General features: G+C 32.1%; 3 protein-coding genes and 1 long non-coding RNA gene across 4 annotated transcripts; 1 reads left to right on the top strand and 3 right to left on the bottom strand.

Moving 5' to 3' along the window:
* Positions 1-10,241: 10,241 nt before the first annotated feature.
* LOC132721750 (uncharacterized) lies at positions 10,242-23,477 on the bottom strand. The gene is made up of 3 exons (XR_009624509.1): positions 23,366-23,477; positions 14,481-14,582; positions 10,242-10,881 (listed from the first exon to the last, which is right to left on the bottom strand). It is a non-coding gene; the product is annotated as an uncharacterized LOC132721750 (long non-coding RNA).
* Positions 23,478-23,517: 40 nt separating this feature from the next.
* LOC132721749 (RIIa domain-containing protein 1-like) lies at positions 23,518-29,196 on the top strand. Its single transcript, XM_060706116.1, has 3 exons — positions 23,518-23,701; positions 26,429-26,505; positions 28,991-29,196. The coding sequence occupies exons 1-3, from the start codon at positions 23,573-23,575 to the stop codon at positions 29,133-29,135; spliced, it is 351 nt and encodes a 116-aa protein (XP_060562099.1). The 5' UTR covers positions 23,518-23,572; the 3' UTR covers positions 29,136-29,196.
* Positions 29,197-34,298: 5,102 nt separating this feature from the next.
* LOC132721747 (uncharacterized) lies at positions 34,299-36,732 on the bottom strand. Its single transcript, XM_060706114.1, has 4 exons — positions 36,702-36,732; positions 35,845-35,924; positions 34,691-35,509; positions 34,299-34,471 (listed from the first exon to the last, which is right to left on the bottom strand). The coding sequence occupies exons 2-3, from the start codon at positions 35,918-35,920 to the stop codon at positions 34,707-34,709; spliced, it is 879 nt and encodes a 292-aa protein (XP_060562097.1). The 5' UTR covers positions 35,921-35,924; positions 36,702-36,732; the 3' UTR covers positions 34,299-34,471; positions 34,691-34,706.
* A 10,118-nt stretch (positions 36,733-46,850) lies between these two features.
* Positions 46,851-64,301, bottom strand: LOC132721748 (glutaredoxin-3-like). Its single transcript, XM_060706115.1, has 10 exons — positions 64,222-64,301; positions 60,220-60,334; positions 59,280-59,354; positions 58,617-58,736; positions 57,427-57,511; positions 56,097-56,186; positions 53,774-53,918; positions 52,554-52,664; positions 51,967-52,099; positions 46,851-47,104 (listed from the first exon to the last, which is right to left on the bottom strand). The coding sequence occupies exons 1-10, from the start codon at positions 64,284-64,286 to the stop codon at positions 47,057-47,059; spliced, it is 987 nt and encodes a 328-aa protein (XP_060562098.1). The 5' UTR covers positions 64,287-64,301; the 3' UTR covers positions 46,851-47,056.
* Between the last annotated feature and the right edge of the window lie 64,788 nt (positions 64,302-129,089).

The following is a 129,089-nucleotide window of genomic DNA, read 5'->3' as shown; positions in this document are numbered from 1 at the left end:
ATTAAATATTTTATTCCATCGGGGTCGAATGCCGGATGTTCCCGGATCATTTCCAGGACGTTGCCGGCAGAGTTACGGATGTACCCCGGTTGTTCCCAGTCATACCCCGGTCATTCCCGGATCACCCCGGACGTCTCCAGGCCTCTGCCGCGGGATGTAAGTGAGACTGTAGCTTAAGAGTTAAAAAATTTAAATTTAGTTGCCAAAAGTATTAAATGGCCCCATGGGAAGAACCTATTGCTGGCTCTGGCTCAAATAATATTATTTTCATCATCTCGTTCAACAAATTTAGTATTAAACTTACATGAATTTATTTAATTTAATATTCTTTTTGTCACATACCAAAAATAAAGCCCATTTGATGTGAAAAAATAACTTTTTTATTGATGCGCCTATAGTGCAACGCTAGCGTTTAGCGTGTCTTAACGCTATGTTTATATATTAATTAAATGACATCAAGTCAAAATATAGGCAAGGCCGTGTAACACCACATTTTTATGTAGTTGTTAAAGCGGCATGGGTTATGTGACAAAATAGCACATGTAGTTAAAAATATAGAGAATGATGTCTTAAGTTTGTAGCCAAAAAAAACTTTTGACTGATAAAGTATTGACTAGAAGGGCTTCAAAAGATTACAAAAATCTTGCCTGTTTTTATATGTCTGAACAAAGCAGACAATCATATCCTCCAACTTACTGAAAACATGAAAGAAACCCTTCTAAATAGCAATTGTTGTCAACTGAAAAGACCTCAAGTTGTGATTGCAGGACATAGAGTAACACTTGTAATATTTATGGGCAATCAGCTGGTCATATTTCAATAAAACTGTAGGCACGACATCCCACTTCAGAGACTTTCTTTTTTTCCATTTTTTGATGAAAAATATCCCAAATATCCGAACTTTTAAACATATGTTATATTTCAATTGAAAAAAATCAAGATGAAAATTAAATATGACTATTAATATTATTATATATACCTTTATAATGCATAAGGATCATTCCGGTTTTTGTTCATTTTCCTTTTCTATATATTAAAACAGTTTTTCAGAAGAAAACTTACTGTGCTGTGATTTCATTGTATTATATGCATTGTTTTAAAAAAAAAATGTTATCAGTCGATTTAATGCGATATTGTAATCTTGTTATAAATTCACTGCTTTAATATTTCATATCTTAAAATATTGTTTAAATGTATCATAAATATTTTCAACTGAATCTCTGACATAGTTGATAATGTCCGAAATTTTGATTATTCGGAAATAGGTGCATTTGCAAAATATTCATTGGAAATTTCTTTTATCCAGGGTGATAAGAAAATTATGCATAATATACCTTTTAAAACAATATATTATTAATTTTCAAGATTTTTTTTTTTTTGCTACTGGAGGTTGAAAAAAAAATGATAACAATTGTTCTGATAAAGTTTAGGTGTGAAACACTCACTCACTCACTCACTCACTCAGCACTCCTCCATATTCTTCTATTTTTTATGAAAATTTTGAAAATGTATTTAAAAGTAAAATATTGTGAAGTTACTAAAAGGAAGCAATTTACACATTACAAATAGCGCTCACAACACAATTAAAAAAAAACACGAACTGTCACGCGGGTGACAAATGCCCTCATGTGAGTGACTAATGCCCTCCAAAAAGTTTCTTAAGCATGCAGGTATTGTGAAAAGAAAAGAGAGTGAAAGTTACTAATTACTTAATATTGTTCTTGTGAAATGAACTGTTATTTATAGCAAACTTAACACCTTGGGACAAGGGTCTTGAATGCAACACATCATCTTGATGTGGTAGACATTAATGCCAAATTATTTTAAAATCCTTCAATTCATGACAATGCTACAGTTTGAAAACTAATGTGTACCTTCAAACTCTTCTTATAAGCATAAGTACCTTCAAACTATTAGAGTGACCTTGACCTTGGAGGTAGAAACATGGGTCTAACACACAACATGTCATCTTGATGTGGTAGACATTTGTCCCAAGTTATTTTAAAACTCTTCAATGCATGACAAAGTTATAGTCTGAACACGAAATAGTGTACCTACATGTATAATCTCTAATTGTGAAAGCGTGAACATTCAAAATATAAGTGAGACCTTGACCTTTGAAGATGGGATCTGATTCTTGGGAGTGACACAATGTGGTCATGTGATAGACATTTGTGCCAAGTTATTTCAAAATCCCTCAATGAATGACAAAGTTAAAGTCTGCACATGATTGTTGTGTAAGTGAGGATGCACGGACAGACGCACGGACATGTGCCTTAGCTGGACACATTGTCTTGATGTGGTAGACATTGTGCCAAGTTATTTCAAAATCCTTTCATGCATGACAAAGTTACAGTCTGGACATAAATGCGTATCTTCAAACTCTTCTCGAGAGAATAAGTACCTTCAAACTATAAATGTGACCTCGACCTTGAAGGTAGGGACATGGGTCTTGAAAGCGACACATCGTCTTTAATATGTTGTAGACATTTATGCCTAGTTATTTTAAAATCCTTCCATGCATGACAAAGTTACAGGGCCAGACATGAATGTGTGTACCTTAAACTCTTAATGTGATAAAGTGAACTTCAAAATGGTAGTGTGACCTTGACCTTTGAGGTAGGGACGTGATTCTTGAACGTGACACATTGCCTTGATGTGGTTAACATGTATCATGCCATGTCATTCTAAAACCCTTCCATGCATGACAAAGTTACAGCCTGGTTTCGATTGTGTGTACCCATTAACTCTACTTGTGATAATGTGAAACTTCAAAATGGTAGTGTGACCTTGACCTTTGAGGTAGGGACGTGATTTTTAAACACAACACATTGCCTTGATGCGGTAAACATGTATGCCATGTTATTCTAAAACCCTTCAATGCATGGCAAAGTTACAGCCTGGATACAATTGTGTGAACCCATTAAACCTATGGTAGTGTGACCTTAACCTTTGAGGTAGGGACGTGATTTTTGAACGTGACACATCATCTTGATGTGGTAGACATTTATGCCTAGTTATTTTAAAATCCTTTGGTGCACGAAAAAGTTACAGTCCTGACACAAATGTGTGTACCTATTAAAAATAATTATGATAATGTGAAACTTCAAAATGTTAGTGTGACCTCATCAAATTCAAACTGTTATAGCAAAAAATCTAAACGCAGTCGCCTGCAAGATGAACTATAGTATATCAAAATAAACTTATACATGAAAATACATACAAATACTGTATGATTTAGATTGCAAAGATCAGAAAATACAACAGAGCTTGCAGCCTTTTGATTTTTTACTGGTGTCTTGCTTAACTAAGTTCTTCTAAATTCAGCCTATACACAAAATTTAAGAGGAAGTTTTTTAAATTGTAATGTCAAAAAGATAACAAGATGGTCATGATGGCACTAATATCGCTCACCTGACTATGCAGGCTCAATCCCATTTTATTTGGGCTGTGTGACCTAGTTTTTAAACTGATATGACCCATATTCCAACCAGACCTAAAAATCATCAAAACAACCTTCCTGACCAATTAACAGGATATTCGGATTGAAAAAGTAGCCCCTAAAGATTTAACAAGCTTTTTCCTTATTTGGTCTGTGTGACCTTGGTTTTTGACCCAAGATAACCCATAATTGAACTTGACCTAAAAATCATCAAAACAATCTTCCTGACCAATTTCCAGAATATTTGGACCAAAACTGCAGGCTCCACTAGAGTGTTAAATTTACAAGATTTTTCTAATTTTAGCTCTTGTGACCTAGTTTTTGACCTGAGATGACCCATATTCCAACCTGACCTAGAAATCATCAAAACAACCTTACTGACCAATTTCCTGGATATTTGGACTAAAAAAGTAGCCCCTTTCTTTATTTGGAATGTGTGACCTAGTTTTTGAACCGAGATAACCCATATTCAGATTTCACCTAGAAATCATCAAAATAACTTTCCTGACCAATTTCAAGGATATTGGGATCAAAACTGCAGCCACTAGAGTGTTAACAATATTTTTCTATTTTTAGCTCCTGTGACCTTGTCTTTTTACCCGAAATGACCCATATTCAAACTTGACCTGTATTTCGTTGATAACGCACAACACACACTGCACGATGACCGATGCCGGACATAGCCCCATCACTATACCTCACCTTTACCACTTCGTGGTCAGGTGTCTGAGCTAAAAATGTATATAACAATCCGAAAATTAAAGTTCTTTCTATATTTACATGATTTACAAGATTTATTTTGGTATACATTGCTTGCAATGTATACAGAGTTATAAGCTATATCTCCACATTTGTTACAGATTAAGTCTTTACCGAACAACATCCACTTCCGGATAAAAACCGCTATAGAAACTAGTTCTTCATTCTGCACTATTGTTACATTCCGACTACACATCATTAAAATATTGTTTGCAAAAATGTTTTAAATCTTTGAAAATTCCAAATCATTCATTTTCATGAAATAATAGACTCTACATCTCTTTAAAGAAAACAAAAGATAACAGTTCATTGATAAACTCGTAGTATATACCTACGCGTTAAACTTCGCATATACGCATGCGCTTGCCTAAGCATGAATGAATACATCGTAAATATAGTAAAGTAGACAGAATTATATAAATGGGACAAAACATCTAAGATAGATATTTAATCAAATAAAATTCCTGATTTACATTTATGCAATAAAATTGTCCTAAAATGTTTTACAAACTGAGTATGGAGCTCGGTAACAAAATTTACCTGCGTATACCGAAAAAATTTTTTTTTAAAATAAAGATTCGGCCACTCGACCATTCGACCCATAACAATTCGTCGAACTTGGAATATTGACGATTAAGCCAGAGCATGAAGCTAAATATAAGCATCGGTGGCCAGAGGCAATGATAATAAATAATCATTTGAAACTAATTGTAAATCAGTGTAAGCATTAAGAAATAAATACATTAAATTAATATGTTCAGAAAATAGGAATTATTTTAATGGGTGCTTGGAGTTGCCGAAAAACACAGAAAAACACTTAAAATACAAAGAAATATTAAGGCTGTGATTAAATTCAGCAATATAAACAATTTTTGATGGTTATTTGATGAAGCCTGCGTCGCATATAGAAAAGCCGAAAAACACATGCCACAGGCAATAAAAAATATTTTTTCCCATTTTAATCACTAGAGTAATTGTTTTTCACACTTCTGATCAATAAATTTATCAATTGTCAGCATTATGTCGAAAAGAACGCACTATAAAAGTGTTTTTGGAAACTCACAGGTAAGCTAAAAAAATGGATAGGCCTAAAAACACTTTTTACGGGCGATACAATTGGTATAATCACGGGCGATACAATTGGTATAATTCCAACAAAATTAGTTTTATCTACTTTTTTCTATCCTTTAAATGATTAAAATTTACTTTCTTTTTGCAACCAGTGTAAATTAGGGAATGATTCTATTCTGTATTTAATGCGATATGAAAGTGTTTTTCGGCACAGTAACAGTCTAGCGTCAAAACATGGAAAAGCCCCAAAAACACATTTTACTGGCGATGAAATAGACACTTTTTAAAAAAGTGCTGCTAAATACATTTTCAACCGTTTAAATGAATAACTATTACATAAATCTTATTACCTTTGTAAAATGTCAGTTATATTTTGTAAAAAATGCAGTATGAAAAACTTGTTTTTTCGGCTATGTAACAGCTAGTCAGCGTTAAAAACATGTAAAAGCCGAAAACCACATTGAACGCGTGATAAGAAAGGTATATGAATAAAAATACCCATAAAATTAGACTTTTCAATCGTTTAAATAATTAACTTTTACTTTTTATTTGTTTATAGTAAAAAAATAATCTAGCAGTCGTTTTTATAATATTTATGCTATATGAACCTACTTAGTTTCAATAGAGTAAAGAACATATATAGAAAAGCAATTTATTGCTGATATATAATGGCTACACATCATCTAAATCATTACGCAGTATTTATTTTTATTATCTTTTCATTTATTTCAGTGGTGAAACTTATAGGTTGGCTCAGGGTGAGCTTTAAGAATTGTTGAATGTCGGTCATCCATCTTATGTCAACTGTGGTCTGTCCACATTTAGTATCGTCGGATACCCACGGCTGAACCATTTACATTTATCAGTTATATCATGTTAAATGTTAATCAACCATGTGTTTCCGACGATGACATTTAGTTGTTAACACTCTACTGGTCTTTTAGTTTGTTAACACTCTAGTGGTCACACTTTTGCCCCAATTGTCTCAAAACTTGGTATTAGAATGTGTGTGACAGGTTTTGATTTAGACATGGATGATCACCTTGGTTGAAAATCAGAAGTAGGTCACAGTAGCCAAAAATAGAAAACTGTTTTTAGCTCAATATTGTTAGGTGAATGGTAACACAGCCTGATTATGGAAAAAAACTTTTTAACTTGCTGTCCAATATAAATGAATTTCTTGGAAAGGTTTTATATGAAGACTATATGTATAACAATTATTGAATAATGAAAATATTACAGTACATTTGAATTGATATGATTATAGATTTCATTTTTATTAATAAACGAAAAAGTATTTCATTTGAAAATTAATGTGTAGATATGAATACAACACACCAGAATATATATATTAATGCATCAAAGTACAGTACATAGATCTGTAACATGGAAAGCTATACAAAAGGATGTACTATAATTTGGTAATTAAGTCTTGTAGGATGATTCAATTAATTCACTTTGTATAGAGTTCAAGCCAGGTCACAACTTTTTTTATTAGATAGCATCACTGAAGACTCAATATTACTGTTTCAATATTCTATACTGAAGTCCATTTAACGGGTGTTTCAAAAAATGATTATTTTGATTGCTCATCTATCGGCTTGCCTAGCAATACACAGATGGAACATCACATCTTCCTTGTCTCATTCATAACTTTGGAAGAAAAAAGGATTGGTGTGAGTCACTTATTAGGGACATTGATCTTGGTAAGAAGATGACCCCTATTGTTTTCGAGGTCAGTAGGTTAAAATCAACATGGCCTTGATGACAAAAATGGATTATATTATCAAGCAATGTATACTTCAGTGCTTTTCAGTGCTTTATCGTGTGGTATGAAAAATATCATATATTTATTTTCATTCTACTCGATGAAAATAAAATCTTATACTTATGGAAGACAACTCGAATATCCTCTATTTATATGAGTGGAAACTAAAGAGTTTTTCATTAACTTGATCTGAGCATACTTTGTATAACAAGAGATCATATCTAATGTGAAGCCAAAACATTTTTGAAGCTATCTGTTTATCATACCTCTTGAAAACTCAGTTGTGTTTTTAATCAATAGATAGGATTTATGGAAACCCTTAAAAATACCCAGAGCACCAAGCTTGGTGTTTTAATTAAGATTTAAGAAACATCCACAGATGTGCTCAGATGAATTGTAATGATCATGAGGCCTCCAGTATGACACTAAATTCTAGCCATTTCATTAAAAAGCTGCTAGAATTGGCCCTTGTTGGGACTTCACCAAAGTTTGTTTTTTTTACATGATGGTGGGAATGGAAAATATTGTTTTCTAAATATGTGCACCATCTGAGAATGGTCTGGACTAATAAGGTGTGTGTAAAAATTTCATATAATTCCCTCAATCCATTTTTTTTCTTCAGAATATATTAATCATTTAAATCCAGAAGAATTACCCAAAAATGAAAAGCTTTTAAAAGCTTTTAACTCAGATGAGGTTAAGAATATTGCAAAAGAAAAAAAATACGATTTTGTCAACTCCATTTTGGGTATTTTCTGATAATTATCTTTTGCAAAGTGATTTTTCCATTTTAAATACCAAAGTTAATATAAGTAATAAGTGCAAATTTAATGTCTTAAGGCTTTCAGACCTACATCGTAAGTGGACCTCTTTTAATGCGGAAAAAATGGGCAAAACTAAATAAAATGAAATTTGAGATGGCACCACATTATGTCTCAGAATTCCATAATTCTTTAGAAATGTCAAACATGTGTGTTTCATAACTTTTTAATAATGGATATAGAGCATATTAGATGTTAAACAACAGAAGAAAGTTGTGCTGAATGTGCAGTAATATGTCATTAGCTAGCAAAATGTAAACAAAGTTGTAGAGCTGTCATTGATTCAGTGCAAAGCATAGCAATGATATATCGATATCGGATGAAAAATATTAACGATACACCGATATATCGATTATTTCCTAAAATTACTTGTCTGTCATTCACTTTCATATCTGTTTAAATGATTTCTGAGTTAAAAGCATGTTCTTTTTAGTGTCTTGTTTATAAAAGCCCATTGCATAACTTTTTTCCAGACCATAAGCACATTCTATTTATGTCATGATTGCTGTGTAATAACAGCATAATGTTAGATATGGACACCTGCTTCTGTTTTCATGTATGTTTCGGGTGAAATTTTCATAATTTCTAGACATTTAATTCATTAGTCAAAATTACTGATTTTTTTTTTTAATGTGTATCCATTATTGATTCTTATTATTATTGATTATTATATTTTCACATGTGGTGTCTTCATTCTGAAATATATTTCGATCTTTTATGCAAAACAAAAGAAATATCCCCTATTTTATGTCAATTTTACAAGAAAAGTAAAGTTTTGTTGATGTACTATAATGCGAACATGTCACAATAAATGTACATTAAGCTTTTTCCTGGAAACATACAACAGCGTTGTTGTTTCTTTGGTTTATAGACATTAAGCAATGGTCAATTTATCATTTTTGATAAATCTCCATTGACAATGCGACTACTGGGATTTCCTTACTTATAATAAAAATAGTTCATATACACAAATTAATAACTTTTGTCAAGTTTCCAGGGACATTGGGCCTGGTAGCTGTTAGGCAATCAAATTCTTTCCCTATATTAAGCAGGATTTTTTATTGTTTGGCAAAACCAGATATAATGTTCTACCACAAAATGATTTACAATCAAGAGTATATGGATTCTGTTTTCCCACTAAAATGTAAATACATTGTTATTATTATATCTTTCTAATAAATGCTTCCTATTACAATCAGATCAGGCCTACAAATGGCCTTAATAAAAAAAGTAGGACAAAAGTTGGAAAGTTAAACCAGGCAAAAATTTGGGGGGAAAAGGAAAATTTTCAGTAAAAAAGAAGAGTGGTAGGAACTTTTTTATATGAAATGTTACAACTTTTCTTTTTCAAAATGATTTAAGTATGTACATTGTAATTAAGTAAACTTTAACCATTTTTCTTGTCTATTTTTATTTTTCTCAACAAATATACTGGAAATATCAAATAAATCTATTTAAAATTCTCTTTCTTGACATAAATTACTATTTAACTTAATCTTTATCATCTATGAAAAATACCCATTAAATTAAAACGCATACAAAGAGAAAATACACTGTTAGCATAATTATGCTTTCAGATAGAAATAAGTGAAATGGCAACAATTTTCTCACATATAACAAACCACTTGCCCTTCACAGCTGTGGGTTCGAATCCTAACAGGGAGTTCGGATTCTTGTGAGAAAGCTATTCATCTAGCTTGATGAATGTTGATGGTTCTACTCAAGTGCCTGTTCGTGCCTGAAAAAATGCACCTTAGGTCTTCCTCCACCAGTTAAGCTGGAAGAGCGCCATATGACCTATACAGCTATACTGTGTCAGTGTGACATAAACCTCCCTTTCAAAAAAAAAATAATATTGTGCCAAAAAATTAAGACCAGAGAGAGGGGAAGGAAAAGATTATTGATCTGAGAGGGAAAAGAAAACACGAATGGTCCCAAAATCTATCGCACTGGCAACATTTCAATATTAGAGATGTCCTTAAATCAGTCCAAAGCATATCAATGGTACAACAATATTGGACAACTGATATTATGCGAGCCTCTGGTGAGCATAATATTATTTCATTCAACATGTTCAATAAATTCAGTAATGAACTTACACAAATTTAATATTTTATTTATCACATACCCAAAAAAATAAAGACCGTTTAAAATGAAAAAAAAAGTTATTTTACATAATGCGTAATATAGTATAATGCTAGCATTTAGCGTGTCCTACAGTATGTTTGTATAACGCTAATGATGTCACGTCAAAATATATGCACAGCCGTGCAATACCATTTTTATGGAGTCGCAAAATCGGCAATGGTCTGTGATCAATATCTATATTTCACTTTCATACCAGTCCTGTTTTCATGATTTCAGTAAAATAATAATGTACTGCGCCTTAATGATTATGACGTGCATTGTTTATAAATGCTCTCTACATATCTTTTTTCCTGACCATCTTTTGTAATCACTGCTATGAAAGATTATTTTCTCTTATGTAATAACAGCATAGTTATAGACATGTCCTTTTAATACAACACTTGTTACTGTTTATCTTTCGGGTGAAATTTTTGTCATTTCTTGACATTTTATCAATAAGTAAAACATATTAAGTCTCTTTTCTGACAATTTTTTGTCACCAATGCTATGAAATATTAAGACAGCATAGTTTTAGCCTTGATCTTGTAACACAGAACTTGCTACCATTTTATCTTTCAGATGTATTTTTTGTCATTTTCTAAGAAACTTCATCAATTAGTCAAAAAAATTATTTTTTTCTACCCTGTATCAACAACTGATGAACAGAATATATCAATAATACTCTGAATTGTTTCTATAGAAATGAAAGCTCTGATTGTCATTTTGTAGCATTCACCCACTTTAATCAATTCCGGCAGTTGTTAAATTTATACCAGTACCTTAATATCTTGGTGACTAGAATTCTTGTCTTGGTTATCATCACTTGATTCAGCAGAATCCAAGACACGCAACCTTTCCTCATCTCCGTCAAAAATAGATTGTAATACTGCTATCTGAAACAAAGATTATAAAATTGAAATTACAAATAAATAGAAAATTTTATATTGTTTCTTGAAATAAAATTCAAATACATGTACCTATTTTTCCATGAAAACTGCACACACACTGGTATACATTAACAGAGAAGAAAACATGCTTTTACAAATAAACTCACGCAAGCATGCTTAATATATACATAGAATCTGATGGTTTAACATCTCGTGTTGTTTGTCCTTTAAATGGCACATTTTTTAATGCCTCTGAAAGGAATAATTGTTTGTTCTTCTTTAGAAAGGCCAAACATGAATGTATTAACCTTTATAATAATAGTTTAAGAGCATGATATCATAAACACAGTTACAGATTTTTAACAGTTGTAACACTGTGAATATAAACATACAGAATGTTTTTTTTTTTTTTTTTTGGGGGGGGGGGGGGTTTACATTCTACCAACACAGTAGAGGTCATTATGGCAACTTGGGAAAAAAATCTCAGGTGTCCTGCCATGCATTATTTCAGGTGCCCCGGTGCCATGCATTATTTCAGGTGCCCCGGTGCCATGCATTATTTCAGGCACCCTGCCATGCATTATTTCTGGTGCCCTGACATGCATTATTTCAGGCGCTCTGCCATGCATTATTTCAGGTGCCCCGGTGCCATGCATTATTTCAGGTGCCCCGGTGCCATGCATTATTTCAGGCACCCTGCCATGCATTATTTCTGGTGCCCTGACATGCATTATTTCTGGTACCCTGACATGCATTATTTCAGGCGCTCTGCCATGCATGATTTCAAGCACAAACAGTCTAGTAGAACCATTTACAATCTAATGTCCCTACATAGACAGTAACATTGTTACCCTTAATATAAGCATAAACTGTAACAGTGTCATTGTAATTATCATTAATAGAGAGATAATGTAACATTGTTATGATAAATATACTGACTTTAACATTGTTATAAACAGGATTGTCAAAAGTTACATAGACTATAAGCATAGCTATAAAATATAAATTATATCAATAGTTTGAACCTTGTTATCATGAACATAGATTATAACATGAATGATATCATAAACATACATTGTTACTAACAATTTGTTATCATGAAAATCAACAATAACAATTTTATCATTAACATAGAATGTATCATTGTTATCATGAACATAGACTGTAACATTGTTATCATTAACATACAATTTACATGACCTTAGACTGTAACATTGTTATCATGATCATAGACTGTAACATTGTTATCATTAAAATAGACTACAACATTGTTATCATGACCATAGACTGTAACATTGTTATCATTAAAATAGAATGTAACATTGTTATCATGACCTTAGACTGTAACATTGTTATCAAGATCATAGACTGTAACATTGTTATCATTAAAATAGACTGCAATATTGTCATGATGACCAAAGACTGTAACATTGTTATCATTAAAATAGAATGTAACATTGTTATCATGACCATAGACCATGTAGACTGTAACATTGTTATCAAGATCATAGACTGTAACATTGTTTTAATAAACATAGAATGTAACATTGTTATTATGACCATAGACTGTAACATTGTTATCATGACCAAAGACTGTAACATTGTTATCATGAACACAGAATGTAACATTATTATAATGACCATAGACTGTAACATTGATATCATTAATATATACTGTAACATTGTTATCATGACCATAGACTGTAACATTGTTATCATAAACATAGACTGTAACATTGTTATCATGACCATAATGTTTTATCATGACCAAATGTTTTATCTATGAAAACAAAACATTGATAATAATTTTACAGTGTAAGTTTTTGATTGTAAGTTAATGTAACATTGTTATCATGACCACAGACTGTAACATCGTTATCATGAACATAGAATGTAACATTGTTATCATTAACATAGAACATAACATTGTTATCATGACCATAGACTGTACAATGTTATCATGACCATAGACTGTAACATTGTTATCATGACCATAGACTGTAACATTGTTATCATGACCATAATGTTTTATCATGACCAAATGTTTTATCTATGAAAACAAAACATTGATAATAATTTTACAGTGTAAGTTTTTGATTGTAAGTTAATGTAACATTGTTATCATGACCACAGACTGTAACATCGTTATCATGAACATAGAATGTAACATTGTTATCATTAACATAGAACATAACATTGTTATCATGACCATATACTGTAACATTGTTATCATTAACAGTGATTAACATAGAACATAACATTGTTATCATGACCATAGACTGTACATTGTTATCATGACCATAGAATTTAACATTGTTATCATGACCATATACTGTAACATCATTATCATTATCATAGAACATAACATTGTTATCATTAACATAGAACATAACATTGTTATCATGACCATAGACTGTACATTGTTATCATGACCATAGACTGTAACATTGTTATCATGGCCATATACTGTAACATTGTTATCATTATCATAGAACATAACATTGTTATCATTATCATAGAACATAACATTGTTATCATGACCATAGACTGTACATTGTTATCATGACCACAGACTGTAACATTGTTATAATTAACATAGAATGTAACATTGTTATTTTGACCATAGACTGTAACATCATTATCATTATCATAGAACATAACATTGTTATCATGACCATAGACTGTAACATTGTTATCATTAACATAGAATGTATCATAAATTGTAACATTGTTATCATGACCATAGACTGTCTCATTGTTATCATTAACATAGAGAGTAACATTGTTATCATGAACATATAATGTTACATTGTTATCATGACCATAGTATGTAACATTTTTATCATGAACATAGAATGTAACATTGTTATCATGAACATAGACTGTAACATTGTTATCATGAACCTAAACTGTTACTTTGTTATCATGAACATAAACTGTAACTTTGTTATCATAAACATATTTCATTGTTATCAGAAACTTTAACATTGTTATCATGAACATAGATTGTTACATTGTTATCATGTACATAAACTGTAACTTTGTTATCATAAACATATCTCATTGTTATCAGAAACTTTAACATTGTTATCATGAACATAGATTGTTACACTGTTATCATGAACATATTGCATGTTTTGTTATCATTAACTTACAATCATAAACTTACACTGTAAAATTGCTATCAATGTTTTGTTTTCACTATAGTCCTTCTTTATAATGGAGGTATACTGATATATGCATAGATAAAACATTTGCTACATTCTGTTACAGCAGTATCCCAAAGCCTTTAGAAAGAAAAATATTAAAAACTTTTACATCAGCAAAATTATTTCTCAGAATATTTCATTTGTCAACAACACTCTTTTCAAGAGATATTGATAAGGATAATCTAGAATTCTGTAAATGCAGGTTTTTTTAAACACCTTATCCCGGGTACAAATAAACTTTTACAATAACAGTAACAAGTTGGTAAATATATCAATAATATTAAGTTTAACACATCAATCATTTTATTGAGAATGGTAAAGCAGGGTAATGCACCATGTAGCTATAATGGTAAAAAAACCCAAATTTATTTTTTAGTTCCATATTTTATCTATTACCTCTTCATATTGGGCTTGAATATTTTCCTGGAACTCTGTAAGGTTATGTATATCAGGAATGCCTCCTACGGCCATTGTTGTTCTAACAGCTATTTCTCTGACCTAATATGTACAAAAGAAACAAAATATGAGCCGCGTCATAACAAAACCAACATAGTGTGTTTGCGACCAGCATGGATCCAGACCAGGCTGGGCATCTGCACAGTCTGTTCAGGATCAATGCTGTTCACTTACAAACCCTATAACAAATGCTGTTCACTTACAAACCCTATAACAAATAGAGAAACTAATAGCGAACAGCATGGATCCTGATCAGACTGCGGATGCGCAGGCTAGTCTGGATCAATGCTGGTCGCAAATGCACTATGTTGGTTTTTTCGTGACGCGGCTCAAATATTATCATATTACAATTTAATATGCAATAGTTGTGTCATTGATTAATATTCTTAAAAATTTCAAAATAATTTGTACATACTGTACATATAATGGTCATAAAATTGATGGCTCTAAAAAGCGCCATGTCAATAGAAATTTCAATAAATGAATAGCCCTTTAAATTACCGCTTAGTGATAATATACATTTGACATGCATATGACCATGCATTATGGACAAGGGTATTTAAATTCAACAATCTCATTTTAATAATTCCAAAGTTTATAATTATCTTTCTTTTTTCGATTGCTGAAATAAACGGTAAAGATAGTTTAGAAACTTTTGGAAATGAAGACGAGTCTCAATTACATCTTACAACACTTTGGACTTTAATTTTACACGGCTGTAGATGTAACAGTTTATTAACTTGTAAGCCTGTCTTATTAAAACAGAACCTGATGAAGGGTAAATAATACCCGAAACCGGTAATTTAAATAAATACAGAAACCGACCTGGTGTCTTGAAGTGTAACATTCTCCCCTCCCCATCTTTTAATTTATTGTTTAAAACAGAAAATATTAAATTTCATTGTGTCTGTCAAAACATTGTACCAACTTGCGAAACATTAATCTTGTTTCCACTAAAGCAACAATATTTTCTTAAGTAAAGCAACAAATGCGTGACAATGAATAGATTCTTCTACTTTATTTGAAGATTGATTCACATATAGATTCAATACAGTGTAAAACATAGCCAGTTTAAAACAGATTTTACTAAAACCCTTAAAATTCTCAATTTCTGTAATGGATATTCTCTGTTTTGAATATTGAACAGTTCATTCAATGGGATTTTGATTTCAAAATACAAAAACTGAGCTACCCAACTGTATCGACTAGTCTGGTCAGGTGAAACGGATTTTCAGGATGTCCCTTTGTTCTCTACTGGTGGCAAAGGCTACTCTCTTTTGGCTCTAGTATCTTAAACCCATGGACTGCTGATGATAACTGATTCGTAACCCATACAACCTCAGTGCAGACCAAGTTCTGTCTGTATAGTCTGATCTTGGCCTGCACTGTTTGCTATTCAGTCAGTACATATTTTGAAAATATGTTTTGTCCAGATTAAAAGATGAACAAGTCCATTTAAAGGGACTCCACTGAGGTATTTCTGACAGGACTTGAAATAATTTTTCTGGATTAATGTTCCATTGCTTGTAGGTCTAGACCATTAATTTTGTGTGCAAATTTTAATTTAATTTGGCCACATTGTTTTTTCCAGAATGATCATTCTTAATGTCAAAAATGATCCAAAATTGAACACTTTTGACTCATATTGAGCTTAAATAACACGCAAATAAGTACTCAGATTTCAATTTCTTCAGAGTATATTTTTGCATAATCTCTCTGATTTTGAAGTACCCTGGTTGATTTACATTGTATGTAAAAAATTCAAATTTTATGTTTTTAGGCTTTTGGACATCAGGGGAGTTCCTTTAAGATATTTAACAGACAGAAAACTATGAGAAGAATATTCAATCAAAGTATTAAGTTTATTGTTCCATGGTGAACCAGAATTAAATATGTAAATTACAATAGTTGTCAGGATGAACGTCCTGCAATGTTGTTATATTTAATAGTATACTTTTATTGTCCGAACTAATTTTTCATAAGCACTTCATATTAGCTTTATGTGTAAATAACTCATGGTGAAGATACAGTATTTGCCATAAAAACAAAACAAAGAATATTTAACAGTTGGAATCTATTATTTCATCGCTGTTTTATTAATGTTATATGAACTCTTTAACTGGCACATTATTTTGCGATCACATTAAAGTTTGTTAGCTGACAAGAAAAAGCAATTTATTGAGTGTCTTAAATTACAAGTTACAGAAAAAATCAATATATTGTTCTTAAAGCATTATGAAAACAATTGATTAATACTTGTGAGACAATATTATCAAGATGATTCTCATGATGTTAACACTAAACAAGAGGTCCACAATGGTCCCAGATTGCTCACCTGAGATTTTCTCTTTATAGAGATCCATTGCTAAACATGAACATGTCCTTAAAGCTGTCAAAAGATTTTGCACAAATGTGACTTTGACCCTTGACTCAATGACCTCATACTCTATATTGGGGTTATCAACTTGCCATGGTCAATGTCCTATTACCAAGTTTCAAAAACCTACACTTATTCCTTCTCATGCAGGGCTCTTGTTAGCATTTTGAGACTGGGGCCAGGGTCTGTCCAGGGGGGAATTTGCATGATTTTCAAAAGAATTTCATTCAAGGGGATCTTTCAACAGTAGAAAATTAATCAATTAAAAACAAGCGAAAACAAGATTCAGTTAACAAATTTATCAACAATAAGCTGCTGTCATGAATTAAATGTAGTTTGGTTATTTCTAAAGAAATTAAATACATCTTTTACACTTTGTGAATTTTTTTTGGTTTTAGGGGGGAAAAACACACTATTTTAATGGGGGTATTGGGACCATATTTGGCCCGAAATTTTACCAAACGAGAGCCCTGTCATGCTGCTGACCCAACATGGATTCTTTCATTAAGTGTTACTGTGTTCTTGACCTTCCACCTTATGACCTCATAATATACAGTATTCATCTACTGGCAATGTATCTACAAAGTTTCATAACCTACATGTAGGTTAATCTCTTTCAAGAAATTGAGCAGACATCGATTTCATAATTATTGTCAATGTAACCTTGACCCTTAGCCTCATGACCTCACAATCAATAGAGGTCATGTTTTGTCCATTGGCAAATGATGAATGGCCTTCAAAATTTCACAGACCTAGGCTTGGTCCTTTTGAAACTATTGAGCTGACATGGATTTTTTGCAAGTGCCAATGTGACCTTGAACTTTGACCTTTCATCTACTGACTATGTCCTTACTTAGTTTCACTTGCCTAGGCTTATTCCTTTTCAAGTTACTGAGAGAACAAGAAGCTTCCACTATATTTCACTGATGCCTTGACCTGAAGACCTAAAAATTCATAATGATCATATACAAACCAAGGACAATTGTCCCAACAAGTTTAACGGGCCAAAGCTTATTCCTTTTCAAGTTGTAGAGCAGACAAGAATTTCACACTTACTGTCACTGTGACCTTGTCCTTAAATTAAATGACCTTAAAGCTGTATTTCTCCAGATGAGCCAAAATATTTCAAGAAAATCAAATTTGAAAATAGTGTACTAACATTTGAAGAAAAGTAAAATGATTCAAGACTCAAGTCATAAGTTACATGTTATGTAAGATTAATGTCTGATTTTGCAGTATTTATCACTATATTTCTACTGCATGAATAATGCAGTATGGGCTTCTTTTATTTGCATATTTTGCCCTTCTTTTGGTAATTAGCTTAGCTTGTAAGTGCTGATTGCAATGTGTCAATTATTTTCTCTGTTCACTTTACAATATTTTACTTTTAAATACATTTTCAGAATTTTCATGAAAATTAGCATGAATCTGGAGACATGCTGCTTTAATATTCAATAATGATCATCCACTTGCCATGACCATCCTCCTTAGTAACTAAGTCAACAGCCCATCAGTAATAGTTCTCAAAGTTACTGAGTAGACATCAATGTGGGTAACAGACAGACAGACAGACAAGCGTTATACCATAATACAACTTATTAGTTACATGATTGAGTAGGAAAAGGTCATTATAACAGTTACATGTATCAATGCAGAAGTGGCAGATTTGGTCATTTAAAGTCACCCAAAGTCAAACTTTCATATCACACCCTACTAAGTGTAATATACTGACTACACAAGAATCAAATTTAAAGACAGAAGCTGACAGTCACTATGTCAGAATCAAATGTAAAAGTTCAACAAGAGCCACTTCTAAAGTCAAACACGAAAGACGAATATTGTTGTAAAGAATATTCTTGGAAAACATAATTTTCTTGAAATATAATTCAAATTTCATATAATTTGACCTCGATGGTCAAGGTCATTAAAAGGTCAACATCACATTTGAATTAAGTCTCATGTCAATTTTGTTATAAAATGTTCTTTTTTCCAAGAATTAATAAAATCCATGTGTATAATTATACACCTGGAAATAAGTTCAGCACACACCGGAAATTTAAAATTGGTTGTGATTGAAAGCACTGTCAGAAGATGACAACTTTTTTTTTTTTTTTTTTTTAAATTTTTTATTCATTATAGCTTTATACCTTTAAAAAAAAGTTCGATTTTCTCGTATATGTTAACACAATATTAATTATGAGTCAGAAACTTTATATTAGACTTACTTAAAGATTTTTAAGAGTTTAATTTTTTAAGCATCCAATCGAAATTATTCTTAATAATGACTGGAAAAAATAATGTGTTTTAATCTAATAGCCTTGTAGCACAAAACAAAAATGCTCCGAATTTGTACTGCTAAAATTTGTTGATGTAAAGGAGTCTTACACTTGATAAATTATTGAAACGAAAATCTGAAAATACATGACATTAGGCAGCATGCAATAAATTCTATTTAACACTGACATTAATATTTAATGCACCTAGATGAGATTTATAAACAATATTCCACCAAGATGACAACTTAATTGAGCTGAGAAATAGCAATATGATAAGAAGCGATACCAATTTAGTAATCATAAACCAGTCAATCTATGAGTTAAGATTATTCTTTACCAGATTATTGAAGTATAAGTAACTGTGTTGTTCTTTACCAAAAATGTGTGTTTACAAAACATTTACTGGTGGATATTTTTGGTAAATGTTGACTATTACGTAACCTAAAATGACATTTTGTGGCCAAATTTTTAATAACGTGTGTAACCGCCACATGCCCAGATGATAGCCTCAACCCTTCTCCTTATACTACAAAAAAAAAAATGTACCAGTAAAGCTTCTAATGTGATTTTGAGGTAAATTTTGCCATTCTTGGTGTAGAGCTTGTTCCAGTTGTTGCAGGTTGACTTCAGGTGGTTAAAACCATTTCCCAAATAAAATTTCAAATTTCAGTAATGTTGTGATCATGTCAAAATTGAGGTAAAAACCTGGGTTTGAGGAGAAGGGTTGAGACTTTCATCCGGGCATGTTTTTTTAATATAAAAAACTTTACATGGACTTAAAATGGGCAAATTTCAAGTTCTCATTGATGTATTCTGTTAACTCTGATTACATTCTATTCCTTTGAGATTTTACTTTGATTTACTCACATTTTTGTCGATCTAACCAATAGAAAGAATTTATACACTGCGACTGACAAATTCTGACCCAGGGATCCAAATTAAAAATCCAGGAATGAAAGGCGATAGTAAACAAGACTTTTGAGATTCTGAATTTTTTAATTAAAACCAATACTGTTTATCAGAACAACTCAGTAACGTGTGTGGCCCATGGAACTGGCATCACACGCTCAAATTCTCCTCCTCATGGAGTGAACGTAACCCCTGATTAAGACTTTAGGCAGGGTCCGCCATTCCACCTGCAGTGCATGTGGAAGGTTTTTCACGTTGACTATCTGGTATTTTGTCCTCCCTCTTTGCCCAGGTTCATCCCAGATATGTTCAATGGGATTCATATACTGGGAGACAGCGGGACAGGGCAAGACCTTCACGTGGTTGCTGGCTAGAAAATTGGCTGTTTAGAAACAGACAGTGTGTGGACCCTTTGCACTGTCTTGCTGGAAAGTTAACCCAGTGCCATGAGCGTGCATGAATGGTAAAAAGGGTTTTTTCCAGAATATACACATAACCCTGTGCTGTAAGGTTGCTGTGCATAACCACAAGCTAGATGTCTTCTGGTTCCCCATAATCCCTCCCCATACCATGGCACTTCCCCCACCAAACCTATCCCTTTCCCAGATGCAACATTGTGCAAAACGTTCATTTCTGCAACAAGAGATTCGCACCCGGCCGTCAGCATGACTTACTCTAAAGAGAGATTTATCCCTGAAAATAACCCAGCCCCACTGGTTTGGTGTCCAGCTTAAGTGACGCTGTGCAATGGCTAACCTGGAGACCCTATGGCAGGGTCTCAGTATGTAACCAGTATATTGTCTGCATGGCACAAATTGGAATGTGGGATTGCATATTATTAGGCCATTTCAGATATTTCAGAGTAATAAGACACTGACAGGTAGCTGCTGAGCAGTAGCCATAGCAGGCAAACAACCAGTTGCAAAGGTGATTCAGCCTAATGACCTGGTCGCACCTTAGTGATGTCACACAAGGTGCACCAGATCTCAGACAAACATGAACGGATCCAGTATTACTGAACTGTTTAATAAGATTATGAATTGTTTGCCTAGACCAGCCAAAATGCTGTGCAACCTCCATAATCGTAGTACCCGCTTGCAGCATCCCAATAACCCGATTACATTGATTTTCAGAGAGCCCTGGCATGGCTACTGAAAGTCTTAAAATTTAGCAATATTTTTTTTGGAAGTTGGGACTAAGTGCAAAAGTTTCTGTGTAAGAAAGAGGTTTTACTCAATATGACATGAGATGATTTGAGGCATGTGCTGTGTAAACAAGAATTTGTAACAGAGTTAACAACGTCCCCCGCCTCGGGAAGTTTTATTTGAAGCATAAAATTGTGCTATTTCAAAAGATTGAAGTATATGATCAATGCTAGATCTGCAAATGCAACAATAAATTTGTTAAAAAAATAAAACGAAACACAGAAATTAAAAATCTATCATGTTAAGCTTTGACCTCTAAGTGTGAACTTGACCTTGGAGGTAGGGGAGCAGGTGTTGTGCATGACATAACGTCTTATAATTGAGACTATTTGTGCCAAGTATTTTCAAAATCCCTTGAACTATGAAGAAGTTATAGATTGGACACAAAATATACCCTATAACAGACTATGTAAATCTTTGACCTCTAAGTGTGACCTTGACCTTGGAGGTAGGGACACAGATGTTACACGTGACATATCATCTAATCATTGTGACTATTTGTGCCAAGTATTTTCAAAATCCCTTAATCTATGAAGAAGTAATGGACGGGACACAAAATATACCAAATAACAGACTCTGTTAACCTTTGACCTCTAAGTGTGACCTTGACCTTGGAGGCAGGGGTTCAGGTGTTGTACTTGACATATCGTCTTATTATTGTGACTATTTGTGCCAAGTTATTTCAAAATCCCTTGAACTATGAAGAAGTTCTAGATCCGACACAAAATATACCCTATAACAGACTATGTAAATCTTTGACCTCTAAGTGTGACCTTGACCTTGGAGGTAGGGATGCAGGTGTTGCGCATGACACATCCTCTTATTATAGTGACTATTTGTGCCAAGTATTTTCAAAATCCTTTGATCTATGAAAAAGTTATGGACCGGACACAAAATATACCCTGTAACAGACTATGTAAGTATTTGACCTCCAAGTGTGACCTTGACCTTGGAGGTAGGTGACCGGCTTTTGCGAATGACACATCGTCTGATTATTGTGAACAATTATGGCAAGTATTTACAAAATTCCTTCATAGATAAGAAAGTTATGGACCGGACACCACATATACCCTCAAATAGACAATGTTGACCTTGAATGAGCAAGTGCGACCTTGACTCTGGAGGTAGGGGTCTGGTTGTTGCGCATGACACATCGTCTATTTATAACAAACATTTGTGCCAACTTATTTCAAATTCCTTTGATAAATGACAAAGTTATGGACCGGACACGAAATATACCCTGTAACAGACTATGTTAATATTTGACATCCAAGTGTGACCTTGACCTTGAAGGTAGGTGACTGGTTTTTGCGCATGACACATCGTCTGATTATTGTGAACAATTATGGCAAGTATTTACAAAATCCCTTCATAGATAAGAAAGTTATGGACCGGACACGACATATACCCTCAAATAGACAATGTTGACCTTGAATGAGCAAGTGCAACCTTGACGGAGCCTATTTCTATATCCCCCTTTTTTTCTTCGAAAAGGCGGGGCACAAAAAACGGAAAACGCTTGTGTATGATACAAATGCACAAGATTATTGGGTTTGTGTAGTGTACCTAGTCCTATAAATATGACGTCTCTTTGAGATATTTTTGCTTCTGGGCAAAGCAACCGACCGACATAAACTATAACAAGCCTGTAACGTCTAATATATTGGACTAATAGTGTATCCAGGTCAATAAAATGATGTAGACTTGCAATGACGCACAACGACTACCCACTGAAATTCAGGTTTACATAATGTCACGAATTTATGTGGATTTACATAAATCCGTGATAATGTTAAGTTCTTTTTTGCCGAGTGTATTAAAATAATATCAGTTATTATGACAACTAATTTATAATTTTGGGCCAAGTTGACACGTACCGAGTAAGTATAAGGGCGAGATGACTCGGTCCGAATTAGTTTAAGGGCCAAGTTGTCCCGGATTTGATAAACAGCGAATAACTTTAACAGTTTAAGCTGTCTGGGAATATTTCAGCAGTACATTAATGTACAGGTAAATTATGTAGTAATACAAATATGCCTTTATCTAATGTATGCCTACCTCTACTGGCTCTAGTTATTAACTTTTTGACACATTAATCACGTTTGTTTACAAAATAATTCGGAACACTTCGCCGGAGTTTCACGGAAAGAGTCGAGAAGTTGCGATTAGGCGACGTAATAGATGATTAATGGTACTCGCCGAGATGATCCAAATGGTCGCCATGACAATTAGACGCTTGGAAAAAAGATTGCTAGACGCTTGAAAATGGCTGACCCAAAACATCAACAACCACAACAAGATGCTCCTCATGGAATGGAGCCCTATGATGTAGGCGGTGAAGGAAATCTTGGTGCTTTAAGCAAAGATCAACAAGAAAAGCTGAACAAATACAAGGTTATCATTATAGTGAAACATAAATGATGATAAGACTTGACAAGTAAAGTTAAATTGACCTCTTCACTTGAGCCTGTATTTTTATTTATTTACTTATTTAGATTAACAAACAAGTCAAGTTATATTTTTTTTTATTATGTCGGTTATATAACATGTGTTAACACAATCTCTAAAGTTAGGACATTAAAGTAACTTTATGACTGATTACGATTGATGCCATTTTGTACAAAGTTGATGAAATTTATGTCACAGGGTGAGAAAAATGTGCAGCCTGACAGGGAATTGAACCCTGCACCCTTGGAATACCATACCACAACTCTACTGACTGAACTTTCCGGCTGTGTATACATTATTTCCCTTAAATAATGAACGTTACTGAACAGTGTCATACTCCCCTGCTATAATGTTGAAATTTGTCCTCGAATTTTTTATGGGTATAAAGAACAATCAGAAATTGGACTCGGAGATTACAGATAGTGAACAGTTTTGAAGCGTGACAAACTTTAAATAGTGAACAGAACTGTGACATTCGCACCCACTATATTGAAATTTGTCATCGATTTACACAGAGTAATGTAAATTAAATTCAGAGCAATACTCTGAATACCAGGGTGTCTGTTTGACCCTTAAAATGACTCTTTGACCATTTTAATTTCCTAAAGACCAGATTTGACCCTCAAGATTTTAACTGGAGGTACAAATTTTGTTAAAATCATGGGGATTTGGCCTTGTAGTTGGCAAAACTTAGTCACTATTGGTCAAAATGACCCTCAGGATTTCATGGCTAGTGAAAACACTGAATTCAGTACAGGACTCAGGAGCTCGCTCTACCTGAATGAGCTATTGGGCCGCTAAATACACACTATCTCCCCTAAATAGTGAACAGTTCTGAATCATGACATTTAGATTTGCTGTAATAGGTACATGTATAACCAGGTAACTAAAAATCTATTTTAATGTTAATCATATGGTGGTACTCCTAAGCTGTTTATTATTATAATAAATCTACTAAATATTTTGGTGAATTCGTAGTGATGAAAAGGACTTACATCCCATAATTATGTTGTATATCTTTACTTTTAATTACATTATGTCCATAGAAGATTAAATTAGTAATCAAAATCAGCAATTCATAATGTCACAGGGTGAGAGAAATGTGCATCCTGACTGGGACTGGAAATTATGGGACCCTTAGAATACTGTTCTGCAGCTCTACAAACTGAGTTATCAGGCCACTTACACATCCTTTCCCCTAAATAGTGACACTGTTCTTCTTTGTGACATACTCCCTGCTATATTAGGCACACTTGCCCTGTTTTTATCTTTTAAATTATTTATTCTGCTCTTATGACTGTTTTTATCCATCTTACTAGTGACATGAAAGTCTAGGTCCCCAGCTGGGATTTGACTCAATGGAAGATAGATAGATATATTGAAATTTGTCCTTGAATTTCTCAGGGTTACAACTACAATGTGAATAGCTATATAGCACAACTCTTAGCTATATGCAGTCATAATCTCCCATTGGGTGCGATATATGTCACACAAGGTGAGAAGAAATATGCAGCCTCCGGCCTGAGTGGGACTGAAACCCAGGAACCCTGAAAAACGGCTACATGGCTCTACAGAGTCTACTGACTGATCAATCCGGCTGCTTACACATTTTCCCCCAAAATTAGTGACAGTTGAAAATATTAGTGACATTTTAAATATGCATAAATATTTGAATGTATAAAATATGATCTACATGTACGTTTACCTTCCTCATATTGGTCTACTTTATGCATGGGCAATAAAAAACAAATATATGTCAGATTCTAGCTTTGTATGTAGCAATATTTTTGCTTAACCTACATTAGTACAAGAGTATGAACAAAAAATATCCTTTGGCTAAAAAATTATTTCTTATTCTGACCATGATTTTTAGCTAGACTATTCAAGAATAAGGAAAGCTATTGTACTAACTCTGCTGTTGGCCTTGATGTTGACATATAATATTAAGCATTACAATTTGGTTGAGTTTGTTTAAGTTAGTTTAAGTTAAATTATCTGCAAAACTCCACAATGGAATGGGTTGAAACTTCACATATGTATTTGAGAGCATACAGCACTATTAAGGCCAATAACTCTAACATAGATTTTGACAGAATTGTGGCCCTTTATGAACTTGGAAAATTCTATATTGTTGTACTATCAAGCACTGACACTGACACAAATAAGTCTTTTCACTAAGTTAAGTTAAATGAACACTAAAATTAAAGGGACTCCATTGAGGTTTAATTAAAAGCCTAAAAACATAATATTTGAAATTCTTACATAAATGAGGTGAAGCACTTTAAACAGAAATATATGCAAAGATAGTTAAGAAATATACTTTGAAATAAATTGAAAATCATATTTTTATGCTTTTCCTAGCCCAATTCGAGTGAAAAGCGTTTAAACGTTTTTTATTTTGGGTCATTTTTTTACAATTTGAATAATTATTCTGGAAAAACGAAGTGCGCAAATGATCTGAAATTTTGCACAAAGATTAATGGCCTAAACCTACATCAAGTAGTACATTTATCTGGAAAAAATATTTTCAGACCCGTCATGTCAAAAAACTTCAGTGGAATCCCTTTAAGGAAATAATATAATATTCAAAAGGAAATGCTATGAATTACAGGTTTTATGGATCAGTATCATTTAAAGACTTATAATAAAAGTATTTCTGTAAAATATTTTCAGATAAAGACAAGAATAGAGAATGAGAAGTATCTTCGAGAACATCCTGAAGTAGAATGTCTGATCTCTGGTTTCCTACAGTAAGTAAATGACCTTGAGGTTTAAACCTTAACGTTCACCTTATGGCTGAGAGGTTGCCTTTACAGGTTTAGGCATCAGAATTGCAGCCACCATTTAACCCTGGGAGATCTTAAGAGAGGACTAAATGGTTCGAATAATTTGAGTCTATGCATTTCTGGGTTCAGCAGGTGAGGTGGTTTTGACCCCAGGTGTTGCTTTGATGTTTGCAACCCTGAGGTGAGCCAAAATCATCTTTCCTGTTTCTGCGTGATATAACTTAAACTGTGTTAGAGCGCTGTGAAACCAAGCAAAACAAACAATCCTTAACTTTCTGAATTAGTTTAATGGATTTGCCCTGGTTTAAACTTGGAATAGTCCATTTAGAGTTTAAGGGATTTTAATTTAGTATCAAAAGCCTGGTTTTGACGTGCAGTATGATCAGATTTTATTCTTAACTTACTGACTTCAAATTTTCATCTGGATGTCCCCAAAATTGATAATGGACAGTTCCAAAAATGGAAGCTGAATAAGTCCATTAAAAAATCTGTAGGTTAAGGGTTAATTTTAACAGGTGTAAAATATTTTAATGACATTAAGAGATATCATAAGGTTTCAGATGTGTTTGTTTAAACCTATATGCATGTAATTGATGGCATAGTAAATAAATTATGTTATAATAATTAAAGGGTTTAAAGGGACTCCACTGAGGTTTTTTGACATGATGAGACTGAAAATATTTTTCCCAGATAAATGTACCATTTGATGTAGGTTTAGACCACTAATCTTTGTGCAAAATTTCAGATCATTTGCGCACTTCGTTTTTCCAGAATAATTTTTCAAATTGTAATTAATAAATGCCCCAAAATCGGGCTAAGGAAAGCCTAAAAATACGATTTTCAATTTATTTCAAAATATATTTCTTAACTGTCTTTGCATATAATTCTGTTTAAAGTGCCCTAGCTCATTTATGTAAGAAATTCAAATGTTACGTTTTTAGGCTTTTAAACCTCAGTGGAGTCCCTTTAAAGCTCACTGTGTTTGATGAAGTATTGAAGTATACTGTAAAGAAATGTGTTTCTTATGAACATATTCTGGAGAGAGATTTAAAAGGTATTATTGTTTTTTTGGGGGGAAGCTTTTATTTTCTATATCAGAATAATTATTGAAGCTTTTTTAGCTTATTAGCAGTATTGTCAACTACATTAACGAGGTTCATTGTATTTTCTGTAGTCTGACATTTTCTTTGTAATAGATATGTAACACCTAAATTAGATATGATAACAGAATAGACTGTGCCCTAAAAAATAATATTTTCTTGCTATTTTTAGTTGATGAAGTAATCTATTTATATTAAGTGCGTATTTTGATCTACCGGTATATCTAAAATTTATGAACACCAATACAAGACAATTCAGCCTTTAATCTACTACTGTAATATTTGTATGACTTTTATCAAAATATGGACAACGTGTACTTCACCGCTGCTTACTTCATACATATGCCTCTGACTTCTTTTTGGTTCAAATTCCTCAAGGGACTTTGAATTTTCATTCATGGAAAGAAGAGTTTTAGATAGCTTTATTTAAAGCTTTATGCCTGCAAATGAGCTAAAATATTTTGAAAAGATTCAAGTCATAATTTACATGTTATGTGCAATTAATGACTGACTTGGCAGTATTATTCACCATATTTCTACCATGTTACTAACACAGTGAGGGCTATTTTTGCATATTTTGACCTCTTTCTGGTAATTTACTTGGATTTATTAGCGCTGTTTAAGTTGTGTAAATTACTTTCTTTGTTCTTTTCACAAAATTTTATTTGTAAATACATGTTCAAAATTTTCATGAAAATTAGCATAAATCTGAAGTTCTACTTACTAAGGTACCAGTTTGTGCTAAAATTAATGTACAGAAATTCAACAGTTAAAGGCACATTATGCCTCAGAAGCAAATAATTTTTTACTTCTTTAGAAAGGGAAAACATTATTTTTTAAAATGGTTTAAGAGAAATCTTAGATGCTTGTTACCTGAAAAAGTAGCGATAAATGTGAAATTATGTGAAATAATGTGTCATAAAAGTAGCAAAATGTAAACAAAGTAGTATTTTGACTTTCCACACAAAATACTACTTCACTATAATTGTACTTCTTGCCATAAAAGCAACAGATGAAAAAGATGGTTTCAGTAATTGGCCAAAGGGTAACTTTCTAGATACTGTAAAAGTACAACAAAATTAGAAAGAATTTGAGAAAAAGAAATAAAAGTATTTCTGAGAGATAATGGGCCTTAAATAAAAGCTGGAAAGTCAAAATAACTATAATCTTATCAGTGTCAATTTGACTTCAAAGCAGATGAAAAGCTTAAAAGCAAACACAAAATACTCGGCCAATTTCAAGAACGCAATATATACAGCATTATATGCTGTGTTAGAACAAATAATTATGATATCTATGTTAGTATAAATTATTTATTTAACAAAATGTTCTCTTTTTGTTAATTTCAGGGACGTTTTGACAAGAAGACCGGAAAATATTCGTGAATTTGCTGCCGACCATTTTACCGATTCTGATTTGCCTACAAGAATAGAAAGAAAATTAGAAGACCGACAGCAGAGAATCAAACAGAACAAATTCTTACAGAAAGTCTAGCTATAATTATTATATGTGTAAATCATCTTTATCCAAGAAAGCAATAAAAATCGGAACTTGATCTTGATGTATTTGTATTGTGTAAAAGGTTTAGAAATATATTTCGGCTGATGTTAACTGTAAAATTCTTGGAAATGTTTTTTTTTTTTTTTTAAATTGGAGTTTCAAATTGAGAAAATGTGCTCTATATTGTACGAGGGAGATTATAATGAAATAAAACTTTTATTTAGTAATTATTTATGTTAAGAGATATGTAAGAAATAAGGAAGAAAAAGACATGTATTTAAGCCAGTGTTTAATTAATTCAAAGAAACATTTGAAAAATGGCATACCAGTATTTGATTTAAAGATTCTCTTCTGACATTGAAATAATGCAATTTTTTTATATAAGAATGTATGTAAATATATTATTATACATATTCAGGTCAAGTACATGTCACTGCTCTCACTTGAATAAACACATTTTTTATAAAATTGAAATTTTAAAAAATTACAATGTATATCAATAATTTAAGAGCTGTTTATTCATTCTCAATTCCATACATCAGTTAGTGTTTTAAAGTGTATAAAGCTATATATTTATTGCAAAAAATGTATGTGAATTAAATTAAGTAAGAATACTTCTAAAATGCTTGTCTGTAAGAAATATGGTTGTAATTTTAACCTTTAATGTGTCAAATGGGGCATGCACAAATCATTGCTAAAGGGATAAAACCCTTCTTAAATAGCAGAATAATATTTTATTTCGGACCATTTTATTCTGTTTATGTACTGTAGTACAATATTCATGTGTGTTAAATAACAGATACATTCTATGCTACAACTCTTTGAAGAATCAACCATAAGATTTTGGAAACAATATAATTTTACTGATGATTAATTCTATAAAAGTATTTCATAAGATATAAGTTTATAACCTATAAAAATTGACAGAATTTGCTAGGCTATCAAGCACAGTGAATAATTAATGGGGTTATAAGAGTAAAATTAAATTTGACATGTAATATCACATAATTCCTATACAAAGTATGTGTGGGGTCTTTGGTTATTCTTGAAAACTTTTATATTTGAATAATTAACAACATTTTTACCAATAAGAACAATTTTCTATATTATCATGACAGTTAAACAAATTTTGAGCATTCTGCTGGAAAGCTTTTTGGATATAAGTGCAATTGATATATGTTTTAATCTTCTTTGCATAGATTCAGCATGAGTAATTTCTGGTTTATTTCACTGGCATACTTAGGGTAGGGTTCTTCATATATGTACATGCATATAAAGAAAATCAACAATTTACATGGGTATTCATTACATGTTTAGGAAAAAATTTGAAAATTTTTACTTACATTTAATATGTATTGTTTGTTAAAGTTATTTATTTCATAGAATGAAATAAAGTAGTAAAATAGAATTAAAGAATATGTTTTCATATTTTTCATGATGAAACAACTTGCATATTTTAATTAAAGGCACACTGTGCCTCAGAAACATATAAACTTTTACTTCTTTAGAAATGGCAAGCATGAATTTCATAATGTTTAGATAATGGTTTTAGAGAATGTAAGATGCTTGTCCACGATGGTTTCCTATATCACCTATGGATCTCTTCAGCACATATGAAGCTCGACTGGAATTTTGACCAGCAGTTCCTTTATTTTGAGCCCAATCCCAATAAATGTTTCAATAAGGGTTTGTTTAAATGTTAAGCATCGTTTGCTGGTAAGATTTTGTGAAAACTCTGTATTTGGAGTTCGTTTAGCGACATTTTCTTCATACACTTTCTTCATAGGCATTACATATTTTGGGGACACCAGAACCCACGACAAAAAGAATTTCTCAATAAAAGACTATAAAAATCCGAACAAAACTGGGTAAATATAGAGGAAAGCCAGGAGGGTAGAATCACATTCCGATTTTCTTAAAAAATGTTTTGAATTTTATATAAATGTTTAAAATGTTGAACACTTACCATGTGATTGACCTATTTTCTCCTTCACATATCGAGTTATACTGCACATTTTGAGCAGCGGAAATTCACATTTATTTTTTACCGATGCTCAATTTTGAGATTCATATTATTCATCTTAAATATTGTATCATTTATTTTGTTATACTGTACAGTACTTTTGAACGTGTCAATGTGCATGAAAAAAGTGCTTAAGAAGTTTGGTATATAATAATAATAATATGGGGTTCCATCCCCATGTGGACATCTGAAGAAAATAGCGATAAATGTGAAATCATTTGTTATAAAAGTAGCCAGATATAAACAAAGTAGTATTTTGACTTCCATACAAAATCACTACAACTGTACTTAATGCCAAAACAAAAAAGCAACAAATGAAATAGATGGTTCAGGTAATTGGCCTGTGAATAACTTTTTGGATGCTATAAAGTACACCAAAATTAAAAAAAAAACTTTTGAGAAATAAAAATAAAAGCGAGGCACCTTTAAATCGACTTGTTGAACGAACCTTTCATCATCTACCGAGATTTTTTTGTCCAACTCTGAAATGATTGAATAGTACACATTGCAGACCATGGTAAGTCGGCATAATCATAGAAGCTGGTCTGCACTGGTATAACATGTATTATTTCATTTAAGAAATTATCAAGGTAGCTTACGGAACATGTATCGTGCCGGGTATGTACTCTGGGTGCCCCGTTTAAGTCTGAAATGATGCCCCGATGGGGCACATGCGGTCTTCCTCCACCAATTACGCTGGAAAGTCGCATTTTGACCTTTGCAGTAAAACTACATAAAAAAACAACTTTAAGATATTATTCTGGTAATTTTAATGAAGAGATTCTGGTAATTTGAATGAGGTGATTGTTATTAACCTTGACGTACACCATAATTATATGTGATTGAGAAGGAACACTAAGAATTTCAAGTTTGAAGAAATCTCTAAAAACAAGAAGATAGGATGAAAAACTAACAATTTTAGCATTCTATTTGAACGCTCTTGAAACAGACCAGTGTCATCTTTAAATGGTTATAAGGATTTTTCTGTATATATTATTTTTGATTATTTAAATTTCCCTCGGGCGTTTAATGCATCGCCTAAGCGGTGCTCTATTTGTTTTACCTTTATTTCTATCTCGGACTTTAATGGTTAACCAAAGTCCGTGTTTCTGTGCATACCTATGACACTATGTTATGCTAAAAAGTTGAATTCATGAGTTTTTCTTAATACATATGTTATTAAAACTTTATAGTTAGTATTATTCATTTTTTGATTGCCAAGGAGAGCTATTGTACTTATACAGGCATCGACTTCACTGTCACACTTTGGTTTAATCATTGCATATAAGTTGATATCTCCAAAACTATTGAAGGCAATGGATTGAAACTTCACACACTTATTAAGAGCATAATAAAAGGTCACTAGCCAAAGCCCATAACTGTAAAACGAATTTTAATAATTTTGGCTTTTTATTGAACTTATAAAATTAACAGCATCCATACTCAAGCATTGAGAAAAGTCGGGCGCGTTGTCCTACCGATAGCTCTTGTTCTTCTTACTTTTTATTACATCAGTCGAGCATGTTGTCTCCTTTGTCAGGTATTGTTTTTAAACTGGAGCCTGAAACCTGGTTTAATCAAATGAAACCTCCTAGAAGGTGCAAGGCGCCTTTTCATTTAATCTAGCAGAGTTTGATCTATTTTGTTTGATCTTTTTAAATGGCTTCGGCATAAAACCTACAACCGTCTAATTATAGTAAAAACATACAAAGTATTGTAAACACGTTTAAACTTGGAGGAAAAACAGGAAGTGTAAACAAACTCTGCTTAATTTATGCTTAACCTTCTAGCAACGACTTAATCTTCTAAAGCGACTCGTGCTGACTAATATACTAATCCGGGTCTGATCATGGTCTGCACTGTTCTCTATTCAGTTGGTGTAGGTGAACTTATTTGAAAATTTTACCTTAACAAGTCCATTTAAGATATTTAGTGAATCTGTTTAAGATATACGTGTATATACATGTAGCATGGTAAGTGTTAATAATCACAGGCACTTTTTACAAGCCAGTCTTAATAAAAATGGACCAAACCTAATTGAACAAACACTTGACTATTAAAGTTTCCGTCGTACTTATAAATTAAATGTCAATCTTTTATTCCGGACAAAAACATTCATCGGTTTGCCTGAAAATGTCACTATATGTAATAAATGATGAACAGTGCAGATCAAGGTATGATCATACGAGCGCTTGAAGGCTGCGGATATATATACGAGTATAAATACATGTATATATGGGAGTGTTTTAAATGCTTTCGAAGAGTTTTAAATGCTTTCAAAATTTTCAATCAGAACATGTCACATGATGTTTTCAAATGTTGCCGTTTATCTGAAATTAAAACTAGTTTTCAAGTCGAAATTGTTCTTGTTCTGTTTCTTTTTTTTTGTTTCTTTTTTTTTTTTCAAAACGGCGCATGTTAGGTTTTATTGATATATATGATAAGTTTATTGACATCATGTACATTTTATTTGGGTTTGAAGGCGTTTGGAGCTCCACACCTCAAGTGTCTGTGACATTGTACATTCTGTTAAACTTAGATTTGCATAATTATAAACTTCATGTAAAACTGCAACACTAATAACAAATTGTATAAGGAAACATAGTTGGTCAGTGTATATATCTTTCCTTTTTCGACTTAATTACTACATGTACTATATCATATTAATTTTTCAAAGATAAATTCTGCTTCAGCCGGTGCTTGTGGGGTGGTGGCGGTAACTTGCATTACTGGTGTCTATATCGGACCGAGCCTGTAAGCGTGTTTTAGTGTTTCTACATAACTTTATGTGAGGAAACTATCCAGCCCAGGTGGCTGTTCGTATCTGAAATAATGCACGGAAGGGCACCTGAGGTCTTCCTCCACCAGTAAAGCTGGAACGTCGCCATATGACCTATAATGTGTCGTTGTGACGAAAACCCCAATTAAACAAACACACATTACTTTACTTTCTTTAAAAACAATGGATTTCTCCACCTCCACAGAAAGAAGGATGCATGCAGTTGCGTGGAGACAAATTGGAAGGCAAATACAGCTCAAGTTTCTATTTTTTAAAAATATTTAACGTTACGTGAATTGGTAACTTAAAGTGACTCCGACATAGCGGGACTAATGAGAACAAAATTCTGCATTTAATACATTTAATGTACAATAAATTGCATAATTAAAATTCAAATAATTTAAAGTACAGTAAACATTCTACATGAAATCATTGATTGATGCTACACCATTTCCGAGGGCAGTCATAACAATGACGGACGGCCTTCTATCTTCCCGGATCTGCACAAGTCGATTCCTATAAAAACACCTGGAAAAAAAACCAACGAGATATAATGTACGTTACAAACCTCATTAGTATGCTAAGTTTAAAAACTTCTTCGTTGTCAATAAGTTCGCTCTACTTTTCAAGGCATATTTAAGCCAGAACGCAAAATAGAGATACATGTATCATCAATGGAAACAATTCAACATAAATTTATTGTTAATCAAAAAACGGCAAGAAATGGAAACTATGAAAAGACCATACCTAAAATGTTCGTAAATTAATATCGTCCCTTTTTGCTTATAAAGCCTCCTTTGCCAAATCCACCTCCAATGTTACCACCGAATCCGTATCCACCATAACCTCCGCTATAACCGCCATAACCACCTCCAAAACCTCCTTTGCCTTTGCCATAACCACCTCCCATATAACCGCCATAACCACCTCCACCATAACCTCCCTTTCCACTGCCATAACCACCTCCATTGTAGCCGCCATAACCACCTCCAAAACCTCCTTTGCCTTTGCCATAACCACCTCCCATATAACCGCCATAACCGCCTCCACCATAACCGCCCTTTCCACCACCTCCAATGTAACCGCCATAGCCGCCACCACCATAACCCCCCTTACCACCTCCGTAACCGCCATAACCACCTCCAATGTAACCGCCATAGCCGCCACCACCATAACCTCCCTTGCCTCCTCCGTAGCCGCCATAACCACCTCCAATGTAACCGCCATAGCCGCCACCACCATAACCTCCCTTGCCTCCTCCGTAACCGCCATAACCGCCACCACCATAACCTCCCTTGCCTCCTCCGTAACCGCCATAACCACCTCCAATATAGCCACCATAACCACCACTGCCGTATCCTCCTCCGAAACCTCCCTTTCCTCCGCCTATGATGCCACCTTTGCCTCCATAGCCGCCATAGCCTCCGTATCCTCCACCCCATCCACCTTTTCCCGATCCGCCTTTACCATAACCGCTTCCTCCTCCATAACTCATATATCCGCCATATCCGCCTCTTCCTCCGTAACCTCCGTAACCAATGTTACCACCACCCCATCCTCCTTTACCTGTTTCATATTCAAACATCATTATTAAACTTAAGCATGCTCGGTGCAGACCAATATCAACCGGCACATCCGTGCATCATGGTCTACACTGTTCGCTATTCAGTTAGTACAAATTTTGAAAATTCTCTTAAAAACATTAAAATTTAGGTTTTGTCCAGGTTCCAAGGTGGACAAGTCCATTTTCATACATTGTATTGTACTATCATGATATTTATATCTGGGTCGGAAATTTTATTCGAATATTCGGAACACCTTTTTAAACGAATCTGAATAGACCATATTCGAAAAAAAAGAAAAGAAAAGGAAATTAATAAAGATTTAATAATGTTGCTTACCTCCTTTACCGCCCTTCCAATAGCTGGCCTGAGCAAAAACAGAGCTCACTACCACTAAAGCTACTAGTTTTAACATGTTGCTGAAAATAGAGTGAAAGTACATTTTTTTATATGTAATAAATGAAATGTTTCACATACGCACAGTCTTAACTTTATATACTGCAGTAATGTCCTTAACACAGACGCGAGGTTTCATTGCAGTTTACTGTATCAATAAAAGAACCATTACCATCATATAAGGCATATTGCTTATAGTTTCTAAAAACCCATTTCATCAGTTACGCAGCCCGGGCAAAAGTATAGAAATTCAGGATGGCCGCAAATAATTATGGTCGCCAAAATTGTTAAAAGAAAAGTTGCTCGAATAGTTGTCGACTTAGGAAAATTGCATCAAAGGCTAATTAATTAAGTCCCCAAAAATGATTTTTTTTCTGTTTATCAAAACCTACAAAAGCATATTGACCTAAAGAAAGTACAATTGCTATATTTAATAAATGTTTTGCTTTTTTTTAAATCCACGATTCATTTGAAATAAATAAATAAATAAATAAATACAAGAAAGAAAGAGTGAAAAAAATGAAATGTAGATTGACAATAGGATTAAGGTTTTCATGGCATATATCTTTCTTTAATTAACAATTTCAATACAAATAAATAATTTAGAAATGCAGAATTACATTGATTAGCATATTTGAAGTAGATCATGTAACGTGAAATTGATTAAAAAAAACAAATAAAAAAAAACGTTTAAACCTGTTGCTAAGTATACAACAATACAAAAATATCTAATTATTTTAAAAATAAGAGAACATTTTTGTCTAAGATAATGCTTCTTATTGGAAAGAAGATTTACTTACAGTTTTAAGAAGTCCCTGGCAAATGCAATGTCTTGCGCATCAGGGCCCGTTTATAAAGGCAATTATTGTAATAAAATGGGGTCAAGTTCATATGGTCAGTAAAACATAATTAAGAGGCCCTGTGCATGCTAGGAGAAACAATAGAAAAAGAGTATTAATATATAGTATAATGCTTTTGTTTTGTTTCGTTTGGTTTTACGGCGCTCCAACAAAATTTAGGTAATACGGCGAAGAAACAGTAATGATGATTTTGACAAACTTAAAGCAACACTAGGGGACACAACAATCACACCTGTTGGAGCTAAAAGATGAATAGACTCCTGATATTTGAACCCATTTAGTCGTCTCTTGCTTAATTAACAGTAAATGTTAATTTATCAGTATATATAGTTTATTATGATGAATTAAAATTTCCACTATATGTTTGTTTTGAAAATAAATGAATAAATGAATGAATAAATAAATAAATTAATTAATAAAAATAGATAAATAAATACAAATAAAAAAAATAAACAATTAAATGAATATATAAATAAACAAATGAATGAATGATAACTGAAGAAATAAATAAATAAATTATAGATGAATGAATGAATGAATGAATGAATGAATGAATGAATGAATGAATGAATGAATGAACGAACGAACGAACGAATGGGCAAGTTAATGGATGCATATATCTGGTTCTTTTTTTTACATTTATCAAATGACTAAATACACAAAGGGCCTCAATTTTATGACCAACTAATTAAAAATAAGTCCATACCTAATTAAACTAGGCTGTCATATTCCTACATGATTCTCACTAGAGAATGAATAAAAATGACCAAATTGATCATTACTCTTGAATAAATAATGACGCGTATATGAATAAATAGCTTTAATGGACATACTATTGTCATCTTAGCGAATGACCACGTGATTGATTGATGCGAATCTCAGCAAATAAAGTACTTGTAGTTATAGTCGAATTTATATTTTATCATAATTATATGCTATATATTAAGTAAGTACACACCGTACAATCAAATGGGCAGACAGCTGTTCCAGCGTCCACAGCTGTACCAGTATATACATGTCGGTGCGGGGAATACCATTGACGTAAGGTAAGTATTCATCTATTTTTAACATATCCCAACTGTATTCGAGTAAATCAATGTTATGGATTCATAGTCAACATCCAAAGGGGCATGCTAACAAATTTCTGGCCCTGTGCAAGCTTTACTTCACATGAATTTTGACTGAAAATAACCACACTATCCGATGAGATGCGGTATTTTTAGTTTGAAGTCACAAAAACATATATTTTCTCATGATAATTAATCCTTTTTTCATACGATTCGTTAACGTCAACATTTTGTCATTAAACATTCCAAACCGTACCTTCAAAAAAGCTTTTCTGTTAAAGTTATAAGGTATTTAAGTTTGTGTGTCATCAAAATTTTAGTAACGTTATCAGCTGTTCGCCTCTTTTTAATGATAACATCGACAGCAATTTATCGGCAAGAACGAATAACGCTGAAAGCTGTTCAAAGAAACAATTACATGTATTTACAACAGCGCTTTTGTCCTACAGTAACTAGGAAAGAGTAAAACTTTTTTGTAAATTGAGAATATTACTTTATTCATGATACTTTCTAATTACATTATTTTTATTATTACTTTCTATTATTTGTTATATCTCAGGTTAGAGACCTTGATCTCCATTTACCGCACTGTATTTCAATATAAAACGGTAGCAAAACCTATTAAAATGGACTCCACTAAGGTTTTTTGACAAGACGGGACTAGAAATATTTTTTGAGATTATTTCTCCATTTGATGTAGATCTATACTAATAATTTATATGCAAAATTTCCGATCATTAGCTTGCTCCGTTTTTCCAGAATATTATAAAAGTGAAAAAATTACCCAAAATTGAAAAGAGTTTAAACGCTTTTCACTCAAATCGGACTGAGAATAGCACAAACATATGATTTTCAATGTATTTCTCCTATATTTCTTAGTTATATTTTATTAATATTTATGTTTTAGTGCTCATGTTTTTTTATGTGAAAAAATAAAAGTTCATGTTTTTAGGCTTATAAACCTCAGTGGAGTTCCTGTAATAGGTTTATAAAATGTTTAAGTCAAAAGGCAAAGGCAAAGGCAAATTTAACGCTTAATATTCAGTCTTGTAAATGAAGGCATCCATCAAGTGTTATTATAAATAATTCATATAATGGACTAGTCCTATGCAGTGAATGGCTGTGTAACCCGAGATATGAAAGTGCATGGAAAAACATGTTGTTATTTATCCTTGAAATCTGTTTTAATGTATAGTGCAATAGAAATAATAACCATTCTTAAAAATTATACAAATTTTTATTTTTTAAATAAATCATTTTACATGGCAGACATCTCGGGTTACACATCCATTTACTGCATGGGACATGTCTACTATATGCCATTATTTATAATAACACTTGATGGATTTAGTTATAATACAGAGTATTCGTATTAAGCGTTAAATTTGCCTTTACTTTCTTTGAATTTAACATTTCAGAAACATATTAAAAGATCTTGCTACCTTTTTATATAATAATAATAATAATAATAATAATAATAATAAATAATATCTTTATTTAAAGAAGGTTATACATTATTAACTTACAATAACAATCTTATTTCCGATGTGGCCTTCTGAAATAGAAAACAACAACAACAACAGGACATGCATAGGAAGAACAATGAATGTATAATATGTAATTTTTAGAATATTACAACTCATATACTTTCTGCAGACAATTTGTTTTAACATTTACGTATATTGCATCATTCGTTCGTTTGTTCATTCGTTCGTTCATTTATTAATTAATTCATTCATTTATTCATTCACTCACTCATTCATTCATATGAACAATATCAATATTGAAATACAGTGCGGTTAATTGGAGATATAGGCCTCTCAGCTAAGATACAACAAATGATAGAAAGTAATAATAAAAATAATGTAATTAGAAAGTATCATGAATAAAGTAATATTTTAAATAAACAAAAAAATGTTTTACTTTTTCCTAGTGACTGTAGGACAAAAGCTCTGAAAAGTGTTTCTTTGAACAGCTTTCAGCGTTATTTATCTTTGCCGATGAATTGCTGTCGATGTTATCGTTAAAAAGAGGCGAACAGCTGATAACGTTACTAAAATTTTGATGACACACAAACTTAAATACCTTATAACTTTAACAGAAAAGCTTTTTTGAAGGTATGGTTTGGAATATTTAGTGACAAAATGTTGACGTTTACGAATCGTATGAAAAAAGGATTAATTATCATGAGAAAATATAAGTTTTTGTGACTTCAAACTAAAAATACCGCATCTCATCGGATAGTGTGGTTATTTTCAGTCAAAATTCATGTGAAGTAAAGCTTGCACAGGGCCAGAAATTTGTTAGCATGCTTCTCTGGATGTTGACTATGAATCCATAACATTGATTTACTCAACACAGTTGGGATATGTTAAAAATAGATGAATACTTATCGTACGTCAATTATATTCCCCGCGCCGACATGTATATACTGGTACAGCTGTGGACGCTTGGCAGCTGTCTGCCCATTTGATTGTACGGTGTGAAGTAATTCTTTGACACCCGTAATGAATGCCCTTTACATCTTAAGTATTTTGTAGAAAAGTTATATTTTTATTATCTTTTTTAAATGTTCAAAGGAAAATAAATTAGATACTCAAATATAGCAAATTTATCGTTGTACAAAGCAGAAATGGGGAAAATAAAAACAACACACAACACAACAGTCTATTGTTTGAATTCATGCATGGCATATAGAATAGAATAGAAGATAATTGAATTTATATGTTTGAATATGCACACCATAACCCACGTCGGTAAGAATATCTCCACAAAAACTTCATAAAAATCACAAAAATCCGGAATAAAAATGGATAAATGTAGAGGAAAGTCAGGATTGTAAAATCCCATCTTTAAAAAAAAACTTTGAATTTTACATAAATGTTAAAAAACGTTGAAAACTTGCGCGGTGATTGACCTATTTACTGCTTCACATATCTGGATATACCTCACATCTGGATGAGCGGAAATTCACATATGTATTTTACCGATGCTCAATTTTGTGATCCATATGGGGTTCCACCTCACGTGACATGCATGCCAAAATAAAAACTGAATCATTAAAATCCTTCAAAAGTTATCCTACGTAAACTAATAATTTTATGGAACTTTGCTTAAGCAGGGCATAACTCTTTCAATAATATGTTGATTGCAGTTTTGTAATTATACTTACATACTAAATATAAATGCATGTAGAATTATTAAAATCCGACAGAAACTAATAATTTTACAGAAAAAATGCATGCAAAAAGGGACATAATCCAATTAGTAATAAGTTGATTGCTTTTAACATGTGTGTGTGTGTGTTTTATGCCCCCGCCATGTAATGGCCGGGGCATATAGTGTTACCCTGTTCCGTCATTCCGTCCTTCCGTCCTTCCATCCTTCCGTCCTTCCATCCTTCCGTCCTTCCGTCATTCTGTCATTCCGTCATCATCAGTTTCCGTTCATTATCTTAAGAACGGTTGCACACATTCAACTCAAATTTGACATATGGATATGTCATGAGAAAATACAGGTCAAGTTCGAATTTGGTCATGGTTCGATGATTTTTGGCAGAGTTATGCCCCTTTTACTTTGAAAATAATATGAAATTTCAGTTTCCGTTCATTATCTCCCAAATGGTACAACACATTCAACTCAAACTTGACATATGGATATGTCATGAGAAAATACAGGTCAAGTTCGAATTTGGTCATGGTTCGGTGATTTTTGGCAGAGTTATGCCCCCTTTACTTTGAAAATAATATGAAATTTTCAGTTTCCGTTCATTATCTCCCCAACGGTACAACACATTCAACTCAAACTTGACATATGGATATGTCATGAGAAAATACAGGTCAAGTTCGAATTTGGTCTTGGTTCGATGATTTTTGGCAGAGTTATGCCCCTTTTACTTTGAAAATAATATGAAATTTTCAGTTTCCGTTCATTATCTCCCCAAAAGTACAACACATTCAACTCAAATTTGACATATGGATATGTTTTTGGAATGCACATTCAACTCAAACTTGACATACGGATGCGTCGAAGGAATGCGCAGGTCAAGTTCAAATTTGGTCATGGTTCAATGATTTTTGGCAGAGTTATGCCCCTTTCACTTTGAAAGTAATATGAAATTTTCAGTTTCCGTTTATTATCTCCCCAATGGTACAACACATTCAACTCAAATTTGACATATGGATATGTTTTTGGAATGCACAGGCCAAGTTCGAGTTTGGTCATGGTTCAATGATTTTTGGCAGAGTAATGCCCCTTTCACTTTGAAAATAATATGAAATTTACAGTTTCTGTTCATTTTTTATCTACCCAACAGTGTTACATATGCAACTTAAATTTGACATATGGATATGTCAAAGGAATGGGCAGGTCAAGTTGGAATTTGGTCATGGTTTGATGATTTTTTGGCAGAGTTATGTCCCTTTCACTTTGAAAATAATATAGATACATCTTAGGAATAAGCAGTTTAAGTTTGAATTTGGTTGTAGTTCAATGATTTAAGACAAACTTATCTTTCCTGAATGTTGGAAAAATTTTGAACTTTCACTTTCAGCACTCATTATTTTGGCTACAAATATGCAATATGCTATTTTTAAAAGGTTTAGACTGAATAATTTCAGTGCCTTGAACATTGAATGAAAATGGTTTGTGTTAACATTGAAAAGTTTTAAGGGCTTTGAACTTAAAATGAAAAAAATAATTAAAGCACCATCTGAAATTTTGGCTGCATGCGGGGGCATCCGTGGCATGATGACACATTTCTAGTTTATATATATAACATACTAACATGCCAATTAAAACATGTACACTAAAAGCATAATCATTGAAATCCTCCAAAAGTAAACGCGCGGAAACCAGTTCTTTTACAGATTTTTTTTTTGTTAAAAGGAGATTCTTTCAATTATGAGCTGATAACTGTGAAAATCGAACTTGATCTTTGTTTTGATATAACAAACTGAAGTTTTATTGAAATGTCTTCAATACAGTTCAAGTTTTTCTTTGGATTAGCATTATTTAGTATTATAAAGGGAGTTAATTGAAAACCTGAAATATGTCGAGTTACGGGTCTTTACACTGCATTTCCTTTTGCTGGAGGTATCATTTGTGTCTTGGAGTTATACACTGCAGCATTTTGTTTTAAAATTTATGCATCATTAATAATAAACACAATAAGCAATATAGCATGAAGGTTCCATGGACGTGGCACTTCACATTCACAGAATGAAACCAAGTAATATAGAGACGCCGTACTTAATTCTTAGTGGCCTCTATCAGTTTGTGGAATTGAAATGAATTTCTTAAATACTTGTCAAGTTATTCTCCGAAAAAGAATGTGACAGAAGGACTGACAACATGACGGCTATATGCTCCGCCCTCCGGTGAGCATAAAAAATCTACCGTCAAGCAATTTTCTTGCGTTTAAAAACCTTTTTAATGTTCTCTAATTACTGAAAATCATTTGTCGGGGTCACTTTTTCTTCTAAACCAAGAGTATGAATGAATGTATGTAATACATACACGATTTACAAATATATGTATGCAAACCAGCAATTTGTCCATGGACCAAGAAAGTAAAATTTTGAATACCTTTGTTGAGTTTGAATTCATTTTATCAATGGATTTTAGAAATGAAGTACATGCTGCATTTCAGCTATTTAATTGCTGCTTTAATATATATATATATATATATATATATATATATATATATATATATATATATTTAAAGCCGCAATTAAATAGCTGAAATGCAGCCTGTACTTCATTTCTAAAATGCATTATATATATAACATTGTATGTTAAAGCTACTGCAATACCGATATCTACTTTTTGCATACAAATCAGTATTTATTGGCATTGTGTTGCTAAAGCGATCGCAGGACCTGTATTCCTTGAACAATATAGAATTTTATACAGCCCCTCATCCGGGTTTGAAGTTCAATTTAATCCACAATCGTCTTGTATATTCAGTACATTCCATTTTCTTATCTGTTTCCAAAATACAGCTGCACTGAGGTTTTTTTAACATGACTGGACTGGAAATACATTTGTAATTTCCTGGGATGAATGTTCCGTTTAATGCAGATCAAGAAAAATAACTTGTATGCAAATTCCAGATCATTCGTTCACTCGTTTTACAACAGGACTATTATAAATTTTATGAAAAATGAGTCAAAATTGAAAAGCGTTTCACTCAAATCTGGATTAGTAAAACACTAAAGTACGATTTTCAATTTATTTCCTAATCATCTTTTAAATATCTTGCTGTTTTAAGTGCCCAAGATGTTGTTTATAAGAAATACAAATTTTATGGGGTTTTTAAGCTTTTGGACCTCAGTGGAGTTTGCATATTGTCACTAACACCATCTTAAAGTTTCATGAAAACGACCGTTCTTATAACGCCGCATGATATGCCCGCAAACGCAACATCATATTCTTACATAATAGACACGATATTTTTGTGTTGCTCAAGTCCTTGAATAACGTCATCTTACACCTCGAAATTTCTTTTTAAAATACAATTTGAATACACACGTAATATGAAAAGAAAGAAAGAAATTAATAAAGAAAGAAAGAACAAAAGGAAGAAAGAAAATCAAAACTGACTGTCATCAAAGATAAGATTATGCAAATTTCGGTGAGCCTCGTAAACAGTTGTCCATGGGTTAGATAAAAGTATTTTAGTTAGGAAAGGCAGCCGGTGTACGAGTCTATTACATGAATTTTGTGAAAGGTCTGGCCAATCCGCTACGGGGTTTCTTATTGATCAGGGAACATCTGGCAAGAAAATAAACAATTGCATTGTAATTCAAAAAGCACCCAATGGCATTACATGTAAAAACAACAACATTGATGTGCTTTCCTGTTTCTGGGGCGAGTGGTTAAGGTTGTCGTCTTCAAACCACTTGCCCCTCACCTCTGTGGGTTCGAATACCTACATGGACTTTAGTTGTCAGGAAGCTTTCAAGCTAGCTTACGGAACGTCGGTGGTTCTACTTTCTAGTGCCCGGAAATATATGAAAAATAAATCATATTTGCTTTTTTGAAAAGAATGAACGGAGGCACATTGTGCGCTTGGCGGCGATTTTCTACAACTTCAGCAGGAACGTTTTACTTTTTCATGTTCGCATTATATAATAATAATTGATTTCTTTATGATGAGACTTTAATCTATGGCAATTGAATCAGTCCCCGAGGTTCCATTTCACATGCGCTAAAATACACGTTTTCTACGTTTCAAAAGATGCGGTTTTCGAAATACAAAAGAAAATTTCACAATGAAGTATGAAATTTTGAGTTTTTATCCCAAAGTGCTACACAATACTGAACGTCTGACAAAATTAGATTCAATTTGGAGGGAACAGTTTTCCGCTCAGCCTGTGCTTTGTCCAATTAGATATGATAAAGAAATAAAATTCAGCATTTTTTCCAGAAAAACACCCTTTTTACGATAGCTTCATATGACGTCAGATACCACGTGACAAACAAATTATCCATCACAGATTTCATATCCACTCTCTTAAATCATGCCATTTTTGCTATGTCCTTCGTATAAAATTGAATATTCAGCATCAAACATTGTCTTTATTCTCCAGTTATGTGAGACTAAAGGCAAATGACGTAATCTAGCATCTATTTAGAACCACATTTTTTATTGACTTTGTTTCAAAATCCTGCAAACATATTTGTTGTAGCTCCATTTTAAACAAATCCTCAAGTTTTTTAAATTCATTTTTGTGTGTCTTTTATTGTTTTTCCCCATAAAATACTTAAAGCTACAGACTTCTGTTAACAAATACTTTAGCATCTAATAAATTTTGTATAGTATCTTTTTCAATAAGTGTACATGTATCTGCTTTACTTTTTCATTTTAAAAATATGAAACACAGCAACAAGTTTGTTTATGGTGTTTATTTCCTTTTTTTTCATTTCTAAAACAACTGTCGAATTTTGGTTCATTTATAACATAAATAGCAAAAAGCATATAGAGTGCATTTGGTATATATATTCTTTAATGACAACATAATGATAAAAATTTCACGAGTTTTCTTTCTACTCAATCCATTTTTTATATTTATTGTAATGAAATTGCGTATATGTTTGATTGAAATAAAATATTGTTTAAAGGAAAAATATCATTGAGCTCTAGTTTTAAAAACAGCACAATATAAAAACACTTATATGCTATATTAAGACTTATATCTACAGTACACTCAAAGGTCTGTTGAGATCAACATGGCCGTTCTGCAGTGTTCAACATAATAAACAGAAGAGTTTCTCCTGACAGTAAAATTGTTCAAAGACACTTTTTTCGTTTTTTTCTAAAGCTCCACTTGTTCCCATGAAGACACTGTGCTATATACATGTACATATGTATTTTTTTTTTCCATTTTCAGATACATGTACATGGAATTTGTTTTTAAAAACTTGATATCTGAAGAAAATCTAATCGTTCACATCGAATGAATATGTTTTCAAAAACCTGATATCTGAAGAAAATCTAATCGTTCACATCCAATGAATATGTTTTCAAAAACCTGATATCTGAAGAAAATCTAATCGTTCACATCGAATGAATATGTTTTCAAAAACCTGATATCTGAAGAAAATGTAATCATTCACATCGAATGAATATGTTTTCAAAAACCTGATATCTGAAGAAAATCTAATCGTTCACATCGAATGAATTTGTTTTCAAAAACCTGATATCTGAAGAAAATCTTATCGTTCACATCGAATGAATTTGTTTTCAAAAACCTGATATCTGAGGAAAATCTTAAATGTTTCACACAGTATTGTCTTTGAAAATACAGTCATTGTTGATAACTTTAAAACTATTAGACTAGAATCTTATCTAATATATATGTAATAAATGAATATCATTTATTGTTTTCCTAACACACTAAGAGATATATCACAAAATACTAACATACGTCCCCTAACATTGTCACCCTTACCCTGATGACGGCTGGAGATTCTACCCATATGATCAGTGCAGACCAAAAACAGCCAGCACATCTGTGCCATCTGATATATAGTCTGCACTGTTCGCTTTTTAGTTTGTACTTATTTTGAAAATTTTCCCTTAAAATGATGAATGGTTTTGCCCAAATTGATAGATGGATCAGTCCATTTAGGATATTTAGGGTAAGGGTTTAAAAAAAGACACAGAAAAGTTGATATATAGATGTTCTGCTATAACTTAAGTCTGAATATCACGAAAAAACTAGTCTATCCTTCCTTCAGAATTGTCCCCAGCTCTCCAGAGTCGTTGAGTTCCTGAAATTACAAAAAAAGTATCACAGTTTAAATGTTAAAGGCACATTATGCCTCAGAAACAAGAATTTTCTCCTTCCATAGAAAGAGCAAACATGAACTTTATAACATGTTTGGTGTTTATCAGACCAAATTTTGGATTATTTGTCATAGAAAAATAATTGTCATGTATACAAAGTAATAATTGAGCCATGTCATGACAAAACCAAGGTAATGCGTTTGCGACCAGCATGGATCCAGACCAGTCTGCGCATCCCTGCAGTTCAGGATCAATGCTGTTCACTATCAGTTTCTCTACTTGTAATAGGGTTTGTAAGCGAACAGCATGGATCCTGATCAGACTGCGCGGATGCGCAGCTGGTCTGGATCCATGCTGGTCGCAAATGCATTATGTTGGTTTTGTCGTGACGCGGCTCATATAATGACTTCTATACAACATACCAAATCACTATAAATTTACTTATTGCCAAATGCCAAAAAGCAACAGAAGCAAACAATGATACACTTTTGACTCAAGGGGCACAATTTATGTAACTCTTCTGGAGTTCCAATCCCAAGCGCCTAATCTTTAGAACATGTGGTTTCTTACTTTCTTTTTTTTCCCTTTTTTTGCTTGCTTTTATGTCACACCAACACAGTATAGGTAATAAAGCAACATACTAGTTTTACTGGTAGAGGAAGACCTATGGTGCACTCCCGTGCATTATGTCAGGCACTGAGTAGAACCACCAATATTCTGTAAGGTAGATGGTGAACTTCCTCACATGAAGAATCCATGTCCCTATTTGGATTCAGACCCACAGGGTGAGGGGCAAGTGGTTTGAAGGCAACAATCTTAATCATGACGTGTTTTACAGAACAGCAGTATTCAATGTGTTTAATTCTTAAAAAACAAAGTGGCCCTCAGTGCACGGCTATGTGTAACTGAATGGGAACTTGTAATGTTTTTAAAAAACAACAACAAAAACAAGAGGGCCATGATGGCCCTGAGGTCGCTCACCTGTATATAGCCCCCCCCCCCCCCCCCATGGGCCAATTTTTACCCAAGGGCTTTTATTTGTTTATTTGAACAGACTTGGTAGACACCCATAAGAAGATGTTTCATGCTAAACATCTAAGTTCTAGCTCATTGGGTTTTTTAAAAGAAGATTTTTTAAGTTTTTACTATACACATATAGTTAAAAACAATGACACCCCTGGGGCAGGGCCAGTTTTGACCCCAGGGCTTTTATTTGAACAAACTTTGTAGATATTTACTTAAAGATGTTTCATGCTTAATATCTAAACTCTAGCTATTTGGGTTTTTTCAAAGAAGATTTTTAAGTTTTTGCTATACACATATAAGGAAAATCAATGACCCCCGGGGCGGGGCCAGTTTTGAGCCCAGGGCTTTTATTTGAACATACTTGGTAGACACCCATTAGAACATGTTTCATGCTAAATATCTTAGCTCTAGCTCTTTGGGTTCTTTAAAATAAAGATTTTTTAAGTTTTTACTATATGCATATAGGGAAAATCAATGACCCCCTGGGGCGGGGCCAATTTTGACCCCAGGGCTTTTATTTGAACAGACTTGGTAGACACCCATAAGAAGATGTTTCATGCTAAACATCTAAGTTCTAGCTCATTGGGTTTTTTAAAAGAAGATTTTTTAAGTTTTTACTATACACATATAGTTAAAAACAATGACACCCCTGGGGCAGGGCCAGTTTTGACCCCAGGGCTTTTATTTGAACAAACTTTGTAGATATTTACTTAAAGATGTTTCATGCTTAATATCTAAACTCTAGCTATTTGGGTTTTTTCAAAGAAGATTTTTAAGTTTTTGCTATACACATATAAGGAAAATCAATGACCCCCGGGGCGGGGCCAGTTTTGAGCCCAGGGCTTTTATTTGAACATACTTGGTAGACACCCATTAGAACATGTTTCATGCTAAATATCTTAGCTCTAGCTCTTTGGGTTCTTTAAAATAAAGATTTTTTAAGTTTTTACTATATGCATATAGGGAAAATCAATGACCCCCTGGGGCGGGGCCAATTTTGACCCCAGGGCTTTTATTTGAACAAACTTGGTAGACATTCACTAGAAGATGTTTCATGCCAAATATCTAAGCTCTAGCTCTTACGGTTCTTTAGAAGAAGACTTTTTAAGTTTTTACTATATGCATATAGGGAAAATCAATGACCCCCCGGGGCGGGGCCAATTTTGACCCCAGGGCTTTTATTTGAACAAACTTGGTAGACACTCACTAGAAGATGTTTCATGCCAAATATCTTAGCTCTAGCTCTTTGGGTTCTTTAAAAGAAGATTTTTTAAGTTTTTACTATATGCATATAGGGAAAATCTATGACCCCCTGGGGCAGGGCCAATTTTGACCCCAGGGCTTTTATTTGAACAAACTTGGTAGACACTCACTAGAAGATGTTTCATGCCAAATATCTTAGCTCTAGCTCTTTGGGTTCTTTAAAAGAAGATTTTTTAAGTTTTTACTATATGCATATAGGGAAAATCAATAACCCCCTGGGGCGGGGCCAATTTTGACCCCAGGGCTTTTATTTGATCAAACTTGGTAGACACTCATTAGAAGATGTTTCATGCCAAATATCTAAGCTCTAGCTCTTAGGGTTGTTTAAAAGAAGATATTTAAAGATTTTTCTTTCGGTTGCCATGGCAACCAGAGTTCTGCATGGAATTAAATTCTTTGAACAATTTTTAAAGGTGACCACCAAAGGAACATTCCTGTGAAGTTTGGATGAAATTGGCTCAGTGGTTTATGAGGAGATGTCATTTAAAGCAAAAGTTTACGGCCGGACGCTGGATGGACGGACGCCGGACGAAAAGCGATCACAAAAGCTCACCCTGTCACTTTGTGACAGGTGAGCTAAAAACAAGAGCTGTCCGTAAGACAGCGCGCTCGACTTTTTTATTGCTTGCCAATAAAAAAAGTTTTTGCAGTAAAAGGCAATACAAGAATCTCTGTATTTTTAAAGTGGACAATGGCCATGAGCATTAAGATATTTAGTGAAGAATTATTTTACTGAATTCTCCTGGACATGTTTGGGAATCATGATTGTAAACAAGTATTCCAACTTTCAAATTAATATCTCAAACAGTTCAGTCAAAAAGTGGACTGGTACTAAAAACTTAACCAAGATTCTAAGTCGATAAAAGGCCTTAATTTTTAAAACAAATCCTTGACAGAGTTACCTTCTCTTGCGTACAGATGGGGGTAATGATGTGAAATAGCATTAAAAGTTTCAAAGCAATATCTCAAAGGGTTAAGGCAATAAGTGGATTTTACCCATATTCAATGTATTTTCTAAGTCAAAAAGGGGCATAATTCTGTCAAAAACCTTGACAGAGTTATGTCCTCTTGTCTGTTGATGAAGGTCGTGATGGTAAACAAGTATGGTCAGTTTCAAAGCAATACCTCCAATGGTTTTGAAATAAAGTGAGGTGGTACAAAAAACTTAACCAAGCTCAATACACTTTCTAAGTCAAAAAAGGGCCATAATTCTGTCAAAAACCTTGACAGAGTTATGTACTCTTGTCTGTAGATGGAGGTTATGATGGTGAACAAGTATGGTAAGTTTCAAAGCCATACTTGTAATACTTCTGAAATAAAGTGGGGTGGTACGAAAAACTTAACCAAGGTGTGACGCCAACGCCGACGCTAACGCCGACGCCGGGGCGAGTAGGATAGCTCCCCTTTTCATAGAAAAGTCGAGCTAAAAAGTTTTTGCAGTAAAAGGCAATACAAGAATCTCTGTATTTTTAAAGTGAACAATGGCCATGAGCATTAAGATATTTAGTGAAGAATTATTTTACTGAATTGTGTAACTTGTCCACCAATCAAATAGGCGAGATAAAATGTGAAATATGCATATACTACTGATTTTAATTTCAAGTACAAAAAGAGAAAAATAACTAGTTGTTTGATACCCTTGAATATTACAGCAATGTTTATATGACATAATTTATGGTAAAGTGAACAAGTGGATAGGAATGAATTTTTTTAGATTTTTTAAGTTTTTTAGTGCTTGCCTATAATACAAAACATTGACAGTTAAGGGCCATAATTCAAATAAAATCTTTGACAGAATTACCTTCTCCTGGACATGTTTGGGAATCATGATTGTAAACAAGTATTCCAACTTTCAAATTAATATCTCAAACAGTTCAGTCAAAAAGTGGACTGGTACTAAAAACTTAACCAAGATTCTAAGTCGATAAAAGGCCTTAATTTTTAAAACAAATCCTTGACAGAGTTACCTTCTTTTGCGTACAGATGGGGGTAATGATGTGAAATAGCATTAAAAGTTTCAAAGCAATATCTCAAAGGGTTAAGGCAATAAGTGGATTTTACCCATATTCAATGTATTTTCTAAGTCAAAAAGGGGCATAATTCTGTCAAAAACCTTGACAGAGTTATGTCCTCTTGTCTGTTGATGAAGGTCGTGATGGTAAACAAGTATGGTCAGTTTCAAAGCAATACCTCCAATGGTTTTGAAATAAAGTGAGGTGGTACAAAAAACTTAACCAAGCTCAATACACTTTCTAAGTCAAAAAAGGGCCATAATTCTGTCAAAAACCTTGACAGAGTTATGTACTCTTGTCTGTAGATGGAGGTTATGATGGTGAACAAGTATGGTAAGTTTCAAAGCCATACTTGTAATACTTCTGAAATAAAGTGGGGTGGTACGAAAAACTTAACCAAGGTGTGACGCCAACGCCGACGCTAACGCCGACGCCGGGGCGAGTAGGATAGCTCCCCTTTTCATAGAAAAGTCGAGCTAACAACATTAAACTATGCAAAAACCTCTCAAGAATCAAGCAGTACACTGCAATGTTTATTAACCTACCTTCATTATGTCAAGGCCACCCACTAGTTCACCTTTCACATATAACTGAGGATATGTTGGCCAGTTGGAGTATTTTTTAAGATTCTGCCTCACATCTTCATCAGAAAGAATATCAAATGTTTTATACTCCACACTAAAAAATACGAAAAAAGTCAACATCAAACAAGAGGGTCATAATCAAAACATGATTCAGGAAATTTTCGTTGGTGGATAATACATTTGTTGGATATATGATATGATGACTTTTCAGCTTTACTGGTAGAAGAAAACCTGTGGTGCCTCTTTGTGAATTATTTCAGACATGAGCAGGCACTGGCACCAGAGTAGAACCATTCAATAGCTATCTAGATAGCTTCCCTCATACGAAAAAATCTCAAACTTTTTTTGGTTTGTTTGGTTTGAAATCACACTCACATTGTTATGGTCATATTGCCCTTCTGTGTATTATTAAGGGCAGGAGCCTAGAACTAACTAGAGCCATTAATCTTCTATTCACCAGAGAGATGGCTTCGTCAAATAATATAAAAGCCAAATGGAGCTTAATGGAACGACTAAAATTCTGTAATATTAAAATTAACTTTAGTTACCTAGAATCGTTTAACATGGCAATAGCCTGCTTGCTGAATCCACACCTCGGCATTTCACGATCTCCCTTCATAAACAACATCACTGGTGATGTATTTATCAGACCTTTTAACCTACAATGTTTAAAACAGTCATGTTAAGTCAAAGATTCGCTGACCTGATTCTCTGAGAACAGCTCTGGAAAAACTTTGTACATACATTTATAATTGACCTTTTTCTTGCTGAAACCCGGCTCAGCCTTTGCCACTAGAATAGAGGGAGGCCAGTCTGCATATCTGTGAAGTCTGACCAAGCTCTATACTGTTGGCTGACTCCAAATTTTTGTCTTTATATCCACTAGATTGATAATGGACAGTTCCAATTTCTTTTTTTTGGTTGGCTTTTACCCAAACATCTGGGAATGATAACAAATTGCGTCAACTTTTTATCTGACTATTGTCTAACAGCGATGGTTTTGTTTTGACCCAGCTGAAGATTCATATATCATATGAGCCGCACCATGACAAAACCAACATAATGGGTTTGCGACCAGCATGGATCCAGACCAGCCTGCGCATCCGCGCAGTCTGATCAGGATCCATGCTGTTCGCTTACAAACCCTATAACAAGTAGAGAAACTGATAGCGAACAGCATCGATCATGATCAGACTGCACGGATGTGCAGGCTGGTCTGGATCCATGCTGTCGCAAACCCATTATGTTATGTTTTATCGTGACGTGGCTCATATATATCTAAATCACACTATGCTGATACATGTATTTAGCAAAGATTTTTTCCCCAATCATTGGCTCACAAGATGTGGCCTTTTCAAGATATTTAAAAAAAAAAAAAAAAAAAAAAAAAATTAAAGTCCTTCCACTTCCTTGAGAGGACTGGTGCATGTTTTATCTATTTAAAAAATCTTTGTTTGGTTTTAAGGTGCACCAACACAATTAAGGCCAGATGGAGCTGAAACAGGAATGATGATTTTTGTCTAACCTCTGGTGTTACAAACTTAAAACAATACCAGGGACAAAACCACCTCAGCTGCTGGAGCTCAGGGACCCATAGACTCCAGTTACTCTAACTGATAATTTAAGTCACCCCTTTCAATCACACAGTGATAACTGCCTCTAACTTGATCCTTAAAGGTCGAAGAGGAGACACTGTTTCATGCTTAAAAATATGTAAATAATTTTCTGAAATAAATTAAGATTTATTTTTAAATATCAAAAGATATACCTGTCTTCTATGGAGGTTTGTGTTGGAAGTTGTGACTCTAGTTCCCCTGATTCTGCCAGCTCTTTCACAATATCTAAACCTCCAAGTAACTCTCCCTTAGCATATAACTGTGGATAGGTAGGCCAGTTTGAGAATGTCTTCAAACCTGAATAATAACAACAGTTTATTATATACTTATAAATGAATATTGAGAAATATTGATGAAATAAAATGTGTAAAATGAACAAATATTTCAGCTTAAAAGTAAACACTTTAAAGAACAGTGTCACGCATTTACAATGGACCCCGATAAAACATCTTGGATGCTCTAACAAATAGTGTTTGGCTGTTATAAATAGTCCATCAAAATATAGTCACAGAAAAAATAAATAGTGCAACCAAAAATTGGTTTTTAAGTTTTTAAAGGTAAACGTCATCAGTTACTGCATCTGGCACAGTAAACATCATCAGTTTATACAGCAGGCAGTTGCAAAGCATCATCATCAGCTCTGAAGATAACAATTATGTAAACGTCCAAAATGAACAGTCACTTGCAAATAAATGACAGCTTGAGTAATTTTTACTGGCATTATTAGATTTTAACTGGCATTTTGCCAGTATGCCAACTTAAATTCAAACCCTGATGTATGTCACTTTAATATTTAAAGCTGCATGCCTTAATATGGGCCAAACTATTATAAGAAAATCAAACTTGAGAAAAATGCACTAAGATTTTTAAGATAAGTAAAGAGATTCAAGATTTAAGTAATAAGTTACATGGTACGTGTGATTAATGACCGATTTTGCAGAATTTATCACCATATTTTTACTGCATGACTTATGCAGTAAGAGCCATTTTTTGCATATTTTGACCTCATTTTGGGAATTAAGGAAACAAGAATGGTGACCCCAATTTTTTTTTTTGCTTAAAATGTTTCTGTTATTATATTCTAACAACATGCCAAGTTTAAAGAAATTCTATTAAACAATTTTCATTTTGCCTAAATGTCTATTATGAAAACTCCCGAAAACGACCTAAACATTGATTGAAACTGCTGTCTGCAATGTGTAAAATACTTTCGTTGTTCCCTTCACAATATTTTAATTTTAAATTCATTTTTCATTTTTTTCATGAAAAGTTAGCATGAATCTAGATCCAAGGCGAAATGCTTCAAACACACTGTACTCATATTAATATACATGTTCTATATAGTCAGAAATGCAGATTATCAAATAATTTCTATAACTAACCCGCAAATATTTTTTACAGATAAATCTTATGCCTAATCATAACTTTATCATAATCTTGATACAAACCCTTCCCACAATCCTTAACCCCAACTAAAACCACAAGTCAAAGGTTAAATTTCAAAAGAGCAATATATCTGATGCACCTCATGCATGTGACATGTAAGAAGTATCATTAAAATTTACAGTTGAAGTGTCTCATAATCTGCCAAGTTTATTACGAAAATTAACCATTTGCAAAACCTCTGCTCTAGATAGGTATGAAAATTAATATGAAATTTTATCACCTTCAGGCCCAAATATAGACAATGAATGAAAAGAAGGACACAGTGTTGAGAAAAAACAATGCAAAATCAAACTCCATACACTTTCAGATGGACAAAGTATCAAAAAGATGACTGTATTTGCTTACACACCTGAGTAATCTAAAAACATCATAACTTATCAGGCTATGGGTCAAACATGTGCCGACAATTATTGTAATAAAACGTGATGAGTAGGTGATAGGTTTATTGGTTAAACAGTTGCTAAAGTGATTTATCAGTTACATCTCCTTACTAATTACTATAACATAAAATTAAATCAAGTCACAATAATTCTATTCATAAGTGTTAATTTGCTGTCAGCCTTGATAGGTCAGTGTAAGCATTGTATAAAATTATTGCTGGATAAACACAATTGTATATACATGTAGTTCACATCTTATGATGAGGAATATATTCATTATCCAGGTCAAAAACTGTTGTACTTCTCTTCAACGGGTTCAAGGTTTTTTCTCACAATGCATTACTTTAATTTTTGCAATGATTTAATAAATGCAAAGAATCATTGTCTAGGATGGCATCTTCAAACACTTAAGCACCATAACAGTGAAGAAGCCCTTATTTTCAAAGTTTTTAGAGTTTACTCTTCAATATTTTTTTTTGTTAACTTTCATTTGGAATTTTTTTCTGTGGCCTAGGAAAATCATATACAATTTTCAATTAGGAATACAAACTGAATATCTATCTATATCTATAAAATAAGCCAAAAAAAAAATCCTTGCCATCATTAATATATTTTCCTTATCTTACCTGAACATTACTATTAAATTTACCTTGTCTGACCTCTTCATCCTGTAGGATGTCAAATGAGCCAAATTTTACTTTTGCATCATTTAATATCTGTACAATCTGGCGGCTGAATCCTGAAAAAATATATATTTTGTTTTTTTTTCACTGTGTTGAAAAAATGCAGACAATATGCAATCCCCATGAGTGCAAGTTAAAATTTTCAGAAAACCTAAAAACCCTGGCCCCGTGTTCACAAAGATTTAAGGATCAGGATAATGGAGAATATTTGAGTTTTAAAATTTGATCCTGATCCTTAAATCTTTGTGAACATGGGGCCAGTTGCCTCATGCAGACTAAGCGATTTATAGTGAGGACTGACTTGAACTTTTCCTTTCAAGAGGCTGAGTTTATAAGCAAAGGTGTAGAAATAAATGCTCTGCCTCTTCCATCTACTAACACAGCTGATTTCATTACTATAACGTACAGACATTTATTACAGGTTAATTGCAGTCACCTGAGGTAATCTTGACATTGTTGACACATCTGTGTGAACATTAAAGTGGTTGCCTAATAAGAAGATCTGTATCAATGTGATTATTATGTGTTTTCCTATATAAGTCTTTGTAGTCTTAATGAGCCGCAGGGCGTTGTCAATTTTGATAAAACGCCAACAATTATATTATATCATATGTTAATAACCATAAAGTATTGCTACTTGCAAGTATCTATAATCTAAGGATCTGGGCATTGTACTTTCTCAGGTGATGACTTTCCAACTCTATTACTTTGTATATAAAACTTATTCTTGGCAGTGCCATTTTTGACACAGGTGCATGAGTTGACATTAATCAAATATGTTATTTCTGAATTTATGAAACAGCAAAACAAGAACAAGCAAAATTTGGACATTTGACCTTGAAGGCCAAAGTCATTTATGGATGAAGGTTAAGGTTAGTCTGGTCTACTGAAAGGTCTTGTCCAAATGGTTGCTGTGACCAAGTATGAAGACAATACACCAAGAACTTAAAAAGTTATGATCTAGATAAAAGTTTGCAGACGGCAACGCCGCCAGGACTATAACAATACCTCTCCTTTTTTTCCAAAAAAATTGCTAAAAATAACCAACAGTAGAACAGCATGCTTGACTATTCTCCCTGCTTGATAGTAAAACAAGAGCCTAGAATGCTAGATTATGTAGAATTTTTCTAAATTCAAAAAGGGACATTATTCTGTCTTAACCAATGTCACAGTTAAGGACCTTTGATTATGGTCTCAAATAAGTGTTGTTCTTTTAACCCATTTTCCTTCAGTAGTTTTGAAAAACTAACTTGCATGCAAAAACTAGTCAAGCTAAAAACAAATTTCAGTTTTTACCGCATTTTGGTTGCTCTGGATTTCCTTTCATGAACAACATAACATCTTCAGAATTGATTAATTGTTTCAGTCTTGTGTTTAAATCCTGCAAAAGAAAACACTTTATGAGCTAATATTCCTATTACAAAATGTCAACTTTTTATCTTTTTAAAAATGATGTCATGACCCCTATTTTTGATTGTTTAATATTTCAGGAAGACTGAGGTGTCTATATTATTGTAGACATAATGATGTCCCGACTTATACTAGATGTGGTCAGTATAGACCACTGTTATTCTAAACCATGGAGTGCTTATCCAGATGCCAGCAATGCTCGGCCACTCAGAACGCTCTTCATGGACAAGTTTCCAAGGAATAGAACTTAAGAGCAATCAAGGCCGTAACAAAAATCAATTTTTGCTTGACTATTTGAAGCCTTTTAATTAACTGATTTTACATCACAGTTTGCACTGTTAAATCTTATCTAATGAGCAAAATTATGTATATGTACCACCTTCATGCGTCAATGCAGCATTAAATCAGTCATAATGACATTACATACAGCCATGCTGACTGCATTATCATGCTGCCGACAATTCTTAGAAAACCAAGCATCATTTTCAACTATTAAGATTTTCTCAAGGTAAAAATTCCAAATTTACACAGAAAATTGCTTAGTTACTAGCCAATCTTGTCTGTTAATTTAAATCCTTACAAATATGATGACAAATTGTGATAAAGTATACTATTGAAATAAACAAATAATATAGAATCAGATATTTGACTAAGACTAAATTTCACAAAATCAACATTTCTACTAAATGGCAAGGTTACATATACCAGTATGCAAATTTCTATGTTCAGTTATGTCAGACTGATATAACTTAACATACATTCTTTTTTGTAAAAATCTTCAATCCACACAATTTAATCCTTTATTTTTTTTGGTGAGGTTTAACATTGCACCAACACTGTCAAGGCCATATGGCAGCTTTCCAGCTTTCCTGGCGCAGGAAGACCTCAGGTGCATTATTTCAGGCACAAACAGGCACTTGAGAAGAACTACCAATGTTCCTTCAGCTAGCTGGATAACTTCCTCACATGAAAGAATTCAAAGTCCACGGCACAATCCAAAACCCACAGCCATGACAGGCAAGTGGTATTAAATGCTTTACGAACTTTACTGATTTTATTGTAAATGATCCTCAAACCTGTTTTGGAGGATTCGGTATATCTGGTATACTGACTGTACTTTCCGATGACAACAATTTAACTTTCTTCGTCAATTCCGCAGCATTTGCCCCGTCAAGTCTGCCTATAGTGTTACCATTCTGTAAGAATATCAAAGAATCATGATACAACATCAGCAAAGGTAGTAACTGAACCCTTCATCTACTGAACTATAAAATGGACTTGTCCAGCTTCCATCTTTGGAACTGCCGATTATTAATTTTAGGGGATATCAAGATGAAAATTTAATGCAAGTCAAACAACAGTTTAGAGCCCGGTTTTACAACATGAATATGCAGACTGGCCTTACTACATGTATATAATGATGTCAGAACGATAAACGCTTTTGGTTCCAGAAGTGTGTAACAATTAAATCTGATATCATAATATTTAAGCTAAATTAAAGCACACAGATTAGTCATTGCTTTTCAAGCAAGTGTTAAATAGCCCATAAATTAGCCTAGAGTCATCATGAAAAGAAACAACTTATGGAAAATTACATGTGCTTGAGTACGCATTTAGACTGATTTTTCTAACAAATAAGATTGGAAAATGTCAAATCAGCTCATTTCTTTTCTTTATGTTGACAGACAAAAAAACTCTCGCTTAAAGTTATTTACAATTTACGAAAGAGTACAATGTACCTTTATGAATATAAATGTTGGGACTGCGGAGATACTAAATTCCTCCGATATTTCTGGCACATCTTCTGCCTCAAGCTGAAAGTATATGACAAATTGTTTACAGAATAATGTCATTTTAAAGCATGTGACTCATCTAACCCTGAGACTATTCAGGGGATTGGTGCAAGATCATGTGACACACCAGTTTCCGGTACAATCCGGAATATCAAACTCTTTGGTAACTGTTCTGAGGAAACTTTGCAGAGCCTTGTTACAATGGGTAAAACAAGTCGGGTCGCATGCTTTAAAATGACATCAAGTTAACATCTTCATAAATATGTACACTTGCATGATTCTTTGTCAATGAATTAAGTTTTAATAAATATGCTACTTAAGTTTTGTTTGTTTGTTTCATTTTACGCCTTTTTCCATCAGTAGTTCAGTCATATAGGCGGGTATTTTCCTAACCATCGTTCCTGGAGAGTTACACCTTTACTAGACTACCTTCCTCCGTGCAAAACTACCAAAGCATCTCCCTGGGATCGAACCCACGCCAGAGAGGTAACTGGATTAGAAGTCATCGACTCTAACCCCTCCACCTCGGAGGCTGTCATATGCTTCTTAAGAGAAACAAGCTTGATACATGTATAAATTATTAATAAATATAATTTTCCGTAATTTCCTTTTGATAAATACTCAAATTTATATGTAATATGCAAGAAAAATAATCTAATTGTCTTTTAAGTTAGGAATATCCAGCTTGCAGGTAATTGTAAAGTGAAAAACCCTGCAGAGGCTTTTTACTGGCAATGAGCAAGACATTCCGGCCCTGAACCATCAGCCAGTGTTAGATTGTACGAAGATCTTGCTGCTGACCAAAACTAGACGCTTAATTGCTTAAAACTGCCAGTATTAGAATGCAAACAAGTAACTCAAGAAATTCCAATCAAAACAAACTTACTGTAAAGAAATGCGTGCTTGAAAATTGCGAGTCTTTGGCCAGTTCATTGACGACATCGTTCATCTGAGCACATTGTGGCGCCCATGTCGCTGAGAAATGTACTACACACAGATTACTGAAATAAATTTAACGTTGTTGTTGAAGAATAATTCTTTTGTTACATTTTTTATTTAAATGATATGTACAGATGTGTATGTGCCTCTTATAATCAAGTTCATTTTACCCACAACAGAGTGTATTTCTAAAGAATATTGCACCCCTTTTTAACATATAACTTATTAAGCCTGCGTATCCGCGCAGTCTGATCAGGATCCATGCTGTCCGCTATCAGTTTCTCTACTTGTAATAGGGTTTGTAAGCGAATAGCATGGATCCTGATCAGACTGCACGGAAGCGCAGGCTGGTCTAGATCCATGCTGGTCGCATACGCACTATGTTGGTTTTGTCATGGCACGGCTCATATATTCTTTCTATCTGCCTTTAGACATAGTCAGCTTCTGTGAAAGTTATATTTGATATGCTACTGTGAAAGTTATATTTTATATTATCAAAAATAATTTCACTGTCCATTGAAAAGCATGTAATATCAAGAATTTCTTATACAGCATCCTAATTTGAAACAAAGTCAATCTAACACAACATTTATCTGATACATACATCAAGTTTGTATTCCCCTTTTCCCCCCCAAATCTGGTGATTTTCCCAAAAATTTAAGAGAGAAGAGCCCCATCTACAAGTGGGGAAAAGACCTTTCATATGTTAGCCTGAGAGAGTCTCACACAGCTTCCAAACTAAAACAAAGTCAATTTAAGTCAAACATTTATCTGACATATACCAATATTACAAAATAAACATATTAAACAAGACAACCTTGAAACTTGAATTATAAACATACTTTACACCAGGTTCACTGTGTGTTATTAGACAGTTAATTGTCACTTCCACACTTTCATCATCATTAATTTTCACAGAATCAGTACAAATGTACATTTAATTTAGATTCAAGGATTAAATGCTGATAGTCCATATACTTTGCAATACAATATCATCAAAATCATCCTATACATCATGATACCTTTAGGCTCTTGTTACAAATTAACAAATAATTTGAAATCTCTTTGATTGCCATTTTTATACTTATTAACCCTTATCACTCTAAATATATAAAATGGACTTGTCCATATTTCAATCTGGACATTACCATTCAATTTTTTAAGGTAAAAATTTCGAGATAATTATGTACTGACAGATTAGCTTACATTGCAGACCATGATCAGACAGCACAAAATGATGGGCAAACTTTATGTTAATAAAGGGCCATTCATCAAATAATTCCACATAACAGTTACTGGCCTTGGATATTGACCTTGCTACATGTATTATGATCCTGAACACATATGTATTAAGAGTCGTGTTTGAGTTTAGCAGTTTTGAAGACAAAGGTTACATGCAAAAGTTCACAAAGGACCATAATTCAATTAAAATCAATGTATGAACTTTGGTTTGTGGCCTCCTATTTTTATCCGGAAGACATGTATAAGGTTTCAAGAAAATATGTTTTGAAAGTTTAACTATTACTACAATGTACTACAGTAGGACTTTTTAATTTCACAAAGGGCCTTAATTCAATCAAACTGGAGTTATGATCTACCAATTATGATCTAAAAACATGAATAAAATTACAAGCAATATTATCTCTAGTGGTTAACCGTTGATGAGAAATGACGTTGTACATGTAGATGGTTTTCTATATCACTTATGGATCTCTTCAGCAAATATGGAGCTCAAATGCAATTTTGAGCAGCAATTCCTTCATTTGTAACCAAATCTCAATAAATGTTTAAAACTAAGTCAATGAAAAGAATGTACATGTACATTTTTGAGCTATGCTCTGGAATTTGTTTTCAAGTCAATCTGATAATTTATTAAGGGAAATAACTCTAATTAAACTCCAAAAGAAAGTAGGGAAAAGCTGTCAGAGTTATTGTTCTTACACACTGCAATTCCTGTAGTATTGATGTGCTTTGTCAGTGTATTAAGTCTGCAGGAAAACTCACAAGTACTTTTGGAGTTATGCTGCAAACAAAATTGGGACTGACACATGGACAAAGAAATTTCCCCTTTTCCTTTAGTGGAATAAAATAATGTAAACAAAGAGAAATATGAACTTAAGGATTTACTTCAATAAACAGACCTAAAGTGATTATCGCAGGTTGACAACTATTATTGGCATTTTCCTAGCAGCACTGACAGACTGAAATAAACTTCACTTACCAAAACACATTTTCATTTCAAAAATAATTATTCAATGGTATTTCCAAGATCTAAATGTAATATTTAATGACTCATCTGACCATTAAATAATATGTTTATTATCAAATATTTATGTTTCTTTGGTTGTTGATTTAGGATTCTTTACATATAGCTTTTGGTTTAATGATATTTCCATGTACCTTCCAAGTTCTATGACTGTAAATAAATAATACATCCATTGCATTTCATAGCTAGTTGGCAACTCTTAAATTGTTAACATTCAGTAGTTAATTATATACAAGTTTAACTCCAGAAAAATACATAGGGGTCTATCCAGGAGATTGCCATTTTTTTTATGGTTGGTTCTAAATCAAACCAACACAGTATAGGTCCTATGGCAACTTTCCAAGAAGACCTCAGGTGCCCTACTGTGCATTATTTCAGGCACTAACGGGCACCTGAGTAGAACCACAGACTTTTCTTTAGCTAACTTCATAGCTTCCTTATATGAAAGAATCGAAAGTCCCTGTCGAGATTCAAACCCACGGCACAGCTGTGATGCGTAAGTGGTTTGAAATCAACAACGTTATCCACTTGACCACTGACACACTTCTCAACTGGAAGCTTGATAACTCCAGTTAAAATATTTAGCAGGTCAAGGGTTAAATTATAACATAAGTTAAAACAACAGTGTATATTGAAAATACTAAAATATTTACAAACTTATTATACTGCTTATATTAAAATAATCATTTGCAAACAAATATTTTAATGAAAAAGTCAATCGGCCTTAAACTTCTTGGAATAAGTAAGGACTTTAATTGTTCCAAATTTTTGGGTTTAAACTTTTACATTACACCAATACAGTGTAAGTCAAATGCAGTGTTGCATCTAGGCTGGGTGACTGAGCGATTCACACATATTTGTTGCAGATCTGACATTTCGATGAAGTCAATACGCAACAAGTTGTGCTTCTGACAATCTTTTCAACTTAATTCAGTTAATGATAATCTTCATCTTATCTTGAATGTTAAAAATAGATTTATTTACTATGTTCTCTAACCAATACAAAATAAATCTATTTTTAACATTTTTGACACAGTCTTTGATCTTCGAAGCGTTGTTGGAGTTAATATAATTGCTGCCATGATTCATGTAAAAAATATCTTTCTTGCTAATCGGCCCACAAATTTGTTTTGCTTTCTTCAACTACTGAAAGACGCTTCGATTGGTCGGTATATTCAACGCTACCGTTCATTGGCTTACTATAATAGCGACAATAACTGAGCATACCCGAAAAGCAGTATGGCCTAAATATTTACGGTACGGTTTAAACATTTACATGTACAATAGACGGTAGCAAACTTGGCAAAAGAGACCACCACTCCGCAAATTTAATTTTCTCCTCGGATTTACAGCATTCTCAAAAGTGGTTCGAAAATTGGCATCCCTGCTTAAGCCAGAAAATATCTGCATTCATTTCAAAAATATATCAGTACTTTTTTCATAGAATAAATTTTTCCGGTTTATATGGACACACAATTAAATACTTGTCTGAGTTAGTATTTTCAATGTATAATAATTATAGCATTTTGATTTTTAAGAAGACCAAATCTGGGTCGAAATGACTTGGGGCCGAGTTTGTTTAAGTCTAAGCCAAGGCCGAACTGATACTGAGAATCCTTAGAAAGGGGTAAAATACTATGCCATATTTCTTTAAATGTGTAAAATACTAGTTAATTTAGAGACCTTCCTGTATCTTTTACAGCTTTCTTAAATCCAACCGCATCAGAAATTACTTTCGGTTCTCCCATGATTTTGCAATTTTCTAAAAGTGATCTCCCTTTAATAGGCATAGTGTAATCCGCGGAATTTCCGCGGAAATCATAAGGTAAAATACGGAGTAGGTAAAAAGTTGGCCCAATATTTCTAGATATTTTAGATATCATGAGGATTTTGTGATTAATTATGAATAACTAAATAATATCTGGGACATGATGTAGGAAAATTTTTGAATACTTAAAACTCATGTTAAACACCAAACTTTTCTAATTAAAGCTCTACTGTATCCCTGTTTCTCGTATTCTCGGGGTTTCTCGTATTTTCGTGGAATAATTAAAACGGGTGGAAGCGACGCTCGCGACGTCCGTCGATATCCGAAAACATGTCTATTTAGCAGAGCATTTTCATCTCAATTATTATATACAGTACACGTTCACCTTATGCGTAACATGACCCAGTTTTAAATACATACGATTTTTATAAACTTTTAAATGAAATGTGGAGAAATATTGATGAAATAAAATGATTATTTCATTGTTCATTATTTTACTGTAAAGCTGTATTTTTCACTGCAGTGAAACAAATTTTCTGTATTTTCATCGGTGTCTTGTCCGACTCCTTTCTTCTAAGGAAGTGGCTAGCCGGACCCGTACGGCTAGCCAAAAGTTCTAGCCGTACGTGAGTCACGTACGACTAGCCTGGACACACTATATTGGCTAGCCGTACGGCACTTTTCAAAATTATATGGAAGTCGAAAATGCATATGTTATTTTGTGTCACATGGATCGAATAAATAATGATCGGAGGGGAATAAATAAATAAATAAAAAGAATATTTAAAAAAAAAACGGTGAAAAGGAAAAATGATTTAATAATGCAAACTTTCCTTAATGATGGACGATGAACAAACTTCTATACCGTCGGTATTTGACCCAATTATCAGAGCCCGACAACAATTATTTTCGGTGGGTTTTTTGGGGGTTTTTTTGTTTGGTTTTTTTTTTTGGTTTTTTTTTTTCAATTTAAAAATTAAACTTAATGAAAAAAAAAATGATTATTATCAAAATTTTGTAAACTATTTCAATTGATGTTATTTAACTGCAACCAAACGCTATTTTTTCTCGACGTCTTGTGATGACAAAGTACATACATTCTTTACTGTAGCCAACACGTCGATTAATCTCTAAAAAGTAAACATTCTTGACTAAAATCCTCGCTTAAAGTCATAATTAACACATGCACTTTCGCCTTCCATATATTTTTGAAAAGTGCCGTACGGCTAGCCAATACAGTGTGTCCTGGCTAGACGTACGTGACTCACGTACGGCTAGAACTTCTGGCTAGCCGTACAGGCCCGTACGGCTAGCCACTTCCTAAGCTTCTTCTAAATACAACCAGTACACAAAGTCAATGGCGAAACCTTTCAATTTGTAATGTCAAAAAATATAAAAAAGTATATAATAAACGAAAAAAATCTTCTTTTTTCAATAAATAAAGGATTTATTTTCATCTTGTGGTATAAAAATTATCACAGATTTCACTGTAGTGGCTACCGCCACTCATGAAATATTTACACGTATTTCATACTACTCGATGAAAATAAATCCTAAAAAAACATACATACAAACTTGTATATTTTTGTACCCGTATTTCGCATGTCAGAATGTTTGTTATTCTGATTAATAATTTCTAAACGGGTTCTTTCAAATTATTCATTTTTAAATTAAGAAGGCAAGTGTCTCACCAAACATATTATTTTTTCTTCTTCTTCATAAAACAAATGTATATACATGTACGTTGTCTTTCAAATTCACTTAGTCTAAGTAAAATACTTTAAATGTTTGAAGAAAAACATATAGGGACGGTTCCACAAAATTTTCGCTTGGGAGGGGCACTGTTGGTGCATTTTAGGTGCACATTTTAAAAATAGAAGTGTCTACATTTTTTAAACAACATATTAGTCTTAAGAACATGCAAGCTATGATGTTGTTTTTTATATAAAATTTAGTCGATCTCTTAAAGAGAAAACAAGAGCGTTAAATGCTAGTCTTTATGATGGCTTCTTATGCATTTTCGGGTGCACATTTCATAATACTCGTTTATATATTTTTAAGTATAAATTTCAAGCAAATTTCAGACATGCAACGGTGTCAAATACTTACTTTGTTACGGAACTTTCACTTCATAGTTATATACAATCTCTTGACAGCTAATTAAAGACACTACCGGTAAGAAAGTGAAAGGCTAACACAATTTTATAATTCTATTCAACTCGTTCAATAAATTTATTATTCTACTCTCATTTATTGGCGACGCCGGTGAGCGGCGTCGTCTTATATGGAATGCTTTTTATTTTTGCCTATGGAAGGAGCTGTTATTATTAGCAGTTAATTTCATGTTGAGTTAATTAGATTTATTTTGATTCGTAAAAATCATGTAAACAAATATGTTGTTATATTTGTATTTAATAACTTTATATAAAAAGCATGTGCATTGTGATATTATTTTCACGAAATTGCATGCTCAGTTTAACAGCTTGTCCCTTAGTTTTATTGACAATACTAAAACCCGGATTTCGAATATCGTTGTGGTCTACATTGATGCCGTAACCATTTCGTTCATTCATTTATATATTTTCAAAATTTTCTTACAAGAAGAAAGTTCACCTGTAAATGAGTATAAGGATAGGTAATGGACTGTTGTTAACGATTATCCTATTGATTTTATCCATATTACGTTGATCTGTTGCACAGAATGGTTGTTTTTACAAAGTGTACCAGTATCCGGATGTTGAAAGCTATCCGATTTTCTGCAATAACTGCTGTCACATGGTCATCTATTTTTTATGAATACTTTACCATTAATTTGCATGGCTTAATAAAACTGACTGAGCCTGCAACATTTCGTAATTTTAATGTTTAGGGTGTTCTCTTGGGTTTCAGGTTTTCAGTCTTTTAAGGGGAAGTAACTCATGTTTACTAAATTATTTGTTCTTTTCTGTCTTCTCTATCTTTAGTATTACTTACTATTTTTTGTTTTTTATAAAATTTACCAGTTGTAAGGTCATCAAAAGCAGAGAGGCCCTGATGAGTGAATATTGATATATATTTTTACTGGCTTGATATACCCTAGACCAGATTTTTCTAGTTTGTTCAGTTGGTACATACCTATAGGTATTCTGCTAGAGGCATTTTCTAATCACTATGTGAAATTATTATTTTCTATGTGTTTGTATATGAATTGTTACTAAAATAACCTTTGGTAAAAATGAAAAGTAGAATATTTAAGCTATACATATAGGTGCTCATTTTAAACACTTGATTACATTATATGCAGTTAGTTATACATTGTATAGTAAAGTCTAATGGAAGGTTAAAAGAGGGACAGTATTTGTTACTGTAAGAGATATGCATTTAATGTTTAGACACTAACACAACTTAATCTGTAACACATGATATAGACTATTTGAGATTTTTTTTTTACTTTTATACTATACAATATCATGTATACATTATAGTTTTCTTTCTACAAGATTATGAATTCCTGTCAATAGGATGTTATATTTATTTTTAATGGAACCTGAGAATTATTAATGTAATGTGCATACAAGTGTATCATTATATATGGATATAATGTGTATTTCTGTATTTAAAGACTTACAGTTATGATGGATGAGACTTGCATTTAAATTAATTAATGATAATACATATATTGATCAGTCTACAGGTTATAGTTGTTTATACCCAGTGTTAGCTGGCTAATAATAGTATCTTTAACAGAGTTTATATATTCTACTAGATTTTGAATTCCATCCATTAGTACCAATGTTAATGCTAGGATTTCATATTTATTTAATAGAAACTGGGAATTATTAATGTTATGTGCATACATGTATATCTTAGTATATTGATATGATGAGACTTATAATATTTCTGAATTTAAAGAGTTACAGTTATGTCATTATTATTAAAGGGATGATACTTTCATTTAAAGTTATAAATGATAATACATGTATTGATTGAAAATGTCCTGAAACTTGGATCAAGCAATATAATTGATAAAGTCTCAAAAAATCATGTTTTGAATGGTTATTCTAATTTTTTTCTAACATGTGCATAGATTGAAAAGGACAGCTTCTGTCTTATCTATTTGTAATGGAGGGACACCGGTCTCAATTTCCAAGCTTCAGGTCTCCTGAGTCAACCCGACAACAGACTTTTCATAGAGTAGATTGTTACTTGCCCTTGAATAAATTTGTACACTTAATTTTATAGCAGGTGATTTTTGCCACATGAAAACCAACAAAGTACAAAAAAGTAACAAGGCGCCAGACACAAAGTGGTGTGTTTGTTGCATTTTCATGTTTTCGCCCAGTGCCCTTGATGCAAAATACAAATCAGCCTTCATAAAATTTCACAAAAATCATAGAAAAAAGGGTTAGTTTTTTATCCGTACAAAAAATAGATATTGTACATGTATTAGCACAGTTATGTTCACTTTCAAATTGACCTGTTATAAATAATGGCACAACCAATAGTTTACTGTCTAAGCCCTTTTTAGTAAAAATAATTATACATAATATATAAATTGTTATTTTAATTTAGACTATGAGTATGTAAGGTTTTTATTTCTTATTTATTAATTAAGAATTAATTATCTGTTGATTTAAAAATCTAAATATCTGTCACGGTTTAGAACTGTTCACTATTTAGGCCAGAAAATGTGTAAGCGGCCAGATAGTTCAATCGCTTAGAGCCGCGGTACATTATTCTGTGAGTCACAGGTTTGAGTTCTGGTCAAGCTGAAAAATTTCTCATCCAGTGACTGCATATAACCATGAGTTTAATTCACTATGCTCTGTAAACATCAGAAATTCAAGGACATAAACCAATAGAGTGGGGAAATATGTTGTGGTTTAGAACTATTTCATTATTAAAGAGAAAATGTGTAGCCGGCCGGATAGCTCAGTTGGTCTTCTGAAAGTCATGGGTTCGAGTCATGGTCAGGCAGTTTAAGTCAGGGTTTAGAAGTGGTTTTTCTCATTTAATAGATTGTACTTTATTTGAAATGGACAAAGGCAGTATTGCATGATACTTTTAGATCTACAAAGCATTTGATACAGTTGATCACACTATACTGCACATGAAGAAGTTATTTTTCTTCTTCTTCATGGAACTTGAAGTATCTGCCATATGTAATGACATTCTTACATGCTTCAAGTCTTATCTCTGATAGCAACTGGTTGATGTGGCTGGTTCTCCTTCTACTACTGCTCTGAGTACCTATGGTGTCCCCCTGATGTTCATTTTAGGTCCTCTTTTATGTCTAATATATGTCAATGACATGTCTGCAACCTAAGCAATAAGCTTTTATTATATGCACAGGCACAAGTATCAGACATGGGAAGAAAAAATATGACAAGATTGATAAAAAACGTGTGTTCATCTTAAAATTGTCACAAACCACAAAAATGTAAATAATGACCCCCTTTAAAAATATACTTTAAGTTAATAGTATATTTTTAAAGGGGGTCATTATTTACATTTTTTTTTTTTTGGTTTTTGACACTTTTAAGATGAACACAGTTTTTTTATCAATCTGGTCATACTTTTTCTTCCCAGGTCCGATACTCGTGCATGTGATTATATGATGATGACAGGTATCCTTGTATTTGGTAAAATAAATAGTAAGATTAGTTAATTGACTATAAATTGTCTTTGCATCTTGGCAAGACAGAGTCTTTTCTTTTTGGTTTAAGTTTCAACTTAAACTGGGCCTATCCTCCAGGTCACATGAAATGGTACTTCTATCTTTTGTTAAGTATTTAGGTGCAAACCTGGATCAAATTCATTTGGCGTCGCCCTTTGATGCTTTGCATCAATGCTTTTCTTGTTTACAAATGGCAAGGTTCAAAACTCTTAAAACCAATAGTTCACCCTACACTCACGGTTTATCCCGCTTCGCACATAAAAAAACTCGCATAAAACCACGGGGGAGGAAGTGTTACACGAGAGATGGAGATCTTATGATAACTTGTCAAGGAGTTCTTGTGATAACTGTCACGGAGTTCCTGGAAAACTGTTGTATATACTGCAAAAACACTCGTCAAAGAAGGTAATTTTCATCTTTAAAAAGTGAGTTTTAGGTGCTAAATTAAACTTTAATGATTAAGCCTGCCTTACATATTGTATGATGTGTCAAAAGCTAATTCATAGTCCATTTTCATCGCCTCTTGCTCAAAATCTGAACGTTTTGAGTAAAATTTCCAAATTATTTGCTAATTCGCAAGTATTGACCTGTTTATTTCAAGTCTTCATCGTTGCCATACATAATTACCTAATTATAATGCAAAATTGCAAACATAAAGCCCCGGCTAACAGATTTATACCCGATTTTTCAAATGTCCTAACTCAAAATATGTCCTGGAGTTCTTATGATAACTTTTGTTACCTTAATAATGCCCATACGCAAAAATAGCACAATATCTCATCGCGTAGTACAATTAGTTGGACTGTACATTTAATATAAATGCAAACAAACCCAACGTATGAATTAACCCCCCCCCCCACACACACACACCAAAAAAAGTAGTACGATGGCGGTATAGAAAATCTGCATCATACCAAAAGGTAAATAAATGTCTGACTGCAAGTGCCATGTGTGTTGTTTTAAAGTAAAAACAAATACTCAACAATATAGCAGTAATGCCACTGTTACAACCACAACTGCTTCAAACATAGAAATTTCAAAAATGATTTTTTCATTCCTGCATTTATATCTTATGTTCAAGAGGATATGTATATACAATTGTAGTTTGATATTGACTTATATTGACTTTGATTACATACATGCTTGCATTTTGTTACAGGCTAACATAGTTTCCAATTTCCAGATTTCTTTTCTGATGACTCGACATTGTGTTTCTTAGAAGAAAATAAATATAATTGACAAATATAAAATGACTTTAAACATATTGTCAAGTATTCACTTCACCACGAGAAGTCCCAGTGGAATATTTTCTAACTCGCTGTCTGGCCCAGACTGATAAATTTCATTATTTTTCAATTTTGTGGCCAGATTCAATTCAAATTAAGGGAGATATAAACCAATTGAAAGTGAATATTAAGAATATATTAACCTCTATGACTACTGAGAGTATTAACCCTTATGTATATGTATGCTCACATTGCCAACAATATTGCATGGACACAAATGTAGTGATGTAACTATAAACGGTATGTTACTAGAATTTATTATAATAGTTTTTTACTACATCCTTTTGCTATATGTTATATAATATGTAATATAATAATTTAGTATAAGGTATAGTCATATAGTTTTCAAAATGTCACCATTTCATGTTAAATGCCAGTGCTAGAGGGCGTGAATGATAGCTTGCACTCACAAGTAGCGGCCATGAACAGGCTATAAAAATCAAGCCGGTAACATTTTCAATATTACCGTTTTGGATGTTTTTTAGGGATTCTATTTCTCTCAATGATGTAAGGGAGACTATTTTATAACAATTTTTAGTAATTGTCAAGACAAAGGAAGAAAGGCAAATAAACAAAATGCCTGTGATTTTGTGTAAACATGTACTGGGCGTATAGAAATACTTGTAAATCTATGAAATTAACCAAGTCGATACAACCCATCAGAATAGCATAGTTATGTAATGTTCTCTTTAAGGACAATATGGGGGATGTCCGTGGCCGAGTGGTTAAGTCGTTGACTTCAAACCACTTGCCCCTCACCGCTGTGGGTTCGAATCCCGACAGGGACTTTGGATTCTTTCATGTGAGGAAGCTATCCAGCTCTCTTACTGAACGTCGGTGGTTCTACTCACGTGCCCGTTAATTCGTGCCTGAAATAATGCACGGAGGGGCACCCGAGGTCTTCCTCCACCAATAAAGCTGGAACGTCTGGTAATTGATCTACATTATCTATATACATTTTGTACATGTATTAAGTCAGCACTTAAAGCTATCCACCATTTAAAAACAATGATAATGTCACGTTGTCGTTTTTGTAATTGAAATGGAAAAATAGTTAAATTTACTTTGATTTTAGGAGACTAAACACAACATACTTTAAATGAATGACCGGAAAACATTACACAGTGTCATAATATCATTTCTAAGCCCTATATCTCAAGAGAATGACATTTACTTTTACATCTATTTGGGTTAGCTCTAATTTGTTGGCTTTGTGAGATAGCAAAGTCGTTTTAAATCGCATTCTAAAGCACGTAAGACAAATAAGCTTCGTATAATACAGAGGGGGATAAGTAATTCTAACGAACTTCCTTGTTTATACCTCGCCCTAGAGACAATGAGACTTTTTATGTGTTCATTTACAACAAGTATTGCCCCACATTTTCATTTACATATTAGACAGTTTTTTTTAAAAAGATTCCCCGACAGATTTGTGTATTTCATGAAAAAGCACAAAATGAATGAGTTATATTGTCATTACTTTGGGTATTTCTTCTTCCTTACTTGTTTTTAGTCTAATGCATATAAACATATAACGAACAATCGTAGATACAAGTTCAAAGTATATCTTTTTTATGCAAGTGAAGACAGCATCATTGCTATAGATTTTCTGTCCATGCTCTTGACTTGACTGGAGATATTAGAAAGTAATCTTGGTCCCGTTTCATCATTTCATAAACTGTTTTTAGAGGTTTAAAATTGGCAGCTACGAAAAACTGTGAAAATGGTTGTTTTTGTTTGTTTAAGATATTTTAGGTTAGAAGTAAATAGACGTATTCGCACAATGCCATGAGGAGACGTATGCACGTGCCTGAAATAATGCTAGGAGCACCCGAAGTCTTCCCCCACAGTCGCCATACGACTGTCACAGTGTTATTGTTATTGCCTTTCGACAGCTTGTCTGTGATATGAAGGCTTCATTTCTGTTGATCCTGTCTCAAAATTCCAATTATTAAGTTTCATCCGTTATATTTTGTTTTCGTTTAGGACACATGCATTATTGGGAACTATACGCCGCATTTCATGGAGTGGCTATACCATATGTTGTATTGAAGGTTCCATGATAACCGCAGTAGAAACACATTTGCGGATGTTTCTGTATTCAAAATGTTACCATCCAATGTTAATTCAATGTTGAATACTGTTGCAAGATGATGCTTGCATTTTCCAGTACCGACCATGAAAAAGATTAAAAGAAATGGGTACTGTTACATTTTAAATTTTGCTGTTTTTAACGTTATTGAGGGATTAATTGTTTTTTTCTATTTTATCACACCAAAACATACACATTTGTACTCATTTACTTGACATCAAACTCGCGGTACCACTGGAATACTGTATGGACGTATACCTACCAATCTCCTGTTGTTAAATAGTGTGCACATATATGCTTTTGCGATTTAAAAATGATTTAATGTCTGGTGCAATTATTTACGAGACACGTAATACTATTATAGCTCCAATTCTTGATAATTTGTAGAATTTTTTCCCCATTTTAGTCCGCGCTTCATTACTGTTTTGGGACCGTAAATACTAAAGTTTTCTTAAGAACGTTCTAATCAAAAGTATAAAACTTTGAATTTGCTCAGGATATTTTAACAGAATTCTGAATAAAGCAAAATATTGGTAATACTGGGTGGGTCCTACGAAATAATTATAGTTTCTTGCTCAAGGAAACCACGACTTGCCACTGACGGAACTTGGACCCACAAAACCTACAATTTTTACATTACATGTCCGACAGGTTTGACGGTAAGTAATACTGTAAATATGACAACTGTAAACAATACTGCTTTTTTACCTTGCTGGATGGATCTAAAATGAATTAACCAGTATAGAGCCAAGTTAGGCTGAACAGCAGCGCATGGGTGACTTTTTAAATTTCTATCTCGGTACTTCCAGACTGATACGTCTATTTCACAAAGTCAACAGGCAAATGATTTGGCTTCCAAATCTGCACAGTCTAACGATTGTCACCAGTGTCAGCACTGTCGTCTGCTTAAATTTTAAGGAATATTCAAGCAAAATAATAACAAAAATATTAAAATGATCTTATGTACTCAAATCACGCTAAAATTACATTTCTTAAAGTTCCAGCATGAATTTCTGTTTAAATTCTAACATTTTGGATTTGAAGCGTAAATATATCTGTTTATGCTGAACAAAATTTAGATGCCAATAGAGTCACCGAATAGTTTTAAAACAAGTCATGTGACTTGGACAAACCTTTGAAGTTACAATAACAGATATTGTGGATATTGTATGATTGAAACAATCCTAAGTCATTCATTTGATATGTTCTTTAACGTTTCCAGAGTTCACTTTGACACTATCTAACCTGACCCACGCGGGTCAAGTTAGGAAACCACCATTTTATTCTTTATATGGAGAAAACTTTTGTTCCTTTGACTGTCTAATGTATTCATTTTGAGGGCATTAACAAAATAATAAATGAAAAATTCAAAAGTAAAAAACGAAAATTTGGCCTGTGTCTCCCTTTAATTTTTTTCTTTTGCAGCTCATCCGGTAACTCCTTTTTATCATTGTCAGTCTACTTGATCGCAGGGGTTTGACAGAAAAAGGGGATAAATAACGTTTTTTTCTAATCCAAGAAGAATTATTCAAGTTTTCAATTAAATGCTAGTTTGCCAAAATTCCCCCCAGGTAAATATTTGCAAAGTGTGAAATATCTCTCACTGCATATATAACGTTTTTGAAACGTCCATGTTTAAATTTGGAAAAATAAAATCCAAAATTCTATTACATAGTTAAAATGAAAAGTAGAACTTTTTAAAATTACAAAGCGAACTGAAAAATTCAAAAAATGATAACCCGTTTGATTTGCATAACTTAAGTTGTATATATACCAATTCTAGATATCTCTTTGAAAATTAGCCTCCTTATATCATTAAGGAAATGGCATATTTTAAAAGTCTGCCCTTTGACAAAGGGGCGGACATCACTTTGTCCCTTTCTTGTATGAGAAAGGGAATCATGTGATGCGTGTGTGTGGTCGCATGGTCACTTTCCTTCCAGCATGTCCTCGATGCGTGTATGTGGTCGCACGGTCGAAAATTTATTTAGTATTTATAAGAGCCTATAATAGACTTTGTCACTTTCTATTGGGAGTTAGTTCTTCTAAATATAAGAAATAAAAAAACAAACTAGTTACAACTTAGTTACTTCAAGTTACAACTTGTTTATATTTAATCTCCTAATTAGAAAGAAATAAAATATAATTTGGAATTAGTATATCCTTGTTAAGAGTTGAGAAATAAAATTTGAATTAGGCTTTTGCAAAGTTATGGTTTTCTTAGTCCTAGCCATAATGAGGAGAAATAAAATCCTAATTACAACTTTTTATTTTATAAAAAGTACTTATTTGGACTCCTTCTAAAACTTCTAATCAGGACTAAGAAATTCGTAATCGTGGTTATAAGTCCCATTTTAAGAAGGACGCCTGAGGTCTTCCTCTACCAGTAAAGCTGGAACGTCGCCAGAATTATGACCTATACTGTGTCGGTGTGACGTAAAACCCAATCAAACAAACCAACATTTTTTTTTGTTTTGTAAACGAGAGGGCTTAATGTATCGTGAAACTAAAAAGGTAAAAGTTTTATTTGCAGAAGAAATCCTCATTTGCCGTGATCCACATGGTTATAATTGATTTTACCATTGTGACGTAGCGAATACACGAGGTAATTATACTAGTCTTCATTTGCATGTGAACTTTAGTGCTATCGCGGGTTTTTCCTTTTCAAATTATAACTTATGAACAATTTTTAAGAGATTTACAACAATACTGTTAAAATGTTAACGAAACTAAAGAATGTTTGGTTTTTAAGCCGAAGGTAAAAATATGTTTACATATTTTATTTAATGTAGCTTTAAACAAATTATATAGTTTGTGTGTAAGATGAAATTTTATTTCATCGAGTGGGCTTTAAAAACAGTATTCTCACGAGTGGCGTAGCCACGAGTGAGAATACTGTTTTTAAAGTTCACGAGATGAAATAAAATTACATCTTACACAACAAACAAACAAATTTTCTTTTTATTTTATGCTTAAAAACAAGGTAAAACGAAATTTCCTTAATATTTACGTTAATATTAAAATCTGTTTTCCCCATTTAGAGCCTCAAAAAAGTCGAATTTCTCATTAAATACAAGAAGTCATTGGCTGAAAAATAAGTTCCACAATCAACTTTAAATGGTGGCGATAGTATTCATTTATTAAAAGAATATGTCTGATCGCTTGTTTAAATAATAAAAACAAACAATTCTAACTAGGAGAAAAAGTCCAACCATCCATCCATATTTCTGTTACTGACTGCGAATTTATATTAGACCTGGCTATTTTAAATGTAAGCGGCCGCCATTTTTAAAGTTGTGTATTTCACTGGATGAAAAAATTGTGTTTTATATTTGGATTTGTTAGTCATACACCTTTTTAAAAGAAAGAAAACTTATTTTAGGATTGTAACAGACAATAAATAAGTGTTGACAGATGTGTACAGTAAACATTCAAAAAAGTGGGTAGGAAATTGGAGAACTCGGAAGCCTTACGAACGCTGGGTTGTTTACATATTCTTCGACTGGAAGCTGCCAATGCTTTTCAAGTTTTCATAAAGCATACGGCAGTTATTGCTTGTAGGATACTTAAATATTCCCAAATGTCATCAAGAGCAGTTTTGCATGTGGAAGGAATGTATTTTTCAGACTGTAAAAATGAAACAAAAAATTAAAGAGACGATACTTGGTGATTGGTAACTTGAATGAATAGAAGTATTGTAAGTTTTCTTCTTTTTATTACTTGTGACATATGTTATTTATCAATTTCAGCTTTGCTTTTCTTTAAACAGCCTGACATTGTCGGAATAGTCAGCAAAAATAAAATTGAGGTGCCACATGGGGAAAATCTTAAAAAAGTAGTTTCTTCATTGAAAAGTGTGAAATTATATTTTGATAATTTTCACTGTGAAATTATCAAATATAATTTTCACGGATAAATCAGTAATCCACTGAAAAGCATAAAATAAATTACATGTAGATCTGAGTTTAGTTACCAGTACAAGGTGGTTTTGTAGATATTGTGAAGAGGAGTAATTGTTGAAACTGTAGACCACACACTGCTGTTTTTGTTCTAGTTTTTGTTTCTAGTTAGTTTTTGTTTCTAGTTAACTTTTTGAATTTGAAAAAAAAATCTTATGTACATGATATTTAGTCAGAGAAACTTTTTAGTCATACTATACCAACAGCAGTTGACTATCTTTTATAAAAATGAAAAGTCTACATAGTAAGTATATCTAAATAAGTTTTTCTCTGTAAAAATATAATTATATGCAAAATATAAATACCTGCTTTATATTAACAAATCAGTCTAAAAATATGATGAATGATTCCAGGTAATATCCGTTTTATATTCGTAATATACCGATGGGCGAGCATGGGTCTCCTCCCTTCAACATTTCAGAATATTAATTTGGTGGTGTTTGACCTGACAGACAGTACCCGGATGTAAGTGTTTATGTTTTAAATGGGTAACATTACGTACCAAATATGACCAGCTATAAAACAAATTCGAAAAAGTTTTTTTTAAAGTCAAAGTGTATTAAATAGTAATCAAATAATTGCCTTTATTGGGCGAGCATAGGTCCGACGAGTCTATACAGTTTTCAATTTGCAGATATGTCTAAGTAACTGTAGCATAAGCTTTTTAACTTTCATTTGTAGCATTTTCTAAAGATGAAAAAGTTATTAATGATTTATGTGCACTATGTCTATGAAATGAATAGTAAGTGACAAATATACATGGGAAAATAAATGTTTTAATTTTGATAAATCTATCAATAGTGCCAATTGGTCGTAGTGTCAATAAAAAGCATTTTCAATGCACAAACGCATTTATATCTTTTTGATGAATATATTATTAGTTGGTATATTAAAGTCAAAATTGTTGTTAAAGGTACGATACGAGTTAAAAAATAAATAAGAGTGATTTTTATTTTCTGTCAGAATATTAGCCTCTTTCAGAGCGGATCTGTAATTATCGGCAGCCTCGCAAAACGATTTCTGCAAACAGCGGCAGCATTTCTTTTCGACCGGGCAAGTTTGGACGCCTGCTACATTCTTAAGAAAACACACACGGGTCTTTTGCATGCGCGACCCTAAGTGATGATTTTTCATGTGTATAACACGAAATCGCGTCATTTATTTCAAACTGATTTTTTGGAAAAAAAAGAATAAAAATAAATAACATGTAACAATAAATAATGAAAAGAATAATCCGAACATCATCATCAACAACAACAACAACAACAATTTACAACAACAACAATTTATAACAACAAAAATTCACAAAAAAACCCACACAAAACCCAACCATTTTCGCGGTTTTTTTTCCGAAGCTGTAATTTTTTACCCCCTCAATATATTTTAAGTATCTTCAGCCACTGGACAGTAGGTCTAGATAAGAAATTGACTTTAATTGCATAATATATATAAATCAAATAAGTTTGTAACAAGTAAATTTTGTCATCATTGCATCATTCTGTCATCACTGGTGCCGGTAGTACGATGTGTTACCCTGAATTTGGACCGCTTGCTGGCAGAATAGAGCTGGAGTCTGACCAGGCACCACATTTGTGGTATCTCAATCTGTTTTGTGATATTGAACTTTGAATGAACTTTTCCGAATTGAAAACAAAACAAGTGCAATACACAAAGTTAATATTATCTCATAAACCTTAAAGGGACTTAGAATGACCCCAAAATAAAAACAAATAAAAAAAAAACAAAAACAAAAACAAAAAAAACCCCAAAAAACAAACAAAAAAAAACAACGTTTAAACGCTGGCTAAGAAACGCACACACAATGTATTTCTGAGCACATTTTTATCGTATTAAATACTAGTATATATTGTTCCCTTTTTTTAAATGCCCAAGTTGATCTATGGAAGAATTTATAATTATGACATTTAAGGCTATTTAAACTCAATGGAATTCTTTTAAAACGACAACTTCACAAAGTGTAATGTTCAAGACATGCTATCTTATTGTTACATGTATGTTTTAGATCTATTTGATACAGGCACTTATTATCGGCGATTTTAAAAGATTGATGTATATAGATGAGTAAAATAGGATTGGTGCAATTATCAAACTATCAATTTGTATTTTGATATTGACAGACAAAATGTTCAGCATTGCCTCAGCTTTACGAAATTTGTTCTTGGTACTACAACCGCTGCATATTAACTTTATATCATTAGTTATACATGTACAAGTTTCTGACGGGATAACATGTATCCGGAAGAATATAGCCTGAATGAGATAAATATGACCCGAGACACTATAACGAATTTATTATAACGCAAAGTGTTATTGACGACAAGTTCATAAGAAAACCTAACACTTGAAACTGTTTTTAATTAAATGTTAAAAAATAATTAGGAAAAGATGTTAGTGTAGCTTTAAAAGGGACCAACTGATACTAAAGTAAATTTCAAATGTGAAATAAGTGGTTTGGCTTACTATCGTTAAGCTGATCTTAGTTTTGACAACAAGTTGAAGTATTTCTCCTCAGTATTTCGATATTACGAAATCTTAAATCTTAATGGTAAGTAATAAAATTACATGTTTCATTTCAACGTCAAGTAATTTTTTAGAAGATTTTTAATTTCCGCCCCTAGATTATCTGAAATGGAAATTACACAAAACAATTTATTAAAGGCGTCAAATACCCTGAGAGTAATTAATTTATATATGTCACCACTCGTATACCAGTTGTCTCCCTTAATACCGATTTTCAGTGAGATACCGTTAGACCTGTTCGCTTGTCATATCTGTATCATGTTTTCTAGTTATTTCTGCTCATTACAGAAATTTTCGTAACTTTTATGAAATTTTTCTATTGATTTTAAATATTTGTCTGCAATTTTGTCTCAGTTCATAAAGTGTGGAAAAAGACAAAGATCTTTAGTCTGTCTTTGATATCAAAGGTTCTGTTAACAAGATAGAAATGTCGCTCATCAGCTTCTGTTTGTTTGTTATATTGAACGTGTTCGACAATGGTGAGAAAAATAAAGACAAATCTGTGTTCATTTGATTATATCTATATTAGTGGGATCATATGGTGAAATAATTGTTCACTTTGTGATAAAAGCAACAAACTTGGCACGTTTGTTGATGAACCAATTCTGTTCAATTTCAGCTATGGACCCATCTCCAATTTTCAAAATGGCCGCCATTTTCAAGATGGCCGCCAAGATGGCTTCCATAAGATAAAACAATTACTGGCAATGAGAATACTGTTTAATAAATTGATAAATTGTTATTAAATTTACCTTTTTCATGTTGCACACATATATCATTGTTTATCTCTAATAAAATTTTAATTTAAGTGCTGTATTTATTTCAAAATGGCTTCCAAAATGGCCGCCAAATGCACAAAAAGTGTTTTTTTATGTTTCAAAGTATAATTGATGTATTCAGTACTTCCATTTTGATTGTGTATCACTTGCAGTCATAGTAGATAGGTTTAACAAACCAAGATATACCAATATTACTAACAACACCATAAATTACACAGACCCTGAAGCCCATAAGTCTATCCTCGGTCACAATCTCCACCACACAGACAAAGAGCAGTGCACATCAAGTCAGCTTTGATACATTTACATCCCCACGACAACCAATTTTGGGACTACAGCTACACTTCAGTAACTCCTGGCAAGACTTGGAGGCCTGTTGTAGTGTTGTCCAGAACGGCTCCCATGTATTATCCTGACCTTTCACCCAACCCCAGTTACTAGGACAAGGAAGTTCTGGGGAGGGCAAAAGCGCCTGTCCCCAGCAGTACCCAGCCTGGTTTGCAGTTTGTCTAGTGTGTTGTAAAAGTGCTGCATGGGTTGGTGGAATTCCATCAATAGATCTTCCTTTTCGTGTGAAGAGGTCTTTTCGCGCTTCGTTGACTCCTGTAGCAGCATTTGATCGGTCGTACATAAGAATTACAAATCGCTCCAACGTTGGCATAACGGCGGCAATAGAGTCATATGTTGGAGTTTAGCTAAGAATTTTGAATGCTTCGACAGCTTCACTAAATGCTTTTAAGGTACCCCATGCTGTCTTTTTACCTTTGCCACAGAATGATGAAGTTTGATCACATAAAGTAAACGCATGGAATGCCGATAAACAACTTGCTATATCTTGACCAAGAGCATTACAGAGTTTATGTACAGGTATATATCTAAATTGTTTTCCAGTGCAAAATGCTATCCATAGCTCTTGTACATTTATATGTTGAAAGACTGTTATAGCTATGACAACAACATCTGTATCAACAGTGCGTACAAGGACTTTTGTATTGTTCAGCCTTGCAGCATGAGCAACATGAAGTAAAAGCCTTGTATCTGCTTCTTCATGTGTACATGGAGATATGATACTACTTTCTTCTATTGGTGTATTGCTCAGAACGTCTGATCCTTTTGTGGTTATGATCTGCTTATTGTTGTCACGTGTTAATGTTATCACCTGATCTGCTAAATACCCAAATAGCCTTGTTTTGTTTTCATCAACTCGAAGAAAGGCTTCCCAACTTCCAGGAATTCGTGAATCTAGCTGGACTCTTCTACGAATACCTTGTCCACGTTTGCCTCTTGTTGTAGCTTTTAGACTATTTGTAATGTATTCATCCCAAACAATGTCCACTCTAGAAACACTCTGTATCTGACGCTCAACGAACGGTATAAACACATTCTGTGAGTACTCAAGGAATGTTTGACAGTCATTAGGTTTTAATATATTGATAATGGCTGCACCATCGAAAATCTTTACATCAACATCTGGTATTTCATATTCAGATGGACATACTTGCTCGAGGCAGTTTAACAATTCAGATTTACAACCAAATCTTAGATGTCCGAACTGTGAAATTGAAGGAGGATACTTGCTATTCTCATGAAGAAAAAACTCATCAAGGTCCCCTTTGCGCACCTGACAAGATACATATAACTTTGAAAAAAGTGAACAAGTGTCTTTAATTGAAGAAATTTATTGCTTCTCCTTGTTCTTTTCTTTAATTGCAGGCCAACTAAAAAGCGGGAATTTATTCTGCTTTATAGGATCAGTGACAGGCTTTTGTCTGGTATCAAATCGTTCGGTAATGAAGGTTTCAAACTGTTCTTTGCCCACTCTTTCAATTTGCTTGACAGTGTCCTTCACATGATCATCAAGTATGTCCCGAGTAACTAATACTAAAAGGTCCTCTGTGTTATCATTAAAGGGATTTCCAAACTCTTCAATGACTGCACACAAGTCTTTTACTTGTTTTCCAAATCTCACTTGCGTGCTTTTGTTCTGTTCATGGTGCTTAACATCTTTTTCATCAGTTAGTGAACTGTTCTTACAATTCTGCCCTTGCTCGAATTCCTGGAGAGCTCTTGCAATCTCTGGTAACTAGATATATCACTTAGCAGTGTCTCATAGCCTGCACCTTTATAAACATCTTTGCGTTTAATCAATGCGGGACACTGAAGCGCTTCCCTTGAATGTATTTGACAGAGAATACAATTTAACCAATCTATTGGACAGTGTACTAGTTTAGACTTTGGTGATGTATGTGGCACTTTAGGCGTGACATCATATAACCTTGAACTTGAAAAAAAGCACTGGGTTCTTTGTAACATTTCTTACATCTCTCTGGAAGCTTAGATTCTTACCTGAAAATATATTAATTATAGATAACATATTCAATATGTCTGTCAAATGAAGTATTTTTTCTGCTTTTGTAAATTTATGTTATCAACAATTTCTAAAAAATGATTATTACATTACTTTTTGTTCTAGACTAGACTATACAGACCTTGACCAGACTAGACTGAATTAGACTAGATAGAAAGACAGATAGATAGTCAGGTTTGTAGGTAGGTAGTAGGTAGAAAGGTAGGTAGGTAGGTTCACAGATTCATAGATTGATGCATAGATACAAACAAAGATATATACATAGACAGATACATACATAGAAACATACATACATAAATACATAGATACATGGATAATAGATAGACATAAACATAGATAGATACAAAGATACGTAGATACATACATAGATAGAGGGATAATAGATAGAAAGATAAATATATAGGTTCATAGATAGATATATGTATATGGATACAAAGATAGATACATACATTGATTCATTCATAGACATACATAGATAAATACATAGACATACATAGATACATGTATATAGATACAAAGATAGATACATAAATAGACATACACAGACACATACATAGATAGAGGGATAATAGATAGACAGATACATAGAAGCATAGAACCTGAAGCTTACCATCAAGTGATTCCATGTTAATCATACTGTGCCTAAATACATGAATGTTCTGACGTTACATGGTTTGGCTATTTCAATTTAAATAGAGCTGCTTTACTGGATCTTCCTAAAAAGATAAATAAACTTTTTTATTTACGTGTCATTGTCGATGGAACATTACTTTATAAATCGTTTTATTTTGTTTGTTAAACATTGAAAAATATAATCTAATTAAACTGCAATGTTACCAACATATGATAATCATGTATTATAGAAAGCATTGCGGGTGTTTATTTCCTTAGTTAGGCAAATTCCTAATAAAGTAACACGGTTCTGATTCAAAATAAGAAAAAAAGATATATAATTGTTATAGTTGTACAAAACAAGCTGTTGATTAACATTAATTCATCAATTTATCCGAACACTAATATATATCCGAAGACTATGACAGTTTTTAAAATTTTTGAGCATGACTCTTATAAGACATATCTTATGTTAAAAATAATTTTAAAAGCAAGGCTACAACATCAAGAAAGTAATCCACTTACCTAATTTTCAGCAAATATTGTAAAATCTTGAAACTTTTCACATAACATTTGAAAAAAAACCTGCACAGGAAGTTTTCTTCTGCTACACACAAATGGGGAATATCAAACAAAGTAAAGTAACTATGCTAAATTCTTTATTTACTTAATAGTCATAAAAAATAAAGCAAACATTCTGGAAATTATCAATATAAGTATAACGAGCAATTTTGCACCGTACGTAAGTAATGCACATTTTGAAATATTTTGAAAACCTAAGAAATGTCTGCGTGCCAATTTCGAGATTGTCCTATGAGCTTTCTTTGGATTTGAACTTATACGTAGCACATATCAGGCATGCAACTCGTCAGTCAGACATGTACAGTACTGTGTTAAGTGTATAAACAACTAAAGAGTATTATAGTATTTCAAAAAGACAACAACTTGTGTAAATCTATGATTAAAAGGTAAAAATATGTGATTTTTAAGGATTTTTACCAAATTTTTTACCTTTTTACCTTAAAAAAAACCCCACAAAATTGACAAAATATCTCAATAACATATTCATTTTTTATCTTAATCTCAATTTCAACACAATTGATAATAAAATATTGTAATAATCCATTTGTATTATCAAGTAATCACCACAAATAGTCAACAAAAGGGTATTTTCTTAATTTTCGGACATATTGGCAGCCATCTTGAAAAATGGCGGCCATTTTGAATTTTTCAAATTGGGTCCATAGCCTATATAACCTTATATACTTTGAACTACCATAGTGCAAAGTTTCATGCTTTTATCACAAGGTGAACAATTTCACTGTTTTCAAGCACCATATGATCCCACTATATGGTAAAACCATATTCATTCTATCGTTTATTACGCTTGATCACAGAGCTATATTTGTATTATAAGTCTCTGCTTAGAAACCGCATCCGTGGTCGAGGGGTTAGAGTCGATGACTTCTAATCTAGTTACCCCTCTGACTTGGGTTCGATCCCCGGGAGATGCTTTGGTAGTTTAGCGCGGAGGAAGCTTGTCTAGTACTGGTGTAACTCTCCAGGAACGGCCGTTAGGAAACTACCCGCCTATATGACTGAAATACTGTTTGGAAATGGCGTAAAATGAAACAAACAAACAAACTCTGCTTAGATTTACAGAATCCTTATTGAGCAAAATGCGTTTTAATGACTTCTCAAAATTAAATACATAACATCAACTATATTTGAAAATGTTCAAAGAAAAATCCCATTTCTTTTGAGTGGGAATATATAGTAAATTGAACATATAAAAGCGCCTTTCTTCAGAAATGAATTGTCGTAAAACTTTTCTTAATGTCGTTAAGCTTTCTTAAATGTCGTAAAGCTTTTCTGAATGTCGTTAAATTAAAGATATATATGTAGGAGGATTTTGTACTGAAAATCATTTTGTTTATCTCTTGAGATCAGCAGCATTAACAGTTCCGAATATAAATACAGTGAAAGTTGAGAAAACCAGACGGCTTTCGGACTGAGGGTTTTGTCCGGTTTTCTCAGCGGTCCGGTATTCTCAAAGTCCCCTTCAACGGCTTCAGCTGTTCAGGATCTTATATTATGACCGAGCTATGACTTACAAAGGATGCTGTAGTTTTGCATTTTCATAAAAATGAGTAAGTATACTGCTTAATAAAGAAATGATAAAAAATTCAAAAAATATGTTTTAATTGTTTTTGTCCCATAAATACAATAAAAGTTTGGATTTAAATGAACAGCAGTTTCCTCATAACGATCAAGTCCGAGTATATCCTCATATGTTTACATTTGGGTAATGGATAATGATTAAACGAAGATAGTTTACTTTGTTTCTTTATAATCATAACATATTGGTCAGATTTTTAAAGTAAGTCTCCGCAAAGTTTCACTGTCTTTAATTAATTTAACTTAGTTTGTCACTTGTAGAACGCTCTCGTTGAATTCTTTTCGGCCATGGAATAGAACTTAGCGCCGATAAATGTCGTTTCCGTTGCGTTGTCATTTTAGGAAATGAATATACAAAAAGCAACACAGTAGAAAAATACTCTATATTTTATTCATACTGATTTTAACTGATCAATTCCTCGTGCATTTTGGCATTTTTATAAAACGGTAACATCTATACCTTACAATTAATCAAACTGTGAAAAGAGACATTATAAACAAATCAGACAATCATTGTTCCAACTTACCGCTCAGATAGCGTATAGGTAAGTACAGAAGATTATTCACACATTCGGCGTTCAGTATTGTCAGGGTAATTGTCTATATAATTGACTTTGTAGTCCCCAATCAACCGTCCGATATTCGGTTTTTACAGATTCCGGTATTGTCAATGTTCAATACAATACTTTAAAGAAGGGAAAATTTGGGACTGAATTATTCGTCCGGTATTTAGAGAGTTCCGATTTTCTCAGCGTCCGGTTTTCTCAAATTTCACTGTAGTTTTGTATTACGTAACGAGTGCATAAAATTTATCCTTTTAAAATATAGATATACAGTGTATTAATCTCAACAGATCGTCCTTTTGAACACCAAAAATTTCTTTTAAAGTGTTTCATGTCCACCTCTCTAAAGAAACACGTCACAGTAACACCTAAAAGATGACGCTCTACAGAGGCTGTACTGTTTAATACACTTTTCTTACTGCCATTTAATGAATTACCAATAACTAACTAAGATGGTAATAGTTAACAGCCAATTTATATGAATTGAAACTGTGATTTTCGTTGAACACGCATTTGGATATTTAGTAAGGTGAAAAAGACAAGCAGCACCATACCAACTATTAGATATGCATACCAAGGGGCGTGAAGTGATTGAACATTTGGTTCAAGCGAAAAAATTGGTTGCAAACTTGACAAAATGGCTACCAAGTTATGAATATTTACAACACCTCCACGTATTTTCTTTAGGTAAATTGGTTTGTATTTTATTTTGAAAAAAAAATCCCATTCCTTAAGGCAATGTTTATGACACACTCGGTTTTATGTTTCAGCTTCCTAGCTTCTGATTTTACGAAGTTATTGAAGATATAAACTGATTTAACAGATGACAATTCTGGTCGGATTTTCTACCTTTAAGTTTCGAAATTCACCAAACAAGACACAATATGTTTTCCGTCAATCTTGTGTTAATGTTTTAATTTCTGAGTTCCAAATTAAGTTTTAATACATAAAAATATCTTGTTCAAGCGCATTTTAGTTGCAAACATGTACTTCAAGCATTTCTGGTTGCAAACTTTTTTTTATTATCTTTTAGTCAAATATAAAACTGCAAAAGAATTGAACGATGCTCAGTCATATTTATTAGTCATTAGTTATTTCCATGACAATTTTATACAATTGTATTTTAATTTTTTATGGCTTTGACATTTTTCGTGGTTTCTTTATTTAGTTGTCAATTTTGATCATTTATTTGTACGGCCACGGATACAAAATGTACTTTTCTAACTTTTCATGAAATTTTATTTAAATTTTTACCAGAATCTACCAATTTTAAATGCATTAGCGTTTTATATTTGATTATTATGGCATTTAATACCAAAAATACCATACAATTAGAAATAATTATTTCATCAAATGGTAGTTCTGTCCACGCCTTGATAAGCAATAATATTCACTCATACGTTAGCAACCAAAAATGCTTGAAGTACACGTTTGCAACTAAAATGCGCTTGTACAAAATATTTTTGTGCATCGGAACATGCAAATTAAAACATTTACACAAGATTGACAGAAACATATTTTGTCTTGTTTGGTGAACTTCAAAACTTAAAGATGTGACAAATGAGTAGAAAATCCGACCAGCATTGTCACCTGATGTATATTGCCAGGTTGTATGTCAACTCAGAAGCCAGGAAGCCGAAAGTGTCATTAACATTTCCTTAAGGAATTGGCACATGAAATTTTTTTCATTTTAACATACTAACCTACTGACCTGAAGCAAATACGTGCGAATGTAAATATTCATGACTTTTGTTAAGTTTGCATCCAATTTTCTCGCTTAAATCAAGTGTACAATCACTTCACGTCCTGCCCCTTGATACTCACTAGTGAAAAGTTAAACACTTATCATCAATGCATAACTCAATAGTAGCAGTTGTATTTCTTTTATATTCATACATATTTAATGTACCAATCTTTGAGGATTTTTTAATTTTGTAAATTTGGCTAGAACAGTACGAATTTTGATCTTTGGTAACCGTTCTTACTGATAAATGTTGCGTTAGAAAGGGTATTTTTTTGTTAAAAAGAATCTGGGAAAGGAGTGATCCCCCAAAAGCAACGAAAAGTGTAAACTCGTATTGACTGAGTCTATTAATGACATATTATGTAAATGTGAGACATATCTCGCGCCCCTAGCACAGGAGTGAACAGTCTAACTTCGTGAAAAAAATGTTACAGTAACTGTTAATGTAAAATGTTATTTCTCTAATGAAGACCGTTACAAAAGGGTTGTACTGTTTTGTAGATTGAATTATTACTAAAGATTAAATACAATTCGTTATGTTCCCTAGAAATAAAATGCGGGGAATGAATTTAATCAATTAAACCTGTTTAATATTACTTCTTGAATCTAATGACTGATACAGTTTGTTAAATGAATTGCTAGTTATTGTTTAATTTCCATAGTTACTGTAATTGCTTTTATTTCTTATAAGGGATGAAGTACATGTATGTAGCTCTGGGATAAAAATGTTTCTTCTAATTTCAGATTGCTGTCAATCTATGCTTTCTTTGTTTAAATCTTTGCCAATATTTTATTTTTATGTCTTACACACTGCATATGTTAGTTTTAACAAAGGAAAACATGATGTAAATGGTACGAGGAGTTAGGTGGTAAAGTTGACAGTTAAACATGATTTTGAGTACTAAAACTGTAGGCAAATTGGAACTTTTTTAAATCCATACGCTGACACAGATGATGGCCAAACAGAGTTTAAAGAGTGCGCGTTTTGAAAAGTCAACGGTTGAGTTGTTTTAATTTGATAGTCTTTAAAGTGGTATCAGTCAAATTACAATTATTGAGGTGTTATATAAATATGTATAAAAGATTCATTACTATCATAACTATCATATACTTATATGATTTCATTTGTTGATTTCAGTAGGCAGTGCATATACAGGGCTGCAATCTAACTCTGTCTTTCAGTATTATCCCTTTAAAGGGCAACATGGCGGAAAACTAGTTTGACCATTGCCGAGTCTGTATACTGCTGAGCAGACAAGGGAGCTTATAGCGTGCTATAGCTCTAGATATATCAACAATGACACAATTTATCATGTGTCATTGGCATTTGGTTCTTTATTAAAAAGCCACTAGGTCAAGCTCTACTTTAGAACAAGAAAAAACAAAACAAAACAAAAAACGAATGATAAAGTTAGCTTTTATTTCCATTTACAGATAACTAACACTATTCATTTCTACACTAAGTTAATTAATGATGACGAAACACTCTTATTAAGACAAAATATAAGGACATATAATTAAATTTGGCCGAGGTGACCCATGACGAGTTAATAAGTTGCCACTATGTTGTCAGTGCATGTGACCCGAAAGTAACGCGTTTCCCAGGCGAGTGTGGTTTACTTGAACTTTAAGAAAAAAATCTATGTACCATTTGTAAAATTTTCATTTGTTGATGCTACATAATTTGTCTGTAGAGACAGCATAACCACAATTACGAAATAGCGAATTTAAAAGTGGTTATAAAAGTGCCATTAAAAGTTTGATTTTAGGATGTTTACTCCCAAAGGTATATTAATGCGTGTTGGTTATATCTTTTGTCTGGCGGAAAAGTGTTTCTATTAATTTTTCATCAATATCTTCAGTTTGAAAACTTTCTTTACTGGATGTTTTTTTTGTAAAGGATTTTTTTTGTCTTTCCAAAATGTGTACATACTTAGTTGCTAACAGTGTAGATTATGACACAGATATACCTGCTGATCGTGGTCTACAATGGTCAAACATAGTAAGTTGGTAACAAGTCAAATTTTAAGTACAATTGTCATCTGTATGATGACAAACTCTCAATCTGTTTTAACACAGTTAACTTGTTTATTTAAAATTCGCCTGTTGCTGCGTATATAGCATTTCGGTAATTCGCTTTTGAATGAGGTTCTTCAAATTACACGTTAAACATCTTTTAAAGTAATTCTATGTAACGTTAAAGTTCTTTTTGGTATTTTGTAGTATAATATGTCTGTGACAATGTAGTTTCTGACGGCTTGTTGGTGTTATTACTGCTCCAGATTTCACCTAGATACTTAATGACTATTGAGACAATGTCATTTAAATCTTAAGATAATGTGTTACCTCTCCGAATAGCGTGTTCTTTGTGAATAATTTATAGTTATTGTGTCAAAGAGCATTTCACTTAGCGCGAAAAACAAAAACAACAAACCTAATCAGATTTGAAAAAAAACTGATATATTTTTGTACTCTTGTATCTATAATCAGTATTGAATTCCAATATTCTTTTTGGACATATAATTATTGTATCTTATAATTATGATTTCAACAACAATTATTCGGTGCAATGTGTTACTTTTCATTCCACGCATGAAAATAGATAAAAACAATTTCAAACTTTAGCAGAAGTGCAAGCTCCATGCAATAAACAGTAACCCGAACACGCACGTGATGGTGTTCCATATTGAAATTACAACTAAATATATGGGAACTTTAGTCAATAGCAACACAAATCACAGACAACTTTCACAGTGCATTAACGCGTACCTTTTTAATGGATATAGTCACGCATTTGAAGATAGCTATTACAAGTTTCCAGTGGAGAAGAAAATCATTTATTTCAAGAAAGATTTGCAACCTTGAAGATTATTGGCAAATTAAGAAGTTTACAGATATTGATTTTAAGTCTTTTGTCCAAATGGTAATTTGTTTCTAAAAACAACTTGTAGAACGCAAAGAGTTCTTAAAAAAAGGATTATGAATTAAAAGAAGAAAATCCTTTTAGAAATGTCCAAAACATCAGCCACTTATCTAGAATCCCTTGATGAAGAAATGACCTTACCTTAAAGCAAATGTATATTTCTATTAATATTTTCAATCTCTAACATTGTCCTGAGAGTGACATTATGCTCATATTTTGGGGGGAAGCTACGTTGAATTAGTAGTGTATTTCACGAGATTGACTATTATAATGATGACTGACCAATAATTGATCATGTAGAACATTTTAGGATAAAATACTGAAAATACGCTATTAAAAAAGGACTAACTCGCTTTGAAAAATTGGACGTAACCGGTACATACTGAGCCATATTTGTAAAAAAAATGTCGTTGGTATCGTGGGTTATAGATTCATTTTTGCATAATATAAAATTGAAAATAAAATCTGACAAAATGTAAATTTATTTTGACTTTAACCTATGCACTCAATATTAACAATTGAATGGTCATGACTTTTTAAGGTTCATTTTAAGGTTGCATGGAACAAAGGGAAGACCACTTTAGTTTTCTGTTCAAATAATATTTCTATAATCACTATTCGTATATAATCTATGCAATGTTCTTATTCTCTTGGTATGAAATGTATGTTAAAAAATATAGTCGTTATAAAAACCTACGACATAATTTTTGATTGTATTTGATAATGTAAGAGTCAAAAATAGACATGTCTAGCTTCCAGTTTCGGAACTGTCCATTATCATTTTAGGGGGAATCAAGATGAAAATGTAAAATTCAGCCGACGATATAGAGCCTGGTCAGGGCTCATCATTTTAGATTCTTGCATATCAGACTGGCGTTTCCGTTAGTTTTACACATGCCGGAAATATCATCTGACATGGGGGGTTCCAGATGAGTCGCGTGCCTTACAATGGCACGATAAAGATGACGTCATTTTACCGTTATGAATGATTTTGTTATTCATACGCTGTTGAATGAAAGTAGTTACGGTTGTAATGATATAAAATTTCATTGAAAATAAAGATAAAGAATTTAAAATATAATGGAATATGGTAGAATATGCAAGAAAAAATATCTGACATATGTTTGCGGTTCGGATCGGTATATCCGTCCCTCGGTCACCCGCCCATGGGCGGTAACTCGGCAAGTCTCGTTACCGCCCAATGGGAGGGTCACTTCGGGACGGATATTCCAATCCGAACCGCAAAATATGTCAGATATTATTATTCCAGCAGGGTTATAATAGATTGGGAAACATCAGTAGTTAATTGCATATCACAAACTTCAGATAAGACGGACATGATATTTTTAATGTTCTATCGCAGACGACAGTTATTGAATTTTGTTGGCATTTATGAGTAAATGAATTGAATTTAAAGTATTACCCTACAGTTATTCTGTTAAAGAAAGCGGCAACATGAGATTCTTTTTGGATACTTTTCATTTAGTCTATCTATTAAATCAAATGATTTTGACATTAATGCCTTTGAAAGACCGGTTCGTTTCTGACGTTTTACATATGTTGTTGAAATGCTCCAGAAGTAATATCATTGTGATTTCTTCTTTTCAAATTTTGATTATTGCATTGATATATTTTTCTGTTTGGTACTATTGTATACTTTGTACAACATATTGTTTGTTATGTCAATTAATCAAACATTATAGGAGATAGGAATAGTTAAATCATATTCTGTTTGGTCACATTCAATTGGATTGTATTCAAAGTGTTTGTTAAACAAAAGTTACAAATAGTTAAAAGTGAAAATTTTTAGACAAGCTCAATTAACATTATGCCAATGGTAAATGGAAGCTATGGTCTACACCCCCCTAGCACCGACTTAAACAGTACTAGTGAGCAATTTAGAATTATATTTCATGCTATCTTAAATTATAAGATTACACTTCAAAGCCTTTATTGCCAGTTTTCTCTCACAAGAAAAAAAATATTACGACCATAGTTGTTTATTATAAGAAAGTTCAGCGAAATTCTCCACTGCTCAAAGACAATTTGTCTTCTGTAAAGTCAAGAAGTAAACCATTCCCATGATGAAATTTATTAGACTTATAAGGTTTAAATACCGGATAAGAGAAGCACTTTCTGCAAGTACAACAATGTGACTATAATGTTGAATTGTTTTCTTAAATGCATGACTGTTTGTTTGTTTACTGCAAAACGCTATCGAAGGCAATATCATCGTTTTGCTATCAGTGATCCTTTATCAAGTTTTAATTTTATCTACCGTTCTGCAAATCAATTTATCTTCATGTTATATCTTTACTTATATGTTAAATGATGCTTAAAGCAAACAACTGCTTTTCTCCGTGATTTAGTATATCTGTATTTAATTTAACCAAACAAGCAATGACTTCAAATATGATTTTCCAATTTTGACTTTTTTAAAAATGAATGTTTCGCAAATACATACAGCAATCAATTGAAACGGAATGAATTTATAAAAGAAATAAAATAAAATAAATAAACGGAAAGATTTGAAACAGAAGGAATTTAAGATGATGAGTATTTTGAGAATTGTTTGTCAGTTAAAGAGAATTTGTCCATAATTGAAGGTATGTAATGAAATAAATAGTGAGTTTAAAGTTTTTAGTATAATCAATGACAATAAACTACCTTTAAATTATATAAATATGTTGTTGGCAAGTGTAGGATACTTTGTCCGACACTAAAAGCAGTATAAGAAATTGGTTTAGTACAAAATATTATTATTCATCGCATTAATGTCCAAAATAATTGCTCAGAAGAAGTAATATCAACATTGTTTGTTCAAAAATATTCTATCAATATTTGAAATACTTATTTAAAATGTCCCATAGGTAGACCAACTTTCTTCTTAATTTAAAAAGCCATTTATCAGTGTGCATGTCTGATTATTAAAAGCAGTCGACATTAATGACGACAATAATGAGCAATTTAATTGGTTCGTGGGAGTTTGAAGGTAGTTAGTCATTTTAACAATGTGCCTTCAGTTATTGCATTATAAATATATATCTCATAAATAACAAGTTCTCAGTATTAATTCACTACTATTTCAAACTTAGAATTATTAGTTAAACTACTAAATGAACCTAGAATTTCCCTGATGATAGGAGAACATGAATATTTATAAGAAACTTTTGAGATATTGACAGGAAATGACTCAATTATGGTACATGTAATTCCTAAATGGACGAGAAAGAAATGTATGATAAACCGTTTACCCTGAGAGTATATATATACATGTTTCTATAAAAATTAATGTTCTAAATGATATTTCATTTATAAAAAGATCTGTTGTGAAGTTGCTCTAAAAATACGTTTCGTTCTATGTATCATTTAAAAACAACAACAACAACATAAAAAAACAACAGCAAAAACAGAACAATGCACGCACGCACGCACACACACACACATAACAAAAAAACGCGATTTTGCTCATTATGAAAATTGTGAAGGTCAAAAACCTTCTGGTGTCAGAAAGGGTATTGCCCTATCAATCTTCTTATTAACACATAACATAACCAAATGTTTAAAAAGAACAAGCGTCATTCAAATTTCAGTCATAATGTAAATTTAATTATAACAAATACAACACTATGGATTTTTTCCTGCGAATATTCCGTAACTTCAAGTAATGAATGACTGAAAACTGTAAAGTTTTGTTTGAAGACGCAAAACGTACAGAATAATAATCTGTAATGGGGTGCAATGATCTGGAAAAGAACAGAAGTTATAATTTAATAAAAGGGTGATAATCTAATAAAGGGTGACTAATCAAATTTTCACAAAAAAAAAAAACAAAAAAAAAAAAAAAAAAACCAAACAAAAACCCCATAGGAATGGTTGCAATGAATATTGATATTTGATCTTGTTTAAAAAAAACTAGTTCAAGGCCATGTTCTTAAGGAAAAACATTTCACAAATTACACTTTTAACGCCTTTTGTTCTCAAAATAGCATTCGTAATTATAAAAACATATAAGAAATCAATTTATTTAAATGATATCATTAGAATATATAGTTGATATAAACTTGAAGTCCACCATTAAATGAATTATTTGTGACACTGATGTCGCTTAATATAAATGGAAGAACGATAAATCTGAGTTTTTAAGTAAATGTTAAATTTGTTTTTAATTATTGAGGTAATTGGTGACGTACCATACAAAACAGCAACAAATAATGGGACTTTATATATATGACTGTAGTGTATGATAATTCGTACTTGTAACCTACATATGCAATGTTCAAATAAATGACAAAGTTAACGAAATGATATAAACATTTGTATATTTTCGAACGTTGAATTATAATTATAATTATAATTATCCTATCTAACCTAAAGTTTTTTCTTGGTTTTTTTTTTTTGGGGGGGGGGGAGGATTTAAAGGTACCATTTGTACATTCTCACCATCTTTCAGTTTTGACACAACAACGTTTATGTAAAATTTGCATAACGTCAACTCATTTTCAGGTGAACTTGAACTTTTCATACATTCTTTGAACTATAGCCGACTGCTATGTTAAATTCAAAAGTCAAAGTTCCGTAATAAGGTAAATTGCCATTCTATAGTCTATATTGATAACTTCATGCTACTTATTACATATGTCTGATAAAACTTCCAAGACAAGTTAATGACTTATAAGAAGTTATAAGAAGCTCCGTCTAAACTGCGACATATCTGATCTGCACTTAACAAAAAAATATTATGTTATTGGTAGCCATGTAGCAAATAGATTAGAAATTATTAAGTGTGTGTAGGTTTAATGAATTTTAATACTGAATTATTTGAACGAGTTGAATAAATATATATTACACGAACCTAGCATGGTATTTTTGACTTTAAAATAAAATTTGATTTAACTAAGAACCAAAGATTTAGTAAGTATCAAACGAATATAATATTCGATGTTTCACTTATCGCATATAGGACCGTTTACAATTAAATTGTACAATTAATGTATCTTATGACTTAGTGTTTATGCATATCACACAAAACAAGATTCATAAAAAAATAACCCTGATCCTTATATTAAGTAAATAGAGATATCAAAAAGATATCAAATGTAAATGAACCGAAATATGATATAGAAAATCAAATTGACAAGAAATGCATCTAGCGGCAAACGGCTTTTGGCGGACTGTTATAACAAATATTAATTAATCTTTACTTCTTTAGGACAGCAATGTATCAGTCACTGCGTGGATGCTTTTGAAACATCGTTTGTATAAAACTTGTCTTAAATTAAAAATGCATTTATCAACATTTCGCCACATGCCGTTTTGTTCTCATCCCAAAATTGGATTCTCTTTGAAATGACAAGCCATAAAACCTACCTTATCCTTATTTGAATAGTAATTAAGATCACATCTCACTAATTGTCAAATCTTTTAAGAGATGAAATTAATATTGACTGAGACAATATCACACTAGCAAAACGGACCAACTGACAATAATTAAAAAAGCAGCAAAAAGGGCGGTTTGAAGTTAAATTAAAGTCAATGTATTATTAATTCAAGTTATATTAAGACCTGTTTTGACACATGTTTTGACATCTTGTAGTTGAAGACTGACATTTAAAAACACCTTTTCTGCTGACATTATGATGAGTTGTGTTACTGCATCTTAAAGGTTTTTAATTAAAGAGGACATGATAATCGATACGTTGGCGCAGTCGTAGAATATCATACAAGTAATTTCCAGACAACTGCAGAAATTCATTAGCAGTACAAATTTAAATGAAAACTATATTATAGATATATCATACTTTAAATGCGTAAATTTAAATGTTAAATATAGTTGAAAAAGGCGACAATACATTTTTGAATCTATTTGCAACAATGGCAGTATTAATAAATCTTGATATGACATAATTGTTATTTATGGAAAATGTTCCAACAAATATATATCATCTTTTAAAATTAACTAATGACTTTATGTTTTCATAAACATAAACACGTATATTTATAGGTTTGACATGTCATTGATATATGATATATTTGCACATACGAGGGATAGTCAAAAAATATCCGGACTTCTGACTCGTTCTCGAAAACCATTCAACATTTTAAAAAAAATCTTTCTACTTCTTTTCAAAATATTTTCCACCTACGTCTTCGCACTTTTGCCATCTTCGAGAGAGCTTTTGTATTCCAGCTGTGAACCATGACGTAGACCTATGTTTTAGGTACTGTGTAACAGCAGATACCAAAGCCGCCCTGGTCTTATATTTCTTGCCAGCAAGCAATTTGTTTCAGTTCTGGAAACAAATAAAAGTCACAGGGGGCGAGGTCTGGGCTAAAAGGAGGGTGAGACAACAATTGCCATTTGCAAGAGTTGATAACCTACACTGTAGCTGCGGCAGTATGGGAGGGGGCGTTATCGTGAAGAAGGATGACATTTTCTGTGCTAACCTGGGACGCATTTGCTTCAGCTTTTCTCTGAGATTTTTCATAATTACTTCAGAATAGTACTTGGCGGTGACAGATTGACCTTTTGGCATGAAATGAATAAGTATCATTCCTCGTGAATCCCAAAAGGCAACAAGCATGACTTTGCTAGCCGAAGGAGACAACTTAAACTTTTTAGGAGGTAAGGAACCAGCTCGTTTCCACTGCTTTGACTGAGCTTTTGTCTCAGGTTCGGAATAATAAACCCACATCTCATCTCCAGTGATAATGCAGTTCAAAAACTTATCTTTTTCACGATTAAAACGACTTAATGTTCTTTTGCATTGGTTACTCTGGTTGCCTTTTGATCTGCGGACAACTGTCTAGGCACCCACCTGGCACTAACCTTGCTCATGCCTAGTGTTTCGTGTAAAATCTTGTGTGCCTATGCCTTACCGATGCTAAACTTGTTGGCTACCTCTTCCGAAGTAACTCGACGATTTTCTGTTGACAAAAGCTTTAACATTTGCTACCATTGTTGGGGTCACCGCCTCAGCTGGAAGCCCAGTCTTAGGCCTATCACAAACACTTGTTCTGCCTTCACGAAACTGAGAAACCCAGCTGTAGAAGGTTGAACGTGATACACATTTATCAGAAAATCTTTTTTTGAGCCTCTGATGTGACAGGGTTTTTCACCTTCTGCAACCAGAAACTTTATTACAGAGCGTTGTTCCTCTAACAAAGAGTCCATGATAGACTAAGCACCTACCATATATCAGAGGGCAAAATACTGAGTATACACAACTATCATTGAAAATAAACTGACCACATTACTGGTGAATAATTGTAGTTTTCACCAATATATAATGTGTGTATATAGCTGCACGTGGAAAGCGAGGAGCATGATGAGTCCGGATATTTTTCTGACCGTCCCTCGATCTTGATCTCCCTCAAAATTATAATCGATATATGAAAATATTAATTCTCAACTGCTCGAATTAAAAAAAAAACTTAAAAAAGCGTCACACTACCCTATTCTAAAAATATGCAGACCCTCACATTTTTTTAAGTCTGTCCAAAAAAGCAATAAAAATTGTTGCATATTTAAAGAAAAAAAATGATCTTGTAATAGTGGTCAGGTTCTAATGAGAATAAATGCTTAACGCAGAGACCAAACGATCAAAAATTGAAAATGGAGTAAATTCTCAGGGCTCAGTAAATTTATTTATAAGTGTCACTTTATAAAGATGATGGACTTACCAACAACAACTTGTAAATACAATTTCAATCAATGCTTTTTAATATATGAAAAACCCTAACAAATTTAATAAGTATTCTAATCAAATTATATTTAGTTTTTATAATAAGAATAACTCTATTTATCATTTTATATAGATTATGTTTGTGATATATTTTATATGTGGTCGATTACAATAAACGTAAACGTTTGTATTTAGGACTAAGATCCATTTTTATGTATCAAGGCTAAGCCTTGTAGTATTGACTAGAGTAGGTACAGTACCTTACCTCGCTAACATTGCCAAAAGTCAGCTTATTTATACACTTCAGTATTCTCTGCAACAATTTGATAGGTTGAAAATAATATTGTATATACCATGCAGTAAGTATGAAAGATAGTAATTCATAACTTAAAGATTAACTGTTAACTTAGATTACCGTAAATACCCATCCTATTACAATCTTCTTGTGCCGTCCGGGGATATGATCAGAGGTTTCAGTGTCAATATCTGACAAAAGCCCATGGGCGATTATGAAGAAAGCCAATTTGTACGACGTTCCAGTACTTCAAATTTTGGAGATTTTTTCTGGTTTCACCTATTTAAACGAAGGTATAATTGGATATAATGAGTAGCATATAAGGCTAGTAGAAGTATCCCCAAATAATACGACTACTTAGAGGGAAATATCGACCTACCCTACTTTTTATGTCTTGAGAACATGTTTTAAACTACCTTTCCCAAAACAATTTTAGGGCCCTTTTTAAAAAGGGGGGAAAAAAAAAATGTATTTTGATCGGCAAAATTTAATGAATTAAAAAAGGTAAATCTACTTTAAAAACGTTTGAAATCTTTAAATTTATTTATAATTTAAGCCTTTCTGTTTGGGGGAAAAAAATCAAGAAAACACCCAAAAAAAAAGAACCCAAAAAAAAACCAGTGATCAATATGTGTGAATAAAGTCTATTTTTCAATTCATTAAAAAGTCCCCTCTCATATATCTTAAATATTCTTTAAAAGAACAACAGTCATTGTATATTCGACTCGATTTAATATTTAAAGCATAAACTCTTAAAGAAATAATTATTATGTTTTGTGAAATATGAATCTAAATGTATGCTTCTGAATAATTATCTTAAAATTAAGTGCTTTTCCGTAATGTTGTAAATTCACCATTGTACGAGATTTGAACTCATTTAGTTTTACTTATTTTTGCAATCGTTATGGACATAACAGACTCTTTTATTTCGAAGTCAGTTGTATAGGACAAAATATTTAGATATGGATTAATGTTACTCTTAATTATGACCTTAACATTGATGATGTTCATGTGCAAGACATCTTACGACGTCATTTTAAATGCTAATATGAACATCTATATTGAAACGAATCTCAATAAACTGGTCAATTACATCCAATTTTGGACATAGCCATTTGTTGAGATAAATGTGTAGAATTTTAAGCCTTATAAAAAGAAAATAAGCTGTTGAGAAATGTGTTATGCACTATGCAAACTGTTTAAACAAGAATTTCACACTTTTTTATAGGGCAGATGTAAAAGCATATCATGTTAAAACGGGCATTACACTTATTTAAAGTAGAGATCCCTTCGCGTTCTTCCACATACTTTGTAAAAAGTAGCCAGGGATATCTATAATATCCGCTTTCTTCACATGAAATACGACTTTATTGTAATAAGACCGGAGATGTTAAGAGTTGTCCCCTTCATAGTTTGGGGGCGTTGTCGATCGGACAATGCAGCTTTTTTTACTGGGTTTGGGGAAAGGGAAAAAAAATGCTTAAAAATTTTAGCTCAAAATTTTTAAGTTTTGGGGTTTATTTTTGTTTGTTTTTTTTTGTTTTTTAGTGCCCAACACCAAATTAAAACGAAACAGAGAGGGAAAAATTTAAATTTTCCCTTGGGGGCGTTAAAAAAACTTACAAATTTCACTAGGGGGAAACCCCCCCCCTCCGGAGCAAAAAACATAACCCCCAAATTGTTTTAAAATTTACGAAACCCCTTAAAATAAAATTTTTTTTAGAACTAATTGTAACCAAAAAACCCCGGTTTTGGGATATCTAAAAATTCAAAAAACAATTTTACAGATAAAAACATTTGGAATGGCAACTCTGCTTTTAAAGTTTTAAAATTTTTAAAAAATTTTTATTAGGAAATTTAAAAATTTTTTTTTTATTTTTCTTCAGTGGATTTACTGAATTTATCCGTTTTAAAGTTGTTTTGATAATTTCACAGTGAATATTATTAAAATATAATTTCACACTTTTCAATGACGAAACTACTTTCTTAAGATTTTCCCCATGTGGTACCTCAATTTTATTTTTGCTGACAATTCTGAAATTGTCAAGCTGTTCAGAGAAAAGCAAAGCTGAAATTTATAGATATCTTAAATGTCAAACGTAATAAAAAGAAGAAAGCTTAAATTCTATTCATTCAATTACCAGTCACCAAACATCGTCTCTTATTTTTTGTTTCATTTTTACTGTGTGAAAAATACATTCCTTCCACATGCAAAACTGCTCTTGATGACATTTGGAAATATTTAAGTATTATCCTACGAGCAATAACTGTCGTATGCTTTATGAAAACTTGAAAAGCAATGACAGCCATCAGCCCGAAGAAAAAGTAAACAACCCAGCGTTTGTTAGGCAGCCTTTCCACTTATGTTTCTAAGTTTTCCAATTTCCACACCGCTTTTTGAATTTTCACACTTCTGTCAACACTTATTTATTATATGTTAAAATCCTTAATAAATAAAATGAATGATATAAATTCTCGCCATCTAACGATGATTGTGGAATTTATTTTTCTGCCCAAGACTTCTTGTATTCTATGAGAAACAGATTTTAACTTTAAAGTTAATATCAAGAAAAATTAATTTCGTTTTAACTTGCTTTAAGCATAAATAAAAAAGAAGATTTGTTTTTTTGTTGTGTAAGATGTAATTTTATTTGATCGAGCTACGCCACTCGTGAGAATACAGTTTTAAAAGTGAACTCGATGAAACCAAATGTTATCTTACACACAAGCAAACAAATATCCTCTATATAATACTCATTTTGGGTAGCGTAGGAAGCGGAAGGGGATAGAATATATATACAATATTTTATGCCTCTAAAAATTGTTCAGCGTTGTTTTCTTTGTGTAAGTCTATGACCCAGTTGTAGGAATGTAACTTCATCATTGTTTTTCTAAATTAAAAACATATGTCAGGAGAAAGCATACTATTGATAAAAATATGTCATTGAGGTTATAAAATAGATATAGTTATTTGAATGAATTATAGCAGTTCTATTCAGTCAATGTTTGAAAACTTTCTATGTTTTATTTTCTCTTGACCTCGCTCTTGTGTTCTTTAATGAAATGTAAATGATGCAAAACCAAATGAGATTGACCTAGATGATTGGAGTCTCAAATGAAATAATAGTCGCCTTTGCTAAACTTGTTAGACATACATGCAAACGGTACTCTTAGATCACGTATGGCCCATCGTATTGAAACTATAAACTTGCAAAAGTCTTTTTTAATATTTGATATTTTCAGATATTTTTATTCCATGTATGTGACAAATCCTGATTACTAGTTTTACATTGTTTTTATGTTTTGATGAAATTATAATGGAACGCAATGTCATAAAATATCATTAAATGAATTGTACAAATAACAAATAAATGAGAGAAAACATATTTTATCTGGTTTTAGAGACTAACAGCTGGAAGAAGATTTTTAAGTTTGTGACATGGTCTGCGTTCTAAAAATCAATAAATAAAATATGTTTATGCACTTTTATGCATTGTATGAATTCAAACGACTTTTATTTGTCTGATTTTTCTACTCTGTCCGATGGATTTGTCTAAAATATAGAAGAAAACTATTGTACAGAACGTAGAAAGTTAAATGTTGCTCTTTAACATGTCAAGAAATGAAAAAAAATTGTGTGAATCAATAACTATTCAGTAATTAAAGTATAAGGGGATTTTTATTGAAAACATTTAATTGGTTAAACAAATTTCAGGGTAATTTTAAACAGACACTTAACAAAAAAATTAGGTATGTTTAATTGTTTTGGTTTTCTGAATGCGGTACAAACCGCGTATACATTGTGAAGTGGCTATGCGAGCAAAACAAATCTGTAGTACTATAAGACGTTTCATTCGTCGTACTTTTAGGTATATAATTTATTTTATATATCACCAACAGTTTCTAAGACGCAAATGATATAAAATTCTAAAATTACAATCTATACCATAATCTTTTAGTAAATACCAATACATGTATATCAATGGAAAATGTCTTGAATTGGTTAAGTTGTTGTACAGTTTTAGAAATGATTTTACTTTTATTATTTTATAATATGTCTTTATGGTTGAGATTATTCCATTCGAGCATAATGCATATGGTTAATATTTATGCGTATGCGAGTTAATAACAAACACTCTTTCAATATTACCTATTTAACAAATATGTCCAGAGTAAGCATTGCATCTGGTTTCCGCGATTTTTCAGTTGAGATTTTGTATTATTGTTATTATCAAGGGAATATTGAGAAATTTAAGTATTAATGTAAATCGCTATAATAAATTCGCTTTGTAACCAGTCCATTGATCGAAACTTCTATACTAATTGTTCAAAGTTCAAGAAACATATGAGTAAAATAATAACGTTGCATGTATAGTTGTTTTAGTTGATTTGGCAAAGCTTCGGTGTAAAGTAATTGGCTAAATTGTTACACCCCTTTTAAGCCGCAAGTCTTATCTCAAATCTAATCTTAGTTTCATTGTAGTTAGAAAGATAGTTAAGATTTATGTTTCAAGAGTTATGTGAATATTTGATATCAGTCATTATTAAGGTTAAAAAATGAAAGTCTGTGCATTTAATAAACATATACCAATACCCAGGTTGATGTTTGTATATTAGCTTGTAACTGAAAGAAAAACTATTATAATGGCTTTGTTATTATCTTAAATAGTTTAATTAAAAAGAACAAGCCTTCATTCTGACGTTGAATGCTTATAATACAATATATTATTAAACTAATTGTTTGTAATTACTTGTAATTTCTCATGGACAATGAGATGTTAAAATAAGCTCAGATCATTTTACTATTGTCAGAGTATGGCGTGGTCAGACAGATTGATTTGGCATATCGATATGATGAAATATCTGCATCAACTGTTATATACATACTAGCTACATTTTGAGCCACATTTTAGCTCGTTATATGTATAAAATTTACCAAATCTTTCTTTGAAGCTGACAGTAACATACAACTTTATCTGTAAGGAATGCTTTTTAACTTACTCATGTATTAGTTTTATTATATACACGACAGGATCAATGAAACCACGACTGCAACATACTCTTTTTGGGCATTTTTGGTATTCTTTACAGATTCCATTTCATTTTTCATCATATTAACATAACAGAAGACAAATAACACATCAGAAAATAATAGCATCAAAGCAAACTTAACTTCTGTTATATGAAAATAATGATCTTGAAAGACTTGCGTTCTGCCGTAAAATCGGTAATAGTGAAAGAGTAAACAATTATTTTTTATCTACAGTATTGAACTTCTTTAAAAAGATTCGTGGGATGAATATACAAATATCAAAAACTTGGATTATCTCCTATCAATCCCCTATTATGAGGTTTGTTATGAATAACAAATAATGTACGTAAAAGATGATATTGCTATAAAAATCAAATTAATTCTCAGTTGATATGAAATCCTCTTCTGACGCAGTTGTTTAACTGTGTTCGTTCTTTTTCTATAAATAAAACCATTTGTTATCGTTTGACTTAGGAACATAAAAATTGAAACTCTCTGTCAAGTTAAACTTAAAAAGAACTCGTGAGGTTAAGGAATTTCATAAAAAAGTAAAGATGTTCAAATTTTTGGTACATTTTAGATTTCAAAAATTGAAGATAAAGGTTAAGATATCTTTTGACCTCAATCAATAATAAACATATAACGATAAAAATTTAATGACAACAGGCGATATTTTTTATACATAGTGTTGCATTTCAAAAATATAAGTCATTTAATATATAAGACGCTTATTTGACTATAAATAAACATTTTTGTTGGAATTTTTTATAATTATCTTTCTTTTTTTATGTCCACTAGAAGTCATTCGAACAGCAATATAAGGGAGTTTCTTTATAATATTTTAAAGCAGATTGATTACATAAAAATGACTTTAAAGACGTATAATACGTGTTAAACCACATTAAAAGAAGTTTCTCAATACATGTAATATATGTTAGATTCTGGTTGATATAAATTAGTCGAAAGACATACGCATACATAGGTTTTACTATTATGTTAAACAAAATAACTTAAGAGTAATGTTATAAAATTTGAAGTAGTATTACTGGCAATTAAATTCCGCCTGCTAAGCTAAAAAAGAGGTCATTGGATTGGTAATTAAGGAATTACTGGTTCGATACTTGGGTAGAGCAACATATTTCCCTTTTATTTGTTCTCGTGCATTGAATTTAATGCTAATTTTTCTCACAAACCTGATTCAGAAAATCAAGAGGGACAAGATTATGCATTGTACAAAAGAAATATTTATAACAAATCAAAAAAGTTCATTTTACATTGTGCAATGACTGAAATAATGTACATCGATTGCTTGTTTTAATTGAATGCGTGAATATATGTAATAGTCAATTTAGCCAATACCACTCCATAAAATGGAAAAAGTATGATGACAAGATTTACCGCACGAAAACTGACTATGTTCAATGAACAGAAGTAACTCCCGTAGCATTATAAACTGTAATATAAATATAATTGCATTAAATGTCGAACAAATTTCGATAAATCATTTCTATTTTGGCGTTATAATGTCATGTATATTAAACTTGCCCATAACCTTTGTTCTAATTTTACTTTTTTTTTTTACAAAAAGACAAATTGTTGGTTCAAGGTAATTAGGATTAATGAAAATGATTAAAGAAATGTAAGATATCTGCTTTTGTGACTCAAAAAAATTCGTTGCATTCGGTGCTTTGATTTTTATTAAATTAGTTTAAAACCTATCAAATATATAACAACTCTTTAATAATATGAATAAAATAAATAGTAAAAAATGTATTTTGAAAATGAGTTTCAGCATTAATTGTCGTTGATAAGGAACTTGTGTTGATAAGGAAGTTAGTTAGTTATTTATGTTTATTTGTCCAATCTCCGCAGTCATTTTCCAGTTGGTAAAAAGAAAAGAAATTGTGATTTTTAATTCACAAATATTAAACATATTATACATATATATACAATGGGGTAGTTCAACAGATTCAATTTGAGATATTCGTATGTAATAGAATAACAACATACATATTCACACAAAACAAAATGAAATAAACAAACTTGAAATTATCTAGAACTTAGTATATACTCGTATCTTTTAAAAGTTGGAGTATTTTGTCAAATTATTTTACTTTTACCTTCTTGTATTTATATTATTGAAACTTTATTTCAAGTTCTGTTTTTGACAGTTTTAATATGTAAATTCATTTGACCAATGAATACTACAAAAGTATGCTTTATATATAATAAATACTACAATGGTTAATATAACATTTATATAAAGAATTCTTCTTGAGATATTTTATAACATAAAAAATGGATGTCTAATTTACGTATGTATTTTGAATCCCGCACTCTTGAAAAATATAAAAAATACCCCCAAATACATTAACTGCATAACAATCGATAAAAATGTGTTGATATGTTTCTTTTTATTACATTTATTACAGATAGAGCAGATATTTTTTTCCTCCATTTACAAGAGCATATCATTATGTACAAATATAATATAGTCGTGACATATTTACAAATATGACAGTTACATAAATAACAGTTTTATATGACATTTATTAAAATTGTTACATACATATTCATACCTGTAATCCTGTAATCTTAAGAGGTTTAAGAAGAGGATATTTACAACAATTACAAACAAATGATAGACGTAATTCATATTTGTAATCATAAACAAATGAGTTTTAACATGTTTAGAAAAGATAATCACCACATTCGTAATTATAACAAACGCAAAACGTTAACAAATGTTATGGACACAATGCATTAGATTGTTACAATCATATTAGATTAAAATGTAACAAAGTATTCCAAGCACTCGTAATTGTCAATTTAAATTTTTTAAACCAATGTATTGCAAACACCTTAAAATTATCAAATATATCTAAAACAGAAGTCTTATTCATGTGTATACTTTTTGTAATGGAACATACATGTTATGTATTGGTCAAGCTACAGTTTTAAAAAGTACAACCCTGTTGCTATCTTTCATGTCGAAGGATGGAAACCCAGATAATAGTTCAATAGTTTGTTAATGGTATTTTAATGAGCATTAATAATAAGTATAGTGCTCGTAACACAAGAAATTGTGAATCTTTTCCCACAATTGTTTTAAATGACATTTATTGGACAGAATAACAATACATGATACACCACAGATTGTGAGAGTCGTCTACAAACTGGACATATCCTAATATAATCATGAGAATACAAATGACTTACTACAAATACAATTGTTCTACAATAAGGCAAGTAATCACGATATAGTTGACTGAATCGCCAAGCATTACATGGTAGTATCTCAATGTGAATACTTAAAAAGCTAGATAATGCAGCATCATTTTCAAACCTGGTATGTACTCGAAATTTGCATGTTTGAGAACAGTTGCTTTAACAGTTCCTTTCCAATCTCTATTAGGAGGAAACACTGCACTGAAGGTGTTATTGTGGAAATATTGAATTAAGCTGTATTTCCCTAAGGGTCTGTAAATATCTGGTATATACCCTAATGTTTTACTCGGATGTTTCATGAAACTCTGAATGTGCAAGCAAAATAATCTTTTAACTTTCTTCTCTTTGTCTCAGCTGTCCGAAGAATAACATTTTTCTTTTGTAAATTTCTTGTTCAATTGAATCTTTTAGTGGAGATGAGACCATTTTCCATTTAAAGGGCGTTTCTTTGCTTGTACAGATCATGTTAATACTCTAAATTTGAATTTTTATACCGATTGTCAGATATTGTTGTAATGAATTTATATATATTATTCCAGTTCAGTTTTATCTCATACTTGACCAATACAAATATGCAGCGGGTTTAATGAATACTTTATTTACTAATATTTGATATATAGTTTTTTGAATCAAGTAATTAAAAGTCTGTCATTTATTTTAATACGTTTTTCTGTTTTCATTTCTGTTTGCGAGAGTGAAACAATTTCATAGTTTGTTTCAATACTAGCGGTATAGCTTTAAAGGTACTCCACTGAGGTTTTTTGACATAATGGGACTCACAATATTTTTTCCAGATATTAAATGTACCATTTGATGAAGGTTTAGACCACAACTCTTTGTGCAAAATTTAGGATCATTCGCGCACTTCGTTTTTCCAGAATAATTGTTCAAACTGTTAAAAGATGTCCCGATTGAAAAGCGTTTAAACGCTTTCCACTCAAATCAGGCTGAGAAATGCATAAAAATACGATTTACAATTTATTTCAAAGTATATTATTTTCTTAATTATCTTTGCATATATTTCTGTCTAAAGTGCACCAGCTCATTTATGTTAGAGATTCAAATTTTATTATTTTAGGCTTTTAACCCTCGGTGGAGTCCCTTTGAAGAGACAACGCGGTTGCGTTTATCTACTAGCTTATTTAAAATAACATTTTGATATGTGTCATACGGAAGCCCTGGAGGGACATTTATTATCTGAAAAACATAATTTATTTCTTAAAACCTATTAATAATTATTTAGCACATATATCCCGTTATTAATAATTTCTCTAGTTATTAATTATCCTTTAGTATTTATAACTTATCATCTGCCATAAAGAAAGCATATAGACTACCACATGGTCTTAAAAAGTATTATTTCCTTAACGTCTTTGTTTTGAAAAATGCCTTTAAATGTCACAGGGGCTCCTGGGCTTCCATAATATTTTCTCTGCTGATTTTTCATTTATTTTGAAACTATCTTATTCATTTCAGATGTATTATTAAATCTATAAGACAAATTATTTGAGAAAATAAATTGTTTCGACCCAGTTAATAAAATTCGATTTAAAATCATATTGTTTAAGAACATTAACCCATTACCCCATGAGCATTTTGTGAAAAATGGCTGTTTTCAATGAAAAGCCTTCTGTTACAAGTTCAAATTGCTATGAAACTATAACAAAGGCTTCAATACCGTTAATACTTGGCACAAATGTTGACTGGACCATTACCTGTGCATGGGCATACTCAATCTTAAATTTCCTGTTACCATGGCAACGAAGGGACATATCAAAATTGCCAAAATTCTCTATATTGGAATGATTTTTTTGCAGAAGGGAGGCACATTCTCCTCTGGCATCACTTGATTTATCTATTTGATAGCGGATGACGCTGAAAAAGTGATCACTGTTTTAACATCATTGCTCAAACGAAAACAGTGTATGGGGTCTAAATTAGCTCATTTTTTTCACCATTTGAGAGCTCAAAAAGGGGGGGGGGGGATGCGCGAAAAAACGTCCAAATGAAGTCATGCGTTAATTTAGAAATTCCATTCTAGGGTAAATGCTTTACGAGAATCTAGAAACATTATCGCACCATCTATTTGAAGTTTTTCTGAATAATCTATTTTGTCTTGTATTACACGTATGTTATATCCGATGAATTTGTTCTTAATATAGCCTTGTGGGTCTAAGCTACTACTTTATGAATAACACTTTGCAATCAATTGGCCATGGCTAAGTTGCAATTTTTCCATCAAAATATTATAATTATTTTTTTACTATGCCTTTAATCGCTACTTATTGCGATTATCCATTCATTTTTTTTCGTTTTTATTTAGAACTTCTTTGTCAAGCCCATGTTAACCATTTCAACTGGGCAAGACATTTAAAAAATGAAAAAAAAAGAAAAAAAAAAGAACACGCACTAAACATAGCATCTTTTAAAGTAATTTAATTTATATATATTAACAGATTAAATACTACAAGTTTACATGCCTAATCAGACAACTTTCATATCCGTTTAAAAACAGATCAAATAACAAAACAAGATATATATATATTTACAGTTCATTTACAGGAGTAGTTCTACAACGACATGATCAAGCAAACTTGCTACAAATGAAGCTGGTCACCGACCGACGAATGTTCCAGGGTATCATGCACAATTTAAGGTTTTTTTCTCTCTGAGGTTATAATTCAGCGTGCTCACATGCACGCACACATGAACACACTTTGAATGTAACTCGTTCCAATAAAATTGCAAGATTCATGTTTTTCCAATGTGCATGTACTTAGATTATGCTTACGCATACATTAGTTATATTCTTCACTAATATGTTTTTAACTGAAATCTTATATATGAATTTTGATAAATTAATAAGTCATTTTGAAGTTAACCCTGCTTGATATGTTTTACAATATGACAAAACAACGCCGAAGCTCTTTGATTTATTCAACGTGTACGTATATATTTATATTTCATGAGCAAGCTCATGAGCAATTAAAGATTGATCCGGAAACTTTAACGTTGGTCATATTTTTTGTGATTTCTCAATGGATTACTTTACACAGCAATCATTTCGACAATACCTTCAAGTTTACCGGTCTGAACATAACATTTTCTCATAAATGAACTTGACAATCAAGGTCAAATATTTAAATTAGCTTGATTGTGTAATAATTGGCTATTACTTTGTTATTTATGAATGAATTGCATACTTGGATAGGCATAAAATTCAAGGAGACATTTATGACTTTCACTGATGATTGACATTGACCTTGAAGATCAAATTATTGCAATTTGCTTGATTTTGCTAAAATTAGCTAATTTGTATCATTAATGAATGAATTCGCGTCATTCTTTAGCACACCTACCTTACCGGAATGTTTTGTCGAAGATCAAACCCAATTTGACCTTGATTCATAAAGACCTTGGTAGTCAAATAACTGAAATTTCACAGTCTTAAGCTATATAACATGTATAATTGGAAATAACTTGGTAAGAAATAAATAGATTGTCTTCATACTCATGAACAACACTCTTTGGGATAAAAACATTAAGGCAGATAAAAATGAACTTGACCTTATTTGATCTGAACGTCATTTAGTAAAATTTGCTAAAATTTACTCCTGTTTTTCAAGATTTATAACTATTAAATTTTTGTACTTGGAATTTATTTGAAAAAATGTTCTTTTAAGTATTATCTTTCAGCATAAATGGTATCTTATCTAAACTTAAGATAATTGTTTTTTGCCATTACTCACATCATGCACGACAAGGTTCATAACTCTAGCATTTTTATTTCAAGAGTTATTTACTCTTTGAACTTGTCATTTTACTGTTAAACTTAAAAAAAATATATACATATCATTTTGTTACTGAAGGGATTGACTTCAGATTTTAAATTGTTGTCTTTTCCATTAAAGGAATGAAAAGTGTTTTAACTTTTATAGACAATGTCACATGCATATTACGTGGTTCTTAAATTTAAACATTTGAGTGCTTTCTTGATACTGATACAGAAATATTCATATGATAATTGATTTTTCCATAGATTTGTCTTCTTTTACTTCGCCAAGTATATATTAAGTCGCGCGTGGATGCCTTCTGTGACAGCTCTTTTTATTATTTAAGGATTTGACAAAAACTGGAAAGAACACTTTAAAGAAAACTGATATGATTAGTAATTCAAAAATTACCGAGACCGTCAAGGTCAAATTATTTAATTTAGCTGTGATTGTCATACAGTAGTTTATTTTATTTATTTACTGATTTGATTAAAACTTGGAAGAAATAACCTAAATAACAAATTCCGTGCGTTGAAAAATTTAAATGTGATTTTGATCTTTATTTGGCCTTAACCGTCAAGATGAAGCTATTGAAACCTGCTAGAATTGTCATTTTTCGTTATTTATTAACAAATTTAATTAAAACTATAACAAAAAACGCATAGAAGACCATGTTGAATTATTCTGATAAGCTATTGACCTTAAATTGACCTTGACCGTATATAAAAATAGAACCTGTAATGATTGCAAATGTCTTTTAATAAAAGTTTGCCTCCCATATTAAAAATGAATTTAATCAGGAAGAAACCGATTTTTTCTTGTACAAAATATTCCTTTTGTTTCTTTTCTAAACTTTGATCCTCTAAAGAAATAAATAAAAAAGTTCAAAACGCATTTAGTGAGCATTAATGTTGATGACACTGAAAGTAATAAAACAGTTTTTTGGTCACTTGGGGAGTTGCCATACAGCACTGCATTGGAAGAAGTTAATGATAATAACCCCGAAGGAAAGATAAAAGCTATGAATGACACTGTTACTAAAAAAAGTGTTACAGAAATATGAGAAAATGTTTTCCTGTATATATTTTCTTCTGTTCCTCTAACAAATTTTCTCAAACATTTGCATTTGTACATTACGAATTTGATAAAAATACACGTGTTCACAGTAAACACAATTATAAAGGCCAAGAATAGTACAATAAAAGTATTAAGCATTCTACAAGACCACAAAATCCACCCTTCATACAAATCTTCATTTAGGGAACATTTTCCATTTTCATTGAAACGTATTCCATAAAACAAATGACCACCTATAAAGAGTACTATAAATGGTATTGATGTCACTGCAATGGTTGCATTGCGAACAGAACAATACGTTTTGCGTTTTAAAGGTAAAATGACATATACAAATCTCTCAATGTTCAACACTACTAAATTGAGTATTGCTGTTTGACCAGCAAGATATGTCAATGTTAACTGAAGTTTACATAAAACTTCTGATGATTCCCTTATGTTGTAACCGAACATGGAATTAATCCATGTGTTTGGAATAACAATCCACAGCGTAATGAGGTCGGATATCGCCAACGCTAGCAGACATCTAGCTGTCGAATGTTTATAATTTATTTGTCTTGTCACAACAATCACGATGAGGACGTTACCGAAGGTACCAAGAAACAACAGCAAGGGTTGAATAAATCGCTCAATAATCAAATGAAGTTGAAATGCAAAAGACATACCCATCTTTGTCTTATAATCAGATAAGTAAGTAGTTTTACGACTGGATTATGATCAAAGTTCAACTGTTGTTAACCTCGCCTAATTTTGACTTCAGCAGCAAATCAGACCGAAAATCGAGTATCATGCAAGTTGATATCTTTCTTTATTTTCCTGAAAAGAGAGAGAATGGATGGGAAAATATATCAATTTAAATCCATGAATCTAAGGTTGTTTTCTTATATAAAATGTTGTCTATTGGTCTGATTACTTTTAACTGAATCATAGGAAAAGCGGTATGAAAAAAAATATTTCCCGATTTGTGGTTTTACACGGTGTGAACTGATTTAACCTCTAAGCCCAAAGAAAAACTTCCTAATATCAAGATGACGCTGCCAATAAATCAAAATGGCGAAACTCATACATTCTAGAATGTTTTCGACTTTCTGGTAATGTTTTATATTTTCAGTGACTTTTAACAAAAATCATTAACAAACATGGTTTTTCTTCTCATGAGAAGACCTTATAATTTATTATCGCATAACGCCACAAATTTTCTTTGAAGATTGACGTTTTTTAAAATTTCAGTTTTGAAAGACTTTGGGGTGCTCTAAATGAGGTATCGGTGCGCTTTGGGGTGCTCTAAATGAGGTATCAGTACAATTTCTCGCGCATGCTCAATTTATTGTTCATTTCAAACAAAAGTGAGCATACCTGAAAAAGAACAAAACGGAACAAAAAGTTTAAAGAACTCATTTTTATTTTACAAGTTTACAAATCATGTCCATCAGTTTTTTTTCTTCTTCAAAACTTAAAATGCTGTTATTTTAAACAGGTTGAACTGCTCCGAACAAATTTACGGGTTTCAAAGCGGTTGGTTAGTTGCTTTCAATTTACTGTGTTCGTCATATCCCCTTAAACCGAAGTGTTTACTTTTATAGAAGCAAACAGTCTTTGAAAAATCGTCTTTATTTCGAATAATCCTATTTCCCAAAAAAACCTTTCGTCGTCTTCTAAAATAGTCTAAGCTTCCGGTATTTTGCCGACGACGCTTTCTTTCGTTAGAAATTTTTATTAGTTTTTTTCTCGTCCAAAACGTTCATGCCATATATTCCACAATTTCGAAGCTTTCTGAAAAAGCCACATGCTAAATGGTAGAGGTACTCCGGTGGAAAGTAATCGCCATTCTGCTTCCTGACCTCGACTACAAATTTGAAACAATAATCAAATTAATTATTCTAAACTTTAAATAATGCCTTTGTTTTACAGGAAAAATTGATTGAAAAGCCACTCAGTAAATCACCACAGTCACATAAATTTAGCGTTAATATGATTATTCTACGGGTGCTGTACTAAAAAAAAGACCACGGTATCTATACAGGAAGTAGGGTTAAAGTAAAGTTTACTATATTTTCGTTAATTTTAAATATTACGTGTACATGATATACCCCTGAAATATGCACCGAGATTATTATCTAGAAGATTTCATAAGTTATATTTTGAAATCAAGCTAGTAATTACTCTATCACACGTAGAAAAATTCATCAACTTAACTCGTCAAATGGATATTTATGTCCTGTTCCCGCAACACCTGGTGTTGCTCCAAGCCTCAAATATACATGTATTGCAAACCCATTGCGTGTTACGAACCGTGTTCTTCGACCTTTGGCGTCAAGATCCAAGTCGGACACGCTTTCTCAAAAACGTTCTCTCTTTTCATTAATTAAAGGTTTGTCTTCCTGCTTAAAATCCAGGTCACAGACAACAATTGGAAGTTGCCAAAATAGTCCGGTAGTACATCATTTTCAAAATCATTCATTTGACTACTTGTCAGTTGTCAGTTAGCCTATGCCTATCAATATTTACGATTATATCCAAAATTTACCACCTATACAGAATAAATAAACACAAGGAATGAAACGCATTTCCCCTTCCCAAACAAATCAACGGATCAAAATAATTTATCAGGCCATTTCTATAAACAATACATAAATGCATCAAATAGAAACGATAACTTTTTTTATATTGCGTACCTATGTAAGAATAATTCAACATTGTCTGATAATTTCCAGTGATCCGAGTTTGTCCAAGTTCCAAAAAACCCCCCGAAAAAACAGATATGTATAATTAATATTTTATACTATCTATTCTATGATAAAAGATTTAAACATCTTTATGTAAAGCCCTTTTAAATACACTTACATAAATAGGGAAACCCCAAACAAAAACGGAACAATCTTTGATTAAGTATAGCTACGTTTGTGTGTGTGTGTTTTTTTTAATATTTGAGTTCTCTATGTTATGTTCCAGTAAATAAATTAGCCATATGGTAAGAAATAAATAAATCATTTGTTCTAGTTAAATTGCAAACGTATTAATTTTTTGAAACTTGTTGAAATAATTTTAATAAATATTATTCTCCTCGAATCAACATCCAGTGACGTCACGAAATGGAGTCTGCGACAATCTCGGAGAGAAATCTTAAGCATTCAGAACGATGGAGCGAGCCATTTTGTTCTATGGATAGGGCCGTTTCGATATCTGAGAATTTACTTTTAGTTAAACGACAAAAATAATAACCTTTTCTTTTGTCATAATAGCCGATCATTCTGATTTGTAAGAGAGTGTTTAATTATCAAAAATGAAATGTCGCAATAAGTACAATGGATAGCTAACTGAAGAATTTCGCAATGCAAGTATATTCAATGAAAGTATCTTTTCCGTCAATAAATTGCGTTCTTCGGTTTGTTTTATTAAGATAGTGGCTAATTATGTATTGCAGCTTGCTGTACCCATAAATAGAATGATGAGCTAAACATTGTGAAAGCCCGAAAATTTATTTATAGCAGGAGTTAAAGTTAAACGAAACAGTCATTCGTGTCGCTCTATGGTAATAGATAACGAACTGGAAAATTTTGCAGGAAACAAAATGCAAACATTTTCAAACAATTAATTGAACTCTTTATTAATCTATAGAAAAAACTAAGTAAAAAGATCTGGAAACAAAGTGATCCCTTAGAAGCATTAATCACAACAAAATTAAAAGAGAAGAGCAGACTCGGTTTTATTGAGTCTGTACATGAGGGATAATGTATATGTGCAAAATTCCCCACGCCCCTTAGCACTGGCTTGAACGGTACCAATTCTCAACACTCAATAGTGCTGGCATCAATTATCCCGATGGACCAAAAAAGCCATTGTATTATCATTTTGAAATTTGCCTTTTAGTGTTTTTTTTTTCCGGCTTTCATTGTACGACCCTGATTGCACTTATGACATTTTAACATTGAATATCTAAATAGACCTGGTTCATAACATTAAATGTCCCTTTTATTTTGACGTTGTGCACCATTTAAAAGGTCTAGAAGTAGTATATAATAAAACCTATTCGCTGTTCAACTTTCTTAAGCTAATATCGATCCTGATTTCCAGGATTTTTGCCATTCTAAATTTTGTTTGAAGGCAATCGATTTTATGGTAGTTTGAGTGGAATGTTATTTTGCCGAATATTGTGACATTTTAACAACGGAATTTTTCGTCAGCTTTTTTTTAACATGACTTGTTATGGGCTTATTAATGGGAATTTTAACAAACTGGTGGGCCAGACGAGTTTTTTAAGTAATTCATTAAAATAGTAAATTGACCTCCCAATATATCAATTAACAGACGTTTTCATTTCTGACTACTATTTCCTATGTTCCTTAGAAAATACCACATGAAATTCAATCAAATTACCAATATTAATGATTATATCCAAAAAATCTCCTGTATAGAATAAATAACTTTAAACCATAATGGGGGTATATTTTGTATATTATAGATCTGTATATTTTGGATAATTATCGTTAATATTGATATAATTTCAAGCTCCTGTGGAAAAAACATTTAATATTCTAATCTCTTGCATGCCTACCAAAGTTCATGATGAATGTTTTTCGTCCGCCCATTCATAAATATTATACAATTCTGGTAAAAAAAAAAACCATTGAAAAGATTATAAGAATATTTGGTAATCAGAGGTCTACTTGTTCATCCTCACTTGCTGCATTTCTTGCTTGGGCGCCCTTTGATGCTTTGCATCAATGCTTTTCTTGTACTGATTATGAACGGACTGCTGAATAATTAATAGAATGAAGAAAGCAACATAAGTTAATCATTGTGGTACATCAAAAATTTATTTATCGGTTAAAATCATCTCTAAACAAGTCGGCAACATTTTGGAATGTTTTACAATTTCATCAGCAGCATTCTCTCTAAATTTTGTTTCTGAAATCTCAAATGTTTAAATAAAATTTAAAAATTTTAAAAAATTTTAATTTTTTTTCAAGCTCTTTACTGTGTGTTCCCTATTTAGATTTAGTTTTGGGATAGAGGGAAAATTTTGGGGAAGCAAAAACTTTTTGGAAATATACCTAAAAAAGAGTACATTCTTTTTTTTTGCAAATTTCGCAATAAATCAAAGTGAAAGGCCCCCTTGCTGATCCTTTTAAAATATAATATTCTTTTATAGACCTCAATTTTTTTTAAATAGAAATTTTTAAATTCCATGTTTACTCAAGTCCCAAGGGAAAGAGAAAATAAAGATTTTTTTGTCAAAATTCGATAAAGTTAAAATGATATTGAAGTTACATAGCACATATATATAATTCAGTCTACAAGGAACATCATTATATTTATAAATAAATGACATATGTTAAACAAATGTTAGTTCACAATAACTTTCAATTCTGGTTGTTTGTCCAGTGCAATAATAAAAGTTTTATTTCTTTCTTTAGTTAATGTGTATTTCATTTATATAAAGTATTTGATGTAATAACAAATTTATATTTAATCAGATTTTGTTATTGTACATATGAAAATTGCAATTTTCATGTAATTTTGCTGTTTTTGATGCTTCCGAGGGATCACTTTTTCCGGATATTTATAGAGGCTGTCTTAATTATTTTGAATCATTTTGAAAGTTTGATTTCTCAAAATAATAATTGATACCTAATATAATAATATATTATATTGTTCCGCTTTGAAATTATTCATTTACTCTGCCTACTTTGTAGACAATAAAATAGAATATTTTTTAACATTTTGTTTCTGTATTTTAAACCTTAGATAAAGTTACATTACTTGGCAACAGCTAAAAAATTGTCATACTTTTCAAATACAGGAAATATAAAAGTGTTTGGACAAGACCACGTGTTCAAATGGTTCCATATATTTTTACAAAAAAAAAAAAACACTCACTATCTTACAGTTTCATTTCATAAAGTTATAACTTTGTTGTTATAATTATATTGATAATACCGTGATAAACTGTTTCAATTGTGTTTACGTTTAATTTTGTCATTTTAAGTCATTTAAATTATAAAATTGTCCGACAGTAACAAAAACAACAACAACAACAAATGAAAATAAAATAATGAAAACAAACTAATACCTTTCAGGTATCCTTCCGTTTCTCGACGAGAATAAAAGATCGAAATATATGCTCACAAACACCAACAAGCAAGGGTAGTTCTACCTTCTAAACAATTTCAATACCAAGCACGCTTGTCAGCATCATATATTGACAATAAATATTGTTTAGACCTACAGAATTAGTCTAAACCTCCTCCGTATTGGTCATCCAATTAGAATTTTGTACTGATACAGAAACGAATAGTTTTATTGATGAAAATATCAACTCTCATCCGCTCGAATTAAAAAAAAAAATAAAATAAGAAGCGTCAACCTACCCTACCTAAAAATTTGTCCGACCCTACTATTTTGTAAAAAAAAAAAAAAAACAAAAAAACAAAAAAAAAACGAACAATAAAAAATGTTGCACGTTTAAAGAGTTAGAAATGATGTTCTTGAGCCACCCAGGGATTTTATCGGAGATTTCAGTGTCAATGTCTGACAAGGGCCCGTGGACGATTATGAAGGATGACACATTTTGTACGATGTTCCAGTACTTCTGGTTTAATCTATTTCAATTTGAATATAATGAATAGCGATTCAGGCTAGTATGAGACTACCTAAATAATGCAAATAATTCGGGAAAAACGTTGACATACCATACTTTTTTCCTCTTAGAGCATGTTTTAAACTACCCTTACAACACAATTTTTAGGACTTATGAAAAAAAGAAAGAAAAAAAGTAGAGATGATATTTGGTGATTCAGTCTGAAAGCAGTCGATGTTTTTCATCGGAGAAATAAAGAGTTGTTCCCCTTCATAATTTGGGAGTGTTGCTATATTTGTGTTGTCGATCGGACAATGCAGCTTTCAATGTTCATATAATTATATGTTCTACGTAACAGAAATTTATGTTTCAAACTATCAAACTTGTGTTGTTGTTTCTTTTAATATTTTGTCCATTAGCAACCTTAACTTTGATATGTTCGTACGTCAGAAAGTCATATAAGCGTCCGCCTAAGCTCCGCCCAGAGAAATATTAATGTTAATCAGATAAGATTCTTAGAAATTGTCAAATGTGGAGACCTTAAAAAACACACATGAAGTTACAATGTTGTAAACGTTGTTTGAGCAGCGGCTAATTAATCACTTTAAAAACATGTATAATTGGTCATCTGTCAGTCGATAACATTTCTAATTTTTTTCATGCTGGCATGTTTCGTAAATTAACACCTCCTATCATTTATAGCTATATACCTTAGTCCTGTCAATGCGTTCATTAAATGCTTGATTTGATATTTTTTACCAATGCTGAAAATTGGAAACACTGGATATGGGAGTAGTTTGTCAAATGAACATACAGATATGTACACGATTCGAAATAATAAATTGTTATTTGGTAGAAAAAATGCTGTGCCACACCACGTTGCAATATCACATTTTGTTAATTTAATCCACCAAAAGCGTAAATGAAAACAATGTCATTAATATGGTGAGACTTTGGATATACAGTTACAAACAGAATGATGTCTTAATTAAACAATACTGTTACCTAGTTGAAATTAGAAAAAAATGGTGTGATATAAGCTGTGTAGAAACGTAGAGACCTTATGTTGCTCTTAAATGATATCATCATCATTATCATCATCAGTTTTAATCTGTTTAATATCGATTGTTTTCGAAGCTATAAACTTTTTAAAACTCCCTCAAATTCGTTCCTCGAACAAACCAGTACTTAGCAACTATTAGTGTTAAGTTTATAATATTGATAATCCGTCAATATCCCTTTACTTAAATTAATATTTCCTTTATTTGAGCTACTTAAAATTTTATTTTTTATTCGGGTTTGTTCATTTCTCATTTAAAACCATATGGCATATTTCTATAATAATACTAACAATATAGTTCTTAACGTAAATAGTTTATAAACATTTCATTCAATTCACGTGTTTATTTGTATGAAATATTTATGACTCATTAGCCATTTTGCTCACGAGAACCAAGTGCACTGACCTTTGTTAATGAACTAATTAGTGTAAATTTGTTATGTATGTGCAAATACTCATTTATTTTCTTCATAGAGATTTTTTTACATTATTTTAGAACACCTTTTGTGGTTAAAGAGATAAAAAGATAGAACCGTGATTTCAAATAAAAAATAAATAAATGAATAAAAATAAATTCAAATATTATATCAAAATAAAACATTTGTGTCAAAGCACAAAGAAAGGGGTTAACCATACATCATATCAGCTTGAAGATTGTTACCATAGTTACAGTGATAAATTAAAGCAAGAACTTACAAATAAAGATACAGATCAAACTTAAATAATCATAAAAAGTTTATTCGATATTGTCTTTAACCAAGACGCGATATCTAAATTCGCATTTAATTGTACAGACAAACAAACCGTTCATTTTCACATGAAATAATTTTTTAATTAAAAAATATCTATGTATCACATTATAAGAAGCTTTCTATATTTTCTTCTATACCGGATTAGTTAGTGTACAAGTTAAATAATTAAAAGTATTTAAAACTAACATCTGCTTTCTTATATTCTTCTACCTTACCACAAATAGCGCTGACATCTGCATAAAATAAGCAAACATTCTCGTAGTGTTAAAGTAATGCCTGTGAAATAAGATAACGTTGCAAAATATATCGATATAATTTTCATTAAAAAAGAACTGTTTGGAAAGGAAAAACTGCTGATAATATAGCTCAGATTTCCTAGTTTTGGTTGTTTTGTTTGGCTTACAGTGCCTCAACACAATTTAGGTAGTTTGCCGCCGAAACAGAGAGGATGATTTTGACTTACCTTAGGTGTTACAAATACATAAATTAACACTAGGAGTAGGTACATAGACTCCCGTTATCTAAATACATTTAGCCATCTCTTAATATGTTTTAATTTTAGAACTAAAGTTTATTTTAATAAATAAATAATATTAAGAGGATATGTTTTCGTTTGAGTGAAATATGGAATATATTTAACGAAACATGATAAAATGCCACATATTTTCACGAGCCGGGACGGCGAGTGAAAATATGGCATTTTATCATGTTGAGTAAAAATACATACAATATTTCACGAAATACGAGAAAAGATAACAATTCTTTTTAGTTTCAGTATCAAAGAATTATGGTAACGAATTCCATTGCTTGATACGCAACTGCAATTGTACGGCGCGCAGTAATATACTATAACGTCTTGTTTTGCACGCGATATTTGGCGCTACATTGCGACATCACGTAAACAATTAAAAGAATTCTTTTAACGTCTGTATAGCATTTATTTACTGAATTAAAGATATTGGTGATCGGATTTATTTTCTTAGTAAGACCATTTTCTATCATTCTAGATAGTTTTTTTAAGCAAAAATTAACAAAAAGTTGTTTTGTATTTATCAGATTTTTCTAACAAAAAGGCGAAAGAAGTCCCTTAAAATAAATATGAGTTTTGACTCCGCCCACTTACATATTTATATTTCATATATATTTTTAAAAATTATGAAATATATTTGACGTATATAGTACCATTTTTCATGGGTAAAAATGAAATAATTTAACATATAACCAGTTTGAATATTCACAATGCAAAAACATGTGACAGATTTGAAGATTCGGAATGACTGACTCTGCTTCCATGTTAATTATAAAAGATATTGGATTGGCAATAAATAATATATAATACTAATTTTGCGTAGCAGTGATTTCAGTGGAGAGGTAGCGGGAAAAGACAGACTATTTACATAATTTTATGCCTAACTGATTAATATATCAACCGGATTAAACTAAATGACCATATAACCATCGTGATTCACAGTAAATGCTATGGATATCCTATGGAATGTACTGTTAACATCCAATTGATTAAAATGAATTTGGATTTACGGGAGGAACATTGATATCAATTCAATTGGTTTTAGGTGAAAACCACCAAGTTCGTTTCTAAAGTATCTTCTTAAGAATAATAATATCTGTCATACGTTGCGGTTCGCAAGCCTCGTTACCGCCCAATGGGCGGGTCACCAAGGGACGGATATTCCGATCTGAACCGCAAACATATGTCAGATATTTTTTCTTTCATATTTAACGATATTACATTTTATTTCATGCTTTCCAGTGTTTTATTGTAATATATCAGATGATTATATTCTGATAAACCACTAGTGAAATTTATAAAATATAATTTTCACTGTAGCCGGACTATATCTGAATGCGGATGAATAGAAAATCATAACGAAATGGAAAAACAGGCAGAAATAAATGCTGTCATGCGTAAATTTTGCTTCTTTATGAAAAGAAAGTCGATGTTACCATACATCATATTTAAAATGTAACAAAATTAGACAAAATTTATCAGAACTATATTTCAAAATTGATGATGTGACGTCACGATGTGATGACGTCACAAAGGAGAATGCGCGACGTTACGCGGCAAAATCAGTAAATAATACTTAAAATCACTTAAAAAGCATGAAATAAAAAGAAAATTTATTTGTTTTACATATAAGATTGAAATATATTTCATTCGTGAACACCAGCTATTATATTTTCACTCGTGGCTACGCCACTCGTGAAAATATTGCATCTGGTTTTTACTCATTGAAATTATATTTCAATCTTACATGCAAAACAAACAAATATCCTCTATATATTTTAAATTCTTGATCTTAATTTTCAATGGGAATTTATGTCATTACAACCGTAACTATTTTCGTACAACAGCGTATGAAATTACAACTTCATTCATAACGGTAAAATTACGTTATCCTAAGCGTGCAATTGTATATGTATAAAGGTATATTTGAGCTCTTGATATCTTATGTATTTTATGTATTAAAAAGGGTCTTGCAACATGCAATTCGATTCATTAAATATTTTAAAAAAGTTAATAAAAAAACAACTCACAAAAACAAAAACAATAACAACAATAAAAAAGAAAGAAACGATTAAGAACAGGTTTCGAAATAATATGGATTTTTCCAACATAAATGATGGATTAGAAAGTACCACAACGCAGGCAGATTCACACTAATGAACCAAAGGATTTGAAAATCCCGCTCTACATCTATATTATTTCTGCATTGTTGAATATGATTATATAATTATTATTATAATTGGAAATATTTTTGGGATTGAAGTCGTTTAAAAAGGAAAAATATGCGCACACCGACACATGCATTCTTACTAAATCTAAGCGCAGCTGATGTTTAAGTAAAAGTTGTTTGTCAGCCAGCTGGTTTCTTGGAAAAATACCGTGTAAGTCTTTTGTAAACCAATATACATGTAGGTTCAACATTTAAGTATTTCAAGATATAAAAAGTGTTCCAAAATAGAAAAACAAAATTTAATTAATCTAAAGTGACACTTTTGCAGAGTTGTTAGAGAACAATATCTTTGTTATTTTCCTGTAATTAATTTTTTATTTCATGTTGCTGTACGCCTCGACATAAATGCCCATGACATTCCTATTTGATTTGTTTTTGTCATTTTATATGACCATTTTCCTGCTATTGTTTCATTGATTCAAAGTATTACACGTCGCTTATTTCTTGTAAATACGTTATTTACTACTTCACTGTGCCATTGGACGTTTAGTGAAAACATCTAAATCATTCTTGTTTTTTGTGACAATGAATCACATTTACTCTCGTGACAATTTTGCAAATAAATATTGTCTAATAGGTATTCTCTTGAAAATTCTCTATGTTTTTTTCTATTACGTCATCAACCATGCATGTTAAGAAACGGATTTTATTCTTGTTCGCCGTAACTGTTTGAAAAGATCCAAAATCAATTAACGTTAAGTCTCAAAAGAGTCTGCTGTCAAATAAACATCGTTACTCTATTAAATAATATCTTATATAAAGCTCACTTTACACAGTGTCTTTATTTATTTATTTCTTTGACAAAACTGTTATTGTCAAGTAATAACAATTGACATATAGTGAACTATATAACAAAAGAAATTAAGTGAAAAAAGCAAGCAAGCTTATCCGACCAGTTGGGTTAAAATTAAATACAGTTTCGTATTCTGCGAACATTGTGAACATTTTGGTATATAAAACTTACTGTTCCTTGACATAGACTAGTTGACCCCAAAAATATGCATCATTTACTGGTTCATTTCCTACACTATTATGCATAACTGACCGGTTCCTAAATAGCTTCGATTAAAGTGAATACAATACAGTAAAATGACAATAACATAATTATATAGTTGAAATCAATGAAGATTGAGAAAAATCACTGAAAAAGGGATAAAAGAACATTCGTTAGAATGAAGACTTTAAACTTAATATTGCTCAAATAATGAAGAATTGTCGTGTAAATTATCTGAAATTCTTTGCGAACATATAGTACATATAGTATACGCTATTTTGGTTTTGGAGTGAAATATGTGGATATATTACCTGATAAGATTTTATATCACCCGAACCGTAAGGCGAGGGTGATATTTTATCTTGGCAGGTAATATATCCACATATATCACTCCAAAACCAAAATAATAATTTTATTACACTTCCCCTGTCGAGTTAAAACAATTTTAAAATAAATCATTGCTACTTCAAATGAAACGTCGAAATAAGATTCCTTTAGAGAACCCCTTCATCACTACATGACGTCACATAAATACATGACGTATTTTCTTTCGAACCTAACAAATGTAAACAAGAGAAAAGGAGTTTTCTGTTGAACGCACTTTTTTGAATTAATATCAAGCTTTCACAAGGTCATATTTGTTTTCAATTCTGATGAGAATATGTATGATTACTCTATTTTGGTAAATAATTATCATTTGACAGTTAAAAAGTGCTTGTAAATCGGAATTTACATCGCGTAAAATCAAACCGTACGCGCATTGCCACAGCGCATGTTTTTTAGAACGTGGGGTACCCAACGGGGAAATTTAGTGTGTATATTACCCGTCTGGTTCGGTAATATAAATTTCTTTCGGATGATCAATATTCAATCAAAAAGGCGGAAAAAACCTTGAAGGGTAATAATATAATATATTTCTTTTCTTCAGACAAACTTGTTCCGTTGATGGAGAATGGTGTACTCTCACGATTCTTGCTGTGACATTTGAGCGCTTAATACGTTATGTCATAATGGAATCCACAATCTCGGCTACCATAATGACAATTATTGGAATCTGGATAACTGGTACAATTCTTACTCTACCGTTCTTAAAAACGACAGAACACGAAGATGTAATGTTTTATTATGGGTTCCCAATCGAAGTATGTCCAATAAATGTAAACGAAATGTTGTATAAGCTAACTAGTCAACAATTCAAGTAACTAAAGTTATGACATGTGTACTTCTCTATTAATCTCATGGCCACATGATTATATCTGATTTCAACGACATAGTTACATCGTTCAGGTGAAATATTATTGTTCCCCATGGGATATAATAATATCTCATGGCCACGAAATAATAATGTCCTGGAAATTGGAACAAGATAATTATTCTTAAGCATTAAATAATCCAGATGGAAGAGATGTTTGTTCTTAAGGTTATCGTTAAATGAGGGCATTATATGTAAGGCAATTGAATCCATGAGAACATATTTTAAAGCTTTGTTGTGTTTTAATAGATTTAAGAGAAAGTATCATGCAAACTTAATTGCAATAGCTGTGTCTAAGACTTTTACAATGCATGCTGCGATACAACTAAGAGGAATAAATATACTTCTTTAACCGTACATAATTATCTGAAGGAGCAGGATTTGCCATGCTTACTTAATATTGTAAAAGTGAGGTTTCATATACATGTATTTATTTACATAAAACCTTTTTGGGCATTTATTATGTCATTATTATGACAAATTTTCACATTATCATGATTTATATATATATATATATATATATATATATATATATATATATATATATATATATATATATATATATATATATATATATATATATATATATATATATATATAAACACATTCCTCCATTTTTGTTTATTATATGTGACTTTTTTTCCGGCACTTGTTTTCATTTTTTGTATATATATATATATATATATATATATATATATATATATATATATATATATATATATTTGTCTTTAACATAGTTAATTTTTACGGTCAATTGTGATACATCTCGTAGAAATTTGCATTGATCACTCCCTTTCAATTTTGTAGAAAGTCACCAGTACTGGTGTTATATGAGCAAACATTGTCATGGCCCGAGTAGTGCTCAAACCCACAGTCCATTTTTTCAGCGTCGGACACATTTACAACCAAGATATCATACTACTTTCGTTATATAGATATAATATTTCATTACAACAAAACTTCTTTACATATATGACATATAAGTTAGTTTAAATTTTTTTGAAAATTTAAACCTAATAAAGAATTGTCAGGAATTCAATAATAATACTGAATAGACTGAATCCACTTTTTTCTTATGGCTTTTAAAAACTCTAAAACAAAATGGGTATAATTATTTTATATAATTAACAATTATCGATATTTAATTCATACTACAAAAGGCACAGATTTGAAGACGTTTAAACTAATTTTATTTAATATGTCAATTAGCATTTATGGTTTCCTTGTAAAATTGAATTTTTGTAACTCTTCGTATAGTAAATATCCTGCCTTTCTTTTCAGACATTCCATCTTATATATATTTGCTATATTTGATGGCATTCTTGTTTTTTTTTGCATTTCTCTACAAGCGATTTTACAGGACAAGTTAACTTAGATCGAAGAGATAATTACGTGTAATGGTAAGCAGTTGCAAATTGAAAAAATAACTACCTAAAAGTAAAGCTTATTAAATATTAATTTATGTTTTATTCCTATTTTACGCCGTTTAAACACCGATTTGGTGAAATTTTAGCAGTAAATAAATCCATCATGCTTTACTGGATGAGTAACCAGTAATTAACTATTTCTACGCAAGAATACTACTTCCACACAAATTATCATGAAATATAATCCTATTGCTTGGTAAGTGATGTCCCTTAGTTGAGAATATGCGTGTAAAGAAATTTCCCTAATCAAACGTACTTTCATTTTCGTCTGAAAGGTACTTACGCTATCTTAGCAGGAATAAAAATTTGTAATTATGTTTCCGAAAGGTGCAATACTGGACGAAATCACAAGTCTCCTTTAATAATATTGCACTTTTCTAGCATTAAAATCAACTCAGTAAATAATCAAAACCGCCTGTTTGGGCAAACCCTATATTTGGGAACATACATTGTCATGTGGATGTCCAGAAAAAGATATACTTATATACAATGTGTTTGTTTGTTTGGTTTTTAAGTTACACAGACTTTTTAGTGGTCATATGGCGATCTTAAAGGTGCACATGTGGAGAATACCTCACGTATCTATCCGTGCAATTTTCAGGCACTGAGTAAAATCAACAAACCTTCATAAGCTATAGCTGGATAAAACAAAAAACAAAATTCACGTCGGGATTCGAACCCACGGTTACTGTTATTACAATATCGTCGCATAACAAATATACAATCAATATGTAAAACATTATTATTTTAAATCTAACTTTAACAAAAACTTTCGTTTATTATAACTTCATGACTGACATGTAAAATACATTTTGTTTTTGTCTTAACTTTTTTGTGCGCCCTGAAATCCATGTTTCTGATACGAAATGCAGTACTAAATGTAATAAAAAGTTAAAAATAAGATAAAACAGATTTTATTTAATAGTTTTAGGCAACAATTTATATTGATAGTTGTATTTTAAGCTTAGTTACTCTTGTGGCCCTATTTTCTGTGAACATAAGCAGATTGTTATTGTTCCACACTACATCACCTACGACTTATTTCTCTTGACCCATCGTTTCAGGTGAGAGAAAAATAACACACAAACACACGCACCAACGCACACACGCACACACGCACGCACACACAACACAACCTAAATTAATTACTAGTTGCACATTACTTGAAAACATCATAACAACGCAACCAAAACGCACGATTGACATTTTCAAATTTTCAATTCCAAATCATGTGGATAGTAATTCTATATTTGATGTTATAAAAAGAGTTTCAAGAAAATTAAACAACAAATTTTAAATACTTCAAATGCTTCGATAGCACGAGAGTCCCTCTTTATTTTTCATTACGTACATGCATTATTTTAATTTGTTTACAGCAATCTTATACAATTTCATTTAACATATTAATCATTTGTCATAATTAGTTTAAAAGCATTATTCGATTTCAATTATTAACTATTAAACAAAAATGATTGATTACTAGGCAGGCTACTTTATAGGAAAAATGTATCAACAGATTAATTGGAAGATGCTAATTTAGTATGTGAAATATATATGATAACCTATTAATCATAATAACCATGTTTTTTTATTTCTTTTCTTGTGAAAATTATTTCTGCTTTGTACACTATAGTAGTCCGGCAATGGCAAAAATAGAAACAAAAATCAACAACAACAACAAAATTAAAATAAATAAATAAATGAATTAACAAAAAACAACCTTTTTCAATGATTATACGAACATGTACTTGATTTTTGCTTTGTCAGGTTTGCTTTACCAGATATGCCTTTGAGTTTAACAAAACTCAGAATACCAAAGTGTAAGTATTAGACCAATGAAGACTTTTCTTCAATTTATCATTTTGTTGAGTTTTAAGTCACGAAACACTGGCGAATTTCCAGCTTCACTGCTGGATGAAGACCTCATGTGCCCCCACCATTCATCATTTCCGGTACGTACAGAAACCTCATGAGAACCTTACGTTTAGATATTACCTGATATAACCAGGCACATTAATATCAACAAATTATTGTAGCAATCACATTACGGTGACCGGTAGACCGAATGTATTGTTTGCTTCTTGCTACAACTGTTTCTCTTATCGCATTTTATGATTAAACATCGTTAAAACAATTCTACTATGTATTTTTTTATTCTGCTATGTATTTAT

This window comes from Ruditapes philippinarum, unplaced genomic scaffold, assembly GCF_026571515.1.
Source record: "Ruditapes philippinarum isolate M1 unplaced genomic scaffold, ASM2657151v2 ctg2164_1_1_1_1, whole genome shotgun sequence".
In the NCBI taxonomy this organism is placed as follows: Eukaryota; Metazoa; Mollusca; class Bivalvia; order Venerida; family Veneridae; genus Ruditapes; species Ruditapes philippinarum.
This window is presented reverse-complemented; position numbering and strand designations above follow the sequence as displayed.

Bases quoted from the DNA above. Each gene is read 5' to 3' on its own strand.
- LOC132721749 (XM_060706116.1), top strand. From the start codon at position 23,573: ATGGCTGACCCAAAACATCAACAACCACAACAAGATGCTCCTCATGGA. The intron at 23,702-26,428 runs GTTATCATTATA...AAATATTTTCAG, and splicing joins AAAAGCTGAACAAATACAAG to ATAAAGACAAGAATAGAGAA. The intron at 26,506-28,990 runs GTAAGTAAATGA...TGTTAATTTCAG, and splicing joins CTGATCTCTGGTTTCCTACA to GGACGTTTTGACAAGAAGAC.
- LOC132721748 (XM_060706115.1), bottom strand. From the start codon at position 64,286: ATGGGAGAACCGAAAGTAATTTCTGATGCGGTTGGATTTAAGAAAGCT. The intron at 59,355-60,219 runs GTAAGTTTGTTT...ATATACTTTCAG, and splicing joins CAAGCACGCATTTCTTTACA to CTTGAGGCAGAAGATGTGCC. The intron at 53,919-56,096 runs GTAAATTTAATA...GTTATTATTCAG, and splicing joins GGATGAAGAGGTCAGACAAG to GTTTGAAGACATTCTCAAAC.
- LOC132721747 (XM_060706114.1), bottom strand. From the start codon at position 35,920: ATGTTAAAACTAGTAGCTTTAGTGGTAGTGAGCTCTGTTTTTGCTCAG. The intron at 35,510-35,844 runs GTAAGCAACATT...AATATGAAACAG, and splicing joins TTGGAAGGGCGGTAAAGGAG to GTAAAGGAGGATGGGGTGGT.